The following is a 131600-nucleotide window of genomic DNA, read 5'->3' as shown; positions in this document are numbered from 1 at the left end:
GGACCCCGATTCCTACATATTTGGGGTGGGGGAGCTCTGCTGTTCCCCAGCCCAGGCCAAGCACCCCCACATTGCAGGGGGGGGGCGGCGGCTCTTCTGCCAAACGCAGTTCCCATGGCGATGGGGATGCGCCCCAAACCCCCAGCCTGCAAAATCCCCCACCGAGGGGGTCTCCCTGCACCCCCAGCACCCCAAACCCGCAGCCGGGATGCTGAGGGGCGGGGGGCGAGGGTGTAGGTTTGAGGCCGGGCTGCCAGAATCAGGGACCCCTCCCGCACCCTCCCCCCAAAAAAAAAATCACCGCAGGGCTGGGGGCCGAGCCTCGGTGACGCCGCCCGGCCCTGATTTGCTGGGGCCGCCCGGCCGGCCCTTCCCAAACTGCGGGGAGCTCCGCACCGCCCCCAGCCCCACCGGGAGCCGCGGGCAGCAGCGGGCAGCAGCGCCGGGAGGCGGCAGCGGGGCCCCCCAGGTAGGCACCGGCATCCCCAGCATCCCCAGTCCCACCAGCATCACCAGTAAGCGGGAGGGATGCAGCCCCCCCCCGGGGGTACCCAGCGCCGGTCCCCGTGCGCGCCTTGGGCGCAGCGCTGCGGGGATTTGGGGAGCGTCGCGGGGGGGGTCGGGGAGATTCAAGGGGTCGGGGGGCGATGCAGGGGATGCTCTGGGGTTTTCGCAGCGATGCTGGTGCCCCCCCGTCCTTCTCCTTTCCCCCCAAGACGTCGGGATTGCGGCATTCCTCCGCGGGCACGCCTGCGCGCACCCACGCACCCACCCGCATCCCTGCAAGGGCGGCAGCTCCTGCACCAAGCCCAGGCACCCCCCCCCCGCCCTCCTCCTCGCAGCCCCACTTTCGCTCTCAGGTTTTTGGGGCTCAGGGTTTCCCGCATCCCCATTTTTCCCCCCGGTGTCCCCACCCTCGCCATTCCCAGAGCCCCTTCTGCGACCCCACAGGGGTGTCCCCCCCCCCCGGTGCCACCGCCCTTGTGAGCCCCATCCCCGTGCACAGCCCCTGGGGTTACCCGGCTGGCTCAGCTCCTGCTGGGGGGGAGAAGGGGGTGCAGGGGGGCAAAAGGCTCGCAGACCCTAAACCTGGAAGATCTGCGTGCTTTTGCACATGGGTGGGAGGCAGCCCTCCTCTCGGGGAGCTCATCTGCGCTGCGTCTGCGGCTGCAACCTGGGCAGAGCCCCGGGATGCTCAAGGAGGAGCAAATCTGAGCTGGGAAAGGGTAAATCGAGGGGCCAGGGCCAGCTCGGAGGGTCCCGGAGGGGACACGGTCTCCTCTGTCACACCTTTGTCCCCCTTTGCGACCCCTTGGTTATCGAGACCATGCAGAAGGGAGTTTTTCTGCTTGGCCTGGGTTTGGGGTTGCAGATATAGAGGTCTTTCACAACTATGGAATGAGCACATGGCCTTGGCATTTCCCCCTTTGAATGTTATGTGAAAGACCCAAAAAAATGCTAAAAAAAAAAAAAGTAAAATCCAGCTGGCTGCGGTACAGGCACTTCCCAGCTCTTCCCTGGATGCTGAGCCAAGCTGCGATGGGGCACGGTGGGGCGGGTCTGCGCTCCCCCCTGCCCCCCTGGGGACCCAAAGGGGTGGCAGCTGAGCTCCCCCTCTCGGTGCTGGCCGCAGCCCCCACCCAGGAGGAGCGACTGCGGGGCCCTCGGCGCGTCCTTGAGCCCCGGGTTCTGCTCTGCTTCTCCCCCCCCCCTCTCCTCCCTCCTCTCCGCATGTCTGCGGCTGGATTCCCCGTGCGGTTGCTTGGCCGGGCTGCAAGCCTTTAATTGATTCCTTTCGGCCGCATCAAACCGCCGGCAGGGCTGGGGTTTGGACGGCACATCCACGAGCCCCTCGCCCTCAGGAGGGTGGGCGAGGGGCCAGGGACCCGGTAGCTGGACGCTCCCACCCCAAAACCTTCCCAAGCCCGTGTCCGGGCGGGCTCCGCTCGGTCCCTGGGGACCCGGTGCCATCCTTTGGCAGTCTCAGCTCCCTGTCCGGCTGCTGCCTCTCCCTCCTGGAGGCTCTTGGCCCCTTTCCCTCACCGCATCGCAGTGAGTCATCTCTGCTGAGCTCACCCGCGGGGGGGCCAGGCTGGCACCCGCACGAAGGGTCCCTCACCTGGCACCGTGCCGGGCGGGCACCGGGGCGCATCCTGCTTTCTGCTGCCCGCCCCTCGGGCGGGGAGATTTTGGGGGCAGAACACAAAGGTTTGGGCACCAGGGGGATCCAGGGAGGGAAAAGAGCGTGGCTGGCACCGCCTAAGGACGCGGGAAGGTGATGCTGGTGGGCACGCAGTGCTCAATCCCCATCCCTTCCCCGTGCAGCCAGCTGCAGAGCATCGTCTGTGCCACGGTGGGGGCCTTGCTGATCGCTTCTCTCCCCCTCCCCAGGCTCGTCTCTCGCCGGCAGCCTCCCCCCGGGCACCTGAGCAGCGGAAAGATGAACCCCACCGTCGGCATCGCTGTCATCCTGACAGGTAGGGCTCTGGGTCGGGGTGGGCTGCGGCACCCACGGGGCCGGGAGGCTGCTCGGGTGTCCCCGCTGCTCACCGTGCTCCCCACCCACCATGTCCCACCCCTTGTCCCAGTGCTCCAGGCCGCCCAGTGCCAGATGATCAAGGACCTGAGCGCCTGCCTGCTGGGCCAGAGCCTGCGGGTGGACTGCCGCTACGAGAACAAAACCAGCAACCCGCTGACCTACGAGTTCAGCATCACCAAGGACAACAGGAAGCACGTCATCCACAGCACCATCAGCGTCTCCGAGAACGTCTACCGGAGCCGCGCCAACGTCACCATGCACAAGAACCTGGTGTGCCTCTACCTGCAGAGCTTCACCACCAGCGACGAGGGGGTCTACATGTGCGAGCTCAAGGCCACCAACGACTACACCGGCAACCAGATAAAGAACATCACCGTCATCAAAGGTGAGAGGGGCAGCGGTGCCCGGCCTCCAGCTCCTCTTCAGCCCCTTCCTCCTCCCCCGCCCCTCGGTTTGGCAGGGACAGGCAAGAAAGCCCCAGCCCCTGTGGTGTCCCCAAAGGCTCCCCGAGCCCCATCCATGTCCTGCTGCCCACCCCCTCGCCCCTGCTCTCTGGCACAGGCAGGGTTTGGTGTTCCCCGGGGTTTCTGCATCCCCAAAAGCCTCCCTGCTCCACGGGCACAGGGTGGGAATGGGCAGTGGGGCAGGCTGGGCTCGCTGCATTGCTGTGCCGGGGTCCCAGCCGCCCCGACCCCTGCTCCCGTGGGGTTTCATCTCTTCTCTCCCCGTTCCCCATCCCGGCAGACAAACTGGAGAAATGCGCCGGCTTCAGCCTCTTGATCCAGAACACTTCGTGGCTCCTGCTGCTCCTCCTGTCCCTGCCTCTCCTGCAAGCCGTGGACTTCGTGTCCCTGTGAAAGGATAAAAAAAAAAAACAAAACAACAAAACAAACCACCCCGCGCCCCCCACGGAGCACCCCAGCCAACCCGCCTCCCCCGCCAGAGCGCAGCCCTCGGAAAGAGCAGATTTGGAAGCAACGAAACCTCTCTCTATGTTATCTGTGTAGCCGTATATCTAACGCTAGCCACCGTCCTGTGCTGAGACCCGCCGGCACGCGCGCGCGCACGCCCCGCTCCGAAGCATGGTGGCTCCGCTAGGCAGCGTCGCTTCTCCCATCACACCCTCCCCTTGTGCTGGTTTTGCTGGGGCACCAGAGCCTCAGCCCGCTTCTCCCACCCCTTTTCTTTCATTATTTTTTTTTTATTTTCTATATTTTTCCTTGGCCTGTTCTCAGCTGGGGAAAGACAGCCGGACGAGCAGGTAAGGGAGGGGACGGGAGAGCGCGGGGACGGGTCCCGGTGCTGGGAGGAGACGGGGAGGAGGCCACGTGCCAGCGGGGTGACTTGGTGGTTTCTCTTTGTTGCAGCCGGGTTGGAAGCGAGGCCCCCAGACACCGCCTTGTGCCCTGGGGTTGCCCGAGCCCGGGTACCCCCCTGGTCCTCCCCGGGGGACCAGTCCTTAGCTGTGACGAGAGAAGTGCCGCCAGCGCCCGCAGCGGAGGCCCGCGGAGCCTCTCCGAGCTAGCCGCAGCCCGGCCAGCGCCCCGTGCCCCCAGGTGGGGAGGGGGCTCCCCCAGGGGACCGCCACTCCCCCGCCCAAGCTCCATGGGGACGTCTGGGGGGTCCCCGTCCTTCCCCGTGGCACGCGCCCCCCTCTTTCTCCAGCCCCCCCATGGCGCAGGGAGGAGCTCCGTGTGTCCCCCCCCTGCCTCCCCGCTCCCTTCTCTCTATCGAAGTGAGGAAAAAGGGGGCGAAGGCAAGCCCAGCCCTTGGCCACCGCCTCAAGAAGGATGTTCCCAGGGGTCAGCGAGAGTGGAGAGAGGGACCCCGAGCACAGCCCCAGCCTTGTCCCCGTGCCCCGCAGGACCTCAGGAGCCTTCGGACCAGGAGAAACCACGAGGCTGGCCCCGCGCACCCCAGCCCAGGAGCGGGCAGGGGGCTGGGGGAGGCAGTGACGGGACCACCTGGGGCTGTGGGGTCAACCCCAGCCCTGCTGAGCTCCCCAGGCTGTGCCACGACGGCTGAGAGCCCTTCCCAGCAGCTGCTCCCCGCTTCCTCGCCGCGAGCTGCCCCCAACCCCGCTGCCCCGTCCTGCCCATCCCTGCCCCTCTCGCTGCCTGCTTGCTTCTTGCTGTCTAGTGCTGCCGAGGCCGTGCACGGCTGAGGTTCGGCTCACCCCGCTCCCCGGGGGCTGGTTTGGAGCTCCCCGGGGAGCAGCGGGGCAGGGCAGAGCCCAGCCGACCGCGCGGACGCATCCTCCGGTCTCATTTATATATTTTTTTTTTTTTTTTGGTGAACATTTGTAGTTGTTTCCACAGCTTGTCGTAAAAAGAGATTCTGTTCAAAGGAGAAAAAAAAAAAGAAAAAAAAAAGAAAGAAAAGCCAACCCTATGAAAAGCAACAAGAAGAAGAACAAAACCACCTGTCCTCCGGGAGTTTTCCTCCGTCTGCACAATAAAAGCCTAGGTCGTGTGTTGGAGCCGTGGCCGCCCGTGTGTGTGTGTGGGGTGGGCTGGGGGGCTACGGGGGGCTCAGCACCTCCTCGGCAGCCCCAGCCTTGCGTGGAGAAGCAAAGGGTGACCCCGTCCTGCCCCTTGGGGCACAGCCCCGTGTCCCCATACGTCCCCATTCCATCCCAACGACCCCATTGTGAGCTCAGGGCTGGGGGTGCCTGCGGAGCCGGGAGAGGGGCGAAGCGGGGTAGGTACCACCGGGCACCCCACGCACACGGGCACCTCCGGCACCCCGTCCCCATCCTGCCCCCGTCTCCCTCGTGCCCTGCCCGTCCTGGTGGGGCCGTGCCCGTGGAGGCAGCCCCAGCCCTGGCATCCCACGGGCAGGGAGCGTGCGTGAGCGGGGCCGGGCGTGCGGGCGCGTCCCGGAGCTGTGCCAGGGTCCTTCCCCCGTGCCTGCTGACGTGCGTGTTGCGTGCGCCCGTGTGATGCCCCTGGGGATGCCAAGGGCTCTGGCAGCTCCTGAAGCAGCCACGTGCTGGATCCCGGTGCTGCCCCGAGAACCACAGAATCTGTGGGGTGGGTTTGGGATCGGGGCCGTGCCACCGCCGCCCCTCACGCCGCTGATGACCCCGCGGCAGCCTCCCGGAGTCACACCCAGGCGCGGACGCCAGCCTCACGTGGCCCTCCCTGTTTCGGGGCCGGAGCCGGGCAGGAGGCAAATGCCAGCCTAATTGCAGCCCGCCTAATTATCGTCGGCAGGTGCTGGCTGAGTCACGGCCACCGAGGTGCCGGCTCACCGCGAGGCCGAGCCGCCCTGGGCGGGTCAGGCGTCAGGGAGCGGAGCTGGGGGTTGCGCCCTGGCGTCCCCCCGTGTCCCCCAGTGTCCCCACGGGGGGCAGAGGGTGCTCCCACCCCGCTCCTGCTCTGCTGCAGGCCAGGGGGGGCTTCTTCTCCCCGTGGCTTTTCCCATCAGACCACCTCCCCTCCTGGACCTCCACGACCTTCCCAAACCCCCTCTCTCCCCACGCTTACCCTCAGGCCTCCCGTGCCTCTCCAGCCTCCCCTTGCCGTGGGGCACCCTGGGGCTCACGTCCCCTTTAAGCCTCGGGGAGGCTGGAATGTGAGAGGCGCATTCGGGCGCCCTGCGAGGTCAGATAAAGGCTCTATATTTATCCACCCGGTAACCTGAGCCCTCAATTTCTGCCGTGGCGTTTTCACGCGGCCCCCCCAGCCCTCCGGCACGGCCGCTGCGCCCGCTCCCAACCCGGCTGGAGGAGCCCAGCCCCAGGGGGGGGGCCTGACCCTGCCGTCAGCACCCCAAAAAACCCCCTCGCTCTGCTCCGGCCCCAGGGGAGCACCCCGAGGTGTCAGCAGCGGCTCCCCCGGCTCGGCGTCGCCCCATGAGCACCGCAGCCCCGCCGAGCACACCGGTGAGTGGAAGGGCCATGAGGGGACAATCCTATGGGGAGAGGGCTGCGAGGTGCCAGGGAGAGCCCCTAAAACCCCCTCCTCACTCTCCCTTCAGCTGGGTGAAGCTATAGGGGAGACCTTTGCGCTCTCGCTGTCCCTGGGGAGCGGGATCCCATGGCAAACCCACAGCACACCCAGCACCTCCCGGTGCCCGGGGTGGGCAGAGCCGTGTCCCGCTCACCTCCCCGGGGTCCCTTCTTTTTTTTTTTTTTTTTCCCCCACCCGCAGACCTCAAAGCAATAACAGGCGTCGAGCCCGACGTCAGGGCTCCCCGTGGGGTTGGGGTTTTGCTGCCTGGGGGGCGGCCCGGGAGCGGCGAGCAGCAGGTTTTGCAGCCAGGTGGGGATGCGTCAGCGGCGGTGACGCCCGCCCGGCACACGTGCACCGAGCTGGGAGCGTTCTCAGGATTAGGAAAGGGAAACCCCTGGTTGGGGATATCCCAGGGGGCTCAGCACCCGCAGCCCCTCAGCCATGCGGTGTCCTCGCTCCACGCAGGGGCCCCCGGTTGCCGCAGAGGGTTGGGAGCTCGTGAATAACCCCCGGGCTGGGACACTGTGTCTCAGGGCACGGGGCCACGGCTCCAAACCTGCGTAAGCGAGAAGCAGCTGTGCCACAGCTCCCTGCACGGAGCCAGGGCCGTGTAAGCTGAGCCTGCCCTGGGGCTCCGCGGCCACCCCGGGGGGGACAGCGGCCACCGGGGGCCACCGGCACCGGGAATTTAGGAGAGGACGGCACCGGGAATTTAGGAGAGGCCTCCCTCAAGCCTCCGGGGTGAAGGGTTGGCTCTCCAGGAGACCTGTGGCCATCCCAAATTGAGGATCCCGTTGGGATGAGCTCCCCAGGAACGGGATCTCGGGTCCCCTTGGGGTTGGCTCCTGGCTCCCGGGCACGCGGCCGTGGACCGGACATTCCTGTGCCTCAGCTTCCCCGGGGAGGATGCTGAGGGTGCAGGAGGCCTGACTCAGCCGTGCCGGCCCCAGGGCTTCGCCCAGGCAGCAGGGAAGAAGCTCAGCGTTATTACGGGCAGGGAGGGGCCCAGGAAGCGATGGGAGGAACCGGGGATTTCTCACACCTCCTCGGCTCCCCGGGCTCATGGCACGCTCCGCTCTCCTCCAGCCCTGGGGTCCGCTGTGATGTGACACGGGGACGGCACAGCACGGGTGCTCCCAGCTGACACGGCGGCCCTACGTGGTAAGATCTCCCCTCCCGTGATGCCAACGGGGTCCCTGCTGTGCCCAGGGCAGGTTCCCCTTCCCAAATCCCACATCCCTCCACCGGCTCCCCACATCCCCAGGCCACGCTGTGCCCCGCGGGGACCTGTCCCGCTGCCAGAAGGCACCCGTTGGAGCCGCAGGGCTCCAGCACCCTCACCCCAATACCCATGGGGACGGGGACCCTTTGCCAGGCCCCACATCCCACAGCAAACCCCCTCGGTGCGCACCAGCCCCTGCCTGGCCGAGCAGCTCCGGGGTCCTCCCGGTGCTGGAGGGGGCGGGCGGCTGCGGCGGGGTGGGGGAGAGCCGGGTGTTTGGTGGCTCCTTTGCCTGCGAGCGCATTATTCAGCCCTCGGCCTCGGCTCCCAAACAGGTCTGTGCGCTCCGGCTTGCTCTTGCTTGTAAATAGTTTCCTCCGTGCTGCTCCCCGGCCACGGCAGCAGCAGCTCGGGGCCAGGCAAGGAGGATCCTGCGGTGGCCACGGCTCTGGTCCCCGTCCCCGAGCCCGGCTGCACCCCACTTTTTGAGGGCTGGGCTCTGTTTCCATCCCCGGCACCTCTTGCACTGCTTTGGAGCGGGGCCAGCGCCCGCCCTGGCAGGGCTGGGAAAAGCCTCGGAGCCGGGGTCATCTCCTGGGTGACCGGGGACTCTCGGAGCCGTGAGCTGCTGGCCGCACAGGGAAGGGACACCAGGCACCCAGGGGAGCGAGCACGGCCCCAGGACAGGTATGGGACCAGCCCTCAGCCCGTGAGCAAGTTTTTTTCTGGCTTCAATCCCCTGCTTAAGCTGGTGCAGGTGGCTGGCCGCCCTGTCCCGGCTCCGGGGCTGGCTCCCCTTTTTCTCCAGGTGCCTCCGTCCTTGTGTTCCCTGGCTGTCCCCACGGCCCCCAGCGCCCCTGGGTGGCTTGTGGCTGCTGCAAGGTCTTCAGCAGCTCCCTGACACCAGGCAGCCCCTGGGGGGCAGGCACGGAGAGCCAGGACCCGTGTGCTGACAGCCGTGGGGCAGCGTGGCCAAGGCTAGGGCAGAGGTGACGCTGCTGTCCCCACGGGTGCCCATCGCCTCCGTCCGTGCCCAGCAGAGCCCCAGGGCTCCCTCCTGTGGTGCCAGGTGCCCACAGGCACCCGGGTGGCACTGCCAGCAGTGCCCTGATGCCCCAAGCTCTCCAGGAGGGCTGGCAGGAGCCGTGCCCACCCCGCGATGACGTCCCCTGGGTCCCCGCTGTTCCCCGCTCGCCCCTCTCAGGCTCTCTCCGCTGGGTGCCGGCGGCGGGCACCCCATGCGCGCGGGCTGCGGCCCCTCGAAGCTGAACCCGGGCTCTTCTCCTGCAGCCGATGCCTCCAGCCCAGCCCGCTGAGCCCCAGCCTGCAGCATGTCCCAGCTCTCCTCCACGCTGAAGCGCTACGTCGACTCGTCGCGCTATGCCGAGGCCACCTACGGCAGGGTGCCCGGCGGCTACAGCTCCTACACCTCCTACGGCTCCACCCTGACCACGGCCTACGCCGACAGCGACAAAATCGGCTTCAAAGCCAGCTACCTGCCCTCCCCCCGCTACCACCACTCGGGGCTGTCCCCCACCAGCGCCTACGACAGCGGCCGCCTGCCCCTCTACCCCGACTCCGGCATCCGCCTGAGCCCCGCTTACCTCCGCACCCAGTCCCGGCCTCCCGGCGTGGGGCTGAGCGGGGGCTCGTGCTACACCTTCACGGGGACCCCCGGCAGCCCCTCGGGCTACCTGCCCAGCTCGGCGCCCCTCAGCCGTCGCAAATCCATCAGCCACTCGGACCTGGTGCAGGAGTTTTCGGGGCTGCGCGCCTCGGAGAGCGCCTACGCCTCCAGCCCCGGGGCGCGGGGCCGCCAGGAGCTCGGCGCCCTGCAGGGTCTGTACCAGGCCGCCGCACGCTCCGACTACGTCCGTGACTACCTGGAGAGCTGCGAGAGAAAGAGCAGCCACTGCAGCTTCCCCTGCAGCCCCCCCGGACCCTCCCAAGCTGCCCTGTCCTCAGCCGGCACCCGCGGCGCCAGCCAGCCCTGCGAGAGGAGCGATGGCTACGGCAGCACCTCTGCCCCTGAACCCCTGGTAGGTGGTGCGCCGTGGAGGGGGGGGACAGGACGGGGCTGGTGGGGTCCCGTGTGCTGTGTGGGTTCGTGCTGAGCTTGGGGGGCTGAAGGAAACGGTGCGCTCCCTTTTGGGGTCTCCATCGGTGGGGTCGGTGGGGTCTCCGTGCCGCCACGTGTGCGCCGTGCCGGTGCCGTGTCCCCAAGCAGCTGGAGGTGCCCAGCTCTGCCTGCTCCCCGTCCCCAGAGGCTCCGAGGGCCACCGTTGGCAGCATCGTGATGGCTGCTCCATCACACGTGCTGGTGGCACTCGGGGTCCCAGCCCCAAATCGGCGCTGCTCCATCCCCAGAGCCTCGTCCCGGGCTGGGAGCAGGCACCACGCACGCAGCCCTGCTCAGGAGCGCACGGCAGCAGCCCGGTAATTTTCCACTTGGCTTCCCTTCCACGGAGCCATCGGGCTGTGCCCGCGCTGTCTCCCGTTCCCTTTCCACCCCACGCTGAAGGTCGGTGCCCCCCCGAGCAGGGTCTGACCCGCCCGCTGCTTCCCAGCAGCTCCGTCCCACCGAGCAGGGAGGGTGAGGGCTGGGGGTCCCCTTCTGCTCCCCACCAGCAGGATGGGGGGGCTCTGCCCCTTCCCACCCAAGCCCCCACGTACCCACGGGGCTGGGAAAAGGGCTGTGGAGCATCCTCAAGGCCTCGCCCCTGCCATGGGACGGAGAAGTTGAGGGGCGAGCAGGGCTGCCACGAGCAGCCAGGAGCACTGGAGGGGCTGGGGGGGCACAGCGAGGTGTGGGGCAGGGAGGAGAGGCCAGCAGGAGCTGCGGCTGGTGCTGCGCAGCCTCGTGGCCGTGCTCTCCCTTATCTTAACCCCCCTCTGCTGCTGCAGCCCCCTGCCAGACCCCCCCTGTGCCCACCCTGCCCCTGCTACCCAAGGGGTGCCAAAGGCGGCCGGCACAGGGTGCTGGGGATGTCTGGGGCAGGCTCAGAGGCCGGATCGGTGACGCTGGTTTAGGTTTCCCCGGTGCTTTAATGCTCACCCCTGCAATTTTCCATTCCTGGGCATTTTTCCCCCCGTTCCCAAGCTGGGAAGCAAACGTACCGGTCGTAAAACGGGCTGCAGGTGCCCGCGGGCATGCACGGTGCCGGAAACGAGGCCGCGTCGCAGCCCCGGCACTGCCATCAGTTCTGCCCCATTACCCGGCCCCGGGGGCAGCACCAGCAGCCCCCGATCCTTCCAGACCCAGGGCATGGCAGGGGCTGGCCCCGTGCCTGCTCCCGGCCACCTCCTGCCTTGGCACTGCGGGAAGCCAAGCGGAGGAGCCCGCAGCTGGGACAAGAGGGTGCCCTCGTGCCTCAGTTTCCCATCCTGCAGGGCACAGGGAGCTGCACGGGGCTGGGAAGGGTGGGACCGGAGCTGTGCCACCCCATTAACCGCCCTGCGTGGACACGGGGTCGGGAGGCCAGAGCCACCCACGGGAACGCCGGCAGCTCTCCGCAGCCCCATCCCAGGTTGCTGACGGTGCTGGCTCGTGGCCAGCCCTGGTCCTGCCTTCACGGTGCCAGCCAGACCCGTGGCAACCTCTGCCCGTGGCAGAAGGTCACCGCTGGAGAGGGGACAGCAGGGGACAGCTCGCTGGCTCCTTCGCTCCGTGGCTGCAGCTTGCCCCAGGAGCCCACACGGTGCTCCAGCTGGAGGGCACCGCGCTCCCAGGTCCTCTTGAAGTCACCAGGGCACGATTTTCGGCACAGGACGTGGCCAAACAGCACCCCTCTTGCTGTGGGGCCAGCTCAGCCGGCACATCCCATCCCCGGGGAGCTCTGCGCCAGCACCCACACAGCGCCCGGGGCCCGATCCTGCCCCCAAATCACGCGCTGGGCTGCAGGGCAGGAGCAGAGCCTGGCTCGTGCAGCACCCTGGGGTGCTGTGCCACGTCTCCAGGGCCTGGGAAGCGCCCTACAAGTTGTGGGGCCCCCACAGCACCAGCGTGAGCCCCGTGGGGTGCGCACGCTGCGTCCCTGCGTGTGCACGGCGCGCACACCACGGGGGGGGGGTACACAAATCTATCCCCGCAAGCGAGGATTACGGCGAGCATCCTGTTGTGATGCAAAAAGCCCCGGCCCTGCAGATGAATAACGCTGCAAGATGCCTCCTCAGATATTTCTGCTGGTGCCAAAAATAGTCTCCTTCCCTCCTCCCCCCCCCCCCCCCACCTCCCCTCTCTCTCCCTTCCCCTGCTTCCAGCCCCTCCGCCGGCTGTGCCGAACGCGCGCCCGCGGCGCTCGGAGCACCGCTGGCTGCGGGGGTGGCCCCGGGGAAAAGCAGCCCCCGCTCGGTGCCTCCGTCCCGGTGAGGCTGGGGGGCTCCCTGCAGCCCCGTAGCAGCCCGGCCGCGCTCCCTGCCCGTGGAAATTTCCCCCCACACCCTCCCCAGGACACCCGGGCGCACGCAGCGGGTGCTGGGCCGGCTGCGGTCAGCGGGGTGAAGCGGAGGCAGGCGCAGGACGAGGACGCAGGAGAGCTGGGCTCCCTGCCAGCCTCCGCACCTGCCCTTGCTGCAGGGGCATGGCTGGAGCCCTGCCCGCGCCGTGCCTCAGTTTCCCCCCGCTCCGATCCCAGCGGGGGGGTCTCCGCCCCACGGGGGGTTGCTTTTGGTGAGGGGAAGCAGTGAAACACCTCCCAGCCCGGCCCTAAAGCAGCCCCCCAAAGCGGGGGGCTAAGCACTGCCTGCTGTTCCCAAAGCAGCACCGCGGGGAGCCTAAAACTGTCCCTACAACCCCAAATCCTACTCGGACAGCCCCGCAGCCCCGCTCCGGGCACGGGCACCCCGGGGCTGCTCCCCATCAGCTGGGGGGCACAGGAGGGGGCTCTGCTGCGTGGCACCGACCCCATGCAGCCCCACAGCAGTGGCAGGATGGATCCCGGGAGCCGTAGGGCAGGGGGCAGGGGGCTGCTCCCCGCGTCCTCCCCGGTGGTCTGGGCACGGCGAGCGCGTGGCCGGCGGGCACGGCCGCCCCTCGCGGGCCCCCTTGGCTCTCCGGCTCGCTGTACCACGCGGTGCGGCGGGGGCTGGCCGTCACGGAGCCCTGCTGCTGCTGCCGCTGCCGCTGCCGCCTCTCCACCCATTTGATGTCAGAGCTCTGCTCAGGTGCCGTCAGCCCCGAGAGCCGGCACCGGCTCCGGCACCGCAACCGCGCGGCCACGGCGCTGCTCCGGCAAGGCCGCCCGCCTGACCCCCTGCCCCCGACCTTGGCCGGCCCCAGGAGAGGGGGTCCCCGGGGTCCCCCCCGGCAGCAGCAGCCCCTCGCCGTCTCCCAGCAGCCGGGAGGGGAGCCATGAGGGACTCGTACACGGTGACGCTGCCCGAGGAGCCCCCCGCGCTCCCCGACCTTCACAAGGAGCTGCGCCCCCGCGCCTCCATGCCGGGGTCCCTGCTGGTCTCCACCTTCGTCGGGCTCGTCCTCAACAAGACCAAGGTACGAGCTCGGAGCCTGGGGGGCACGGGAGGGGGCGACCCCTGCGCTCCCCGTGGAGCTCGGGTCCACCCCCGGCTGCCCCTCGGGGTGCCCCTCGCTGCAGGACGGGGGGCGCGGGGCTGGCACCCATGGGTGCCACCGGGCGCTGGCGGCACCGGGGGGGGACCCGGCAGCTCCCGGCGCTGCCCCGAGCAGGGGGCAGGAGGGGAGGTGACAGCACGTGCCCGGGGTCCCTGTGCCAGCCCTGCCCCTGCGGTGACCTTGGCCAAGTGGCGTGCCCCGCGCTGGCCGGTGCAAGGAGGCTGCTGGTGGCCACAGCGGTGCCGTGGCGGTGTCACCGGGGCGAGCCTGGCTGTCCCCAGAGCCACGCAGCCCACGGTGGGTCCACGGAGACATCAGGGGGCGGGGAGGGGGCAGGATCGGGGCATTTATGTAAGCCCAGCTGCCCCGGCCGTCCCGCTGCCCCGCTGGGTGCTTGGCACGTGGATGGAGGGCGAGTGCCCGGTCGCTGTGCCCTGTCCCCATCCCCTGTCCCCTGTCCCCCCCCTCCCGCAGTGCAGCCTCGGGGAGTCCCCAGCCGCCGCCGCGTGAGCCAGCTCTCCTCCGCCGCCTCCGAGCAGCGCCGTGTCCTAGATAACACCCCGGCCGGGCGAGGGGGATTAGCTGGAGTTGAGTCACCCAGGGGAGGGGAAAAAAAATGAAAAAAACAACAAAAAAATAACAAGCAGGAGGTGGAATCGGAGCCGGGGGTGGGCTGGGGCTGCTCCGTGCCCTGTGGGGCCAAGCAGCGGGCATGGGGGCTGCGCCCACCCCAGCACCCCGATCCCTTCTGGGGAAGCCACCAGGAGCTGCTGCCACCTTGCCCGCCGCCCTGCCCATCCCACAGCGGGGACAGGAGGTGCCCAGGCACCTCCGCGGGGATTTAGGGTGCAGGACACGGGGTCAGCACCCCGCCGGGGCACGGGGCTGCCCCGCAGAGCCGCGTGTGCCCGCGGAAGGCACCTGGGTGCCCGCTGGCCCTGCGGTGGGTGATGCCCGCACCGCACCGCGGCGAAGGCGCACGTGTAACTGTATCTGGGTTATTTTGGGCTGCTGTCAGGGCTGGGTGCTCAGCACCTCCCACACACGCACCAGCTGCTGCTATTTCAGAGCTGCGGGGCCCCCTCCTCTCCTCCTCCTTCCCCCTCCTCGCTCCCGGGAGCAGGGAGGACCCGCGGCAACCTGCAGGAGCCGGGGGGGGGGGGCACCAGGAGCAGGGCTGCCCCGGCACCCACCCGGGGGGTGCGCCCTGCAGCGCCCTGCTGGGATTTAATCCCATAAAAGAGCCGTGCCCAAATCTGTGGGGTGCTGGTATGGGGTGTCCCGGGGGGGTGAGACACCATGGGGCACCCTGGGGCACCCTGGGGCACCGTGGGGCAATGCCACCCCCAGCTTCCCGGGGCACAAAGGAGGCAGGGGGTGGCCAGCCTGGCTCGTAGCCCAGGGCACGGGGTAGCCAGGGGGACTTTGAGCCCTGGAGGCATCCCGGGACAGGGAGCTGAGCACCAGGACGGGTCCTCGGCCACCGTCCTGCGCGCAGCCTGCGCCAGGAGCGGCCGCGGTGCTGGCCCCGCTCCGTGCCCACCTGGGGGGCTGCCCCACGCTGGGGCTGGTGGCCCCGTGGGCTGGTGGCCCCCACGGTTGGCTCGTCCCAGCCCTGCTCCCTCTCTCCACAGAGCTCCAAGGCGGTGCAGGGGCTGACCGGCCTGCGCAACCTGGGCAACACGGTGAGTGCTTGCGGGGCTCCCTGCTGGCACCGCGGCCTTCTGCGGGCACAGCTGGGGGGTGTGGGGCACCCCGGCCCTCCCCTCGCCCCCCCAGACCCATATTCCCCCTCCAGGAGCTCCCCACCCTGCTCCCGGTGGTGCTGGAGGACAGAGGGGTCCCCGCTCTCCGTCCTGCCTCGTCCCCATCCTCTGCCCACCCTCCCCGGGTGTCCCCCCCACATCGCCGCCCGCCTCCCTCCTGCCTCCCGTTGCCATGGTTTATTTTTTTTTATTTTATTTTATTTTAATTTTTTATTTTTTTTCCTCCCCCAGTGCTTCATGAACTCCATCCTGCAGTGCCTGAGCAACACCAGGGAGCTGCGGGATTACTGCCTGCAGAACCTCTACCTGCGGGACCTCAACAACAACAGCCGCATGCGCACCGCGCTCATGGCAGGTAACGGCACCCCCCCCCCCCCCCCAAAAAAACACCCCGAGGCTTTGAGGGGGGGGCTACAAAAGGGACGGGGACAGCCAGGGGACACCCGTCCCCGTCCCCCTGAGCCACGTCTCCGCCCGCAGAATTCGCCAAGCTGATCCAGCTGCTCTGGACCTCGTCCCCCAACGAGAGCGTCAGCCCCTCCGAGTTCAAGACGCAGATCCAGCGATACTCCCCCCGCTTCGTCGGCTACAAGTAGGGGCCGTTTGGCTCGGGGGGGGGACGGGGACATGGGGAGAGGGTACCGAGCCCCCCCAGTCAGCCCCTCACCTCCTCTGCCCCCTGGTCTCGCAGCCAGCAGGACGCCCAGGAGTTCCTGAGGTTCCTCCTCGACGGGCTGCACGGGGAGGTGAACCGCGTGCTGGTGCGGCCGCGGGCCAGCGCCGACACCCTGGACCACCTCCCGTGAGTTGGGGACGGGGCAGGGGGGTGGCCACGGGGCTGCCCCAAAGAGGGGGTGGGCAGCGGCACCCAGCACCATTCTGCCTCTCCGCCTCGCAGCGACGACGAGAAGAGCCGCCAGATGTGGAGGAGGTACCAGGAGAGGGAGGACAGCAGGGTCAGCGGTGAGCGGGGCGCTGGGGAGAGGTGGGAGGGGATGGGGGGGGGACGAGGGGTCTCATCCTTCTTCATCCCGTCCTGCTTTATCCCATCCCATCCCTCTTCACCCCATCCTTCATCCTGTCCTTCTCCATCCCATCCTTCTTCATCCCACCCCTCTCCATCCCATCCTTTATCCCACCCCTCTCCATCCCACCCTTCTCCATCCCTCCCCTTTTCATCCCATCTCTCATCCCATCCCTCTCCATCCCATCTTCCTTCATCCCATCCTTCCTCATCCCATCCTTCACCCCACCCCTCTCCACCCCATCTTTCTCCATCCCACCCCTCTCCACCCCACCCTTCATCCTATCGCCCCCAGACCTCTTCGTCGGCCAGCTGAAGAGTTCCCTGACCTGCAGCGAGTGCGGCTACTGCTCCACAGCCTTCGACCCCTTCTGGGACCTCTCCCTGCCCATCCCCAAGGTGAGGGGTCCCCGCTGCCCCCCCAAAAAACCCCCTCGCCCTGCATTCCCTGCCCCTGAGCTCTCCCTGCTCCCGCAGAAAGGCTACGGCGAGGTGACGCTCATGGACTGCCTGCGGCTCTTCACCAAAGAGGACGTCCTGGATGGGGACGAGAAACCGGTACGGGGCGTGGGGTTGGGGGCACGGGGGGGGGGATTTTGGGGAGCAGGCTGAGCCCTCACCCCGCTGTCTGTGCCGTTTGCTGCCCCCAGACCTGCTGCCGCTGCAAGGCCAGGACGAGGTGCACGAAGAAATTCAGCATCCAGAAGTTCCCCAAGATCCTGGTGCTCCGTATCCTTTGCGCCGCGGGTGCTGCTGGAGGGAGCTGGGGTTTTTTTTGTGTGTTTTTTTTTTTGGGGGGGGTCCCCGCTTCCTTAACGTGCTCCCCCCCAGACCTGAAGCGCTTCTCGGAGGCGCGGATCCGAGCCAGCAAGCTCACCACCTTCGTCAACTTCCAGCTGAAGGACCTGGACCTGCGGGAATTCGCCGCGCAGAGCTGCAGTGAGTGCCGGGGCCGTGCCCGCTGGGGGGGTCCTGGGAGGGGGCAGAGGTTTGGGGTGGGGGCTGCAGACCCCTTTAGGGGGTTTATCCCGCTGAGCACCGCCCTGGCCGCCCGCAGACCACGCCGTTTACAACCTCTACGCCGTCTCCAACCACTCGGGCACCACCATGGGGGGCCACTACACCGCCTACTGCAAGAGCCCCGTCTCCGGAGAGTGGCACAGCTTCAACGACTCCCGGTGAGGCCCTGGAGGCCGGGGGACGACGAGGGGGGAGGGAGCGCTCTGTGGGACCCCCCCGCCTCTCACCGCACCCCTCCTGTCCCCGCAGTGTCACCCCGATGTCCTCCAGCCACGTGCGCAGCAGCGATGCCTACCTGCTCTTCTACGAGCTGGCCAGCCCGGCCTCCCGCATGTAGCCTCCCCGGGCACCCCCCCACGGAGCTGGACACCCCCCCCTGGAGCTGGACACCCCCCCGGAGCTGGACACCCCCCCCCGGAGCTGGAAACCCCCCCAGGATTTCGGCTTTTTGCCCCCCAAACCCCCCTTTGGGTGCAGCTTGGCGGCACGGAGGGGCCGCAGCAGGAGGCAGCCGGGCGCAAACCCCCCCAGCTGCGGGCTGAGGGCAGGACCCAGGCAGCTCCAGCGCCCCCCCCGATGGTTGGTTTTTACCTTGGGGTAGATTTTTTTTCTCTTTTTTTTCATTTTTTTGTTTTTTTTTTTGCTGTGTAATAAAAAACACCGAGAGAGGGACTCGGCGGGCGTGGGGCCGCGGGGAGCACCCGGAGCTGGGGGGACCCGCGGTGCCCCCCGGGCACCTCTCGCCCATCCCCGAGGATCCCTCAGCTGCCCCAAACCTCCTGGCCAAGGACTTGCAGCCCTCCGGACACCTTCACAAGCCCAGATCCCGACCGATGGACCCGAGGGAGGAATTTCTCCGGACTTCTTTTCGCAGCCGGGGGTGCTGCGGGCGGGTGTCCACCTGCCTCCTCATACGCCGGTGCCTTAAACCATCCGGGGGGTGGCACGGGGGTGCCCGTCCCCATAAGGAGGGGGGGACAGCGGCTCCCTGGGACTGTCTGCAACCGGGGAGCTCCCCCCGAAACCAGGAGCCCCCCTTGGGGATGCTCGTGTCCCCCCCCTCTGGCCCCGCTGCTCCGTCCTCCGGCTAGCGATTGCCAGTGGCCTTTTTTAGCCTTTTTTTTCTCTAATTTATTCTCCTCCCCATCCCGCCCTGCCCGAGGTCCCCGGGCTGGGGCAGCGCTGCTGCTCGGCAGGTGGCTCGTTTACTGTGTAAGCAAGATGGGCAGGATGTGTCTCGTACCAGGGAGACTTCGTGCAGGAATAAATGGGTAGCTGGAAGCGTCGTGTGCCTGGCCGGAGAGGGACGGGGGCTGTGGGGGCAGCAGGGAAACCGAGGCAGGAGGAGGAGAACCCACGAGCTGCCACCCCACAGGGATAAAACGGGAGGTGGTGGCCACGGCAGGGCCCCCTCCTGCATCCAAGGGAGCTTTTCTTCCTCCTCTGGTCCTCCAGCTGCCGCGCTCTGCCCCAAAAAAACCCTAAACAAAGCCCTCTTTCTGCCTGGCTCAGGCACGGGGCCGGCATGGGGCATTAAGTGGGGACGCAGGCAGTGGGGCTCGGACACCCTGCACGGGGAGATGTGGGGCCGGGAGGGACGTGCTCAGCCCCAGCTCCCCATCGCAGCCCCTTTGGGGACACCTGGAGGCACCGGGAAAACCGAGCGGCCCCTTTGGGAACCCCAAAAGAGGCTCCCCGAGCTGTGGGGTGGGCTCGCAGCTCTGGAGGGAGCACACGTTCCCCTTTAAGGTGCTGGGATCTCCGTGCCAGGGCCTGACCTCGGCATCCTCAGCTGAGCTGGATTAACGGGGCAGGGGGAAGGGGCCGGCGGAGGGGACGGGGCTGGGGCCGCCCGGGGCTCTCCGCGCAAACTTTTGGGGTCTCCACAAGTTTTGGGGTCTCCGCGGGGCGCAGCTCGTGCCGGCGGCCATGGGGACGGGCGGGGAGGTGCGGGGGGCACCAGGGGTGGCCGTGGCACAGCGGGGAGGATTTTAAGCGTGCTGGGAAGCGCCTGGTGCCATGAAGGATTTCACCGAGATCACGCTTTGCCCCGAGGCTCTGGAGCACAGCAAGGTAGGGCCGGGTTTGGGGAGCTGCCCCACGGGTCCCCCACAGTCTCTGCGGGTCCCCACACTGCTGTCCCTCTCGTGTCCCTTGTCTTTTCGCCCAGACCGAGTTCTGCAACCCCGTCTTCGAGGGCGAGGAGCCCCCGGGAACGTCCCCAGACAAGGATGGGGTCAGCCCCGCGTCCCCCCAGGATGGCCTCGGTACCCGCCTGGGGTTTGTACACACACCCACAGGGAGCTCCCCGCCGGGCTGTGGGGCTGCCCGGGGGTCCCGGGGGGCACAAAAGGGTCTCGGGGGGGAAAAAGGATCCTAAAAGGGACAAAAGGCTGGGCTCAGCCAGCTGGGGAGGGGGTGGCGGGGTGGGGGCACGGTGGCACCGTGCTCTGCCCGCTGTCCTCGCCCTCCCGCAGGCCGGCAGCTGTGGGGTCAGGAGGGTGGAAGGTACCGGGCCGACTGTAGGTTCACCTGGCTCTGCGTGGCCCTGATGAGCGCCGTCCTCCTCTTCCTCATCGCCCTCCTGCTGGCCATCGTCGTCCACCGTGAGTGCGGGGCTGGGGGCGCCGCGACGTGGCCGTGGGGATGGGGACACGGAGCTGGCTCCTGGGGGGGGACTCGGGGCACGGCGAGGGCACCCGTCCTGCTCCAAACCTCCCCAAAAAGGGGGATCCCTGCGTGCAGGAGCGGGGAGGGACCCGACACGTGGGGCCGGGTGGGCTTCCCGAGCCTCCTCCCCACACCGCAGCCTCTCCTCGCCCCGCGCACAGAGCTGACGTCCCCGCGGCCCCCCAGCTCCCCCGCCGCCGCCCTGCCCGCCCGTGGCACCACCACCAGCCCCTCAACACCCACCCCGACACCTCCCCCGGCCCCAAAACCCACCTCCACCCCAACCTGGAGCCAGCCTCCCGCAGCCAGCACGCCGCCAGCCCCGGGTAAGTCCCACACACCCCGGCACGGCGTCACCCTGAGGTGTCGGCTCACCGGGTGCCCCCTGTCCCCCTTGCAGCCTGCGGTGGCACCCTGCGGGGTCCCGAGGGCTCCTTCAGCTCCCCCAACCACCCCGGCCCCTACCCGCCCCACGCGCTCTGCGTCTGGCGCATCGAGGTGGCCCCCGGGCTCGCCATCCAGCTGCGGATGGAGGCGTTCAGCGTGGAGGGCACGGCGTCCTGCCTCTTCGACCGCCTGGAGCTCCACGAGGAGCACGGGGACGGCGCCGCGGAGCCAGCCCTGGCTCGGGGAGGCACCGCCAGGTAGGATCCGGGAAGGATTCGGCACCCCTCCACCCCCGTCCCCCAACAACAACTTTTGGGGTGGGGGAGAAAGGGGACGCTGCGGGATGGTCCCCCCAGGTTCTGCGGCAACGTGGTGCCCCCCACCTTCAACACCAACTCCAACCTCCTGCGCGTCACCTTCGTCTCCGACGGCAGCGTGGGCGCCCCGGGCTTCAGCGCCCGCTACCGTGCCGTGGCCCCCGATGAGAGTGAGCACCCCCCGCGGGTTGGAGCACCCCCAAAATCTCCCCAGAAACGGAGGATTTGGGGCAGGGGGCGCGCAGAGCACGGCCACCAGCCCTGGTACCCCGCAGAGAGCTGCGCCTGGGACGAGCATTTGTGTGACCGGGGGCTCTGCATCCGCCTGGGCTTCGTCTGCGACGGCTTCCACGACTGCGAGGACCGCAGCGACGAGGCCAACTGCAGCCTGAAGCACAAAGGTGGGCCCGGGAAGGGGGGACGGGGGGGAGAAACGGGGCGTAAGGGAAGGGGCTGGGGGTACAGCCCCATGGTGTGTGTGTCCCCAGAGTGCGGGGGCCCGCTGACGGCCCTGGAGGGGCATTTCTCCACCCCCGGCCATCCCCAGCCCTACCCGCACCAGCAGGTGAGCCGAGGGGTGCTAGGAGGAGGAGGAGGAGGGCGGGCGGGGAGGAAGGCTTCCTCCCATCTGAGGGGTCGGCGGGTGCCCCTGCCCGGCTTGACGGTGTCCCCCCGCCCCGGTAGCTGTGCCTGTGGCAGATCTCGGTGCCCCTGGGCCACGTGGTGGACCTGCGCTTCCACAACTTCAGCCTGGAGCCGCACGACGACTGCAGCTTCGACTTCGTGGAGGTCCACGACAGCGCCGGCACCGGGGCCGCCAGCCTGATGGGCAGGTACCCCCCTCCCCTACCCTCCCCTCCCCAAATCCAGCTCCCGCGGCTCAGCCGGGGAAACCGAGGGCTGGCGAGGACGTGCTGCTCAAGGACAGGCTTTTGGGGCATCCCGTATGGCCCCGTTGCCCGTCTGACCCCATCCTTTGCCCCCGTGGCCCCGCAGGTTCTGCGGCCACCAGCTGCCACCCGCCCTCACCTCCTCGCGCCACGTCATGACCGTGCTGTTCGTGGCGGATGAAGGAGTGGCAGACGACGGCTTCTTCGCCACCTACCAAGCCCGCAACGCCACGGAGAGTAGGTGGCGGGGCTGTGCAGCCCGTCCCCGGCGGGGTTCGAGGCCGAGGCTGAGCAAAACCGTCCCCTTGTGTCCCCCCCCCCCGTCCTCCCGCCCCGCAGAGACCTGCAGCCCCGCTGAGTTCTCCTGCGGCAACGGCGAGTGCCGGGCGCTGGAGTCGGTGTGTGACGGCTGGCACGACTGCCCCGACGGCACCGACGAGCTCAACTGCACCGGGGTCTCCTACCCGGCCTTCGGTGAGCCCCATCTGGAGGGATTTCACCCCTTTTCCCCCTAAACCCACCCCCAGGGGATCCCCTGGAAAGCGGTGCCCCCTCTGTGCCGGTGCCAGAAGCGCAGCACCTCTCCCCGTGGCAGGCTCCGTCTGCGAGCCCGTGGAGGTGGAGATGTGCTTGGGGCTGGGCTACAACACCACCTCCTTCCCCAACATCTGGCTGGCCATCCCGGACCAGGAGGGGGCCGCCGAGGTGCTGCAGGACTACCAGGTGAGCCGGGGGGGGCTGGGGGCGGCTCGGCCACCCCGTGCCACGCTCGGCCACCCCGTGCCAAGCTCACCCAGCGCCGTCCCGCAGACGCTGATGGAGCTGGCCTGCTACCAGCACCTCCGGCTCCTCATCTGCAGCCTCTTCGTGCCCAAATGCACCCCGGACGGAGGCGTCCTGCAGCCCTGCCGTGCCGTCTGCCTGGCGGCCGAGCTGCGCTGCCAGCAGTCCCTGGGGCTCCTCGGCATCCTCTGGCCCATCAACTGCAACATCCTGCCCGACTCCAGCGACCCCGTGGAGTGCTTCCAGCCCTGAGCCCCCCAGCGCGAGCCCTCCTGCCCCAAACCTTCCTCTCCCCTTCTTCCAACTCCTGTCGTGTCCTGCCCCGGGGCCAGGGCATCATCTTGGGGCTCAGCGCCCCCGTGCCGTGGGATTTCCCCCAGGACTGAGTCCCTGGAGAGGGGCTGCCCCTGCCCAGCCTCGCTACGGGGGAAGATTTAGGGTGGGGGAGCCGTGCCCGGGGGTTGGAGCTGCCCCCATGGGGGTCTCAGCATCTCCAGGCTCTGCCCAGCCTCTCCGACAGCTGCTAGCCCGGCAGGGGAAGGGTTAACGCCCCCCAAATTGAGGGTCCCCATGTCCCCAAAACCCCGGAGCCGGGGTTTTCCCTTTTTTTTCCCTTTCTCCCCTTTTCCTCCCTCCATCTGCCCCCAGCAGGGTGATTTTCGCCCCGCTCCTCCTCTCCCTTCCCCCTGCTCAACCACGCTTCCCACACCGTGGGGATTATTTTTCTTTTTTTTTTTTTTTTTTCTCTTTTTTTTCCTTTTTTTTTTCCCCTTGTCTTGTAGCTTTTGGCTCCCGGGGCCCGTGGCGATTTCCTTTGGAGTTTGGGAGGAGAGAGACGTGGGGAGGAGAGAGGGGGGGAGAGGCTGCCTCTCCGAGGGCCTTCGTCAGAGCGAGGAGCTGGGGAAGAGCCCGCAGCCCGGCCCCGCCGCAGCGCAGGAGCGGTGAGTGGGGACCCTATTGGGGTCCCGGCTGCGGCAGCGGGGTGGAGGAAAAGCCCCTTTCCTCCTCCTTTTTCCTCCCCGTTCACCATGGGGAAGAGAAGCAAGGCCACGGGGAGAGAGGGGCCAACGCTGCGCCGGTAGCCGAGAGGGCTGGGGGCAGCGGGGTGGTCCCGGCCCTCAGGGTGGTCCCGGCTGTAGGGTGGTCCCGAAACGGCCCCATAAAACTTGGGATGCTGCAGCCCCAGCCGGCTGTGCCGCGGGGAGCCAGCCGGGAGCCGAGCGGAGCCGCGGGGATGCTGCCAAGGGCAGGGCCGCGCCGCAGCCCCGAGCTCCTCGAGTTCCCCAACCTCTTGGAGTTCCCCAAGCTGCTGCCCCACCACGCATGGCCCGAGCCCTCATCTTCCTCCTACAGCACCCCAAAAGCCTGCTCAGAGCTGCCACAGCCCCTCCGAGCCCCTACACGCAGCCGGCACCTCCTGCGGGTGCCCCCTCGGGGTCCCCTCCCCGTGCCAAAAGATTTGGGGCGCCCCCCCAAAGATTTTTGGCTCGGGGGTGGGCAACGGGGATGCTGCGGCAGGTGCAGCTGGTCCCGAGCACTTGCCAAAAAGGCAAAAAAAGGGGAAAAAAATAAAAAAAAAAGGGGGGGGGCAGCTGCAGGGTGGTGGTTGGCTGCCCGTTTCGAGCCCTGCGCGCCCGGGTGTGCGGAGCTGTTATGTTTCTCTGCCCCCCTGCAGCCCCCCCACGGCAGACGAGATGAAGCTGCTCCTCCTCTTCCTCCTCCTCCTCCTCCTCCTCCTCCTCCTCGTGGGCAGCTCGGTGCAGCTGGAAGACAACAAGATCCCCAGGCTGTGCTCGGGGCAGCCGGGCATCCCGGGCACCCCGGGGCTGCACGGGGGCCAGGGGCTGCCGGGCAGAGACGGCCGAGACGGCCGGGACGGGGCCGTGGGGCTGCCGGGGGAGAAGGGCGAGATGGGCCCACCTGGTAAGGAAGGAGAAATCCCATAAAGGGGAGCCCGCTCTACTTTGCCAAACGGGGAGAAAATCCCCCAAAAAGAGCCCTTTTCCTGCCACCCACCCCCTCCGGTCCTGCTCCCCACCGCTGGCACTGCCCCGTTTCCCCCATCCCCATCCCTCCCTTCCACCTCCCTCTTTGGGAACCCCAAATGTGGGTGCCCCGTCCATCCCCTGGCTCCTTGGGGGGGGTTCTCCCACCCTCAGGGGGTCTCCCCAGCGAGCCCACACCCCACTCCCACCACCCCATACCCACCCAACCCCAAAGCGCTTGGGGCGGGGGGGGAATTTAGGGGATCTGTCCCAGCACCTGAGGCAACACCATCCCCATCCCTTTCCCCCCAGGAGCTCCAGGGCCCCGCGGGGAGCCGGGCAGCCCCGGCGTGGACGGCGTGCACGGCGAGAAGGGGGCGCAGGGCGAGTGCGCCGTGCCCCCCCGCTCGGCCTTCAGCGCCAAGCGCTCTGAGGCTCGCAGCCCCCCGCCGGCCGAGCAGCCCATCCGCTTCGACGTGGTGCTGGCCAACGAGCAGGGCCACTACGACCCGGCCACGGGCAAGTTCACCTGCGAGGTGCCCGGCCTCTACTACTTCGCCGTCCACGCCACCGTCTACCGCGCCAGCCTGCAGTTCGACCTGATGAAGAACGGGCAGTCGGTCGCCTCCTTCTTCCAGTACTACGGGGGCTGGCCCAAGCCCACCTCGCTCTCCGGGGGCGCCCTGGTCCGCCTGGAGCCCGAGGACGAGGTGTGGGTGCAGGTGGGAGTCGGGGACTACAGCGGCTTCTACGCCAGCGTCAAGACGGACAGCACCTTCACCGGCTTCCTCGTCTACTCCTACTGGCACAGCTCCGCCGTCTTCGCCTGAGCCCGGGGACGGGGACGGGGACACGGGGGGTGCGCGCCCCTTCCCCTGCTCGGGCACGGCGCGGGGAGGTGGCAGGGGTTGGTTGGAGAGGAGGTGGGGGGCTCGGCGTCCTCCCCCTGCTCCGCTGTGGTGCCTGGAAGGGGGCAGGATGCGGCCCCTGGTTGCACAGCGCGGGATTTCAGCGTTTTTAGCTCCCTCCCCAGCTCCAGGGCGGGATGAAGGAGCTGTAAAAATCAAATATCGGCGTGCCCTGAGCTTCCTGCCATCGCCCCCCCCGGCACGCGGCACCCCCGGGGTTGGGCTCAGCTCCCTGCGTGCGGGGCGAGCCTGGGCTGCCTGGCCGCTGGCACGGCGAGGGGCCCCCTGCCCGTGACCCCAAACCCCTGCCCGTGACCCCAAACCCCTGCCCGTGACCCCAGACCCCTGCCCGTGACCCCAAACCCCTGCCCGTGACCCTAAACCCCCGCCCGTGACCCCCATCCCCTGCCCGTGACCCCTCTCCCCTGCCCTTCTCCAGCCCCCGCAATAAAAGGGTCCTCCCCCCTACCTGTGCCTGCTGCATCCCTGCCTCTGGGGCTGGCTGGGGGGGGCTCGGGACCCCCTCCCGGGGGGCTGCAGCCCCTGCTAGGGTGGGCAGGGGGGGCGCAGAGCCGGCGGGGAGCCGCTAGGTGGAGGCAGCGGCGCCGCTTTGCGCCCTGCGCTCCCTCCGTGCGCCCTTGCCCTGGTTTTGGGGAGGGGCCGGGAGGGCATTTTTTGGGGGGAGGGCGTTTCCCAAGCAGCCCCCCCCCCGGTCCCGGCTACCCGTAGGTCGGGGGAGAAGCCCACCCTGCCCCCGGTGCCTCGGGGGGCTCGTTGTGGACCCCCCCATAGGTCGGGATGGAGTGGGAGCGCGGTGACCCGGCGCCGGGAGGGGACCCTATTTTTAGCCGGGGGAGCAAAGGGCTTCCTCATTCCGGCCCCAAATTGGTCCCGCGGGGATTTGGGGCGAGCCAGGGAGGGGGCTTCTGGATAGGGGGGGCGACTCCTTCAGCCAGCGGGACGAGCAAACCCACGGCCCTACAGAGCTGGGGTTTGGGGTCGGGGGCACCTCGCTCCGCGTCCCACCTGGGGGTCGCACCCCCGGGGTGTCCCCACCCCATAGGGGCGCTGGGGCCGGGGCTGAAGGCCCTACAGCTCCCCGTCCAGCCCCGGAGCAGGATTGGGTCGCGGCGGAAGCGTGTGTTTGGGTTGAAATCGGCCTTTTTTTGTCAGCGGAGCCGCTCGGGGATAAATAGGGCAGCTCGCCGGGCGGAACTGGGAGGGAGAGGACTTTCCTTGGGACCAGGCCAGGGGAGGTTGTGGGGTGGGGGGGGGCTGGGAGCATCCTCTGGGCCCCATCACATTATGGGGGGGGCGCCCAGCACCACGCTGAGCCCGGCAGCTTCTGGAGAGGCTCTGGACCCGCTGGGAGCTTTGTGGGGTCAGGGAGGGACCCCCGGAGACCCCCCCCCAAGAGGAACAGGAGGGTGGCTGCTGCCGCCTGGGGAGGGGGATTAGGAAAGGATTGGGATTAGGGGAGGGGAGCCACAGCAGGCCCTAATTCCTGGCAGCTCCTAACGAGCACCCCGAGCAAGGAGGGGGCAGAGCCCCGGTCCCAGCTGAGCCCCGGCTTGTGGGGTGGGGGGGGGGTCCCACAACCCCTTTGGCCAGGGCAAACCCTATAAAAGCGCCGGGCTGAGCAGGCAGGGCCTGCAGGGCAGCTGGCAGAGGCAGCGGTTTGTGCAGAAATGTTTATTTAAAAATAAATAGGAGGAAAAAAAATAAATAAATAAAAATACAACAAAGTGCTGGCAGCTCTTCCCGGAGCAGCTCGGTGGCGCGCCAAGGGCAGGGTCCCCAGCAGGTGCTGAGCAGCTCCTGCAGCAACGGGGGGGGCCAGGAGCCAGCAGAAATCCCCCAAATCTCAGCCTGATAGGGCTGTGCAAGGAAGAACCCAAGAGGATCGCCCCCAAGACCCCGCAGAGACCCCGTCCTGAATCCTCCCCGGGGAGGAGAAATGCCCCCGACGGCGAAGGGGCCTCCTGGGAGCGGGTAAGGAGGGCTCCAAGCTGGGAAAACGGGGGGCTAAACCTCAATGGGGTGGGCCAGTGGGGTGTTTGGGGGGGATTTGGGGCCGTAGGGGCAAAGCAGGGCTGGGGGGGACCCTGCAGCATGCAGGTATGGGGCTGTCTGCGCCGAATTCGTCACGAATCCAGGCTCTGTCTGGTGCTTTTGGGACCCGGAGCCACCCCGCTGTGGGGGTGCCAGCAGGTCGAAGGGGGTGAGGAGCTCAGGATCCCAAAACAAGGCCACAGGACCACGAGCACGGACCCCAGAAGAGCAGAGCCCGGCCTCTTCATCAACCCCAGCGGGAGAACCCCGTGTCCTGGCGACAAAACAGCTCGGGGAGGGCCGATACCACCTCCCCTGGCCTCAGGTGGCCCCAAAAGGGCTGCAGGAGGCCTCTACCCACATCCCCATCCCCGATCCGGCTGAATGGGATCCTGCTCCGCTCCCCCGATAACGAGGGAGCCAAGCTGGTGCCGGGGAGCAGCCCAAAGCCCCCCCGTGGTCCTGCTGCTGATCGTCACCTGCTCCCTCCCCACCGGCCCGGAGCCTTTATCCCTGCCAGCTCCCCGCTGTCCCCGAGCCCTGCTGCAGCTCATTAGGGCCGGGGGGCTGCAGCTGGGCACACAAAGGGGTCTCGGGGATTTTCCCGAAGCCTGGGGGGCTTCCTTGCCAGCAAGCTGTCAGCCTCCCCCCCCATCTGTGCCCGTGAATGCTCCCCCAGCCCTGATGGGCTTAAACTCCGGCTGCGAGGCTCCCGGGTGAGCTCCAAACCCCAAAAAAAAAAAACAATTTTGTGCCCTGGATGGCTCCGTGCAGCCAGGCCCCGTGCCAGGGCAGTGTCCGGACGCTGCGGCCGCCCGGTGGCTGCATTTCCCTCCGGTAATTGCTGGTGGCTCGGGTTGTGAGCGAGCCAAGTGCGTGCGGGACGGCTCCCGGGGGAGAGCCGTGTCCTTCACAGCCCGTCCTCGCTCGGCAGCACGGCCGCAGAGCCTTTAATCCCCCGTTTTGGGGGTGCTGGGGGCATCCCCAGCATCCCAAGGACAGGCTGGGGGTGCCTCGGTGTCCCCCGGTGCCATCCCCACGCAGCCAGAACCCGGCCGGGCTGCGCTCCTGAGCCTGTGGGGTCAGGGACAGGCGTCCCCAGAGCCCTTGGGGAAGGTAGAGCCCCCCACAGGTAAACCCTTCCCAAAAATGAGGCAGTTTGTGGTGAAGGAGACTTTAATCCGCTCGGTATCTAGCTCGTAGTGCAAACAGGTAAACGTAAGGCGAAAGCTTTCTCTCTTCTTACAAACAGGCCCGAAAAGAACAAGCGTGGCTGCTGGCATTACAAAAAAAAAAAAATATATAACAATAAATCAAGTTTGCAGGGAGAAACTGCAGTCCTGGGAAGGTGTCCTTCGTCCCGAAGCCCCCGGAGGAGATGCTGCACCCCAAAAGCTGGCTGGCCCCGAAGTTCTGCTGGGTGCTGTGTGCCTGGGGAGGGCAGGGAGCTCTGCACGCCCCAAAATGAGGAGGATGTGCCCAGGGAGCTGCTCCCCGCCACAGCTCAGGTTTGCAGTGCAGAGGCGCCTCCCAGCCCGGCCCCTCTGCTGCCTCCGTTTTGGCTAAAAATCACCGAAATCGATTAGTTGGGAGCAGAACGGCGCGGGCCACGCCAGCCGCCCTCAGGCTCCTGGCTCGCAGTCGAGGAGTCGAGGCTCCTTCCAAGCTGGCTCCAGCCAAAATTGGCTCCGGCGCGTGGCTGAGCCCAGGCGAGCGGCTGGGAAAGGAAAAACTCTTCAGCACGAGGCGTCCTTGTGGGCCACGAGGCACCTCAGCCCTCCCCAGCGAGGTGTGCAGGGCCCCGTGGGGCTTTTTGGGCCCCCCTGTAACAAAACCAGCTGCGTTTTCGCATTTCGGCCAGGCGGCAAGACAGAAGAGGAGCGCAACCCTCGCTGTGGTCCTGGTACCGCTCCCCACGCGTGTGCCTGGTGCTGGAATGTCTCGGGGGGCTCCCCGAGGATTTGGGGAGTCCCCTTCCCTCCCGAAGTCACCCCCTGGAGAGCTGGAGAGCGCCTGCCAGGAGCCTTGCAGGAGGGGTGTGCGTTGTGCCCTGCACTGGGAGCTGCTGCGTTTACGTGGCAGAAGGAAGAACGAGCTGTAAATGCAGTCTGCCAGGTAGTTTTTTGGCCAAATCTCACTAAGGAAAAAAAAAAAAGAACAACAACAACAACAAAACCTCCCTTGCCTTGCACTAGGCCCAGCGCTTCCCAGGAGGGCTGAGCCTTCACCCTTTCAGCTTTGGCTAGGAGGGAGCCGAGCATCTTTCTGTGCTCTGCTTTGGGTCTGGGACCGCTGCAGGCTCAGGCAACGGGCCCTGAAACAGCAAAAAGTTGTCAACAACAACAAAAAAAAAAAATAAAACCCCTCCCTCGGCTTGCTGCGGTGATCACCTCGCGCGCTTGCTAGCGAGAGCTACAACCTGGTCACGTCCCAAACGTGGCTGTGACAGACGCCCCCGGCAGCCTCTTTCAAGCCACCCCGAGTTCTTTGGGAACTGCTGGGGGCAGCCCCGACCTCCTGGGAGAAGCAAGGAGACGTTCACAAGTAGACGTTGAGCGTCTGGAGGATCATCTGGCGGCACAGCGGGCAGTTGCGCTGGTAGACGGCCTGCTGCAGGAGGACTTCTGTGCACTCCTGGCACAGGCACAGGTGCCTGCAGGGCAGGAGCAGCACCGTCTTTGTCTGGTCCTGGCAGATGACGCATTTCTTCCGTTCCTCTTGCTCTTTCAGCAGCACCCAGGGGTCGTCATCGGGCGCCCCGTCCCCAGCTGCCACGTTCAGCTGCTCTCTCCTCGGAGCTTTCCCCCGGGAGCTGCCGGGCTCTTCCCTGGGGTTCTGCAGCCGCTGTCCTGCCGCAGAGCTTCTCCCCAACGCCGGCCGTGCCTGCGGGACCCGCTGCGTGTCCGGCTGCTCCTCCTGCCCCGCCACGGCCAGCACCAATCTCCCCGGCGCCGCCGGTCTCGGCGGGGGCACGTCTCTTCGCCTCTCGCTGTCCTGGTGCCTGGTTCTCCCTCCTCGGCTCCAGTCGGTGACCTGCAGGCTCCATTCCACCATCCTGCGCCAAGCCTGCGAGGTGAGGGCCATGCCCAGCGCCAGCACCGCCAGCTGCCACAGCCTCCACGCCTCCCGCTGCAGGCGGCGGCAAGCGGGCAGCACCCGAATGTGCCCCACCAGCACCCACAGCACCCCGGGGTTCACAAGAACAGCCCCAATGCCGATAATAACCAGCAGCAGCCCCAATCCGTACACATTGACGAAAAACACCCCGATGAGCAGCTCGGCCAGGGAAGCCAGCGTCTCGCAGGCCAGGCGGCAGGGAGCCCACAAGAGGATGGAGAGGGCGACGGCGCTGCTGGAGACGTGCGCCAGGCAGGCGGCCAGCAGCTCGGCGAGGCGCAGCGCGGGGCTGAGCGCCGCGTCCCACAGGGCGGGCAGGAGGGCGCCGAGGCTCTGGGCGCCCAGCAGCCCCACGTTGAGCGCGCTGTTGAGGAGATAAGCCAGCAGGCTGCCCGCGATGGCCACCCCGTCGCACGCCTGCCTCCACGCCGCCTGCCCCGAGCCCAGCAGCCCCGCCAGGCTCTGCCTCAGCGCCTCCTTGCCCCGCAGCACCACCAGCTGCCCCAAAGCCTTCGTCCCCTCCATGGCTGCCCAGCAGCCCCTCAGCAGCCCCACAACCGCCTGGAGCGCGCCGCCGGCTGCCCACATCAGCCCGTGCCAGCAGGCTGTGGGCAAGCTGGCGATGGTATTCAGTAGCCACAGCAGCGCGGCGAGCAGCGAGGAGACGAGGAAGAAGTTGAGGTCGAGCAGCAGCAGCAGCACGTCCAGGGCCAGGCGCAGGCCGCGCAGCAGCAGCAGCAGCGCCATGGTTGCTAAGGGCCCCGCCTCAGCGGTGGGCGCCCGCCGCCATCTTGTTGTACGCGCCGCCGGCGCGCCCCCCGCGCCTGGGCGCCGCCATCTTGTCGTCGGAGCCGCCGCCGCCGCCGCAGCCGGGTCGCCCGCCTATGGGCGCCGCCATCTTGTCGCCCGCCCCGCTATCGCCGCCGCCGGGCCCCCCGCTGCTGGGCGCCGCCATCTTGTCGCGGCTGCCGGCCAATGGGAGAGGAGGTTGGGGGCTCGGCTCGCCTGCCATTGGGTGGTTCGTGCGACGCGGCGAGGCGGGGAGGCTACGATTGGATGGCGGCGGCGGTTGGGTACCGCCCGTTTTAAAGGGGCAACGGCGGTTAAGGCGGGCAGGCGGTGGGGCCACCCATGGGTGTGATGAGTGCGGCGGTCTCAGCCCTGCCACCCGCTGGTGGGGCCGGGGCCGGCCATGGCAGCACCGCCCCAGGGGTCCCTTATGGGGCTGCCAGAGCAACCCTAAAGCCGTGGGGCTCTGCTTTGTGCAGCAGGGAGCGGATCCCACCCTCACCGCCATCCCCGGGGCTGGGCACCCACTGTGTCCCCAAGCCCTGGTGGTGGCAACGAGCCCGGCAGCCCCCAGCCTGCAGCCCCAGGGCTTTGTAGGAACGGGATCCCACGACCCCAAAGCCACCCGCACCCCAAGGCCCTGGAGCTGGCTGGGGTGGCAGAGCCCCCGTCCGCCCGTCCGTCCCCACGGGGGTCTGTCCGTTCCCAGCCCGGTTGGTTTTTGGGGGTCCCGGCCCCAAAAGGCAGCCCGCAGCCCCAGAGCGGGGTGTGCGCGGAGCCCCACGTGACGGGGCCGAGCGGCTTTGAGCATTTATGGTAATGTTTGGGTTCCCGAGGGCCTGGCCAAAAAAAAAAAAAAAAGAAAAAAATAGAAAAAAATAAAAAATAAAAAGGGCTGAGTTGAGGGGCCGGGCGGGCCCCATTCATTCCCCGCTGCGGGATGGACCCCACAAACCCCATAAACCCCATACACCTGCGGCCCCCTCCCCATTTCCCTGGGGGCCCAAGCAGCCCCCTGGGGAGGGTGCAGGGGATCGGAAACACCCAAATTCTTATTTTTTTTTCACGTGGAAACACCAGATTTGCTCAAAATGGGGTTCTGGGGACCCCTCTGGCAGGTCTGGAGGGGGAAAATAGGGAACTAAAAGGGTTTTGGGGCAGCTGCCGAGGGGGGAAATGGGGCCGGGGACCCCCCCTCGGCCCCCACCTCCTCCACGGGACCCTGGGCGCTGTAGGAAGGGTGGAGCTGGGATGTGGGGGCTGCTGGCACCGTGCCCCTAAATCCCAATCCCAATCCCAACCCCAGCCGGGCATTTGGGACCCTCCTTAGGGTGCTGCCTCCCCCCATAGGTGGCCCCATCCCACTGGATCCCGTCCAGGCGGCCCTGGGAAAGCCAAATCCCCGTCCATGGGAACGTCCTGCGAGGAGAAATCCCTGCCCGGCCCTACAGCTCCCATGGGTGCTGCCGGCCTGGCGCCTTCCCCGGCGCCTCGGGGACCCCCGAGCAGCACAAAACCCTATGGAAGAGACCCCAAAATCTCTCAGGGTTCCCCCCTCGGGACTTTTATCCCCGTCCTCGCCTCTCAGATTCGGGGCAAGTGGGGCAGGATGAGCGCCCCGGGGCCCCCGTTCCTTTGGGGTCTGCGGTGTCAGCACGGGGCTGAGGACGCAAACCCCGGCCCTATAAATCCACCCCATTGTTGGGGCGGGTGCCCAGGCCCCGGCCCATCTGGCTGGGAGACAATGGGGCCTTTTTCCGTCCGGACGAAGGCCGAAGGCCGACGACGATGACAAGGAGGGGAAGATGAACTCAGCATCCTCCGAAGGAAAAGGCCGGCTTACAAAAATAGCCCCAAATCCTTCCCCTCGCCGCCCTGCGTGCGCGTTTGGGGTTGGGAGGGCCGGGGTTTTACACACATGGGAGCGAGAATTAGGGCAGGACGTGGCCAAAATCACGCCCCACACGGCTGCACCTGCCCCTAGGACATTGGGGCCCCTACCCCAAAACCGGGTAAGGTTTCCCCCCAGCTGTCCTCGTCCGTCTGTCCGCCTCACCCCCCCCCCCCCCAAAGCGGGGTGTCCGGGGATTGCTCCGTGCCCCATAACCATCCTTGGGGCTGCCCCGCTCTCCTTTTTGGGGTTTCGGCATCCGCCGAGCCCCCCCTTGGTGCACACAAATCCAGATGTCCCCGTCCTGCCCCCCCAGGCCGCTCACGTCCTTCCTTCCTCCGGGGACGGAGGAAGGAGCGGGGAGGCACAAACGGAGGCGACATTTTCCTGGGCCAGGGCATGGGGACACCAGATAGGGTCCTGTAGGGGGATGGAGACGGGGTGCAGCCCCCCCTGGCTGCCTGGTGCTCGTCCCTCTTTCGTCTTCCACCCCAAAAACGTCCCCAAACCTCCCTGCGTGGTGCTGAGCCAAATCCCGGCTGTTCCAGCGGGGACCCCTCTTGGCCCTGAGGGTGTTGTGTGAAGAGGAACAGCCCCAGGACGGCCGCAGCAACTGGTTCCCAGCCGAAATTTTGGGTTCCTTTTATTATTTTGGGTTCCTTTTATTATTTTGGGTTCCTAGTTATTATTTTGGGTCCCACCCCGAGCCGTGCCAGCCGGCAGCGCGTCGCCCAGTGCGCCCAGCACCCTCCTCACCCTTACCACCCTCCATCCCCGGGGCCAGGCTCATGGGGACGCAGCCGGCACCCGGAGCCCCCCACGCACCCCAAAACCCCTCCTGAGCCCCCTGAGGTGCTCGGAGCCCCCCCCCAGCACCACAAGAGGCCACGGGGTCGGGCTCGCACCCCACACACCCCGACCTCCCCGCCCCGGCGGCGCTGCCTGCTCGGCACTGTTTGTTTGCCCAGCGGGGAGAAGGGTTGGAGCCGAGGCCCTTTCGGCCCCAAAAAAATAAATAATCAGGCTCAAAATGAGGCAGGATTTGGGGCAGATGACAGCGGCCGCTCCCTGCAGAGAGCCCGAGCCCACCGGGTGCCGGGAGGGGGGGGTTCACAGCGGCCGGGAAATCTTGGAAGGTTTTTCCCCAGAAGCGTGAGTTTGGTGTGAGAAAAAATAAATAAATAAATAAATTAGAAAAAAAGCTTAAAGCTTAGAAAAATTTAAATTTAAAATAGCTTTTTTTTATTATTTTTTTTTTTTTGAAGCAAAAGGATCTCCGCGGAGCAGAAGCTCCCCAGGCCCGCGGCGGTCACCGGGGCTGTTTGCTCCCAGGGGCCGAGGGCTGGGAATGTCCTGCGGAGGTTTTTGGGGTTTTTTTTTTGGGGACGTTTCTCTTTATTTTTGCAACGAGAACGAGCTGCTCCAGCAGCGTGCCAGCCGGCTCTCCGGCCTCTTTGTTTGCCCTGCTGGGCGCTTCTTTCTCCTGGGAACGTGGCACCCCTGGGCCCTGGGGGGGGGGGGAGATTTTGGGGGTTTGGGCAATGGGTACCCCAATCCCTGCATCGTGCACATGAGGGGGGGGGGAAACATCGGCGTGCCCAGGGTTGGGGGTCCCCGGTTGCAAAATTTCCCCCCCCCCCCTTTGGTGTAGCCATAGGGGCAGCGCCCTGCACTTGTTCCCTTCTCGTTGCCATTTTAAGCAACCCATTTCGCCAAGGGGGGGGGGAAGAAATTTAATAAATAAAATTTAATCATTTCCGATGAATCATCAGGTCCATTCGGCTTGGAAAGTGGTGGTGTTGGGGGGGGGGGCACGGCACGGAGCCAAGGCTTGGAGGGGGGGGGCACGGGAAGGGTCAGGGGATGGCACCGAGGGAGCCCAAACGGGGGGTGCTGGGGGGGGGGTTCCCAAAATGATGCCCCTGCCCTGGGGACACCCCCAGCCTGACCCCACGGGGGGGTTAGGGTGTACCTGAGAGGTGCAGCCCCTTTTTTTTTATTTTGGGGGGGGGTCCTGAGCTGCAGGAGAAGCCAAGGGGGAAACTGAGGCAGGGCCAGGCTGCAGCAGGGGACTGGGGGCAAGATGGGGGGGTCCCGATCCCTTTTGACCCCCCCCAGACCCCCCCGGGCATCCCCCACCCCCCTTTTTTTCCACCCCCAACCCTAAAGAAGCTGCAGGGGGGGCTCGGGCTGCAGCCTGGGGGGGTCCCTGCGGTGGGGAGGGGGCTGCAGGTGGGTGCAGGGCACCCCGGGGGGGGGGGGGATTTAGGGTGGGGGGGGGCGCGCCCCCCACTTTGCCACTTTTCAAGGTGTGTGGGGGGGCTCGGCCGCCCCAAATTTGTGCGCTTGGGCACGGAGCGGGGGCTTTGGGGCGGAGCGAGGTGAATTGGGGGGGGGGGGTCCCTGCTCCTGTAGGGTGCCCCCCCCACCCAAACAGCATTCCCCAAACCCACCCCGCCCCTCTAAACCCCCCCCTCCCTCACCCACCCCCCCCCAAAGTTCCCACCTCCAGCGCCTGGCTGGCGGCTCGCAGCCACCGCAGCAAGCCCGGGCAGGCGGGGCCGGGCAGGAATGCACCGGGACCGGCCCCCCCCCAGCCCCACCGTGTCCCCCCCCCCCCCCCCCAGCCCCCCAGCCCCCCAGCCCCCTCCCGGAGCGCCCCCTGCCCACCCCCGGGGGGCTGCGCCCCGAGCGCGCCTTGGAGAGGTCGGGGGGGGACCGGGGTCGGGGCTGCGCCCTGCGGGGTGGGCGGCAGCCGCCGGGGGGGGGTGAGGGGTTGAGGGGGGGGGGGCAGGTCCGGAGCCTTCCTCCTCCCCCGCTCCTCCTCCTCCTCCTCCTCCTGACGTCAGCCCGCGGGTCCCGAGCAGTCGCGGGCAGGCGGCGGCGGAGGGCGATGGCTGGGGGGCGCCGGGGGGGCCCCTCCTGGGGCTGGGGTTGGGGTTGGGGCTGGGGGTGCTGCCTCTTGCTCTGCTGCGGTGAGTTGTTGGGTTTTTCTCTTTTTTTTTTTTTTTTGTGGGGGGGGGGCGGTGCTTTTTTTTGGGGAGAGAAAGGGGCGTTTTGGGGCCGCCCGCGGGGAGCGCAGCACCTGCGGCGCCCGGGGGCGCGCAGCCGCTGAGGGGTGCGGGAGGGTTTTTGGGGGACGGGGTGGGGTTGGGGGGGGTGCTGGGGGGTCCTATGGGGTGCTGCTGGACCCCCAGGAGTCCCTAGGTAAGGGGGGGGCACACGGGGACCCTCCCCCTGCTGTGTCCGTGGAGCTGCCCAGCCTCGTTCAGCACCCGGGGGGGGGCTGAAGGCGCTTTGGGGCGCTCCCTGCTGAGCCCACGACCCCCCCTGAACCCCTCCCGATCCCCCCCCCGCCCCACGACCCCCTCCCCGTGTCCCCCCCCTTTGTCCCCATCCCGTCCCGGAGCTGACGCCCTTGGGGCACCGCCCGCTGGGGGCCAGGAGTGCCCAAATCTTGGGGGGGGGGCGGCCTGAGGGGGGGAGCAGCCCCCCAATAACCCCCCCAGACCCCCCTTTCCCAGCCCTGCACGCCCCCAGGCTCCGCTTCAGCCTCTGGGCATGGAGCTGGTGCCACTTTGGGGGTCCCTTTGCAGCCTCCCCCCCCCCAAAAAAAAAAAACGGGGTGCTCCCTGCTGGCCCCCCAGGGCTGCCAGCCCGGTGGCTAGCAGCAGGGGGCTGGCAGTAGCCAGGCTGCTGTGGCCAGGGTCCGTGGGGCAGGGTGCCGGGGAGCCCCCACGTGCGTTTTGGGTGCGGCGGTCAGGTTTTTGGGGCAGCATCCATCCACCCCTCGCCTTCTAAGGACTTTTTCCCCCCCCCGGGCGCTGTGTTTCTCTTGGCTTTTCACGCTCTTTCTTTTTTTATCCTTCTTTCCAGCCCGTTTTCCACCCCCCCCCCCACCGTGGGTAAGGGGGGGGGTGCGCTTCCTGCCCCTCGCCAAGCCCCAGGGACGGGTCCCGGTGCTGCTCCCTGCCCTGCGGTGCCGGGGAAGCACGAGGGGCTGCAGCCAAACCCTCCCTGGGCAAGCTGGGGGGCTCCCCGTGTGCCCCCCCCCGGGGCATGGAGCTCAGCCTGGAGCTGCTGGTGCCCCCCTGGCCCCTCCTGCGGGGCTGTTTTTGGGGTGTTCCCACCTGGCTGCAGGGCTGGGGGCTGCGAGCTTTGCTTCTTCGGCTGCGCACGGCTTAGGGGGGAGCTTTTTGGGGGGGGGGGCGCGGGGTGCCACAGCAGAGCTTTGTCCCCAGCCCCAGCCTGCCGAGGCTCTCCTGCAGCTGCTTTCCCCGAGAGGCACCCGGAAAAACCTGGGACACCTCCAGCACCCCTGGTGCAGCCCCATCCCGCTGCGGTGCCCCCTTTTTTTTTGTGGCTGCTCCGCTCTGGGGACACACACACACAAACACACGACCCCGCGCCGCAGCCAGGCTTCTCCTCGCACACCTCAGCTCTGCAGGAGGCTGGCGGAGGGGCCGTGAGGGGCCGTGCTGCTCCCCACCCCTTTTCCCCGGCTCTAAAAGCAAAGCTTTGTTCTCGCGGAGCCCTGGCTGCCGGCCGGCTGTCCGCCAGCCAGATGGAAAGGCGCGAGGGGCTCTCCTCCCTTCCCCTCTCGCTCCCTCTCCGGATCTCGCCCCGGGTCCCCCGCTGGAGCTGTGCCAGGCGCTGGGTGCCGCGCTCGGGCTGCTCCATAACGGGGTTGGAAGCTCCCAGCCCTGCCCCGGTGGCCCCAAAGGGACCGCAGCGGGGCGCGCGGGTGCGTCGCCGTGTCCCCAAAACCCAGCCTCCCCTCGCTCCGGGCTGCAGGTCGTGCCCAGGGGCTGCACGAGGGGCGCTTGCGTCCCCCCCTCTGCTTCCAGCAGCACTCGGGGTGTCGCTGGGTGCTCCCAAAAGGGCCGGCGAGCCCTTTTGGGGGGAGCGGGGAGGGGGCTGCAGCCCCCGTGTCCGCCTCCTCAAGGGCAGCGGCCGGGTAGGAGGGTGCCTGGTGCCAGCCGCGGATGCCAGCCATTCCCCAGCTCTGAGCTCATGCTTCTGCTGCTTTTGCCGCCAGGACGAGGGCTCGAGGGCTCCCGCTCCCAGCGCTTCAGCAGCTCCCATCTCCCAGGGGTGACCCTGCCCGGGACCCTGCTGGGGGTTTGGGAACGGCGGGGGGCAGCGGCAGCGGCTGGGGTGCACCCCCGGTGTGCACGGGGCCGGGGGTGGCTGGTGTCGTGCCCAGGTGCCTCCGGTGCGAAGTTATCCTTTCCCGTGTGCCTGGTCCAGTTTCCTGACGCCGCTGCCTGCTTATCTTTGGGGCTTTCACCTGTTTTTTAATGCCTCCTCCTTTCCTGCCCCGCTTTGCTTCTCGTCCCTCTTGGTGCACCGGGCGCGCGGAGAGCCAAGGGCCAAGGGCCGGCTTTTGGGGTGCCCCGGTGGGGCTGGTGATGTGAGGCAGCACCTCTGCCATGGCAAAAGGGCTCCCGGCTGCGTGTCGGGGCTGTGCCACCGCGTACCCACTTCACATAAAGAGCATTTCGCAGGCAGGGCGCTGCCCTTTGAAGTTCCCTCCCTGGCGAGGCTGAGCAGCTGATAGCGGCGCGGCTATCAGCGAGCTGTTGACACAGCTGCCTTCCTGCAGCCCTCTGGGCCCCAGCTCCCAAACCTGGGCTGGGTGCAGGTGCTGGGCTGCCGGACCCCTTAATGGGCTCCCTGGCACCGTCCCCTCGCTGTGGGGCTCGCTGTGGGGCTCGCTGTGGGGCGTGCAGCCCCCTTTCATCCAGCGCCCGCAGCGCCAGCGTGGAGGCGGCGGCGCTCCCGGCCGTGGCATGACGCAGCCCTTCTCTGCACCATGCCCGGGTGGTGCTCAGCCCCCCAGCCTCGAGGCAGGGCATCTGCTGAGCCCTCTCCCCGCCTGGGATCGATAGCCATTACCTCCTGGAGCCGCCCTGGAGCGTGGCCAGGAGCTCCATTACTGCCCTGCAGGTCCCGGTGCCACCCGTGCCACGGGCAGGCAGCGCCCGCGGGGCTCAGCAGGCAGAGGGGCCGTGCTCAGGAGGGAGCTGGGCGTCCTGTTCTGGGCTGGGGACATAACCGGGGGTCCCGGGGTGGTCTCGGGGCTGTGGTGGTGTGAGCAGGACGTCCCTGCCCCCAGGTGCAGCCGGCGCTGTGCAGGTCTCCATGCCGGAGGTGGTGGAAGCGGAGATTGAGTCCACGGCCAGGATCGAGTGCGGCTTCTCCATCCCTGGCAACGGCTCCTACAGCTTCATCGACTGGTTCTACGTGAGTGCCGGGGGGCTGGGGGGTGCTGGCTGTCCCCGGGGCTCCCCATCAGCCCGTCCTTGTCCCCTCGTCCCCCAGGTGGATCGTGGCAGCCCGGTGAAGCTGCTGCGCGTGGCGGGCGGCGAGGTGCTGGAGGAGGAGACGAGCTACAAGGGGCGGCTGTCGGTGGGCGAGGACATGGCCCTGGCCATCAGCAAGGTGACCCCGCAGGACGCCAGGACCTTCGTGTGCCGGGTCGGGGCGGGCAGCCAGGGCACGGGCGAGAACCGCACCGAGCTCCACGTCTACAGTGAGTGCTGGGGGGGCGCGGGGACGGGGCGCATCCCGCCCCCCTCGCTCCTGACACCTCGCGTCGGGGGCTTCTTCCAGAGGTCCCCGAGACCCCTGAGATCGAGGCCAGCTCGGCCGGCATCCCCGCGCACAGCCCCAGCGCCCTGAAGGTGAGGAGGGGCCCCCCCGGAGCCCCCCAGAGCCCCCCACCGTGCCGGGCTCCCCTCTCCCCGCTCCCCGCGGGGGTCCCCGGGGGGCCGTGCCGTGCCCAAGGCGCTCTGTGCCGCCGCAGATCGCCCGGTGCGTGAGCGAGAACAGCTTCCCACCCGCCAACATCACCTGGTACAAGAACGGGGAGCAGCTGCAGGCCGAGGAGAACAGTGAGTGAGGGCTGGGGACGGGGCCGGGGACCTCATCCTGCCCCAGCAGGGAGGGTCCGGGGGGGTTTGGGGCCACCCGAAAGAGCCCTCCCCGCGGGCTGGGAACAGCAGACGTGTCCCCTGCAGAGGTGAAGTTCCTGGCCACGCTGACCCGCAAGTCGAGCGGGCTGTACACGGTGAGCAGCAGCCTTTTGGCCGTGGTCACCCGCGAGGACCGCAGCTCCCTGTTCCACTGCGCCGTGCACTACTGGCTGCGGGGCCAGCGGCTCTCCAAGGCTTCCCGGCGGGTCAACGTCACCGTCTTCTGTGAGTGAGGGGCCCGGGGCCGGGTTTAGGGACGGAGGGGGGACGCCAGCACCCACCCTGCCCGCTCCCTCGTGCCCCAGACCCCACGCAGCACGTGGAGCTGCACATCGTGCCCACCGCCGCGCTGGTGAAGGAGGGGGACGACGTGAAGCTGGTGTGCGAGGCCGACGGCAACCCGGCGCCCGTCTTCAGCTTCTACAAGAAATCGGTGAGGCGTTTGGGGGCGGGAGGAGGTCCGGGCTCCTGGAGGCAGCTCCTGGCTTGCCTGTGCCTCGTCTCAAGCCCCTCGGGAGCACGGGGCTGAGGGCTGAGCGCTGCCCTGCCCGCAGCCCGAGGACTGGCAGGACGTCTCCTCCCTGGCCGACACCAGCAGCGGGGTGCTGAGCCTGCAGGGCGTCAACAAGAGCAGCAGCGGGCTGTACCGCTGCCAGATCCTGGACCTGGACGACATGACGCAGATGGAGAAGGAGGTGGAGCTCGTCGTCAACTGTAAGGCCCCCGGGGGGGGGACGGGGGGACAGGGGGGGCGCCCCGGTCCCCCTGCTCCCGCTGCCCTGCTCTCCGTGTCCCCCCCAGACATCGAAGGGGTGCGGGTGCAGATGGAGCCCTCCTCGCCCCTGCACGAAGGGGACAGCGTGAGGCTGAGCTGCAGCGCTCACAGCCCCGTGGACCTGGACTTCCAGTGGAGGGACGAGAAGGTGAGCGGCACCCGGGCTCCTCCGAGGGGAGGATTTTCCCCTCTCCGCCTCCTCGCCTCGCTTTGGGAGGTCCTAAGGGGCAGGTTGGGGGGCTCAGCGCCGTGGATCATCCCTCCCCAACAGGGCAGGAAGGTGGCGGAGGGGAACCAGCTCTTCCTGAGGAACCTCACCTTCGAAACCTCCAGCAACTTCAGCTGCCGGGCGGTGGCTCGCAGCGTGCCGGGGCTGGAGCGCAGCAAGCAGGTGGCCGTGGCCGTTCAGGGTAAGGAATAACCCCGGGGGGAGCCCCGCGCCGCCAGCCTCAGCCCTTTGTTTCCCCCCCGTGGGGAGCCAAAGGGGTTTTTTCGTGCCGTCCCCCGCAGGGAAACCGCGCATCGTGGCCATCAGCTCCCCGCTCTACGTGCGGCAGGACGAGGTGGTGAACCTCACCTGCAAGGCCATCGCCTTCCCCCGGCCCTCCGTGCGCTGGAGCATCAACGGGACGGTGAGAGCCGGGCGGGGAGGGGGGGGGCTGAATTTCGGCTGTCACCATCCCCGGGGTGCTGAGCCCTGCGCTGCTCCCCGCAGACCCACGAGTACGTGGAGAACCAGCACGTCGCCAGCAACCTGACGGTGCGCGTGAGCCACGAGCTGCTGCGGGCCGGGGCCATGTGCCGGGTGTCCAACGCGCTGGGGGTCAGCGAGAAGCACATCCAGCTGCTGGGTGAGCCCCCAACCCCCCTGCTGCTCCCCCTCCCTCGGATTGCTTTGGTATTTTGGGAGCCTGCCTCTTTGGGAGAGGCTGGATGGAGGGCGCCGGGGCGGGCAGCACGGTGAGCTCCCCGTGTCTGGCCCAGATGGGAAGAGCTCGGAGAGCAAAGGCGTGATCATCGTGGCCATCATCGTCTGCATCCTGCTGGTGGCCGTGCTGGGCTCCGTCATCTATTTCCTGCACAAGAAAGGCAAAATCTCCTGTGGCCGAGCCGGCAAGCAGGACATGTAAGCACTGCCGCCGCCCCCGGGGAGCCCCCAGGGGCTGCCCGTTTCTCCTGCATCCCATTATTTCTCCTGCATCCCATTATTTCTCCTGCATCCCATTATTTCTCCTGCATCCCATTATTTCTCCTGCATCCCATTTCTCCTGCTGCCCCCCTGCTCCTGCTTCCCATCCCATCACGCCGGCGGGAGGCACCCGGGGGCACGGGGTGGGGGTCTCGCTTCCAGCTTCCCCGCAGCCCCCGGGGTGCGCAGGGCTCAGCCCGTCCACGCAGGGAGGAGAGGAGCAGCCCCGCAGAGCAGCCCAGGGACCCCTGGCAGGGAGGGCCGGGCAGCCCGGAGCTTCCCAGAGCCAAATCCTCAGCCCCTGGGCACCCTCTGCCCCCGAGCATCCCCCCCGGGATGGAATTTGGGGGCTCGGCCGGCCCTGCTCCCCCTTCCCCCAGCCAGGTGCCCTCTTGGGTGGCGCAAGCACGGTCTCAAAGCTGTCACCTCCCTCCCCTAGCACAAAGCCAGAGGCACGTAAAGACAAGAATGTAGTTGAAGTTAAGTCAGATAAACTCGCCGAAGAGGCCGGGCTCCTGCAGGGCGCCAACGGCGAGAGGGGACCCGCCGCTGACCAGGTAGGACCTGGTGGCCCCACCGGCCACGGGGGCGTCGGGCAGGGCTGGGAGCGGAGCTGAGGAGCCCAGGGGGTGCCCGAGGTAACGCTTCTCTCCTCGCCCAGCGCTCCGCAGCCTGCATGGGCACCCTAAAGCCAGCGGCATCGCTCGGGGAGGGGGACGGGGAGGCGCCGAGGGGGGCAGAGCATCGCCCAGCCCGAGCTCCCGGTGCAGGATGAGGTGGGGCTCACGGGGCTGAGAGCCAGCGGGGGGCTGCAGGAGCTGGTCCCGGGCTCCAGGGCTGGGCTTTCTGCTCCTCCTCGTCCCGCTGAGCAGATTTTTTCAGCCCCAGCCCCGGTCCTGCTGCCCCCCACCGCCGCCGCCTGTCCCAGCAGCCGAGGAGCCGTCTTTTATCCTTATTCTCCCCCCTAATTTAATTTTTTTCCCCCCTCTTTTCTCTTCAAGAGCGAGAAATACATCGATCTGAGGAACTAACCAGGGGATCTCCCAAGTGCTTTCTCCCCTCGACCCTTCCCTGCTCTCCGATTGCCTTCTCCCACCCCTGCTCCAGCCCCCGGGGAGCGCGGCCGGCGGCGAAACCCCACGGGGGCACCCCCGGGACCCCCCCTCCGATACCTCAACCGCGGCTTGGCAGCGGCGGAGCCGGGCTTGCTTTCTGCTCCGGGGAAGCCGACAGCAATACTCGAAAGAAATTCCCCCTCTGAGCTGCCCGAGGGAAGGAGCCGAGGCTTCATTCAGGAAATTGCGCCATGCGCGGCAAGGTTTTTTGTTTTTTTGACGCCTTTTCTCCCCAAATTCGCTCAGAAAAGCTGGCGGGATTCTTCGCTTTTTCGCAGCAGGGCGGTGCTGGCACCTCACGGGTTTGGGGTTTGGGGGGCAGAGGGGAGAAGCAGTGGGGCTTTTGGGGTTTTCCCTCTGAGCCCCCCCCCCCGGCCTCGGTGCTGAGTCCCCGGGGTGCTGCGGGCAGGGAGCCCCCCGAGGGGCTGCGAGGGCAGGGCCGGGGCTCTGGGCTCCCTGGGGGCTGCAGGTCCTGAAATCCTCCCGTTTGAAGGTTTGCTGCCGAGGGGGAGGACAAATTGAGTTGTTTTTAGGGAGGCCGCACAGCTGCTGGCACCGCTGGGCCGTGCTTAAAACGTGAACCCGAGGAATGTCAGGTCAGGGCCAGCCGGCGATGTCTCAGGGTTGGATTTCTCTCTTTTTTTCCTTTTTTTTTTTTTTTTGCTAAACATTTATCAGCCCCAGGGGAAACTGGGTTATTTCTTGCTTCACTGACACCTCCTGCCCCCCCTCCGGGGAGGGAAAACCCCGTCCCCAGCCTTCCCCTGCTGCCCCCCAGCCCCTTCCCCTTCGGCTCGGCCCCGCTCGTGAGCTGCGTCGTGGAAGCAGAAGCTTTGGGTTATATATATATTTTTGTTGGGTTGTGTGTACATTTCCGGGAGTTTTGTCTGATATTTGCCAGTTTGTTTGTTTTTTTTTATATATATATATGTGAAAATAAAGTACCGAGGTCAAAGGCTGGGCGTGAGTCCGGTGGTGACGCTTCGCTCCCTTCCCTTCCCCTTTCACAGCCTAATCAGTGCTAATCAGTGTTAATAGGCAATTAGTGGCAGCTAATGAGAGGTCCTGGTAGGAATTAACACGATATTCCTGATAGGAATTAAGAGGAAATCCTGGTCAAATCCTAATAGGTGATGGAGCGATGCCTGCTAGGGATGCTAACAGGTAACTCCGTACAGGGCTGCTAATTAGAAATGGTGTTAATAGCTACCAGCCCCCAATAATTGCTAACAGGTAGCTCTATTATTAATTAATGAGGCTTCTAATTGATAACCCTATTAGATTGCAATACATCAGTGTAGTAGTGGTGACTGGATGCTAAAAGGGAGTGTGGTAATGGGATTTAACAGCCCCCAGTAATCAAAGCTGTTTGGTAAGAAACCAAAAGAGATGATTTTATTGATAATTATCGATCGTTTTATTGCTAATACAGAGGATCTGGGCTATTAAGGGATAATTCCCCTAAAGGAGCCTGAGGGCTTGTGGCTGGTGTTCATCCCTCAGCTTCTGCAGGTAGCAGGGGGGAATTCCTAGTGAGAGGTCCTGAGCCATTTTAATAGGGAATAATGGATAATAATAAATAAAAAATAATAGATAAAAGGTAATAATGGTAATAAAGGGTAATAAATAATAATAATAACTAATTAGTAATAAATAGTGCCCCTCGCACTGCCCTGCCCGGGGGGTTGGGGTGCACCCGGAGCTGGGAGGGGACCTGGCCAGGACCGATGCCCCCCCCAGGACATCCCACCCCACTGGGGGATGTGCTCACGGAGAAAAGTGAGGATGAGGAAGGGGGACGGGGACGTGACAGGGCTGTCCCCATACTGACCTGGGGGGAGGCCACTGTGGGGTGGCAGTGGATGGGGGATGGAGCCCCCCAGCGGGGTTCCTGTGGCCATAAGGGGTTGGGGGGACCATGCCGCAGCCCCCATGGGACCCCCCGTGGGGCTTTTGGGGTCGTTTCACTCACCTGGAGCCAGCAGAGACAGCCTCAAGCGCCTCCAGTACCACCCCGTACAGCCAGCCCCAACTGGGACCCAGTGCAGCCAACCCCAATGAGCCTGGCCTGGCTTCCCGGGGCACACCCTCGGCGTCCACTTGACCTCAATTGACCCCGTGTCCTCATTTGACCCCAATTAACCTCATTTGACCTCTCGAGCCGCTTTCTTTCGAGTCCCCTTGACCTCAGATGACCCCTGTGTCCTCATTTGACCTCTGTGTCCTCATTTGACCCCAATTAACCTCAATTGACCTTTGGAGCCACTTTCTTGCGTCCACTTGTCCCCATTTGACCCCAGCGTCCTCATTTGACCCCCGTGTCCTCACTTGACCCCAATTAACCTCATTTGACCTCTCAAGCCATACTCTTGAGTCCAATTGACCTCAGATGACCCCCCCATGTCCTCACTTGCCCCCAATTAACCTCGTTTGACCCTAGAGCCATCTTGCTTTGCGCCCACTTGGCCTCAATCAACCCCCCAGACCCCTCCTGCCCTCCCCGTAGCCCCCTACATCCCCACAGACCCCATACATGCCCCATTATCCAGCATCAGCGCCCACCCCCAGGCAGCCCCTGCCGGACCCCACAACCTCCATCAGCCCCTAGGGCCCACGGTCAGGGCCAACGGGGGCCCCAAAACCCCCCTATAGGCTCACAGCAGAGGTCATGGGGGGCTGAAGGGGTCATGTACCCATTACCAGAGCACTGGGGGTGTGTTATGGACGTGGAAGTAGCCTTGAACTCCTTATAGATCCCCTATATAGAACGTCGGGGATTAGTTTATTAATTATTTTATATCTCCTGTAAATGAGAGGCAGTAATTGTAAGGCTTTTGGAGCTGTTTTGGAGGGGCAGGTGGAGGCTAACGGGCTCCTTCAGTGCAGGATTTGGGTTTCGGGACCTACCGGGCACCCTATGGGCACTGCAGACCCAGCTCAGGCCCCTGTTAATGTTTGGTAACGAACTTCTTAACGAGAGCCTCGTCATTTAATGGTTTCTTTGGGCTCGTCTCATCTCGTGGTTGGCTCCAGCAGCGTGTTGCACTCTTAAACCTTCCCCGCTCCCATTTTGTGAGCATCCCTGACCTTAATTAGGGTCGGGTCATTGTCTGGAAGCAGGCTGGGTGTCAGTGAGGTGTGTACGGGGCGCAGGGGCCGGACCGAACGCCCCAAATTGGGCTCACAGAACCACCAGCAGGCAGCCGCTCTGCTACGACAAAGGGAATTTTATTGAAAAATAAAACTTTGTTTCGTTTTCTTTCGACTGACACAGGTGAAGGAAATCCCAAAGAAGCTCTTAGTGGGCAGCATACAAGGATGGAAACAATTAATAAATAACATTAGTATAACCTCTAAACATTAACAATGCACTTGCAAACAAACCGAGGACTTTAAACCAAGTGAACCTTAAAGCTCAGCTACTCTCTGTAAGAATATTTACCTTCTGTTTTTCCTTATTCTTTACAGATCTGAAAGGATTAAATACTGCTATTATATTTTATATTAATGACACTATTAGATTTTTTTTTTCTTTAAAATAGTTCGTGAAAATCTCCACATTTTTAACACTGACATCATACAAATTGGTGTTTTCGAGAGAAAGAACGACCGCTCCTCCCCCACCAGAAATTCCCAAAAAAGATTTCCAGCAGGAGCTTTAAAAAAAAAAAAAACCCCACGCGTCCTTTATTCCCCAACTCACTTTTTTTTAACGCGGCACCTTCGGGAAAAGCGCCCTGGGAGTTGCATTTTTTTCTTGCTCGACTGAAAAAAAAAATAAAATAATAAAATAATAATAATAATAATAATTAAAAAAAATAATAATAAATTTACAGTGATGGCCCTGCCTCAAGGGATAGCTACAGTAAGGGGATCAGCCTAGTGCAGGAGGCGACGTGTCCCCAAGGCAGGGCGCAGCGAGGGGCGTGCAGGGAAGCAAATCCGCAGCCACCTGCCCCTCGGGATATGTCTCGCTGCAGATCCCACTCTGTCGGGGTGGCTCCGGGCACCCTAAAACACCAAAACCCCGAGCGAGGTGGCTGCCAGGTGCCCCAGCTCCTCCCCGAGGGTTTGCTGCTTGCTTCGAGCCCTGGCATGGCAGGTGGGGAGAAAAACGGCGGTTTTGGTAAAAAGAGCAGAGCTCGTTTTGTTCCAAGCAAAAGCAATCCTGTCCCACAGCTCTCCCGTCCTCGGCACCAGCCCCGACAAAACACTGCGGGCACCAGGCTGAGAAGGAAACCTCGGCAGCTGAAATGCTGCAAAAAAAAAAAACCAAAAAGCAGGGACACAGCAGGAGTGAGAGCAGCCCGGCTCTCCTGCCCCTTCACCTTTCGGAGCTGGCTGCTTGGGCTCCTCCTTTTGGCAGGAAAGGCACGAAAGCAGTCGCGTTATCAAGTTACCTCCTTCAGGATAAAGAGCGAGGAGGTGGAAGGGGGGGAAAGAAAAGAGAAAATGGCATCAGGCTCACCTTTCGGGAAGGAAAACAGGAAGGAAAATACGCTGTACAGTGCCTGGGCAGAGCCCGCTGCACGCCAGCGGGGCAAGCAAAACGCTCCCAGGTCGAGGAGGCAAAGCCAAGGCTTCGGCTGCTGAAATCAGTCTGAGAAACAGCGCACAGAAAGGAGACATGCAGGGCAGCCAGTGATACATGCCACGAAAATCGCCCTCCCTCGTCGCTAAGACCCACGGGGATGGCGCAGAGAGGGGTCAGGGCATCGCTGCTGCGGGCTCACGGGCTGTGCAGGACACGAGTTGAGGCTTTAGCTGCCGGATTTGGCTCTCCCACAGCCTTGGCAGCAGCAGCCCCGGTCTCACGCCACCCTTGAACTCACTCGGGCTGAGTTTACGCAGCAAAGGCGGCGCTGAAGCGGCTCCAAAAGCAACACGGGGCTGGTGGCAGCGCCGGGGAGAGCACGGAAGAGAGGGGAAGGGCCGGCAGGGCTGCGTCCCAAAACCTGCCTCGATGGATGGGCAGAAATCTCCCCAGCTCGCACGTTTCAGCCCCGGCCCTAAAATAGCAACAGCGAGAGCTGCACTGCAGGGATCCCCTTACAGCTTCAGGGAGCGTTTTGTTACGGACAGGACGGGAGCGAGGGGCCAGCTCCTGCTTTTAAACCACCTGGACCCCCCCCTGCATCCATTTATAAAGCTGCAGGTTTAGAGAAACCCCCCCACTGCACACCCCACAAACATTTCAGGCTTCATTTCCTCGCCAGCCGCGAGCTGCTTCCCCGAAATCTGGGCCCAGCTCCTGTTTTTTTTTTTTTTTTTTTTTTTTAAAGGAAAATCCCTTGGAGGGATGCAAATAATTGCAGGACGTGCTCTGAAAGGCTGGCAGCCTCGCCGTGTACCCAGAGGGCTGGCTGTCCGTCTGTCAGGCCGGGAGCTGCGTGTCCCTGCCCGACTGCAAGGCTCCCCCAAAGGCACCACGCTGCCCTCGCGTCAAGCCTATTATTTGGGGAGCTCAGGAGCCGCTCAGGTTTTGTGCGAGGAGCAGCTGAGCCCTGCCTCTCCGAGCCCTGGGATTGTTCTCCGAACACAAAGCGCCCCAGCTCCGCCCGGACACGAGCTCTGGGGACTCCTCGGAGAAACGGGAATGGAAAGAGGAGGCTCTGGTGTGAGGGGGCCACGAGGCTGCGACGGCCACCACGCAGTTCAGGCACAGCAAGCAGCGCGTCCACGTTCAGCAGGTGCAGCGTGCCGGGAGGAGGAGAGGTCAGCAGGGCTGCCACCGAGCCCCAGCGCTGCAGCACCAAACGCTCGAGGCTAAAAAAATAAAAAAAAAAAAAAAAAAGAAAGAAAAGGAGAAGCAGCAGCCAGCTCTTTGCTCTCCCTCGGATTCTTCCCTCCCTCTCCCACCCCTCAAAGACACGCGGGGCTTGCAGCACTTCTAGCAGCCTGGAATCCGAGGCTGCAGGGGAGAGGCCACGGCCGAGAGAAATTCAACGCCCGGCGCGGCCACGAGCAAAGCGCCCCGCAGAAGCCAGGCACGCCGGCTCCAGGAGCAAAGGGATGACCGAAATGGTGAGCAATAAATGCTGTCATTGTTACAGGGAGGAGGGGGACGCCACAGCTAACGGGAAGCAATCAGAAGGTTTCTCCCAAGGTCTCCTGCTTGTTCCCAGCAGACCGCGACCGCTCGGCCGCTCCGAAAAGCCCGAGCAGCGAGCAGGTCCAAACCTAGTACCATGAACCACAGGACACACCACACTGACCCGGTTTCTCAGAGCATTCACTTGGAATTCACAGCACAAAACACTCCCCCCGGCCTCCAGGGCATCGGTTCTGGGGTCCCTCGTGGCACCACCTCTCTCTACCAGCACCCCAAATCCGTTCTCTCACAGCCAAGAGGCGGGGGGAGAAGGACTCCAAGACGCACACTGTAGAAAAACACCGCTCCGCTTCCATTTCCTCCCACTGCTTTGAAATCTGGAACCACAAAAACCTGATAACTGATTCGGGAAGAGGCAGGGCTGAGCTCCGCACGCAGTCTCTAAAGGAACCCCCTTCCCCTTGGGTGCGCGGCCGCCCGGGGCAGCCGGTCCGCAGAAGTTGCAGGCGTCGGAGGTGATGTGCTATGTGGCCACGTGAGCAGGGGAGGAGATGGAAACGAACTCCCGGAGAATATTCTTGGCCATTTCGATATTGTTATGTGCAATGAGCAGCGCTTTCTGGATGTCCTGATATGAGTAGCCCTGGTTCATGAGGTTCTCGATCTCGCTGGAGAGCTGCAGCGACGCGCTGCTCCCGCTGCTGGCTCCGCCGGGCTGGCAGCTCCCGGCTTTTCGCTCTGAATTGATTCTCCGTGGCAGCGGCTTGGGCGGCCTTTCGGGAACTTGAGAGCCATCCGAGAAACCTGGAAGGAGAAAGAAACACGTCGCTTCAAGGAAAGGCAGGGACTCTTGCTCGGAAGGGAGCAGGACTGACATCAGACTGACGACTGGCACTCGGCCGTGCCACCACGACCCGTGCCACCATCTCGACTCAGCCCCATCCTCCCACAGCACGGTGCTGATCAGCACCCGCACAAAAAGGAATGGATTAGTCACAGCTCCTCCGCCACAAGCTCTCCAAAAACTGAGTTATATCTCAGACCCACACACGAGCTCCTGCGGGAGCCCACCCTCGCCTCCTGGGGAACAAGAGGAGCAGCCAAAAAAACCCAAGCAGGACACCAAACACCGCAGGGATTTAATTAGTGGCTTGTAAAGAAAATGCATTATTTACAGCGTTAATCCAACGTCTGATAATTTGGAGTCCTCACCTCCCATATCCCTGCAGAAAATGTTTTTTCCTACATTGCAAATGACAGGGAACTTCTCTGCCTGAATCTTTGACACCACCTTAAAGCGAGCTATTTTTGTCTGCTGAAAAAACCTCCTCGAGGTACTCAAGGCAGAGTTTTCTAACTGCTGAACTGGTGGTGTACAACACACACATCCTAGGGATGTCCAAACAATCCCTAAGACTGGCACCGCAGCCCCGTTCAGAACAGCAGCAGTCATCCTGGGGCCTTCCCGAAAAACTTCACCGAGAGCACGACGCCGGGGAAGGCTCCTCAGGACCCAAATTCATGGAGGCTTCCTCAGCAGCCACAACGCAGTTTGTCTCCCTGATCGTCACAGAACAAGCTCCTGACACATAAAAAGCTTTTTGTACGTTTGAGAAAAAGGACTGCCCACTCCTCTCCCCCAAAGTGTCTTTTGAAATGGCTGCTTCAGCCTGAACCGGCTCAAATTTCAGAGACCACAGGTCAATTTGAAAGGGCAGCCAGCAGCTCAGCTCTTTTGGTAAATGATTAAGAAACTAAATTGTAGGGCAACGTGTGTGAGAACACAAATCTGCCCAAACGCATCCCTTCCTAGCCAGGCTTCGGCAGTGGCCAGTAGCCAACGTTTCAGAAAGCTGCAGCAGCTTCCCAGGGCAGTAACAATCAGCATTTCAGCATTTCCTCAGCATTTTTCGTTAGCAGATCTCCATACCCTACAAAGCAGGACAAAAGCACTGTAATTTCAGGGTTGTATAAACAAAGAGGGGTCGATGATTAAGCCCCGTAGTTCATCTGGGAGCAGGATGTGAGCTCCCTCTGCCCTCCCTCATCCCATATTCTACAGACACGGTCACAGAGCAGGGCAGGGAGCAGCGGCAAAAGCTGACAGATCTCTTTGAGCTGATAAATTCTCTGAGCTGAAGAAGAGAAGACTTTGGAAGAGGGAACTGGTGAAGCAGGTGAGCAGAAGACTCCGTGGGACAAGCAGGCCTGGGTGCAGGAGGCTCTGCCTGCTGGCTGCCTCCAGAAGGAACGAGAGACTCGCCCCTCTCACTTGGCAAACGGCCGGAGGTTGCGACGTGCTGAATCCTAAACCCCCCACCAGGAAGTTTCAGAGCTTCCTCTGGTGCCCCTGAACGGCTGTAGGGAAGAAGCCAAGTGTTGCTTGGAAAGGCTTTTGGAGAGACGAGGCTTTGGGATTCCCCTGGACAGCGTCACCCAGCCAGGAGGACAAGATGTCCCCTGCTCCCCGGGGATGAAAAGCTGACCTTGCTGAGCCGCCGTGTCCTTGCTGAAGGAAACCCAAAGCACCACACGGGCCACTTGTGCCATCTGCTGGCAACAGCTGCACCCAAGCCTCTGAGACACAGAGTGCAAGGCCAGCCACCTCATCTTTAGCTTGAGCAGAGAGAAGCTGCAATATTCTCAAGTTCTTTTTCATGGCACAAGCTATATCCTGTGCCCCGTGTGACGTGATGCCTTAAGGAGCAACCTTAAAGCTGGGAAAAGGCTTTGCTAACTGTGATTTAAATGTGATGTACTAGCTCTGGGATTTAAGGGAGGAAGGAAACGCATTACAAGTCGCAAAGCAAGCTGAACAAATAAGGATCGGTGTAATTCAGCCTTGCAAATCTGATTTTACAGCCTACCCACAAAATCCTGAGTCAGTGACACAAGTTTCAAGCCATCAGTGCATGCAACAGCACCCAGAGCACAGCTGTTCTCTAACCTGTCACGGGGTCATTCTCCAAAGACATTCGGCTGAAGGCAGGCGTGGCGTTGGAGATATCAGACAGTGTGCGACGAGCAATAGCAACTGGTAGTGGTGGTTTGGGGATATCGTAGCCATCTTCTTCATTTTCTGATTCTTCGGGGCCATTGCTGGCAGTGGCTGCAGCCAGATCCCCTTCATCTAGAGGAAGAGACACAGTCTGAGCCCTGGGACTGAACAGAGATCCGTCTCTCCAGGCAGCCTCTGCTCCTCTGCAGTCCATAAAAGCACTGACAGGACACAGAACGAGGCTCTGCTGCCAAAACCCCACGTTCAGTGGAAGCTCTTTCCAGAAAGTAGCGCTAGATAAAAATTTCTTACCATAGCTGTGGGCTGACAGCTGCTGCAGCTGCTTACAGCAGCAAAGCCCAGAAAACAAAATCTTCAAAACAGCAATTTTTTAAACAACCGTTGGGTATTTTTTACAGCACATTCCAGCCAGGCTGCTCACCAACATCCCCACACGCAGCCTGCAGTGCGCAGACACAAACGCTTCCGCAGACATCCTAGCTACTTCACCAACAAAAGCAAGTGACATTTAATTCAGCCTAAAATGCTCTTCCAACTGGCACTGGGACCAATGCAGTGCATCCCGGGTTTATTTGGTGACTTTTGTGTGTTTTTTTCTTAGCACACCCACTCACCAGAAGCGTTGAGGGTCTCGAAAGCAGAGGGCACTGCTTGGGAGTGAATGTTGTACATCGCTTCGTACATGCAGCCATCCGCCTGCTGGTCGCACTCCAGGGCTCTGCAGGAGAGAGCACACATCTCCCTTCACACAGGCAGCACTGGGCAGCCATCACCCAGCCCCTGTCACCGAGATTATCCACAGGTACCTGCTTCAAAATGTTCTGCCATTGTTCTGAGAGAGAGCATTTGTTCCCCTAAGTGCTCTAGTGATGCCTGCTGCAAGACAGCAGCTCAGCACTGAAGGGTTTAGCTGACACCACCAGAAAACAATCTTTTTCACAGAATTTTGCATTTCGGTGGCCGCTGCTGTTACCAGCAGAAGGAGGTGGAGGTTATCTAGCCCTTTTAATACTGTGTCAGGATTCTGCAGCAGAGCAGTAGCCACGTTTCATCTGCAGTTCGCTGCCTTAGTCTAGATCTGGTGAGCATCACTGGGGGAATTCAGCCAACAGAGCAAGCGAAATCTCCACCCTGGTAAACAAATGTGCTTCCCCAGAGCTGCGAGGAGGAAGAACAGTACATGCAAACAGCATCTCACCGCAAACTCTGAGTCATTTCCAAAGGCATCTTCATCTCTGGTTTTTGTACAGCAGGACCTGGAGGCACCACTGGCAGCGAGGAGGGCGACATGTATTCGGTGTCCTCGTCGCTTTCAGACTGTTCCCCAGGAGGCAGTTTTGGTACAGGCAGTGGTCTGGAGGCAGAAGAAACAAGATATAAACACCAGAAAAACACTTACTGGAAATCTAATTAGCATCAAAGTGGCTTTTCAAACCCACAGCCGAGGTAGCAGTGCTATATTGATACTGCCTAGAGAAATAACCTGGCTTGTAGCTGCCCAGCTGCAAGGTCAAGCTGGCACAAGGTCATTACGAAGAGGCAGCTGACAGTATCACACACATCACCTGCTTCACAGGGCACATTTACAAAGACCAACTCAGAATTAAATTTACAGACGAGCTAAAGGTAACCGTAGCCTGATTCCTATCGCCACCATCCACAAATCTTCAGGCTGCTGATTTCATCTGCTTTCACCTAGGCTGTGTGCTTTGGATAAATAATCCATCAGAGACTGAAACTAAGGCTTGACAGAGTTATGCCAAATTCTGTCCCTGGCACCAGCACGCACAGAGACCTACAACGACCCTCGTAGGGAACAACATACCTGGCAGCTAAGGAGTAGATAGCGTTGGCAGAGGAGGAGGGTTTAATTTTGGGGTGCTCACACTCTGAGGTTGCTGGTGGACCGCTGTTCAAGCTCTGAAAGAAAAAAGGCCAAACAAGGAATTACAGACACCAGGTCAACCAGTGTAGTTGCAAAACTGTTTGCTGGTCATCCACCTGGGGATGGATGTCAGCCAGTCATCAAATTCTTGGGAACAAAGCACCTTCATTTATTCAAAAGCATTTGCTGACACCTTAGAAACCCACAAGTTTTGATACTTTTCCCTCACTGACAGCACAAGCACAGTTTTTCTCCTGTTGCCTTCTGCCTGTTTACACAAGAGCCACAGGAACTCTTATCTTTCAGACTCTAATGACTTTGCGAAATTCAGCTGAAATTGGCCAAAAGGCCAAAATGTTAATAGGGAAAAGAGGAAAAGGATGCAGACAAGCATATAGACAGAGACAGAATGACAACTGCAAAAGTGTCAATTCCTTAGACAATCTGGCTAAAAACGTACTCGCTTTCAATTTTCAAAAATTCAGAAATTCAGAAAGCTGGAGGTTTTAAAAGGAAAAGGTAGGCAACAGGGATCAAGGGAAGCAAAACTGCCTGTGATTTCTCTTAGAGAACAGTATGTTGGACTACTAAGTTACACCTCATTAATAGGAACAGCCACAAATTTAACTCAGATTTTACTGAGTTAAAGTAATCACTGTTTCTGTGCGCATGTTTCACAGGACTGAATCCTGAGAGGAGGAAATTACACTTTTTCAGCAGACCAGCTCCTAACACAAAACATTCTCGTTTTTTCAAAATTCAAAGGTGAACAGTGATCATAACATTGTGGCTCACGACTGCTCAAAGTCTTCCCATTACTCTCCCTTGTCTGGCATTCACCAGGTTCTCTCCTTTGGCACAGGAAGGCCCTACTCAGATGCAGATGAGAACAGGGCACCTTGGAAGACCTAATTCCTTAAAACCAACCTTCACCCCCATCAGGTCTACTCACCACCTGGTTGTCCAGGCTGAGCGTGCTCCCAAGCCGATGGCTCTCAGCCCTGGAATCCATCTGAGAGGGCAAGGAGAAGGGAAGCGAGTGCCTGTTCGACAGTTCCCTGCCGGTCCAGTGGTCCCCGGGGCTGAGAGCTGAGGAGGGGGCTTTCGGGATCGGCCGGGAGGGCCACGGATCCCCCTGGCGGGTGGAGGGCACGGGGGGGGGCTTGTCCCTGGAAGGACAGTCCCCTGGAGTGCAGGGCAGGGGCCGTCTCTGAGGCCGAGCCTCGGTCCCGATGGAGTGGGGTCTGTCCGGAGGCGGTGGCGGCGGCAGGTCGCGGAGCGTGGGTGGGATGGGCAGAGGCTTATCCTTGTGGAGGGTGCCAGGAGCAGCCTGGGAAGCAGAAGAATGCAAAAACAGGGCTTAACAAAAGGGAGTCCGGCCACGGAGCACAGAAAGGTGGGAGGTGGGTGGCAGGAGGGCGAGGTCTGTTTTTGTTTCATCTGTTTTTTCACTAGAAATTATCTCAACGGATGTGGAGTGATGCCAAGTTAGCTCTCCAGGGACACCTTCCCTACAAGCTTGTGGAGACAACACAGTAATTACACGCAGCTACAGCTAGGCACTAAGCACTTCTGATTGTCCTTCTTGAATTTAAAAAAAAAAAACACACAAAACAACTCAGAGCATCATTGGATTGGATTCCACATAAAGGAAACTCATCGTTTCAAAAAGCTTCAACTGCGCGTCGTTTACACGAGTTACTCATCAGTCAGCAAGTCAAAGAAATCACTATTTTGCCTTCAGGGATGTCACACAGAACGCAGAGGATTTACCCAAGCACTCTCCTTCCCCCCTGTCCCACCGTCTGGCAGGGCAAGGAGTGTGTTTTACCTTTGAGGAGGTCCCAGGGCTGGAAGCCCCAGGCGGGTTGGACACTCGCTGCTGCAGAAGATCCAGTCGTGGTGGCACGGGAGGGAGGGTGGCCTGCGGGGCTACCGAGAAGGGAGAGGGAGGACGCTCGACCTGAAAAAAAAAAGACCAAGAAAATCAAAGGATGACAAAATCCAGCAGAACTCCTCTTCCTTGGAGAGGCTTTCAAGTTCAGTGAGTTGTGCTGGCTCCGGTATCACGGCCGGTAACAAATGACTGCACTGATGCCAACCACACAGCAGCAATCGAAGGTAATTTCACAGCACAGCTGCGTTTGTCTTGCAGCAAGCCTTGAGCATCACTAACTGGCTTAACCGTGGCACAAAACCACAACTGCACACTTAGTGGCACAATAAAGGACAAGTTGTTTTGCTGGAGTAACAAACCCACCTTGCCGAGCCCAGAGCAGCAGCAAGCTGCCTTTCCTTTCGACACGAGAGGGCGTGATCTGCTGCAAATCCTACTCACCACTGCAGGCACCGCTGTGCAGAGTACCTTGACTGGTGTCATGGCTGTTGCAGCAATCCTCAGTGTGCAGCAAAACCTCCATTTTTGTCCCTCTTTTTCTACCTAGCAGAACCGTGCCTCTTCTCCTTCTTATCAAGCTTGTTTCACAAGCAAGGTGAGCACTACGTAACTCTGAAAACCTCTGCACAGGTTTGAACTCACTGATTGCCAGCAAATACGGCGTGCTAGCCCACTGCAAACCACAACAGGATGTCACAGCGAGGAAGCTGTGCTTTGCTTCCCCAAGTTATGTACACAAAAATAATCCCCAGGACTCCAGCTTACAGTATTTCACAGGGTGGAAGCTAAAGAGAAATCTGACCATAGGGTAACCAGCGCAGAGCATTCCTTGTGGCCAGAAAAAGCAGCCTATTTAGAAAAAAAATGTGCAGGGAGGCTTAAAGAATGCCTGTCACGAATGGCAGCGAGTTATCAGACCTTTATTTATCAGACACCATATAAAAAGGTGACAGACAAACTGACTCGCTCAGCAAAACACCCTGCCCTCTACCCGGTTACTCATCAGGACCTTGGGAAGGCTGTACCTGGTCGGCTGCATTCATCGCTGGGGAAAGTGGATGAGCTTTTGCTAATATGGGTGAAGTATGGCTAGTAAGTGAAAAGCAGCACTGCTAAGCACGCAGAGAAGTGTTACAGACCCAGACCTCACATTTCCATAGACCCAGGCAGCCTTTTCAACCTTCTAAGGGCTGACAAACACCCAATCTTTCAAGGCAACGTACAACTGATCAAAGTGTGCTCGCTCCTGCTTCACAGAACAGCGTGAGCTGCACTGACAGCACCCAGCCTGAATCCCTATTTACCTCACCCTCCTCGTATTGATTAAAATCCCTCCTGTTTTAAGGTCTGACAACCCTCGCGTGCACAAAGCACCAAGACCACATCCTCTCTGATGGAGAACACGCGGCCTCTGCACACGCTGCCACATCTAGCACACCAGCAGGCGCCCTTACTTTGGTACCAGCGAGTTCTTTCATCATGAAGAGGGAATCATCGGCTCTGTCGTCGTCGTCGTCATCATAGTTGGGTGAGGGAGTTCCTTCTGCCCCTTGCCGTGACAATCCTCCTCCTCCTCTGGGGTCAAACGGGTCTACTACAATCGGTTCCGTGCCTTTGATTTCACAGCGGCAAAAAGGGCAGCCCTGGCCTTCTGATTCCTTCAGGGAAGAGGAGAGAGCTGTTACAACCACCCCTGAGATGCAGAGATTAAATACACGGGTAGTATACAGAGAGTTTTAAGCCTGCTTTTTGGCAGGTTTCGTTCAACCGAGGGGAAGAGAAAGGCCAACTGTGCTATAAAAATGGAGGATTTTCTGTCTGGAGCAGAGGAACAGCTTTTTAGCAAGTCCTTGCACTTCTTGCCTGTTCCTGCACTCAGATCAGGCATCTGCCCACATTCTCCCTGGGCAGGTGAAGCTGGCATTGGTATTTCCTCGGTTACACTCCCTCCCCTCCATACCTGAAGGAAACTCAACAGTTTGGGGAAGAGGAGATACTGCTTCTGTAAAAAAGCAACTTGCCTCACTCCGATAAACAAGAGCCAACGCCTCACCTGCCACGCAGTCAGACAGGACGTGCACATCAGGTGGCCACACGGCTCGATCTTCACATCCTTGTCGTTTTCAGCACAGATTTTGCACAGCTGGAACGTGGAGCCCATCTCGCAGTACAATTCATATTGTTCCTTGGAGAAAGACAGACAGACAGTGTTGATACTGTACAACGACGTGCAAGAGTTATCAGAGCTACAAGAAATCCAACAGAAGACGTGCAGGACAAAGTAAGTTCCAAACACAAGAACAAACTGCAAAATAGAACAGAAATCTGCAAAAACTTCACTGGGATTTTATGTGCTGGATATATCCATCAAGCTCTGAAGAAAGCGGGCTTCAACTTATACCAGATTTTTGTTTAGGTTTCCCAAGAACAGCCTGGGAACTCAGGGTTCAAGGGCACAGCCACGGTGAAGAGCACAGAAGAATGAATATTTTGCAGAACAAGGAGCATGACAGAATGGGATAGAAGGCTTTGCTCACCTGTGTAACTTTAATGTGGTCCTGAGGTGTGGGCTCACACAAGCCAGTCAAGTCAGGATTCTGATTCCGGCCATCGGGAAATAAATAACTGTAAGCAGGAAATAAGAGTGAGGGTGAGAACCAAGAGGAGGAAATTCAGGATACTCTGAGTTCTAAGTAAGTTTTGGAAGAATATTCCTACCAGGCAAAACCCAAACATGCCATTCTTTAAAATAAAAGGAAACTCGTTTCCCTTCCTGGGAGCAATTAAACACGAGGTTACGGTCCTAGTTTACGATTCTTAAATCATCCTGCAGTGAAACTGGCACAGCCAGTGTAAGAAAACTGAGCCTGTAATAGCAGCTGTGGTAGCACAGGTTAAGGAACCCACTGCAGAAGAATGTATGACAAGGGAAAGGCAGGCACACACTCATCGTCTGCTGCTGCAAAGGACAATGCAGATATCCAGTGCAAATGATAGCTGAGTACTCTCGAGTGCCAGAGCAGTTAAGCATATGAATTATTCCACTGACATCAATGGGACTATTCACTTGCTTCAAGTGTTTTGCTGAATCAAGGTCTAAATAAAAAGGAAGAGCTGAGAGATGTCCAAAAGGGGGCTCGGTGATGTCAACAGTGATTGCTTGACCTCTGCAACACGCTGCCTCTCCTGAGGACACAACGTGTGATGAGCCCAGCGGGCGCATTTTACCATTCAACTGACTTTCAGGCCTTACCACAGCGTTAAGATGGATAATTCACAGGAAAAAAAAAACACCCAAAGGACAAAAACTTGTTATTGATAAGCTACTTACAAGCCTTCCCTGAAGCCATCGATCAGTGCTTGAAAAAGGGGTTTGTTGTGGGGGATTGTCTGAAGGATGTTCCCATCTGCAGTGACGTAGCCAATGGCCCACTGACCAAGTCGTGTGCAGCTCAACCGGAAAATGTAACTGAAAACACAAAGAAATTCCAGTTCAGCCTGGAACGGGCAGAAACGACTCGATGTCAAGTAGGCAGCCTTTGTCTGGATATCTTAGGACATCAAATAAAAACTAGGAGGAAGAGCTGGACGATTTACACCAGCTTTTCTCACTCTACCCCCAGGCAGACCAAAGGAGAACTTTGCAATCTGACACCAAGAGAGAAAAGCACCCAAGCACCTGGCGCAGTGTGAAACGAAACCCAGGGTCCACAGCAAGAGAACTCAGCATCCTCATAATCATTTATTTCAAATTAACTTAAGAAAAAAACCAACAGACTGCACAAGGTTTCCATTTTTAAAAGCAGCAAGGAACTAGAGGTGCACTCTTGTGCACCCCTCGTTCAGGGTCCTGGCCAGCCCCCAGGTTAGTTAAAATTTCTGAGGAAGGAGGACAGAGACAAACCCAAGCCCAATAATTCCTCCGCCAGTGAGTAATCCGCGACGTTATCGGGAGCCATCAAAAGGGCCACTGCTGCCAAGCACCAACCTGCCAGGTTTGTGAATGAATTTCTGAAGCCGGGCTTTCACCTCATCATAGGTTAGGAATGCCATATAACCAGGGTGAGTCACCGCGAGGCTATTCCAGTTCCTGAGCAAAGAGGACCATGGCTGTAGAGAGAACAAAGAGATGTATTAGCCACACGCTTCTAAGGGGCAGCAACACACGCGATATTCCTTAATAAAAGGGGTCAGTTAAAGCATCAGGTTTCTTATCCCACCGTAAATCCTGTAGAGGAACTAGAACCCGTGTTTTCCTGCACCAGCCTTAAGGTTTGAAATTCTCTCATCAGCGATAAAAATATCACCGAGGACAGAAGTTAACCAAAATTCCTTTAAAAAACGCCACGGGAGAGGTCACTGAGGTCACAAAAAGACAGCTCGAGAAGAGCTACCAATACGTGCTGCTTCTGCAGAGAAAATTACTCATCCCTGAGCCAGTGATGGAGACAGGAATCGCCTAAGATTATGCACAGGACCAGAAACCATGACTAGTCGGATGCCTAACAAAAACTTCCTACATGGCCTCAGGAAAGTGATCTCCCCTCTCTGTCTCAGTTTCACCGTGTGTAAGATGCTCGTGACTACTCCTCAGCCACCTAACCTCACCTGGGTGTGGCAAGGACTGCTGCTTAGGCTGAGGTTTGAGTACATAAAGCAGCACATACAAGTTAAATATTCCCCAAAACGATGCCTGAAAAGTCACAACAACAGTTTGAAAGCTTTCGATTCGGAGAAGTGTTTGCGTGTCCGAATTTCACTCAGTTTTTCCAAATTTCTCAACTTGCCTAAGGTGCTAGCTCTCCCCAGGAAGCTTGTATGTATCTCTCGGAAATCACAGCGGCTCTCAACTCGCTCTTTATGTACCAGAGCTGGAAAAAGTGCTGAATGAGATCAGATGCATTGCAACACCGAACATGGGAATTTTTCATCTAGACATATCTTAATTACAACCCACCCTATCACATGGGAAAAGGCAAGCCGGAGCCAAAGAAGTAAGTGTTTGTTCTTGTAAATACCCAGTTGCACCATCAAAAGCTGCATTTTAGAGCTCAGAACTATTACAGACCGTGGGTTACAGTTTTACCTACTATTAATATCCCCGCTGTAACACAAACACTTCTTGCACGCAGAGCACAAAATGCGTCTGCGACATCCTGGCTGTGTCAGTTCAGAAGGGAGGAAGCACAAATTTCCATGCTCCTCGTGCTCCATCCTGAACATCCCCCCAACGGAAAAGAAATCTAACACGAAAGAAAAGGGCGCGAGGAAAGGCAGACTGATAAACTCAGCTTCGCATTTCCTGGCTAACAGAAGTTGTGTCAGGACTTCAGACTAAAAGTGACCTTTGAAAAGGAAAAAGTGATTCACGGGAGGATGCTGGATGTGCCTTGCATGCAGTTGCAATTTATATTTAGACGTTTTCTTCTTCAACCAGAAGTATCAAACGCTTTTACTGGTTCTAACTATTACCAAAACTGGCCAGAGGATGGGGGGCAAGAAGACCAAGTCCTTTACAACATAAATAATGGCATTTTAATGTGTAAAATATGGTTCATCTCGGGAAAAGAGTCTGACCTGAGGCACTAAGGTACATTTCAAGTGATCTGCACTCCTCAGTCCTTACCTGAAACAGTCGCGTGAAGATATCGAACTCAAACACTGAGATGTAGTCGTTGCACGTCAAGTCGATCGTGGACTTCAGGGCCATGGCTTCCAGCCCCGAGCTGATCGGGTGCACCTCGTGCAGGGCTTGACGGAAACTCTTCCAGGGAACGATGGTCCTGGGGAAAAGCAAGCCAGCTGTAAACGCTGTGTGTCTGAGGACCACCACGTACCCACCTCGTGAGCTTTATTTGTGAGCAGACGCCTCACGGTAACAGAAGAGAGGAAAAACAACATCAGCCCCAAGAGATTTACTCACGAAATGTGAGCAAAAGGCTTCTTGGCACTGAGGGAAATCAACAGCCCAGCACACGTTAGCCAGCTTTCTCTGCGTATACACGGTTCTGGGAGCTGACGTCCCTCCCTGCTTTCTCCTTCCCCTTTTTCTGCAGTGCTATCACGTCAGCGTTTGTACGAACCACGGGCTGTACGCAGCACTACCACTGGGTAAGAGTTTCAGAGCAGAGAAAGGAGTCAGCACTAAGCAGAGCCCTAGACAGTTAAAACAAAAAAGCTGCAACTCTCTAACCAGGGATTAACTGGAGAAGTAAGATAACCAGAAACCCAAACAGAGGCTCCTGTTTAAAGGAGTGTTTCCCTTCTTTTAAAATATCAGAGTAGAAACCTGTTGTGAGCACACCTAGCTACAGGTAACTGTGGTACCCGTGAGTAAATATCTCGCTGCTTTTTGTTCTGACTGCTCCTAATTAAACCCTGCACGTGGAATGCCTCAGCTAGAGAGCAGCGCCCAATTCCATCAACTTTAATCCCCCAGCACTGCTGGGGGCACCTCTGAAGCTCATTCTGTCGGTGTTTTATTGGGTACAAAAAACTAAAAGTGACGTTTCAACAGTCTGCACCTACACACACGTTGCTCTCAACTTTCTCCTTCATTCTACCTTAACAGAGCCATTATGCAGACTGACAAAAGTTCAGAGGAACCTGAAGAAAGGTGACGAAGTGATTGGAAAGCCTAATCGGAGGGAAGATGAAAGAATTTAATTGAGTGGCTTAGCTGAAGGACAGCTAATAGTGGGAGCACGGTAGCCTTCGGAAGAAGAAAGCAGATTATTTTGCATAGTTCGTGGAGCTCCCTTAGAAGTTAAGGAATTAAATTAAGGAGAGGAGCATTTAGGCTTAATAAGCCAGGGAACCTCGTGACAGTACCACAGTGTCCTAGGAAAAGTGAAGGACGGATCACTTTGCACATTGAAAACAAGACAGGACAAAGAAGTGGAAAACAGAAAGCAGGAACAATCCTGTACCCCACCCGAGAGAGTGGACCAAATGACCTAATGGGTCTCTCCCGGCATTAATTTCTCTGATTAACCTCAATAACGATTCTTCTGAGTCACCAACCACCACTTTTAGAGGTGTCACATCCGTAACGTCGAGCACAGCCGGAGACTTACTTCTCCCCAAAAGCTTTCCTCCAAAACTCGGCAGCGTCTGCCTTGGTGATCCGGAAGGTGTCCCCTTGGAAGAGGCCGCTGGGGAAAATCCCTTTGAGCTCTGCCAGCATGTGGCTGAATATCAGGGACAACTTGGTCAGGTTACGCCTGCAGAGGATCACAGAAAGAGAAGTTTCTTTTAGAAAAGTGACCGAAATAGGCAGAAACAGCACCCACTGCATCTCCAGAAGCAGCTCAGCCCCAAAACCCTGTCCTACAAGGGACTGCTTTTTGGGTGTTCACCCAGCACCCATCCAGCACACGGAGCTGATCAGCAAGGGCGGCGTTTCTTAGGGCATTTTCCACCACGGCTGCCTCGCAGGACCTCTTTGAGGCAGCCAAGTTATTTCCAAGGCAAATTCCCCCCCGCCAAAAGGAAACAAAACTCAGAGAAAAGGGGTAGGACCCCACAATGCTTGGGGTTTCCTTCCAAATGGGTAATGACCTTTCCCCAAAAGCTGGGGGTCAGGGTGCTGAGCCCAGGGGTGTTAGCAGCTCAAATCAGCCCCCAGCCCCTCTCTTTCACCAGTTCCTCCTGTTCTGCTTGGAGCAGCCCCAAATTGCTCCATCTTGGGCATTTTTCAATCCTCCTTGTGCCAGACGCGCCGTCCCAGCTGCAACACCTACCCCACAACCTGCTCCTGGCCTTTCTGCAGCTATTTCCCCCAGACACCTGGGCTCGGGTCCCCCAGCTCCACGCCAGGCTTCCACAAAACCTAAACCCACCTGGAGGCGACTTTGCTCGCTGTGATATGTGCCCATGTGCTGCGAGCCCTTTTTCCACGCTTCGACCCAGCCCACAGAGCCCAGAGGAGGCTTTCCATGCCCTATAAAAGGCACGTGGGACTCAAAAGCATAAATCACCTCTGCCAGCAGCTTCCCTCTCTCACCCTCGCTTATTCCAACGCGCTTTGTGCTGTGGCTCAGCACCGAGAGCTGCTCAGTGCTCGCAGAAGGTGCCGGCTTCCCAGCGAGGGATCCTGCTTTGTGTTACCTCCCACGTGCCCAACGCCAGCAGACGCCGAAAATGACCCCGAGTGAAAGCACGAAACCACCCGGCCGCTCTCCTGGAGGCTGCTCCACTCGGCAGCTCTCCCACGGACACGCGACGTGTTGGAAAGCAGCCACAGGATTTGGTTGTTTGGCTCCAACACCCCCAAAAAGCTTTCTTTGTTGCTCACCAGGCTGTGTTAGGTAACAGGAGAGGGGCTGTCGGGGAGCCCTGGTGCACCTCAGCCCCAGTCCTGCTTCATCAGCCTGTCCTATGGATCCACACTGGAATCCCTCACCTGCCCTTAAAGGAACTTTATTTAAATACAAATGAAAGCAGCAGATAAGGTCCCGTGTGTAGGAAACACCACGCGAGCCAAGGAGCTGGATGAGGACAGCGAGGTGCCAGCTCCCCACGTGAACGCAGCCGCACCCCAGCTGCTCCCTGACCGGGGAACCCAGCCACACAGCACCCCACAGCGCTGCAGGGCTGAGTAACTCCAGGTTTTGTATTCCTCTTCCCAGCAGCAATCCCCACAGAGGCTCAGGTGAGGAGGCAGAGCCCCAGCTCATCCCTTGGAGATGATTTAATGGTGAGCTCGCAGCCCAGCGTGGCCCAGAAAGAAGCCCAGGGGTCGGGGTCCCATTTGTTGGGGTCCCCTTCTGTCCCCACAGCGCATTTGGCTAAAAAAAAAAACAGAAAAATTGCAAAGCAGAGGTCCCAGCCGTACAGCCCGTTCCCCCAGCCCTCTTCTGGAAGCTCTCACTTGGAGAAAAGGACAGAGAAGAGGACAGGTTGTGGCTGTGGGGGGAGGAAAAGCCGACAGCAGGCTGGTTGGAGTCATTGAATGCATTCACAACTCAGGCAGCAAGAGGGATGGAAGTTGGTTTTACTCAGTTTATGAAAGGGGAGGCTCGAGCTAACAGCAAAAATGCCTTCCCTACACTAACACTGAAGCAATTTGCAGGAATTAAGTTCTGAACCATCTCCGTGAAGGGTTGGTGGGCAGTGTGTGTGCAGCCTCAGCCAGGAAAGGGGCCGTGCCAAGCACCTTGCACAGCACCAGCAGGCCTGGCACCCTTTAAGTTTGGCAGGCCAGCAGCGATGCAGTGCTCCAGGAGGTGAAAAGTGGCTTATTTTCTCAAAAGGAGTGAGCTTCTTAGCTTGAGAAGTGACCATCACTTGGTGTAAATGCAGAGCTGCATCTCTAAATAACAACAGGAAAGCAGGAGCCAGCTTGCTCACACAGCACCCAGCTGCCAAACCTGGGCTAAGAGAATATTTCAACAAGTGCACTCCTTTATTTTAATGAGCCACGTTACACGTTTGTTAACGAAGACACACCAAGTAAACGCTGGCAATTACAGTGACATTTACAGGCTGCACTGACAGACACCCGTGGTTATTGGCACATCAGTCACGACGATGCTGTTGTGTGCTCAGTACCACCAGCAGCTGTCCTCACCTCGTTGCTCCAGCATGCAGAAATAAGCATTTTCCAGAAAATACGGCAATATTTTCAAAGAATGGCTCAATGACCAGAGCTTCCCAAGTGTTTTGAGCCACCAGCAGCCCTCTGTTTCTTACAGACTCCCTTGGCAAACTTGGAGCTGAACAAGCAGGAGCACAAATCTCACCAGTACTGGTGCCCAGAGCTGAGCCACAGGCTGGGAACCGCTGCCCTGGGCACCTGAATGCCCCTGGCTGTGTGTGGGATTCAAACACCCACCAGCCAAGCGTTTTTGGCACCGTTCAACCATCCCAGGGACCACAAGCCACAGCAGTTGCTCCCCTCGCTGCTTGCGAATAAGCCGGAGGCAGCACCTGCAGCAGCTTCAAAGGACGGGCGGCGTGTTTTGGGGCTGGGCTTCGGTCTGGTGACAGAGCAGCAGCCACGGTTTGGGTGGGATTTCCTACGCTCCCCCGAGAGCCGTTTGACACACACGCAGAGCTCTCAGCACCTCGTCAGGTACTGAACCAACCACACATCATGAGGGGAAGCTCAGAAAGCCAACTGTTTTTCCACTCCGTGCAGTCACAGCTGCCCTCAACACCGTGCTGCCTTGACACCGGTCTCGAGGCTGTGTCTTGAGGTGCCCAGAGCTTCTTCATCAGCTCCCCAGGCTGCACAGACGCATTCCTCAGCTCTCCATCCTCCCTCTGTTGCTGTGGTTGTGGTGTTCTGTTCCTGGCTGGCCGTGCTCCATGCATCTCGGTGAAGGCAGGAGCCAGCCGGGTGCTTCCAGCACTCACCCCTCCTCACTGCTGCTCCTCCCCGAGCTGATTTTTCTTTTCCCATTTCCTGGACAAAAGCTTTGCTCTACGTACGGGCTCAGTCTTGCAAAGCCACTACTGGCAGATGGACGGCTTGAATCACAGCGTTGGCACCTCCAGCAGCGAGGCCATTAGTTAAACAGCTTCAAGTGACCAAGTCACCCAACTGGAGCAGGACTCCGACACCATCCTTACCTCGAGGCCACGGGAAGCCAGCACTGCCACTTGTGCCACCGCCAGCCACAGCTTTTGTTTCCTTCCAGCATCTCTCAACTCCTCCCCAGGGCTCTTCACACGCAGCGAGGAGGAGACCACTCCAACCGGGCGATGGATGGGCACAGCACCGTGCCATGTGCCACGATTTGGCACACACCCCACGGCTGTGGAGCTGTTTCACTGCAAGCAGGCTACAAAAAAGCACTGTACAGAAGGAACGAGGAGCTGCAAGAAGACAGCCAACTACAAAATGCTTCATTGGTTTTGAAGTTGTAGTGCACACTCCTTATTCAAGAGCAGGTTGGCAAATTGATTGTGTATTTGCGCTCCTGCTGGCTTCAGTCAAACCTGTGAACACGGGGTCTGCACTAAGAACATTCAGCACCCCTAGGGATCGGCTGCTGGCAGCAGATTCTTCAAGGGAAGCTAGGACTTGAACTCAGCCACACCTCCGTGGCCCTGAAACAAATAACATCGCTCAGCTGCCTTGGTTAAACCCCAAATGCCCCATTCCATACAACGGAGTTGATGTACAAGTCAATTATGACAACTAAGAGGGTACAAAACTCAAATCAGAGCGCCTGAGTTACTGTAAAACCATCCTACTCAAAACTTAAGTGAAGGCTCTTCACATGTAAGCTTGGCTGCTTAGAAGGGCATGACCCAAAGTTGATCTCACAGCAAGAAATGCAATCTCAGTGCACGGAAAAATGACTACGAGCATTTCTTCAAAAAATGCAAAGCACGCTCATTCAGTCTCATGGAAAATTAAGGAAAAAAAAAAAAGCATTAGAGAGGATGTGGGAGGATCTGAGAACTTCACACTAACTCATTGACTCCAAGTCAGGGCTCCTAAAAGCGATGATGACGCAGTTTCTAATTGTTTTTGTTTTCGCAGAATTAAGAGCTGCACCTCGGACAACTCCACTACACCACTTCCTTTCCCCAGAAACGCTACGTTTAGATGGTAAAAGGAGGACAGCTGACTGCCTTGGAAGTGAGACAATTACTCAGACTGAGGTAAACCACTCCGATCGCTGTACTATTCCTTGCTACTGCTGAAAATTTCTATTTTCCCCAAAAAAAAAGTCAGAATCCAAAACTTCTTGCAGCCTCATGGCCCAGTGGCACCCCACGCTGAGCTGCAAACACACCGTAATTATTTCAATAGCAGAGCAATTAATGCCTACTTCTCTGTAAATCCCACATCAACAACTCTATTGATGGATACAACCTCCTTCAGGACCTGGACATTCTTCTCAATATGAGATCATATTAAGTCTCCTAGAGGCAAAAAAAACACAACAGGTTATTTACGTTATTTTACAGGTGAGGCAGCTGAAGCACGGACAGTGCTGGAAACCAGAATTACAGCCGGGGAATTTCTAATCCCCTATCGTGTGCTCAGCACTGCAGAACACCATCCACTAAGTACTACTGCAAGACATCAGAGGAGAGGGTAGGGAACTTTATCTCCTCCCACTTCTGGGGTTATCCTATAATTAATTGCACAGTTACCAGATGACATTTAGGAAACAGGCTCAGTACCATACAGGTATCTGGAAGTATATGCTTCTGACCTTAATAATTTGAAGCAAACAAAAAACCACAGCTTTTGGGTTCTGCAAACAGCTGGTATTTTTTTTCCTGCAACCACCTTCCATATTTGAGTTCAAAAAAGTCGGCTTTTTTAACAAGCCCCCAACAAGTAAAAGGCACGTTTCAGAAACCACAAAGGCAGGAGGTTATCACACGACACATGCTTTTCAGATGCTACCAGCTATGCACCAGACAGCAGCAGTTAGCCTCAATGCGAGCAGCTAGGTGGCTGCACCTGGCTCCAGAAAGCACAACTGGATCTGATATCCGACAACCACACCAGCAAGAAGTTTTCTGTGCGCTCCTCATGTTAACACGAGCCTCCAGCCTGCTCACATCAGCAGCGAGTCGAAACGCTCGCGGTGATCCCAAGCTGACTTGTACAACGCAGACAGCTTCAGAGTCCTCTCTGCACAGTAATCAGCTTTAAAAATAGCAACAACGGAACTACTTTCAACAAAACGTGCAAGACAGGAAGCGAACGAAATTCCATTTAACTATTGCTAGCTCAACAGAAGCCACCCCACAGGGCGGCGCGGGGCTGCTGATCACAGAAGGGTTCCTCCCCTCCTGAAACTGCACAGCAGGGCCAGCAACACAGGGGCTGTGGGGTGAGGCACCCTCACCCCATGTACCCCACAGCAGCACCCAGCTCGAGGCATCGGGAGGCACGATGGCAGCACAACCTCGTCAGGAGCGCCTGAAAACGCCATCTCAGATCCTCACCTGCTCAGCATCTGCTCCAAGCCCATGCTGCTGCTGCTGGGAAGCCTCCCCCTTCTTTTAAAACACAATTACGTGTTATATTCACTGCCAGAAATGCAATAGTTGACTACTGAAAGGCGCTCTCTGCATGCAGTACGCCTTTCCATTCCCATCAGAACCAGTTGCAGCTATAAAGCACAAACACTATTTTACATTTTTAACGAGCTAGATGTCTGTCAGCGTTGGGAGGGTAAAGAAAATCCCTGTTTTCCTGGATTTATGTATTATGGAAAGTACTTAAAAGAAAATACTTACTTTGATCTGATTAGTGGTTTTTAAAGAGCTCAACACATCTGATTAGTGGGGTCTTGAAAGAGCCCTGGGGATCGACAAAAAGGGCGGTCTCACGCCCAGGTATCAGCATCGTTTGCTGACCTGGTAACAGGGGCTACACAGCAAAACCTCCTGGTCATGTATCTGTACCTGGGCTCTTCAGACTGGAGATAAAAGTGTGTATTTCTGGGGCTATGTGCTACAACCGAAGGGAAGGAGGAGGCCCCAAACCCTCATCTCCAGCCCAGGGCAGGCTCCGTACTTGGCATTTGGGCTCCGGCCTCGGCTGTCACAGCGCAGCCTGAGACTCCTTGGAGGCAGCCTGTGAGCTCCAGCATCCCACCCCAACCCACATCCTGTCCAAACACCAAAACTAATGGATTTCAGGACACAAATAATCCTGCACAAACAGCCAGCTCCAGTACAGGCCTGCTCCCCAGGCCGCAGCCACCGGGCCCGCAGCAGATGGCCGAGAGCTGCTGCCACCTCCCCACTCGTAACCCCGGTGTCCCCTCCATGGGTGGCAGCGAGTGACATTGTCCCTACACGTGGGTGACATGTACCAGGGGGCAGCACAGCCCTGCTGTTAGATGGGACCAGGCACTGCCAGCTGCTCACACCACAGAAGGCCCCACCATGACGCACTGAGGGCCATGACCACGGTCCCCTTCCCATCAAAGGAACCCCAAAAAGTGCTGTCTTGGCCCTCGGCACGCAAGCCCAAGAAACACCACACAGTTGCCAAGAAGCAGAATCAGATTTTTGCCAGCTCTGAGAAACCTATCCACGCTTTAAAAAATAATTACTACCAGCTAAACAATGCACTTGGACTCTCAGCCACAAAAGCAAGTCCGCAGAGTTAGCCTTCTGTACAACTCCCCAAGTCTATAAGCTCTGAAAGCAAAGAAGCTGACAGGAATAAGAAGTTTACTTCCTTGTTGTGCAGTGATCTGGAAGGTTACCTTTCCCCATAAACTGATTTTCAAGATAGTGGTCCAATTCGATGCAAACAAAACTAAAATGGCTATGAATTTACACCAATTATGCTAAGTCTTATCTGAGTTCCATAATTATCACCTAAACCAGCAATTGAAAGCCAAATTAAAGAGAAATAATTTACATTCCACTCTCCAACAACATTTAAATGATAATGAATTTCTTCTTGGGTAATAAGCAGTTAGTTAGTGTTCATATGCTGGAGCTTGGCAAGGAAACCTTTCTTGTGGGCAGCTTTGGAGCCTGTTCTTTTCTTTAAGATGTTCTAATTTAAATGCAGATGTAGACTTCACCCTGATGGGTTTTGTTAATAAAAAAAAGTCCTAGCTGCATGAGGAGGAAGTGACAGAAGGAGGACTCGCATGCACCACTTGAGTTTCGTATTCTGTCACATCTTTTTCGCTGGACAGAAGTGTGTCTGTTAGCTCTCCAAAATATGCACCCAGAGCACTAACCTCCCCCAGAGGGCTTCCCTAGTTCACGGCATAACACAAGTCTTCTCCAACTTTTTCTCTTTAAATTCCAGCATTTTTTTTCCAAGTCATTCTTCATGCATTTCCTTCCCCTTCAGCGATACGCACGGTCATTTCCAGTAGGCATTAAATATTGGTCGCTTTTTCCTGTGTGAATTAGTAAAGTCTTCATACTGGAGCTAGAGAAGGATACGAAATCCTGCTGAGCTAGCATCCCTTTAAGACTGCTGTCAGAAAGACAACAGCTAAACACAGCCTAGCTCCCCAAAACCGTCTGCATTTCCACGTTACATGGAGAGGGCTTGTGACATTCCCTGCCTAACCCCATTTTCTCCTCTGCGGATACATGAATTTTGTTAACAGTTTGGTTCCCGAAGCATGCCAGCCGAACGAGCAAAATAACTCATGCTATTTCCTAAACATCCAGTCTACATCCTGAGTAATGACTTCTCCTCAGCCTTTCACCTACCCCCACCCTCCCGCTTACATAACTGCGTTCTCATGTGGAAACGCTCGCGAGGGGCTGACCTTATTTAGAAAATAACTTCTGAATTTTCCCTCGTAACAGGCTGTGTTAACATCCTCGGTAGAGCTGATTCCATGGTGAAAAGGAGGTTCTCCACCCTGATTCATCCTCTCTGAAGGAGCAGAGGATTCCTCTCCCAGTCTCCTCCCAGCAAGTTATTTTCCTGCCCTGCCGCACGTAGTGTAAATAATCTAGGTACAAAGCTGCAAGGAAGCTGCTGCTGTGAGTAATTTCTGTAGCAGGGCAAACTGACACATGGCAGCTCCTCTCTGCAAGTAAGGGATCCAGACAAGTAAAAGCTTTCTGTAGTAGAAACAATAAAAGGACAACCACCGAGTCCCTAAATTAAACTGTAATCAAGAGTTCAGGCAAGTTGAGCATGGTCAGAGTAGTGCCACAGCACTGTCAGTCAGTGGCACTACTAGCACACTGCAGGAAAAAGATATGCATGTTCAGCCAGTTTTTGTTACTATTATTTATAAAGTAAACTCAAGAAACTCAGAATATTTACAGGGGTCACAGAAGTCCCATTTACCACTGTAGGCAGCCCAGCAAGCTACTCAGGGCTAAGCTCGGGCACCTTTCTCCTTTGGGTGCAGACCTGTTAATTGTCCTTTACAGAATTCCTTTTACTGCACTGCTTCAGCTACACAGGCTACAAACATCACCTCTGGGTGGCTTTTTATTTATTTTAAAGTGACAAGTCTCACGTGCCTCGTGCAGCACTGTGAATCCATAAAGAATCCAAGCCAACGGTTTCTGAAATGTTTGTGCTCCTCCAGAAAACCTGCTACTGACTGAATGACTTACCTTTGGCTCGTGGCAAACATACAACAGAATATTAAGAAGGCTTAACTCCTGAAATACCCCTTGCTTCCAATCCCCAGCCCTGCAGATGTTATCATTTGGGCCTACCAGATGCCCAAACCTACAGTCTGGTTTTCGAGGGCACGCTGCCATCAAGCAGGGCAACCAAAACAAGCTCCCAAACCGTCAGTGCTCTGCAGAACAGCACAGTGCCCCCACCAAACAAAAGCTCTACTCGGAAGTCACCACGTTGAATCATATCTGCTTGCCTACTCGGTCTATAAACAGAAACAAGAAGTTACCACATGCACTCAATTAGTCAGGAAATGCACGCAGGGCTTTAGAAGCACCCTCAGCAGCGTTAATTTTGAAATAGAAATGCAAGTGAGCCACAGCAGAATTTGAATAGCATCTGTCGAGCTCTCCTGATACAACAAGCAGGCAGGTTCCCTTTGCTAAAATCGCAGGAGGAGGTCGTGCAAGCTCACAGCAGTTTCTGGGGAAGGCCTGGACATCAAAACTGCAGGGCTGCAGAGCCAGCGAGGTTGTTGCAGTCCCAGGAAAAGAAATCAAGCCATCGAGTGCTGCTGGCGTTGGAAGGCGTGCTAACGGTGATGTTAGCCACAACAGGAGGCTGCTTTCAGCACAGCGACTGTTAAGGTATTACACAGGAGAGCTGCATTCACTTCTAACAGCCCCACGATTGCAACAAGGCTGAAATTGAAGGAACAAAGACTCACCCACATCCGCGAGCGCTCACACGAGCCTCTTCGAGCCCTGCTCTCAGCACCTCTGCCTCTCTGCTCTAGTTTCAACATCAGAGGGGAACACATCCAGGCCTCTGCTCCTTGCAAATACACCCTGAAACTTTCAACATGCAAACGCAATCTTATTTGAACTTCTGGGCTTTAAATTAAGCCTGCCTTAAGCTGGCACCAACCAGCATCCATCTTACACTCCCACACAGCCTACCCAAAACACACAGACCACAGTGTGCCGAAAAACTGGACACTATGACACACATCTTGCCGCTATTGCAAGCTCTTAGGGCAGCACAAGCAGCTACAGGACACGATGCCCCGCAGCCCTGCTCCACTTCTGCCTTTGCCCACCGTGGAGGCACAGGCTGCAGAATCGCTCAGAAGAGGAAATGCACCAAGATTGAGACATAATAAAAATAAAAGCTGGATGCTCGAGTGATTGAGACAAACCTGATCCTACAGCTGAAGGAGACCTCGCTCGTTTTTAATGGCTGGTGTGTTTGCTAGCAGCAAACACCTGCACAGCTTGCACACTGGTTATGCAAACGTCAAAACAGAGCGTTTTCTCTACAGCAAGAGACCTCCGGGGGAGGAAAACAACAGCATACACAACAGGAAACAAACTGAATGCTAAATCTGGAAGACAGGAAGAAAGAAACTTCAAGGACAACGGGAAAAATGTCAGAAAGTCAAGAAAAAGCGATCATTCGGTACACCAAATTAGATTTTTAAAGGCATGTTTTCAAAACACTGCAGACTAACATCAGCAGTAAGCTCACATAAGATCAAGAGCAAAACAGATTTTTTATATACACATAAGCACACACACAGGCTGCCATGAGTATATTTCCAATGAATACCAGATTCAAGTTATATTTGTTTGCTCTACGGGCTGCTGACAATCTTCCAGAAAGTTTCTCCCACGCTTTGGATATTTGAACTCATTCACTCTTACAAGCCAAAAAAAAAAAAAAAAAAAAAAAAAAGCAAGTTTTCCTTCAACTCCTAACAAGGTGAGGAAATCTGTCAAGCTTCTTCGCTTGATTATAAACATTTTAAATCTAGAGGTGCACTTAGAGCACCATTTCTTTTAATTAAATTTAAGAAGAAGCAAGTGAATAGCACTTCAAGTCATCAGGCTCCAGGAGCCCACGCAAGCAAGCAGCCTGATGCTGGAAGTGCTGTAATGAGCAGATTCCTAGCCGAAGCAGAAGTGTCATCCTCGGTGCAGAGGTCTCTCTTGAATCAGCATATGATTCAAATCCACAGGCTACCCTAACCTCTTCCTTTTCTACAACAAAATTAGGGAATTGAGAAAGTTACCGGAGTCGTTACCAGCACCAAAGGCTGAGACACCCTGCTCCTGGGCCAAAACACTACCTGGTGATTCCCAGGCTGAGCAAAAAGCAAAGGAAGATGGAATGAGACTAGCTGGGATGTGATTCTGATTTCATGCTTATGTTTATACGTCTCACCACAGTCGCTTCCCTGGTAAGCTGTTTATTCACAAACAGCACAGTTAGAAATCCCCCAAAGCCCCCCTGCCACCTCTGCCAGCAAGCATCCTCCACTGGAAGCCTGTTTAAGCTCACTGATTTGGATCCTCACCCTCCTTTTTTTCCAATTATTTTGACTGCAAAGTGAATAAGGAGTTTTTTTTCCAGGGTGATTGAACTCTCCTGAAATATTGCTCCTTGCTTCTCCCTGAAATAACGTGGGACAGGAGGCGAGGTGTTGGACTTGCTGACAGGGCTGCCTATCACTTGCTCATCGGATGTTCCTTATTTATGGTCACAACACACACACAGCTGACCAGAACAAAGCTCACAGGCAAGGGTTTCACATACCCTCTTAGCCTATTTCTGGAGGCAACAGTCAGTGTTTGAGAAAGTAACATCACCTGCGTTATATGGGAGCAATACACAAATCCTAAGTGATAAATGCTCCTTGAAATACTCCAGGAACAACCTGTTGCACCGTAAAATCATTGTCTGAAGCGACAATCTGTGCTGTCACCATCTCAAAGGACAATCCAATAGAATGCCCAGTTCCAGCAGAAGCCCCAGAGATCAATTTTAATTGGTTTAATCAATGCATTCCCAGTAAAAAGTGTTTTTCATGCTGTAGCTCACTTGGATCTGAGCGCAGGCACAAAACCCTCCGTCATTTTCCACTAAATATTGCCTCGTCCCCAAAACAGAGCAGGCTCGTGTGGTCTTCCCCCCATCCTTGTTATATCCATGATCTTCTGTAATAATTATTAAAATTCCACCTAGCACCATCGCCCCCAAACTCACCCAAACTTGCAACAGATGCGTGAGGAGCCGGCTGTGTCTACAGAAACCACATTCTCCCCAAAAAGGGGAAAAAGAAGCACCCGCCCCACACGTCCACCCCTTGTGTTTGCACATCACGCCAAAGCCAGTTCCTGAAGGCCTCGTACAGAGAACTGAACTTCTCGTGAAAGAAGCAACGACACCGCACCACGAGCTGCATTTCCACTCCCAAACCCTGCCTCAAACAAAGTCGAAGAGGAAGTCCACGCTCACAAAGCGACGCTAGGCAGCAAGGCAGAAAGATATTTATATAGATACATCAAATCTTGATTCATTCTTGAACAGTGGCGGTGAGAAACAAGGCAGCACCACCAATGACTTCCATACCCACTATCACGGGCTTCTGGAGCTCAGCATTACAGAGCAAGCTACAGGGAGTTCAATGCTATAGCAGAAACATGTGCCAGCACTTCTTTTTTCTTCCCCCCCGAAGTAATTCAAGCAAGTAGTTGCCAGGGCGTTAACCACATACTCTCCCCAGGGCAATTACGCTCAGCTACTGGGTTGTTTTCACTTTTTTTTTCTCCTTTTTTTTTTTTCTTAATTCGATGCCTACTGCAAAACCCTGAACGGAGTTTAAAATTACAGGCGCATGCTTTGTATCTCTGTCCATCACACCCGGCTGCCAGCAGTTAGGCAAACACATTGGATGTTGGATCGGTGTTTCCCAGAGCTTTACCCTTCTCCTAAGTCACCCGAGCTTTGCTTTCCTTAAAGCTAAAGGAAGGAAAGCAGTCGAGCACAGAGCAGTGCTCATCAAATTCACGCTATTTTGAACCAAGCGAAGCTTATTTCCAAACACAGTTGCAGTCTCCTTTTCCACCCACCCATTTCAGTGAGCACTCTTCACCTTTAAGATATGACTGCTGAAAAAAAAATGCATTTGCAAGACTGCTCGCACCCTTAAAAAGCAAGTTTTCAATGTATGAAGGTTTGGGGGTTTTAGCTCAATGCCTTCTTCCCACAAATTGAGGTTCTTTTACTTCTTCCCTCTCTGTTGGAAACAGTTTCTAGAAAAAGGAAAAAAAATCCCAGGAAGCCTGATGATTCCTTTGGTACAGATAACAAAGTATTCTTCTGCTTCCAAAAATGGCCAGAAAGGTGATTCTGAACCTTACCAGCCTCCCTCATGAGGCATTCTCTATGGAGAATGAAAAATACGTGCAAAACCTTTCCACAGCACACCTGATGGTTCACATGAACCAAGCACACCTGAACCAGACAACAGCCGAGGCTACGCAGGCTCTGAACACCTACTCCACACTCTGATTCCAACGTAGCTAAGTATATTTTACTTCAAACTGCACGTTTAGCCTTAAATTCATCCCAGGTCTGCTTTGAGGGGCAGACAAGACGCCGTTCAGCAGCCATCTCCCCAAAGCGAATTCACACCGCGGGTATCTGAAACCATTTCCCCATTACCTAGGCTGAGAGTTCTCCTCGTACATCCGCTCCTTCCCTTCCTTGAAGAGGCTGATGGTCTGCTTGGTTTTCTTCATCAGGTTCTCCATGAAGACCCGAAAATACTCGTTTTCTCCCAGGGTCTCCATCTTCCCCTCGTAGCGCGACAGGATGGTGCGGAGGTGCTGGTAGGTGTCAGGCAGCAGGTCGAGGATGTAGGGCGGGCTGTTCTTCAGCGCCAGCTTCGGGTTCTGGCACAAACGCACCACCTGCGGTTAATCCACAACACTCATTTTTAATAAAAAAATAAAAATCGAGCAGCAATCGGTCACTTAAAGACAGCTTGTGGTTACTTACGAACGCAGCACACCAAAACTCGCTCCCAACAAGCTGTGTTGGGTGCTCGAGTCCAGATGGGGAATCCAACCACTACCAAACCCACAGAGCAAAACCCCCAGCACACAGGTAACTGCTTCACGAGGCTGCTTTTCACCCCACCTCATCATAAAAAACAAAATTCAAGAACATGGAGCATATCGGGTTTGTAGTGGCACGGACGTCGCCGACCACCGGTGCGCCCAGGACTTGCTGCCACGGGCTCTGAGCACACCCCTGAGCAAAATTTCACCTCAATAGTGCAAGGACCACGAGGAACAAGAGCTTTTTGGGGATAATTATGGCCATCAGGGAAAGGTGAAGGCAAAGGAAATCTGGGCAAGAAGGAGAAGGAAGCCACAGCATGATGGACACCGTAGGGGAAAGCTCGGAAAAAATTTGAGCTCTTGAGAACTTGTGTTCCCTGTTCCGCATCAGCCTGGCTTCCAGTAGACAAATCTCATAGAAAAAGGGAATTCTTCACAACAATTTGTGCCTTTTTTTAAAAAAAACGTAGCATATTCACAGCTCTTCTGGTTAAATAATTAGGGTAAAGGGCTATTGGCTGACCATGCCCTGCCTGCTCTTGGCGCACAGCTAAATATCTAACTTCTCTTCCTTCCCAGCCCCAAGTTCTCCTTTTTTTTAAGGCAGGCAGATCACATTCTCAAAGAACCTGAATACGTCAACCCAGAGCCTCACCATCTAAAGAGAATTGTTAGGTTCACTGACAGAATAACTGCATTTTTAGGCACTCGTGCATCCTGCAGTTAAGGTGTAAATCACAAGAATATTGCTGCTCAGGCCTCACAGGCAAATCCAGATCCAAACTGAACTTAATGTAGGTCCTTGATGGACACACCAACAGCTCAGGGTACGAAGTTTATGACCGGGGAGGGTAGAAGAAGCCTCTTCACCATCCACCACTGCCAAAATTTTCTATTACCTGCCATGAAAGACAGCGAGAGAGACCTTCAAGAGGAATTTAAGGGACTGGTTCCCTACAGGGCAGGCTTAAACGCCCACTTCCCTTAAAAACCTAAGGGGTGTTGGAAAATGGAAGTAATTTAGTCCGAAAAGAGAAGTTCAGCATTTCACTCTGTCATTCGGGGCTCGTGCAATAAGCAACCTCGTGGGGTTTGGCAGCATCTGATTAAAGCAGTGCCCCTACGAGAGGGGATGGAGAAGGGAAGGGCAGCAGGCTGCTAAAAATTGAGCAGAAAAATAAAAAAACCTGCCCTTTAGGGAAGTCCTCGCCTGGAAAAGCCACCCCAAGCAACACATCCATCCCCTGCGTGAGGCCAGGGCCCTACACGGGGCAGGCAGATCCCAGCCGAGCTGCATTTTGGAGAGCAAAACCCCTTCTTGCAGCGAGGCTGGTTGTTACACGCTGGGTTTGGAGGCTTCAAAGCGCTCGGGACGAGGAAGCCACACGAAGCAAGCATGCCAGCCCTGCTCGCAGGCTCTGTCACAGAAACGGGGCTGGCTGCTGCCCCCAAAGCCCCAGCTGCAGGGGCAGACCCCAAAAATCAGCAATAGCCCCAACCTCGGGAGCAATTCAACATTTCCTCACAGCAGAAGCGAGTCCTGCAAACCCCTCAAAGCCTCCACCAAACATTTCACACGCCGTGACCCGCGAGGACACCCAAAATAGCTCGCAGCAGGGCCTGAGCAGCGTTGATTTTATTACCAAACGAGCTTCTCGATTGACCGAGTCGCCCCAAACCAGCTCAGATAAGGGGTTAAACACGGCCCCTTCACAGGAACCGCTGCCTGGTCCAGGGCTGGCAGCAGGGTGACAGTGCCCCGAGAAGTGTCCCCAGCCCCGGGAGCAGCGATGGGGAAGGAAACGGAGCAGCCAGCACGCGTTTCGTTAGGTGTGACAGCAGCAAGCACAAGCAACCCGTGGTTTTAAGTGGTCTCAGCTCAGCCAAGCCGGCCTCGTTTCTGCCTTGTGCTCTCAGGAACACGGCTTTATGGAGACTTTGGGGTTTTTAGAGATACCAGAAGCGCTTCCAAAGCTCCTCAAGTCCAGCAAGAAGACTCTAAGAAGAAGACCTGGTAAGAACCCTAAGCCTGACTTCAACAATTTTTCATTTTTCGAAGCAAAGAAAACAATCCAGTCAACTTGGGGTTGTCATTTCTCCATCCTTCCCATGGTTCGGACAAGTTCATTTCTTCCCTGAAGAGCTCGACAGCCAAGTTCTCTGGAAATCCCACCTCATCTGGAGCCACCAGGAGAAGGGAAGCCACCTAAAATTTCCCCATTCCCTGCCGAACTCGTGTTTCACCTCCTTCTGCCGTGAACAGCAGGAGCTGTGACACCCCCTGCACCTCTCCCTGGGTGTTTGGTGACCGCCACCCGTGCCTCAAACCCCTCCCCGAGCTCTGGTGGGCTGCCCGGGTCACGTTTGCTGAGCTGATTCACAGCTTCAGCCCTTCCCTTAAAAAAAAAAACACCCGAACTGGTTTCAACAGCCGATACATCATCGGTTTTCTGACACCGAGCACCGCTTTATTTGCTGAAGACCGTGATAAGATGAGCCAGCACGATAAAAACAACCCAAAAGCAGCTGAAGCAAGCTGTAGGCCACCAGGTTGGAGCCCAGAAGGAAGTGACTGCTGCGGGTTTGCAGGCTCACAGGCATCTGAGCTGCCGTGGCAGAGCGAAATCCATCGCCCTCACCCAGCTCAGCGTCCTGCTGCGGGGATGGAGAGGGCTGCCCGTGCTACCCTAGCACGTCCCACGGCAGGAGAGGCCCTCAGCACCACCAAAAGGCTGAGCTGCAGGGGTCTGAAGGACAGGGACGCATCAGAGAGGATCCTGAGGAGCATCTGGAGGGATCAGCTCGCATAGAAATGCAGGAGGCAGCTCCTGAAGCAGAGAGGCACGAGTGCTCGGGCAGCAGCTCATCGTGCAGACCAAGGAACCGGGTCGTGAACGCACAGATACAGCTCACGGCTCTGCAAGGCAAGCATCAGCTACTAATGGTTATTGTTTGGTTGTTTTTTTTTCCAATTTGCACCTGTAATTTCGCTTAATTGGCCCGAAAAGCCAACCCAATCCCGACAGCTTCCGCTCGTTTATCCTCTCTCATCGCTCCTTCCACAACCACTGCATAAAAGCCGAGCAATTTGCTGCACTATTAAACAAATTTCCGACCCAAACGTCTTCTGAGCGTGCACAACACAACCCAAATTCACCAAAACCTCACCTGATGTGGCTGCCAACCTGCGTTTGACTCCGTCAGCTGGAGCTGTCCGAGCAGCAGAGCCGGGAGGTGCGTGCACACTGGGATGAGGTTACCTGGACCCGTGGCACGCACAGGGGCAGCCCTGGCTCGGCTTTTCTGGCGGTGATTTCACGGTGGCTCCACAGATGCGACGTGAACGCCTCCCCCAGCCACACCAGGGGACTCGGAGCTTTTTGCAGGCCGCCTGCTCCGAGCAGCCCAGCTGACGGAGTCAAACAGGGGCTGACATCCACATCCGTCACGTCCAGGCAGGAACGAAGAGCTGCATTCCTACAAGTCGCATCTGGGAGCTTATTGCCAAGAGAAACCCGCTCCTGAGCTCTTCCCCAAGCCACCTGCCCCACGTTAGCCCCCCCGGTGCTGCCCCAAACCCCCCGTGCTCCATCCTCAGGCTGGGAAAGGCGACCAGAGCTCACCGGGAGCACAGCTACGAGCCGTGCCTTGTGGCGAGGCCGCCAACACCAAGTGATTTCTTGGCACGAACACCATTTAATATGGCTTGAAGAAAGTCATCTACGCTGCCTTCCTCGGCGTTTGCTGCAGGAGCTTCAGACGCCGCATGCATAAACACCGCGGGGACGAGAGAGGAGGGCTGAGAAGTGTGGGCTGAGGGGGTGAGGGATGCCCCCAGCCCTGCTCCCAGAGGGGAAAACAGAAGGTTTTTACATTTCTGCTCCTTTCTGGATGCTCGTTCCCCGGGTCGCTCCATAAATAACGCCAGGATCCCAAACAAACCAAGCACTCGCTGGGGTTTCCTACGACAAGCCCCTTCCCCAGGCCGTAGCTCTGTGATCCATCAGGCCCCGAGTCCCGCTGTCCTGCCCCCACAACAGCCATTTCCTGGCATTTTACAGCGGAGGAGGGGAGGGGAGGGCAGGCAGACGGCCCCCAGCTCCTCGCAGGGCTGCACCAGTGGCTCCCACCCAGGCTTTTGGGGTTTTTTAAGGAGCAGGAGCTGTGCTGAGCCCGGCCCCAGCCCTAGGGGCTCAGGGGACAAAGCAGGCTCCCAGCACAGGCCGACACCCCCATGGGGCACCCCAAAATTCACCTGCAGCCCCCCAGGGCCGGCCCACAGCCAGCCTCTGCCCATGGGAACATCACGGGGCAATCCCCCCGCCCCAAAACACCTCGACTTTCCCTACACCCCCCCCAAAAAAAACCCTCCTTACCCCCCACCACCAACCCTCCTCCCACCCCCCCACCCCAAACCCTCCCTGCTCCCTCCCCCCCCACCCCCAAAACCTTTCCCTTCCTTTCCCCACGACCCTATAACCCCCCCACGCCCCAAACCCTGCCTCCTCCTTACCCCAACCCCCCAAAAACCTCCCCCCAACCCCAAAACCTCCCCTAGCCCCCCAGCATCGCTTCCCACGGCCCTAGGGACCCCATTCCCCCCCCAAACCCCAAAACACCCCCCTAAACACCCCCCTAAACCCCATAAACCACCCCAAACCCCCCTCCCCAAACCCCAAACCCCCCCAAATCCCCCCCAAACCCCATCCCCAAACCCCACCTTGTCCATCAGCTTCCAGCACTTCTCCACCATCTTCTTATCCACGGCTCCGGGCTGGTGGGGGCCGAGGTGGTGGTGGTGGGGCTGGAAGGCGTCCTTCATCAGCCCGATCAGCCCCCCGGGGCCCTTCTTCAGCGGAGCCGACATCAGAGCGGCGCGGGGGCGGCTCCGGGCCTCAGGGCCCTGCAGGGAAAGCGGCCGGGGAAGGGGGCGCAGCCCCGGGCCGGGCCAGGCCGGGAGGGCGGCGGCAGCGGCAGCCGCGGAGCCGCGGGCGGTGGTGGCGGTGGCGGCGGCGGCAGCGGGGGGCGCCCGGCTCCGGCCCCTGCCCCGCCCTCCGCCCAAGTGCCGCCCTCCGCGCCAGCCACGCCCTACACCCCCCTTGGCCACGCCCCCCCGCCGAGCACCGATTGGTCGCGCCGCCCCCCCGCCCGCCTCGCCCCGCCCACTCCGCCGGGGAGGGGCCGGTGGCTATTGGGCAGCGCCCGCGCACTCCGTCCCCCCTCCCGCCGGCTCCGCGCAGGCGCGCGAGGAGGGGAGGGCGGCGCGGCGGCCATGTTTGGTGAGGGCGGGAGGGGGGGCGCGGGCCGGGCGGGGCGGCGTCGCCATGGCAACGGGTCTGGCTGCCAGCGGGCCGGCCTGCTGGGCCCAGGCCGCGCCGCCCCCTGCGCCTTGCAAATTAGAATTATTTCCCCTTTTTAAAGGCTAACTTCCCTTTTTTTTCCACACGAAGACGTTCAGAAATCGGGAAGCAGGCGGCTGCGTTGCAGCAGGAGCTGCCGCAGAGCCCGCTCCTCGCCCCACAGTCGCCGCATCCCCACAGCCATGTTGCGCTCAGGCGTTAATTCCTACAACAACGAGGGGAAAGAAAACACAAAAACAGCAAATTTTGCGGTGTGGCCGATGTCATGTGTCCCGCACAAGCACCCAGAGACAGGGGCTGCAGGCTGGAGCAAACCCCACGGCCAAGCTCCCTGCCCCACACCCAGACACAGGGATCCCCAGGGTGTGCAAATCCCCTAAAAAAAGAAAAACAAAAAAAAAACACACTTTTTTTTTTTTTTGGCTGCACCAGATGTGGCCAAGTAACCGTGTATAAATTGGTTATAAAAGTCCCCGTCTTGATGTTACAGCCTTTGGTCGAAGTCGGTAAATGTTTCTGGGACAGGCAGCTCCTTGTCTGGCTTTAATTACCTGGGCAAATTTTCCGAAGGATTATATTGACCTCAAATATGTCAACGTTTATTGAGGCCGTGTTCCTGAGGTTTTTTTCCCATTAGATGCTAATGGCTTCTGGCTAATAGTCAAGCCGGACTGACCACCGGAGGGTGTCCTGGCCAGCTCCGGGATACCACAAGTACCTGGGGAGAGGGCTGGGGAGGGTTACACCAGCCTGGTGGAGCCAAGCACAAAAATTTGCTGCCTATCTGCTTCCCCGGGCGTGATTCACCCCGAGCCACGGCTTCTTTACACGCAGGACCTCAAGCAAAGGTTGCTTTCCTTGGGGACTGCCTCCTCCCTGCGGAAGGAGGATTTGGGACTGCGATGTTCCTCGCCCAGAGCCCACGCAGCGAGCTCAGCATCCTGCGGAAGAAAGCACCTCCACACGCTCCCAGCTCCTCGGGGTTAACCATGTCCCAAGCAGAAACAACAGCCTGAAATCCCCTCCCTTCCTTCCTCGCCTTCTTTTTTTTTTTTTTTTTTATAAAAGAGGGTCAAAATCCAGCCCCGCTCCCCAGGGCAGAGCTGGGGTGTGCCGGAGGGGAGAGCCGGGGCAGGAAGGGAGCGAGGCGCTGGGCTGGCCATGGGCTGCGACCTGGGAGCGTCGCCCTCCCTGCCCCATCCCCACGGAGCCACCGGGCTGCTGTGGGACCGGGGCTGTGGGATGCTTTTGGGACGGGGTCCAGCCGAGCCCAAGCGGCTCGGTGCCGGCAGCGGGGACGGCCTCGGACCACCCCGGCGCTGCTCTAGGGGCGTGTGGCCCACGCCTGTGTGACTGGGAGGGGAAATACTGAAATGCTCAGCTGCTGCGAGGCGGGGGAAGGCGTGGGGCCAGGCGACGAGCTGCCCTCGCTGCGGACACAGTTGCTACAACAGCGGGGTTTGGCTTCCAGGCAGCTGCTGCGCCTTCGGGGAGCCGGGTCCCTGCCAGCGGCGCTGCCGGAGGATGCCTCCAAAGGGCAAAGGGAAGGGGAAAAGAGTGAAGCAGCAGAAAAGGAGAAGTGCAGGGGGTGAGTTTGGGGTCCTGCCTGCCTTGAGGCAGCAGGGATGTGAGCCTCGCATTCCCGCTATGCTGAGGAGGAGGAGGAGGAGGAGGCAGCATCCTGCTCCCCGCTGCACCTCCAGGACCTGGTGGGGAGCTTCAAAGTGCCAGGCCCCGGCTTCCACAGACCTCCGAGAGTGGAAGAATGCCCGGAGCGGGGTTTGGGAAGGGTCCCCAAAGCTCTGTGCACCAAGGAGCCCGGCTGCTGCCCTGTTTTCCCCCCGAAATGCCAGCCCGCGGTCCCACGTGAGGGTGCAGCCTCTGCAGGGAAGTTGCTCGGAGTAAAACTGGCTGCACCCTGCCTCGGTGTCAGCACAAACGCAGCCCTGGCGCCAGCCTTTCAGCTGCAGGTGTGTCCCGGCCAAGCCTTCATGGGGCGAGCATCCCGAGGGAGTTGCCCCCGAGCCACGTGCGAGCCCTCGGTGTCCCCGGGCCGAGCCCCACGGCCGGGCTGCTCCTCACTCCCTCTCTTCTTCCTCCCCTCTGGCTGCAGAGAGCCGAGCTGAAGCCACGTCCAGGAAAGCGGCAGAAGAGGCTGACAGCCTGGGAGAGCACCCGGGTGAGGTTTGGAGGAGCCAGGGGCAAGCTTGGGAAGGGAAAGAGGGCAGGAAAATCGGGCTGCTGGGCACGGCACTGAGCAGGGCACCCGCTGCGTGGAGCCCTGCAGCTCCCCGTGCTTGCACGGTGCTGCTCCAGGGGTTGGATCCCCGTGGGGCACCCCCTGTGGGCACACAGACCCCACAGCAGCCCCATATCTCTGCCTCGCAGCCCCGTGGGCGAGGGCGGACAGCGAGGGGGGACGGCGGAGGCTGTGGGAGCTGGAGCAGGCGCTGGAGCAGGAACGGGAGGACAAAAGAGCCATGCACCAAGGTGAGGGAGAGGCAGGAGGGCGCAGACGCAGGGTCCCACACCTTGGGACGCCGCCGAGCTCAGCCCAGCTCTCCCTTCGGGCCATTTTGCTCAGCCCCTGGCTGCAGAAGCCCCCGGCCGTGCTGCTTCCTCCAGCGCTCGAGCCGGAGCTGGCGTGAGCAGAGGTGAAAACCTCAGCCAGAGGTTTGCGGTCTTCGCCACATGCAAAACTCCGGGCTCGTTTTCGCTCTCCCACGCTCGGTGCAGAGGCTGAGCGGTTCCCCCACAGGAGGAGAGCCTCCCCCCCGGCCACCAGGGCCGGGTTCCCAGCTCGGGGAGCTCCCTCCCATCCCTCCTATCGCCCCTTTCTCCTCTCCCCGGCTCCCAGAAATGAGCCGGCGGCACCAGGAGTTGCAGAGGCGGGCGGCAGTCCACAGCCAGCGCCTGGAGGCGGAGGTGAAGAGCCTGCGGGAGTAGCTCGGTACGGCCCCAGACACCCCCCCCTTGCTGCTGGGATGGGGACGGGTTCTTTCCAGGGCAGCAAAGCACATTTTTTGGGGGGAGAAACGGGAGATGGGAGCCATTCGCCTTGCGCTGTGGGCACAGCAGGAGCTGAAGGCAAAGCCTGACCCTGCTCCCGGCGCATCCCCTGCAGCGGGGATGGGGCAGGGGCCGTGCCACACACCGTGGGTGCAGTGCCAGCCTCCCGTGCCCTCGTCCTCAGTGTCCCCTGTCCCCAACCCCGCAGCCAGCAGGCTCCAGGAGAGCCAGCGGAGCCACGAGGCTGCCAGCAAGGCGCTGGCAGAGCGGGACAGGACCATCGCCCAGCTGCAGGGCACGATGCGCGCCATGGAGAGCGAGTACGAGCAGATCCTCCACGTGAGTGGGGCTGGTTTTTTGGGGACGGGGCTCCCCCGGGCAGCACCGTTCCCCTTCTCACTGTCCTTTCTCCCAGCAGGACAGCCTGGACCTGGTGCTGGCCAAGCTGGCCGAGGCCAGGCAGCACTGGGAGGAGCAGGGCACGGCCGTCGAGCTGCAGCACAAGCAGCGCCTGCAGGAGTTTGGCCTCAACCCCCTGGAGATGTAGCACCCCGGGGGACTCCAGGAGGGGGCCAGCAGCATGTGGGGAGCCTCCCAGCTCCACATCCAGCCTGGGTGACGGATCCTGAGCCCCACAGCCTCCGTTACACCACCCACGGGACCGGCGGAGTGGGTTCGTGTCCTTTATAAAGCGCCAAGCAGAACAGGACGTTAGGATGGAAAGCTGACCACCTATTCTCACAGTCACGGCGTTTTTACCAGCCCTGATCCTTGCCGGTTTTACCATCCCATAAAGTCCAGGCGCGGAGCTGGGGGGCTCCTCCAGTGCCCCGAGGCCTCCCCTGCTCCTTTTCCCCTTCGCCCGAGGGCCAGCCCCGGGCTGAGCCCAGCTCCAGGCTCCCCCTCGCCCCGGGTCACGGCGTGAGGGGCACTGCCTCGGCTCTCCTGGGGGCGACCCAGAGCCTGGAGCTGGGCGAGGGCTCGAGTGCCGCGTCCCCAAACGCTCCGGGAGGCAGCGAGGGCGCAGCTCTGCCTTCAGGTGGCCTCTAATAAAAACCTGGGGCCGGCCTCGGGCAGCAGAGGCGAGTCCGTGCGAGGTGTGATGCCGGCAGCTCCAGCCTGGAGCAGCGTTGGCCGTCCCGAGCGGCTCCTCGGCTCTCCGGGGAGCTGGAACCGGGAGCAGCAGCAGGCTGGACCCGCCGGGGTCGTGGTGAGGGCCACTAGAACGCCTCGTGCAGCCACCTCTGCTCCTCCTTGTGCGGGCTCTGTGGGGACAAGAGGGCAGCACACATCCACCCGCTCCCTGGGTGGGTTTTGGGGAGCTTTGTGCTCAGCCCCTGGGGCCGAAGGGCCACGCAGCCCCTTCCCACCAGCCCCAGAGGGCCAGGGAAGGACCGGGACAGGAGCAGCGCGGTGCCACGGGTTACCTGGGCGATGGTTATGCTGTTGGCAGCAGCCACCAGCCAGGAGCCGGGGCCTTTTGGTCCCACATCGACGTGGCAGAGCCCAGGGGAGCCGTGGGGAGAGGGCAGGGAGGGCGTGCAGGAGCCCGAGGCAGGGTCACCGTCCTCGAGGAACAGCAGAGGGGACAGCCCCAGCTGGAAGAGAGCACCGAGGGGTGAGTTGAGCGGCTCGTGGAGCCCCACAGCAAGCCGGGAACCCTAAAGGGACCTCCCCACGCAGCTTTGGGGCTGAGATCCACCCCACAACCTTGCTTTCCCCGCACCCCGGGGGTCCCCGAGGCGTACCGAGCGGTAAAACTCGTCGCTGGCGGGGTCGATGACCAGCAGGGTCACCCGGTCCTCGTGGGCGCGGATCCTCAGCACCGTCTGCTGGTGGTCCAGCCCCTCGATGCTCTCGCCGTTCACCGCCAGCACCCGGTCCCCTTCCCTCATCCCCGCCCGCTCGGCCGCCAGCCCGGCATCCACCTCCCACAGGAACTGGCCTGGCACAGCGGGGACAGGGGAAAGAAGATGCTCACGGGGTGATCCCACACTGCTGGACCCCAGATCCTGCTGGGAGCAGCCCCCAGCACAGGCAGGGGGCTCGCAGCTCTCCCCGATCCCCCCCTCACCTATCGCCCCCGCCCCGTAGTTGTCCTCCTTGAGCAGGAACCCGTAGCCACCGGGGCCCTTCACCATGTGCAGCTCGCGAGCTTTATAGGGCAGCCAGGAGGCGTCCGCCGCCGCGGCCGGCACCTGCAGCCCCCGCAGGCGATAAAACTCCTCCACGGCGCCCGACGCCACCAGCAGCGTCATTTTGCTGCCGCTCTGCTTCAGCTGCAAGACAACCAGGGGGATGCTGAGCACCACGGCCAGCCCCGTGCCCATCCCGGGAGGGGCAGCACGCACCTTTCGGGCGAGCTGGGCGCGCGAGCAGCTCCTCACGCTGGCCCCGTTCAGCTCCAGGAGCCAGGAGCCCGTGGGGACCCCCGCTCTGTCCGCCGGGCCGCCGTGCCGCACCGAGAGCTGGAACGTCCCCTTGGTGCCTGCGCCAGGGGGAAGGAGCGGGATGCAGCCAGCGGGGTGGCACCACCGGCGGGTTTCCATCCCCGGTCCCCGTCCCCGTCCCCGTCCTGTACCTTCTGGCCCCGAGATGCTGAAGCCGAAGCCGTTTTTGTCCCTCCTGACGTGGCAGAGGCGCGGGCGGACGTCGGCGGGCAGCAGCTGGGCCAGGTCCCTGCCCAGGGCTTTGGCTGCTTCGTAGGAATCGCCGTCCAGCACCGCCAGCAGCACCTGGTTCCCGCTGGCCTTGATCCTCTGCACCACCTCGGGGCACAAACCCATCCTCCAGGACTTCACCCCGCAGAACGGGACCTCTCCAGCAGGGCTCAGGGGGGGCAGCCGGGGACCCTCTGCGCCCCCCCCCGAGATGCTCGGGGCTTACCCGCTGGTGGTCCAGGTGGTCCACGAAGCGCCCGTTGACCTGCAGGAGCCGGTCCCCGTCCTGCAGCCCCCTGCGCTGCGCCAGCCCCCCCAGCTCCACCTGCCTCACCACGTGCCCCCCGCTGCCCAGCTCCTCGTGGAGGCAGAAGCCGAAGGTCTCCGCGCTGCCCTTGCTCAGGAGGTAGAAGCGGGGCTCCCCCGCGGCCTCTCCGTCTGCGAGGGGGCACGGGCGGTGAGCAGGGGCCGCAGGGATGCTCTGCGGGACCGGGACCCCCTCCCCGTAGCCGTGGGGGTCTCCGTTTCCCTCTGGCACGCGCGCCCTGGGGTGCCCTGATCCCGCAGGAGAGCGGGGTGTTTACCCGTGTCCTCAGCCAGCGACAGGGCCGGGTTGTCGATCCCATCTTTGGGGTTAAATTCAAACTTTCTGAAATGAGAAAGGGCCGGGGGGAGGCCACGTTAGGGCAGCCCCGGCGCCTTCCCCTGCGTGCCCACCCCAGCCCTGCCAATGGGGCACACCGGGAGGGGCTGCCCCTTTTGGGGCTGACCCTACACCTCTCCCGAGCTGACAGCTCAGGGAAAAACCTCCCCGGGACCAGGAAGCCCGTCCCGTACCGCCCCAGCACAGCCCCGTTATGGGGCCATATAACGGGGGGAGCTCAGCACTTACACGATGGACGTCCTGTCGCCCTCGAGCCCTGCGGGGGGAGAGGAGAGGTGAGCTGCGTGCCGTGCCAGGGGGCTCGCAGAGTCTGCACAGCCCCCCCCCCCCCCCGAGCCTTTTGGGTGGGTGTAAGGAGGGCGACGAGACCCCAAAACTGCTGGAAACCTCCCCACCTCTTCCAGCACGATGCCCCGGAGAGGGGATTCCTGCCGAGCCCCCCCCCAAACAGCCCAGCTGCGTTTTCTTGGCTCCCTCCCGGCGCCTCCCCGGGCTTTGCCGCTGCCCTACAGAACCGGGGACGTGCCCGTGGGGCAGGGGCTGTGCGGGACGAGGCCCCGTTCCCCTGGCACCTACCTTCCACTTGCTTCATGGCAGCAGCGAAGGCGAAGGGGGATCAAGGTACAGGGTGAAGTGGCAGCGAGGCCAGCGTCCCCGCCTCTCCCAAGACGCCCCAGGTTTAATGGTTAAACAGCCCCCGACGTCTCCCCTGCCCTCCCAGCCCCGGGGCACCGCCTGCCCTCGCCCAGCAGGGCTGGGAATTGGGACCCAGCACCCCGAGGAAGGGGCTCGGGGACAGCCCGAGGGGGGGGGGCTCCCAGCTTCAGCAGGGAAGAGCGAGACCAGGAAAGTAAAGCGGAGCGCTTTAATGGCACCGAGGATTTCACAAGCAGGGCTGGGACTCTCCAAGCCCAGAAGAAGAAGAAGAAGTCCCGGGTGTTCCTGGGCTCCTGGTGGTCCTCCCACGTACCCAACGCCTTGGACAGCCTCAGCAGCACCCGACCGCTGGGCATCTCCCCCCGGGGACAGATTTTCCTCCCCGCCCGGCCGGCGGCTCTCACAGGGTCCCGTGCTGGAGCTTCGCCAGCATCCTTTTGACCTCGCTCTCCACCCGCAGGAATTTGGCTTTCCTCCAGGGGTTGCCCGTCTGCCTCCGGCTGCTCTCCAGGTCCTGCAGGAGGAGGGCGAGGTGCTGGCGAACCCGCTCGCGGTCCCAAAAGGGCAGGTTCCTCTGCACGGTGCTCAGGATGCTGGACCAGTAGTCGGAGACGTCGGTGCCCGCCGTGAGGAAGACGAGCGCCCTGACGCCGTCCCGCTCCATGCGCAGGCTGTGCAGCGCCCGCTTGCCCTCCTCGCTGATGTCGTTGAAGTACAAACTTGGGGGGAAAAAAAAAGGAGAAAAGGAGAAAAGGAGACGGCGATGGGGCAGGATTTCGGGGAGAGAGGTGGCAGCAGGAGGGCTGTCGGGCGGGGAGCATCGCCCGCGAGCGGGCGGGCTGAACTCACTGCACTTTGTCCAGCGTGGCGTGCTTCTTGGCCACCTCCACCACGCTCAGGGCGGACGCATCCGTCAGGGAGTTGTAGCCCAGGTTGAGCTCCTGCAACTGCTGGTTTTCGGGCAGGCGCCAAGCGATTTCCTCCGCTCCCCGGTCCCCCAGGGCGGCGTGCAGCAGGGACAGGCGGCTCAGCGAGCGGTTCCCCGCCAGCGCCTCGGCCAGGTGCCGTGCCCCCTGCACCCCCACCGGGTTGTTGGACAGCCTGCGGGGCACGGGGACGCGCGTTCAGGGAGCTGACGGTGCTGGGAAGGGGGTCCCGGAGCGGGGAGGGGGGTTTTTTTTTGGGGTGGGGATGGAGGCAGCACTCACCGCAGGTCGCTCACGGCGCACTGGGCGTGCAGCAGCAGGGCGCGCAGCTCCTCGCAGGCATCAGGGCCCAGGCTGTTGAGCTGCAGGCTGGGGCAGGGCAAAATACAGCGGGTGGAGCAGCCAAAATGCTGCCTGGGGGGAGGGGGGGGACACCGCTCACCCCGTCCTCCCCATCGCCACCCCGCTTGGGCTCCCCAGACAAAGCCCCCCGAGGTTTCCTCCCCAAAAAGGAGCACGGGGCACGGGGGCAGCGTCAGCTTCAGAGCCAGCGCCGGCAGCAGCGAGGGAGAGGAGGGGACCCCAAGCACTGCCTAGGGGTGCCGAGGGTCTCGGGGGGGAGCAGGACCCCTCCAAACCCTCCCCAAGCTCCAGAGGAAGGAAGCGGCGCCCAGCCCCGCTGCACGGCCGCCTCCATCTCTGCGAGCGCTGCTCGCCACCCCCTGGGCGACGGGAAGACTGCAGCGCCCCAAATGGCCCACGAAGGACCCCGTGGCCCCCTCTTTGGGGTCCCCATCCCCTGCTCGCACCCAACGGGGCGAGCTACCGGGGGGCACCGAGCAATGGGATGGAGCCCGCGGGCACCGGGCGCTGCTCGCGGGGAGGCTGCGGGGGGACTGCAGGTCCCGGCACGCAGCGCCCGAGCCAGGAGCAGGGCACGACGGATGCTGTAGTCCTCGGGGATGGCTCCGAGCACAGATAAAACCCTCCTGCCCTGCCCTACCCCGCTCCCTGCGCCGGCCGGGTACTCACTGGAGGACTTTGCAGCGCAGCAGGACGGGGAAGAGGGTCCTCAAGCTGGCGGCGTCCAGGTTGCAGGAGGTGAGGTTGAGCTCGGCCACCTCGTGGCCCGCCGCGCCCAGGACGGAGGCCAGCACGGAGCACTTGAGGGGGGTGAGCTTGACGGAGGAGAGGTTGACGGTGCGCAGGGAGCGGACGGCCTCGGCCGTGAAGCGCTCGTTCTGGAACTCGTGCAGGAAGAAGAGGTAGTCCATCAGCTCCGAGGGGGGCAGCCCCTTGCGGCTGTTCCTGATGACGGTCTTCTTCATGGCCTCGGCGATCTCCAAGGCCGCCAGGTTCTTGATGGAGCAGCCCAGCTGCTCCAGGAGGGCGCGGTTGCGGCGGGACAGCAGCCCCCCCATGAAGATGGGGAAGAGCTCGAAGACCTCGTCGTCGGGGGCCTCGTCGGGGTGCCGCAGGGGGCCCTCCACGCCCAGGATGCTGGAGTTGATCTGGTCCAGGACGTCGTCGTTGTAGTAGTCCTCCTCTTTGAACAGCTCCTCCGCCATGGTGCGAGCGATCGTGTCGCGGTCCTTGCCGCTCAGCCGCGAGAAGAAGCGGGGGAAGATCTTGAGCAGGTTGAAGAGGACGGGCAGGAAGCGCAGCGGGAGCACCTTGGAGACGATGCCCAGCACCACGGCGGCGTCCTCGCTCACCTTGCCGATGAGCTCCGACAGCTCCTTGCCCACCTTCTGCGCCAGGGTCTTCTTCTCGCCCAGCACCACGTAGAGGGCGGCCAGGTACTCCTGCATGGCGGGGATGGTGAAGACAAAAGCGTGCTCCCTGCCCGGCTGCACGCAGGGCGTGAGGAAGAAGGGGAAGACGTCGCTGCGGAAGACCTCCAGGAGGTTGAGCTCGCTCTCCGTCTTCATCTCCACCTCGAAGCACTGCCGCAGGTCCTCCTCCGAGAAGCAGGTCTGGCGGGACATCACCCCCTCGTGGGCCAGCTTGCCCACCGTCTTGGCCACGTACTTCATCATGGGGACGGCGGTGGGCTCGGTGCTGTCCAGCACCTCCCCGCTGAAGTTGAGCCTCAGGAAGCTGGTGTAGATGCCCGTCAGGGTCTGGCTGGGCGGCACCGTGCGGGTGAAGTAGAGGAAATGCAGCGTGGTGCACACCAGCCAGCAGTAGGAGGGCAAGAAGCAGGCGGCGGCGATCTGGTTCTGGCGCTCCAGGTTCCTCCAAAGCATCTCCACCAGGTTCTCCTGCTCGCCCGAGCCCTCTCCATCGCAGCCGGGCTGGCTGAGGCGCATCTGGAAGTAGAGCTTCTGCAGGTTGGTGTCGGAGAAGCCGCAGATCTCGGCGTAGCGCCCCACGTACTTGCCGGGGATGCGGCGCACGGCCGACGGGCGCGCGGTGACGATGATGCTGGCCTGGAAGCAGAGGTGGCCGGCTGAGCTGGGAGGGTGTCGCCTCTTAGCCAGGCTCAGCGGGACCCCAAACCTCTCACCAGGAGCACCCTGGGGGTTGGAGAAGCTGCCGCCCGAAGCGCGCTGGTTCAAAGCTTGCCCAGGCAAAGCGCACCGAAGAGCTTTCCCCATCCCCTGCTGGATATAAATTAAATCTGGGAGGGTACAGCCCAGCAGGCAGGCCCCCAGCTGCTGCCTTCTTCGTCTTTCAGGCCTCCCCAAAGACCCCCCAGGGACAAATCAGCGAGAAGCCACCTCGGGGAGTCCCTGCAGGGACGGAGCCTGGCTGTTGACTCACGGCCAAGCCGGACAAGGAGCGATTTGCACAAGAGCCAAGCCTGAAGCACAGGGGAGCTGGAAGGGGGGGCCACTGACCTCTGGCAGGAGGTACTTTCGCAGCAGGTTGACCACGATGGCCGAGGGAGCGATGGGCTCGCTGGGGTCGCAGCACAGCTCGGTGCCAGCCAGCCGAAAGTCCAGGTTGAGGCGCTCCAGGCCGTTGAGGATGAACAAAACCTTGAGGTTGGAGGCGCCCAGAAGGGGAGCCACGTCCCGGAGGTGCTGGTACTTCTTGGTGACGAGGCGCCGCAGGGAGATGGGGACGCGGCTGTGGGACAGGTCCTCGCAGGAGAAGGGGACGACCAGCTCGAAGCGGGGCAGGAGCCCGTGGCACCAGTCCACCACCATCTTCTTGATGAGGGTGCTCTTCCCCGTGCCCACCGTGCCGTAGAGCACCACGTTCTTCACCTGCCGCCCGCAGGAGTCCGCCTCGAAGAGGTTTTGGAGGCTGATGACCCGCCTGGAGGAGCGCTGGAGCTGGTGCCGGACGGTCAGCTCGGGGGAAGGCTTCAGGATCTGCTCCAGGGAGCTCTCCCGGATCACCGGGTCCACGTGGACCGCGTCCAGCGAGAAGGAAGGGCCGAACTGCCTCTCCTCGCTGGGCTGGTTGCTGAACCACGCCGCCAGGCTCTTCTGGTGCTTCTTGATGGCATCTGGGGGGGAAAAAGGCGTTGGCAAGAGGAGGGCTCCTCGCCAGCAGGGACCACAGGCTCCCCCCGTCCTCCTCCACGCTCACCAGAAGAGGCCACGGTCCTCAGGTGGTCCAAGCCGTGCCGGGAGGAGCTGCGCTGGGCTGGGGGGCCCTGGGGGCCTCCTTGGTGGCGAACACAGCTCCTGGGGCAGGAGGAGAGCATCGGGAGCAGGGCAGGGGCTGGCAACGGGGTGACGAGGGACCCGGGGACCCCATGGGGTTGGGGTGAGGCAGAGAGGATGGGCAGGATTGGGAAGGGGTTAGGGGGGGGTGCTGTACCTGGGCAGGGAGATGCCGTCCCCGCTGAGGATTTTCCCGTGGAAGGAGCCGCCGGCAGCACCTGTGGGGTCACAACGTGCTTTGGGGTCCCACACAGCCTCCCCCAGCCCCGCAGGGCTCGCAGCACCCCCGGCACCACCTCGGCACCCCATAGGGTGCCCCATGGGTGGCTGGGGTGGGTGCCCAGGGGGGACGAGGTGACCCCAGGACAGGGGTGGATTTGGGGTCTGGGCCCCCTAGGGGTGGTGTGGGCTCACCTGGCAGCGAAGCAGCTCGAAGGTACGGCCCCAAACAGGCCCAGGGCAGGCAGCCCCGGCCCTGCACGGCCCGGGACATCCCCTATGTGAGGAGAAGGGTCAGGCAGCAAGGTGAGATGGGGGCCGGGCAGGGCAGCTCCCCCCCCCCAGACCCTTTCCCTGCTCCTGCCACCTCCTGGCCCTACAGCTGGCAGCCTGGGCTCAGCCCTGACAGCGTGGCAAAACCCAGAGGGGAGGGCCAAAATATTGCAAAAAAGGGGAAAATGGGGGGGTTCCTCCTGCCAGACCCCCCCCGCTGGGCTTTTCAGCGCTTTCCCATTAAAACCCCAAAAAGCCCCGCTCCCGCTGCCCGTCCCCAGCCGCGGACAAGAGGCTCAGCAGCCCCCCAAAAACCCCAAATCAACCCCAAATCAACCCCAAATCCCAAACCCAACCCCGAGGAACCCCCCCCCCGGAGCCCCCTCCCCGCGTTCCCAAATCCCCCGCAGCCGCTGCCACCTCCCGCGGGGGCCCCCCCGGGATCCCCCCGACGGCAGCCCCGGCTCGGGAAGGGCTCGGCGGAGGGCACCGGGGACTTCCTGAGGCTTGGCCCCCCCCCGGCCCGCCCCGTTCCGCCCCGGTTCCCCCCCCCCGGACCGCCCCCGGTCCCGCCCGGTCCCCGGGAGCAGCGCCGGGGGGAGCGCGCCCCCGCCCGGAGCCGGGGATGCGGCGGGGACGAGGCTCAAGGAGGGGACCGGGAGGGGTTTGGAGGGGCTGGGGGGGGACTGGAGGGAATTGGGGGGGGGTCCCGAGGGTGTTTTGGGGGTCCGGGGGCGGCTGCAGGCCGGGCTGGGGCAGGGTTGTGCAATGCGCGCCTGTACGGGCACGCAGCGCGCCGCCGGCCCGCAGGGTGTGGAGCTGCTCCGGCACCCCAAAAAGTGCTGGGGAATCCCAGGAACCGCCCAGAAAATCCCAGCCTGCACCCCCCACCCCCCCCGTGCTTGCACTCGCACCCCAAATGTCTCTCCTGAAAGCCCACGGGGGTTGGGGTGCGCCCCCCCCCCCTCCCCAGCACCCATGGGACACCTGTCCCCGTGCGCCTCTCCCCCCCTGTCCCCAGAGAAGGGAGGCAGCCCCATAAACACACTACACACACCCCATAAATACGCTATAAATATAGGTTTTATTGATGTGTGAAACCCCACGAGCACAGCTGGCACCCCCCAAACCCTGACACACGCCGCGACGCCTCCGCCTGCCCCAGGGCTCTCCGGACACCGCTGAGCACCGCCAGGACCCGGGCACGCTGTCCCCATGGGGCACCCCCCTGTGGCAGCCCCCCAGTCCCTCCCAGTCCCCCCCCAGTTCCTCCCAGACCCCAGGGGCTCGCTCCCACCCCGCCTGGGTCCGGCCAGGCCCTTGTAGGGTCAGCAGTGCCCCAGCCCTGCGGCGCAGCCTCCCCAAAACGAGGGAGCAGGACTGGAGGCGAACGCCCCCCTGCACCCACCTCCCTTGGCCTCGGGGCTGGTATCTCCGCGATTTTTTTGGCAAATGGACCCTGGGAGCATGGGGTAAAGCTGCTCCTGCGTGCGTGTGCCCTGCGTGGGGGTGAGGGGCCCCTGCCTTGGGGCCGAGGGAGCCAGGGGAAGGAGCTGAAGCAGGGTGCGAGGGGTCGGAGTGCAACCAGCGCTCCCCAGGAGCCAGAGCCACAGCCTTGAGCCGCGGCCTCGTCCCTTCAAAGTGCATGGCAGGGGCAGGGGGGGTGCAGGAGGGGAGAGGGGGTGTGGGGGAAGAAGCCTGCTCTTCTCCATCGCCCTCCTTGTGATTATCCGGCTGGGATCCCCACGGTGATGCCCGCAGCCAGAAGCGTCCCCACTGCCCTGCCCCGTCTCTGATAATAAAGTGCATCCTCGCTGCTGCCACAGCGCTCAGGACAAGCCCAGACCCCCCTCAAGCCCCCCGTCCCCACACCCCAAAGCCCCCGGCAGAGCCGTTCTCCCCCTCCAGAGCTCACCCCAGCCCCGGTCCTCGCCCCTCTGGTCCCCGTGTTTGGAGCAGCAGGAGGCAGGGCCCGCGTAAAGCTGCTCCATCAGCACCTCCGGCTGCCTCGGGATCCACACCCAGGGGAAAAACCTCAGCCCAGCAGCACCCAGCCCGTGCTGGGCAAGGCTGAATAAACCCCAGGAGAACGGCAGGAGGGGGGCAGCAGTCCCAAAATCCCCCCCAGGCAGTGAGATGGAGATGGGGGACAGCCCTGCAGCTCCGCCACCCCCTGTGGCTTCCCCACAGGGCACGGCACGGGGTCAGCAGGGGAGGAGGACGAAGGAACCAAAGGGAATTTCACAAAGAGACAGCGAGAAGTCAGCCGAGAGCCCCTGGGGAAAACCCAAATGCTCAGCACGGGGGCAGGTCCTGCTCCCAGCCCCTCGTGGCTCCGAGCTCCTCGTGTCCGTGCTGTCCAGGCAGGGGAAACCCAGCCCTGCATCTGCCATCCATCTCCATCATGCGGAGCAGTCCCAAAACGAGCCAAGGGAAGCGAAGGAGAGTCCCGAGGATATTGCGTGCCTGGGGCCGAGCTGTGCCCTCCCCTGTCCGTGCTCCAGCAGCGGGTTCCCGGTGGGATCAGCACAGCCCCGTGTCCTTCAGAGAGGCAGCGAGGTGCCCAAACGCCTTCCCTCTCCTCCAGGGGTGCCTCTGGGGGAGCTGAGAGGGACCCTTGCCAAAAGGGACCCTATCCAAAAGGGACTTTACCCAAAAAGGGACCTCATCCGGGCACCAGTGCCCAAACACAAAGCCCTTTCCCAGCGCCAGGCTCACCTGCTGCACACAAACTGCGCCGAGACCTCACCTGCCCTGCAGCCCCAGTCTGGGACCCATTTCTGTGCGCTCCTACCCCAGGAGGGTCCCGCTGCTTTTATCCTCTTGGCTCGGATCCCAAAGACAACCGGGACCAAACAGGAGGCTGCCAAAGGGCTGAGAGCACTGCCCCAATCCCACAGACCCTGCCAGGTCCCCAGGTTTGTAGCAGAACGAGAGCCCCGCGTCCTCTGCCCGCTGCCTCCCCTTCCTCTCCATGCAGGCTGGCAGCAGGGAGGGCTACAATAAAAATTAAAAAAGAGGAAAAAAATAAAAAGAGGGGAGATCTAGGCCAAAAAGGCAAAGGGGATGCAGCAATCTCTGCGGCTACGGCGGCAGGAAACACGAAAGCCTTGTGCAACGGGGCCTGCTGAGTCTTTGGGCTCCTCTCCATGCTGATGCTGCCGGCCTGGTGCTCCGGGGGCTCGTGGTGGCTCTGCGGGTGTCCCCTCCTGGCACGGAGCAGCCCCCTCGGCCTTTTGGGACCGTCCCCGGTGCCCCTCGGAGAGGAGCAGGGTGGCCGGAGGGGCCCCCAAGCTCCGTGGGGTCCGGCGGTCCCCGGGGAAATGAGGGCGGCAGGCGCCAGGGCTGTACAAAACGTTGGCGATGAGGAGTGCGTGGGAAGGTTAAAACAGTTCCGAGATGTCTCAAAACCCTTCTCGACTGAGCCAGGCCTGGCTGGCACCCACCGAAACGGCCCCGGGGCGCCGGGTCCGGCTGTGTCTGTCCCCAGGCCAGGCCCGGGAGCGGCAGCGGGGCCCCCGCGACCCCTTTATCTCTCCGACTTGACCTTGTACCTGAGCACCAGGTACGCCAGGAGCCGCAGGATGACGAAGAAGATGCCCAGGATGAGGAAGTCCAGGTAGAGCTTGGCCTCCTCCACGTCCAGCTCCTGCAGGATCTTGATGGGCTTTTGGAAAGGGCAGAAGTCCTCGAGGCACTCCAGGTCCTCGCGCTCCATGGCGTAGATGGTGAGGATGACGCCCTCGAAGCCGTACCTGGGGCAGAGCACCCCGCGCTGTCACCCCCTGTGCGCCCCCACAACCTCCCCAGCCCCACGGGGGGGTCCCCACCTGACGTAGGAGACGTAGGAGCTCCACTGCAGGTAGGTGGGGATGGTCTTGAAGCTGACGAAGAAGCCCGAGAAGAGCAGGACGGGGATGGCGGTGACGGGACCCACGAAGGTGGCCACCTGGGGAGCACAGCCGCCCGAACGCGGGTCCCCAAATTTACTCCCGGGACCCCCCCCCCCCCAGCGACCTCCCCTTCCACCCCGGGTACCTCCGAGCCCCCTCCTGACCTGCAGCGAGGTGGAGGCGGCTCCGATGAGAAGCCCGAGGGACTGAGCCACCAGGGCGGTGGCGGTGGCCAGGGAGGAGAAGAGGAGGAAGCGCGTGGCTTCGGGGGGCTGGCCCGTCATCCAGTACACGATGCTGCAGTAGGCGATGGGGCAGATCACCTGCGGAGGGGACAGAGCCCTGCTGGACCCTTTTTTGGGGACGCAGCGGAGCCCAGGGGGGTTTTGGGGGGCCGTGGTTTGGGGCTCACCTGGAAGGGCACGTCGGCCATGGTCTTGGCCAGGTAGTAGGCTTTCAGGCTGTACCAGTAGTTGAGGTGCTCTCGCAGGAACACCGACATCTCCTGGGGAACTGCGGGGTGGGAAGGGGTCGGCAGAGCCCCAGCCCGGGCTGCTGCAGCCCCTCTGACCACCCCAGTGGGGATAAATCCCCCCCCACCCCAGCAGCTGTCTGCCCGCGGGCAGGAACCCGAACGGCTTCACCGGGGGGGGAAAAAACGAGGCTGGAAGGGGAATTTGGTGCGTGGAGAAGTCAGCAGGGCCGGGGGGTTTCAGGCAGAGCTTTTTGAGGAAGCGAGAGGGAGAGGCAGCAGCGGGGAGCGCAGCCCCACAGAGCTCCTCTCAGCAGGAAGAAAAACTCCACGAGTCTGCTCTGGGCTGGGCAGCAACCAAACACAGCACTGCAATCCGCTCCAGGACATCCCCACGGACGTTTTTCCCTTTTTCTTAAGATTTTTTTTCCCCCTCTCCTGCCCAGTTTCCCCCCTTTCAGCCAGCTCAGCCCCCCCCAGCACCCAGCACCCCCATCCCCGGGGCCGGGAGCTCCTTACAGGTGAGGATGGTGGGCATGAGCGCGGCGAACATGAGGAAGAGCATGGAGAAGAAGAGGAAGCCGGTGTTGTTGAAGACTTTGCCCGCGTCGTTGCCGATGTGCAGGTAGAGCAGCCCGATCAGCACCCCGATGCAGATGTGGGACATGAACCGCAGGTGGGTCAGCACCTGTAGGAACGGGGGGCGAGGGGGCTGAGCGAGGCAGGGCCCCGGCCCCGCAGCACCCCGGGGTGGCAGAGCACAGCCTGCCCCTTGCTCCAGGGTGGGCTCCGTGCCCCTCACCGTGTCCCGCAGGATGCAGACGAAGGTTCTCTTGAAGAGGATGCAGAACTGGGTGGAGGTGCTGGTGGCGAAGGTGTGGCTCTCGATGTGGTCCACGTCCTGCCAGACCACGGACAAGCCAGAAACACGGCTCAGGGACGAGGGATCACCTCCCAACGGGGGGTACCCAAACCTCTTGGGGTGCCCCCGCTGAGCACCCGCAGCGTGGGGCAGGCGGGACGGAGGCGTCCCCAGCCGGGCACCCCGGGATCCGTGCCCCCCGTGGCTCCAGGAGCCTGCTCAGCTCCCCGCTCACCGCCACGCAGTGCGCCGGGCACGAGTCGGCCTTCTCGGGGCTGCCTTTCTTCTCGGCCATGGTGCACATGCCGTTCTGCACGGCGCGGAACAGGACCGGGTTGAGGTCCCCGTACTCTCCCGAAGCCACCTCGATGACTGCAGAGAGGAGGACGGGAGCCCTGAGCGGTGCTGAGCCAGCCCTCGGCGTCCCCTCTGCTTCACCAGCACGTGGGAGCCCCCGTCCCTTTGGGGTTGGGGCCTCGCCACCCCAAAAACACGGCCCGAGACCGGGCTGGGGGGGCACTCACTGAAGTCGGCGGGGTTGTGGTAGGTGGGGCAGTGGAGGCCGAGGCCCTTCAGGTAGGGGATGAGGTTGGTCACGACGCCTTTGAAGATGCACTGGCCCTGGCTCAGGATGTACAGCTGGGGAAAAATAAAAAAAGAAAGCAAATCTGGCAAGCACAGAGCACAGCGGGGACCCCTCTCCTGCTCCTCCCCACCCGTGGGACACCTTTATCAGCCCCCACACCCCTCCCAGGCCTTCCCTCCCTGCCCGAGGGGCTCCGTGCCCCGTCCCAAACCTTGTCGAACATCTCGAAGAGCTTGGCACTGGGCTGGTGGATGGTGCAGATGATGGTGCGGCCGCCCTGCGCCAGGGAGCGCATCAGGGACACCACCTGGAAGCAGGAGGCGCTGTCCAGGCCGCTGCGGCCACGGAGGGGGAGGAAGAGGAGAAAGAAAAAGCAAAGAGAGAAGGGGAGAGGTGAGAGGGGGAAAAGGACGCCCCAAAAGACACCCTCCAGCTGCAGGCACCCCCTTCTTTCAGGCCCACGGAGGAGGGCACCCCATTGCAGCCCCCCTGGGGGTCCCAGCCCGTCCCCCTGGGGGTCCCACCTGGTGGGCTCGTCGAAGAACATCACCGGGGGGTTGTTCACCAGCTCCAGGGCGATGGCCAGGCGCTTGCGCTGCCCCCCCGAGAGCGAGCTGGTGCGGGTGTAGGAGCACTCCAGCAGCCCCAGCGCCGTCAGGATCTCGTTGACCTGGGGGCACAGCCTCCGTCACCGCCACGCCCCGGGGACCCTCGCCCCGTCCCCACCACCTGGGGGTCCCTTTTTCCCCCGTTCTGGGGCGAGATAAACCCCAAACCCACCTCCCTCGGCACTCACCAGCTCCTTCTTCACCTCCTGCTTCTCGCTCAGCTTCAGGTTAGCGGAGACCTGTGGGGGGAGGAGGACGGGCAGGGCGAGACCCCCTCAGACCCCGGGGGCATCCCCGATCCGTGTCGGGGGGATCACAGCTCACGGCGAGGAAGCAAAGGCGAGCAGGACTGGCCCCCCACACCCCACCACCCTCATCAGAAGGACCCAGCAGCAGCGTGGAGGCCCCGCAGGCCCCCCCCAGGAGCTCACCATCATGGCCTCGAGCACGGTGAGGTGCGGCAGCAGCATGTCGTCCTGCATGATGTAGCACGACATCTTGCGGAAGGTGCGCAGGTCCCGCGGGCGGCCGTTCACCAGGATCTGCCCCTTCATGCCCGTTTCCCTGCGGGATGGAGGAGCCCAGGGGGGTGGATGAAGCTCAGGATCCCCCCCAATACCTCCCCAAGCGCCCCCCCAGCCTCACCGGTAGCCAGCCAGGATGTTCATCAGCGTGGACTTGCCGGCACCCGAGGGCCCCATGATCCCGATCAGCTCCCGCTGGCAGAACTTCCCCGACAGGCATTTGAGGAGAGTTTTGTACCCTGGGGGGGGAGAGCAGAAAGGGGCCGGAATTTGGGATCAGTGCAAGGGGGCTGCGACAGCATCCCGGCACCGGGGGCACCCCAAAGACCTCCACGTGTGCCACAGCCACTTCTAGGGTGCTCTCTGCCCCCAGTTTTTGGCTGGTCCGAGAAAGAGCCGTGCCCTAGGTGATCCCACAGAGCAGGAAAAAAAACAGGAGGGAGCCTGCTGAGGGTGGCCACGGGGCTGTGACACGGTGCCACCATGTCCCACCCCGGTGGAGGGGCAGGCAGAGCCCCCAGGCCTGCCGGCTGCCGCCTTCATTGGCATTCACGCCGTGGCTCCCGGCAGCAGCCAGCGCTAATCAGACCTGGAATTATCTCTGCTTTAAGGCGGCTCGTTAGCATTTTGTGGCAGCAGGAACGCGGCGAGGACGTGTGGGGGGGAGCAGGGAACGAGCACAGCCCCATGCTGTTGGGGAGGCGCCCCTAAACGCAGCCCCAGCAGGGGAGCTGTGGTTTGCGGGGTGCTGGGGCTACGAGGAACCACGGATGAGGGCTGGGCACCTCTTCCCAAAACGCCCACCCCACACCCCGTGGCTGCAGCTGCACCTTGGGGTGATGCCACCACATCCATCCCCCCCCGCAGGTGGGGACAAGCCTTGGGGCCAGCCCTGCGCACCCCACGATAACGGGGCAGCCCCTCTCCTGGAGCAGAAATCCGGCACCTCCAGCCCCTGCCAAGCCCCAAAACGCACCCCTGGGGTCCGGGCACCCCGAGGGGAGAGGCACGGGGGGGGGAAGGGGGCGGGCAGGGCGCCGTGGGTGCCGGCAGCGGGGCGAGCGAGCGGCGCGCATGCTGCTCACGTCGGCGCCACTGCAGCTTGCGCAGCGGTTACTCGCGTTCATTGACTGCCAGTAACCTCCTGCTTCAGCACCCGGGGCCAGATCCTGGCCGCCAGCACCACCGCGCCGCCCTGCCTGCTCCGGGGGGAAGGCCAGCATCCTCCTCCTCCTCCTCCTCCTCCTGCCTCCCCCAGCAACCCCACGAGCCCTCGGCGCGCTCCTCGCCGCCGGTGCGCACCCCAGGACCCCCGGGTGCTGCGCCCTGCTCTGCCCCGGGCACCCCCAGCTCCTGGGTTTGGCCCCCACCTCGTGATTCCTCAGCATCCCGAGGCAGAGCTCGCCCTGGGGCTGGTCCCGCTGCCGGGCGCTGCCTCAGTTTCCCCACCTGCAAACCCTCGGGGCTGAGCAGGGACCCCGCAAGCCTTGCTGTGCGCACCCCCAGCCCCGCCGCCCTTCACCTTCCCCAGATCAGCTCCCCCCCCGTCCCACGGGGCTGCCTGATTGGCATCCCATTAACAGAGAGCTAATTAAAGCAGACTACCACCCACCAGCTGCCAGCTGCCTCCCCTTTTTCCTCCCCGAGCTCTGGGCCGGAGTGGCACACGGGGACAGGGAGCACGGCCCCGGCTGCACGGGGGGCTTCTGGAAAGGACCCCACACACACACCACACACCCCTCACCACGCTGGGGCACCTTTTGGGGTCTCCTGCAGTTGGCACAGCAGCCACCACACCCCAAAACACCGTGCTGAGGAAACTCAGCCATCCTGGCTGCCCCCCTGCCAGGAAAGTGCCATGTGTACCCCACACAGCCCCAAAAATGGGACCTGGTTTTGGGGCCAGGCAGCTGAGCACCACGCCAAGCTCCTGGCGCTCATTTGGGGCAAAAAAAAAGGACGGATCCAGCACAGACGATGACACTGGGGACCTGGGAGAGGTCAGGGAGTGGGACAGAGCCGTGACAGCCCCAGGACCCCTGCCCGGCCGCGGCCCCTACCTCTCTTCCTCCACCAGGAGCCCTCGCGCACGGAGTAGGACAGGTCGATGAACTCGATGTTGACGGCCGAGCGTTTCGGGAGGTGGGAGAAGCGCTGCGCCTCCGTGATGTGGTTCTCCACCTTCTTCAGGTGGGTGGTGAGCAGCGGGGCATCCGGGGGGCTGCCGTGGCACACGGTGTCCTCCAGGGCGATGGAGACGCAGGCGGGATCCATGCCCTTCTCCGCCATGGTGGCGCGCTGGGGGAGACGCAGAGCTCACCGGGGGCCCCCTTTTTTGTTTTTTTTTTGGGACCAGGGACCCATTTCACGCCCCCATCCTTCACCAGCACAGCCCCGGTCACCAGCCCAGCACCAAACTGGTGTCACCACGCTGTCACCCGCTCCATCCCCGCTTGGCTCCCGTCCCCCTGCAGCATCATGAGCCGGGATCAGGGCATCCCCCCCGTCCTAAAGGGACCCCCCCCAAGCTGTGGGGCTGCCCCCCCCCCGAGGCTTTGCCAACCTACACGGTGCCGAGCCGCAGGCTGCAGGCGGCTCCCGGCCGCAGCTGCAGTGCACACACGCAGCCCCTGAAAGGCGAGGACGGCCTCGCGAGGAGCTGCGCCGAGATCTCCCCGCTGCAGGCACATCCCTCGCAGGGCTGAGGGTGGGGAGGGGGCGAAAAAAAAAAAAAAGGAAAACAAAAAAACACAAAAAAAAACACACAAACAAAACCCAAAAATCGCCACCCCCAACCCTAGGGGAGAAAAGGTGGGTGCCAGGGCTGCAGGATCCCCCCCGCCCGCCCCCTGCAGCCTCAAGCTTTGCTCCCCCCTTGCTCAAGGGGGTCAGTGCCAGGGGGCTGATGGATGCGGGGGGGGCTCGAGGCTCACCTCGCCTCCTCTCGTAACCAGCAGCGCTCCCAAAATCCCCCCAAATCCCCCCAAAATCCCCTCTCCGGAGCTGGGCGCGCTCACGAAGCGGGGGCTGGGGGCGGCAGCTCGGCCGAGGACCTCCCTCCTCCCTCCCGGCCCCTTCCCTCCCCGTTAGCCCCGAGCTTTTTGGGGACCCCCCCAGGACCCCCCCGGGGCTCTCACCTGCCGGGCTGCGGGCTCCGTTCCCAGCGCAGCTCCCGGGGCTCCGCCGCTCCCCGCTGCCGCAGCGCCGCCGCCTCTCTCCTCCTCTCTCCTCTCCTTTCTCCTCTCTCCCTCCCCTGCGGACAAAGGGGCGCTGCCCGGAGCCCGGGGGGGGGCTGCCGGGGGGGTGCCCGGTGCTCAGCACCCGGCTCCGGGCTGAGCTTTGTCCCTGCGGGTCCCCAGCAGCCGCGGTCCCCTCCCCATCCCCGTCCCCATCCTTCCGCGGGGCTGCGATGCGCACGGATGGCAAGGGAGGAGGGAGGGAGGGGGGGAAGGAGGCGGCTTTGGGGGGGTCTGGGGGAGCCGGGGGGGGTCGGGGCAGCGCCACCCGTGGCCGTGTCACCTGTGTCCGTGTCTCCCGTGGCCCTGCCGCAGCCCCCGGCCCGGCTGAGCCCCCCGCCGCTTTGGGGGGTGGCGAAAAAAAACCCCTCTTAAAGGCACCAAAGGCACCGGCCCCGCTTCCTTCCTTCGTCCCTCTCTTCCCGCACGCCCCAAAAGCCCCAGAAGCCTCCCCCCAGCTCGCCCAGCCCCCATTTTGCCACCCCCCCACGCTGTACCCCTGGGTCACCCCCCCCCAGCTTCCCCATCACCCCCAAATCCACGCCCAGGACCCCAAAAGGCACTCACCTCGCCCTGCGCCCCAGGGGGACAGCGAGGCAAAGCTGACAGCATCCACCGAGGGCTGGCCCCAAATTGTGTGTCCCCCCCCTCCCCACCCCAAATCAGGGCTTTGCCCCCAGCTCCCCACGTCCCCAGATCCTCACCTGGCACTGAAATGTGAGAGATGTCTGGGAATGGGTGGCACTAACGAGGGTGTTAATTAAAAATCAATAAATAAAATGGGGTGAGCTGAGGAAAGCCTTCCCCTCCCGCAGCTGGGGGGGAGCGGAGAGACGGGGGGGGGGTCTCCAGTCCAGGGGCCAGCTCCAAACGGGCTGCAAAGGGTTTTTAATTACCCCTGGGAATTAAATTAAATTAAAAATGCACCCCCGGTGATCCCCTCGCACGTCCCCACTCCTTCCCTGGGGGATTAAAGGAGGACAGAGGGCCACAAACCCCAAACCTCTCCTCCCGGGTGAGGCCTTGGGGTGCTCGGGGCTTGTGGAGAGAGCCCAGCAACGGGGACGCGTGGCCGAAGGAACAGCACCAGCGGGCGCTGAAACCTCGGCCCTACCTGGAGCAAAACCAGATAAAACCACCCCCATCCCCAAAACCAGTACCGGGACCTTACTGGGGGGTGGGAAGCTGCTACTGGGAGTCCCCGCAGGGGACGTAGCAGTCGCACTCGCAGCGGTGGCAGCGCAGGAACCAACGCGCCCAGCCCGGGCGTTTGGGGACGCAGGCGGAGATCTTGACGCAGCCCCGAGCCCGGGGGGGGGGGGGACCCCATGTGGCTCGGGGCACCGCAGGACGAGGAGCACCCCCCGGCCACCTCCCGCTCGCTGAGCTCGATCCGGCCTCGCAGGCAGATCCCTGAGGGCAGGCAGCACCGCAGCGCGTCCCTTGGGTGCTCCACGAAGCTTTTCCCATCCCCGCGGCGGGTTTGGGGTGAGCGCGGCTCCGCTGCCGCCCCGTGGGGTACTCACGGAGGCAGGTGGGTTTTGGGGTCCAGCGGCCGTCGGGCTGGCAGGCGCTGGCCGGGTCCCCCAGCAGCAGGGAGCCGGGCCGGCAGCTGTAGCGCACCACCGAGCCCACCCACCAGTCGTTGCCGTGCACCAGGGAGTTGAAGTCGGCCTCGGGCCGCCCGCAGTTCACTGGGGACGGGAGAAAATCCCCACAAATAGGATCCGGGCCCCAAAAATCCCGGCCCTAAAACACACGGCCCCCAAATCGTGCTGCTGTACCTCGGCAGAAGGATTTGTAGCCCAGCCAGCAGCAGCTGCCGGCCCCGCACCGGCTCCTCTTCAGCTCCTTGTGCTTCCCCTTGCAGCCCCCCAGGCAGATGGGCGCCGTGCCGGCCCAGTAGGTGTCCTGGGCTGCTGGGGAGAGGGGTGCAGTGGGGTTAGGGGGGCTGAGGAGCACCCCACCCGCCAGCCCCACAGCCCGCAGAGAGCTGCGGGTGGGAGGTGTGAGCCCAAAGGCTCCTCTCAGCATCCCCTCGAGTCCCCAAATTCTCCTTGCAGCCCGCTCTCCCTTCCCCAGTGCCAAAATTTCAGCATTTTTGGGGATCCCCCTCGTCCCAAACCTCCTCGTTGTTACCTCCTGGGTGCTCGCCGGAGCCCAGCGTGGCCAGCAGGGCGAGGAAGAGGAGCCCCAGCCCCATAGCACTCGCTGCCCTCCTCCCCTCGCCCCCCAGCACGGCCCAGGGGGGAAATCGAGCTGGGTTTCCATCCAGGAGAGCTCCCTGGGCTGGCAGGGATTAGCTGGTGGCTCCCCACGGGATAATCCCTGCCAGATTACCCTCCCTGGGCACGGGGTTTAAAGGGACAACCCAGGAAACCTTCCCCCACAGCCCGGGACACTCGGCTCTCCCCGTTTCACCCCAATTTCTCCTCCAGCCCCCGTGTGTGGGGGCTGCTGGCATCGCCCCAGCCCGAGGGCACGGCCCGGGATCACCCCCCCCAGAGTTTAGGATTAGGAAAGGAGCAGATGGCCGGGGTTTGGCCTCATTCCCTCCGCCAACCCGGGCTTCCAGCAGCCTGTGCTCGACCGCTGGAGAAAGGAAAAGGGGAAAATCGGGGTCAGCCCCACCAGCGAGCCCGGTTTTGCCCTGTCCTCGCCCAAACTGCTCGCCCAGAGGCTCTGCGCCCAGGCCCAGGCTACTCCGGAGATGCAAACGCTGACCTTGCAGGCAGCTGACAGGCACGCCCTGAAGGAGGCAGCAAAAAAAAAAAAATCAAACCCGTGGCAGGAAGCGGCGAGGAAAAGAGCCCGAGCTGAACGCGGCCTCCCCGTGCCACAGGCCCCGAGGCAGGGGGCAGCTGCCCCGAGCAGCAGCACAAAAAAGCTCCCAAAAAACGCCAGCAGCTCAGCTGTGGAGCTGCAGCCCCCCCGGCAGCTCGGTCTCATCTGAAGCAGGCACCAGACACCAGCAGGCCTGGCACGCTTTTATTCATCTCTCCCAAGTCCACCGCCCAGCCAGGAGCCCAAACCCCAACGTGGGGAGGGAACCCAGGGGAAAATGAAAGCGTGAAGGCGGCCCCGAGCCCCCAGGGCTGCAGAGGGCGCTGAGGGAGAGCGGCTGCAGCCCCCTCCTGCCCCCGACACCGCTGAGATGGGATCAGGATGAGGTGCAGGGAAGGGATGAGGGAAGATGCAGAGCACAAGGCGGGGAGAAAACAGCTCTGCAGAGGGCCTGACGCCTCCCCGGGTGAGATTCTGCTGCACAGCACCTGTCTGGGCACAACCCAGCTGAGGACCGGGCTCCACACAGGCCCACGGCACCGGTGAGGGAGCCTGGGGGAGGTCCCCAAGCCCCCAAAATAAAGGGACAGCTCGTTCCGGCTGAGTTTTGTGACCCACAGCCCGCAGAGAGCAGTCCCTCTCCTCCGCCACGCCACCCAGGCGGGCAGGAAGGCAGCCAGCTGCACGTGGGAGAAAACACCGCCGACTTTCTCCCCCCGGACACTTCCCAACTCCCCCCAAAAACCCCCCCAGGAGGGAGGCAAAGGGCTCCGAGCCGCAGGGGGAGGCGAGCTGCTCACACGATCTGGATGCCCAGCTCCTCGGCCGTCTTCTGCAGCCGGTCCATGACGTTCTCCTCCAGCTCCACGGGCAGCCTGCCGGGCGCCACCGCCCGCTGCCGGCCGTAATACCCGGCCTCGCCCTCCCCCTGCTCGTCGCTGCCGTTCCCCACGGGGCTCCCTGGGGCGCCGGGCTCGTGCCCCGAGGTCAGAGCAGCTCCTGGCAAAGCTCCCGGCCGTACTGCCTCGGGGCTGGCAGCAGAACAAGCTGCAGCACGTGGCGGGGCCGCCCGCTGCTCGCAGACGCGGTTCTCCGCCGGGGGAGGCTCGGTGGGGGCCTCCAGGATGATGCCCTGCAGGTTGCCCTCGCCCTCGGGCAGCACCACGCAGTCGGGGGAGGCGTCCAGAGCCTCCCCCTGCTTCCCCCTGGCCTTCAGCAGCTGCTCCGTCAGCTCCACGCTCTCGTAGCGCACCAGCTGCAGCCTCATGTAGCCGTCCTCGTGTTCCTTGTACCTGGGGGGGGGACGCCGAGGAAGGAGGAATCACATCTGGGGCTCCAAAACCCCGGTGGCTGCGAGGATTGTAGCACTGTTGGGTCACTTTGCTGCCTCCTGCGCTAGGGGGGTGATGAAGGGGTGCAGTACCTGAAGCGGGGATGCCCCGAGGGCCACTTGAACTGGTGTTTCTTCCTGAGGTGCACCGTGAGGTTGTTCCCCCGCGTGAAGCACTTGTCGCAGACGTGGCACTTGTAGCGGGGCTCCGAGTCACCCTGGGGGGCAGAGAGAGGGACATCAACACCCCCAGAGCCCGAGCAGAGGGGCTGGCACCCCGTGGGAGCACGCAGGGAGCAATCAGGGTGTCAGGTGTTGATATCAAACATCACCACAGCCAGAAAGAAGCGCAGCCTCACGCTCCCACAGTTTGGGGCTGAGTGTGAATTTAGGGTTGGTTTTTTTTTGGTCTCAGGCTTCTGCAGAGCACAAGTTTAGTGTTTTTTTGGTTTCTTTTTGCTTTTTTTTTTTTTTTTTCTTCTGGAGAGCACGGCCCTACCTCGTGGACCTTGCGGTAGTGCAGCTTGATGGAGCAGAGGGAGCGCGCGGTGAAGCTGCAGGCCTCGAACTCGCAGCGATAGGCGGGCTCCTTGCTGTGCGTGTCCAGGTGCTTCCTCAAGTCGATGAGATTCTTGCAGCTAAAAGGAAACGAGGAGAAAGGGAGCAGGCTGCAGGGCGCACGCTCCGGGTGCTTTTTGCCACCGGGCTGGGCGAAAAGCGAGCTCCAACCCTCACCTGTAGTCGCAGTAGTCGCACTTGAAGGGCCGCTCCTCGCTGTGCCGAAAACGGATGTGATTGCGCAGGGAGGAGGGCAGCGGGCAGGTCATGTCGCACAGCGGGCACTTGTAATGGTTCACTGCGGGGGAAAAACGTCAGGGAACGTCAGGAAAGGCCAGGGAATGTCAGCACGGGGCAGGGCAGAGCTCGTGCTTCAGCGCGCGGCTGGGAGAGGGAGCCTCTGCTCACCGTGGTTCCTCATGTGGTCGCGGAGCAGCCGCTCTGTGGCGAACCTCTTGGAGCAGTGAGAGCACTGAAACCTCTGCTCTGCAGCGCCGGGGCCGGGGAGGAAACGGAGAGGGCGGTGAGAAACGAGATCAAAGCGCAGAGAACGGCACAAACGAGACAAAGAGGTCGTTAGAGCGGAGCTGGGAACCCTCCTCTCCAGCCGGGAACAGCAGACGCAACGCCAAAAGGACGAGAAAATAAATAAAACGTGCAAGGACCAACCTGCCTTCCCTTTGTGCAGCCTCTAATGGCCCTGCTTCCCCCACACGACCCTTCCCGGGCCCTTCAGCACCCCACACCCGACCCTTTTCCGACCCTTTTGGTCCCACAGGCAGCCCCAGCCACCCCCCCGCCCGCCCGGGGGGGCTGCTCACGGTCCAGCGCGGTCTGGCGGCGGATGTGGTCGAAGAATTTGGTGTTGTTGGCGAACATCCCGCCGCAGGTGGGGCACGCCACCACCTTCTCCTGCGTGTGGCTGCGCAGGTGCTCCCGCAGCTTGCAGCGCCCCTTGAAAGAGCAGTCGCAGTCTGCACAGACAGGAGAGAGAGCCGTGAGGATCCTCCACGCCCGGGGACAATGGGGTAAGTGTCCCCAGCCCGGCTGAGCAGCAGGATCCTTGGGGGATGCAGCAGGATGAGAGCGCTGCTGTACAACTGCTGCGGGCCCCCCGGCACCACAAGCGTTTAAGGCAACTCCACCCACATGTGGAAATGAAAAGTTATTTAAAAAATTTAACTCAGAGCCTTCACTCGTAGGTAGTAATGAACCTGAAGTGAAAAGCTCGATATTCAACACCCTAATAAATCTCCTGGTGGAAACCTGGCAGGAGCATCACCAGGACCACACACACACACGCTCTTTAATTTCAAGAGCTCTCTGGAACCCTGGAAGGCACACAGAGCCCTCCCGTCCAACCCCTGCAGCCCAGCCCCACGCCAAGCCCCCCGGAGAAGCCCCGCAAGCCCCCGCTACCTTTCCAGCCGCAGAGCACCACGTGGTTCTCCTTCCCAGCCGCCTTGTACTCCGAGCAGAAGCTGTGATCCTCCACGTGCCGATAGAACCACTCGGGATTATCGAACGACCTCTGACGGGGAGGAGAGACAAGCAGAAGAGGGTGAGACGCCCACGCTGACCTCAGCCAGCACACAGCGGGCGCTCTTACAGGGGCACAAACACCACCAATAGAGGCAGGGGAGGCGCAGGTCTCCTTCCCTGGGCCTCGGGCACCGCTGAGGAGCGCGCGGGGCCCTCACCTCGCAGTACTCCCACAGGCAGAGGAAGTTCTCCTGGATCTCGGGGATGATGTTGCGGCTCTGGAAGTCCAGCTGGCAGCGGCTGACGTCGGGCTGGGCCCGCAGGGCGCGCAGCCCCCACTGCTTCAGCTTGGTGTGGTAGCAGTGGAAGTAGACGTGGCGCACCAGGTCGGCCGGGCTCTCGGGGGAGCAGAACCCGCACTCCTGCCACAGGCACGTGTACTCCTCTGCAACAAAAAAAAGCCAGGAAATCACCCCAAAATGCAACAAACACCCCCAAATATGGACATTTTGGGGCACGGCCCCCCCGGGGCGGGCGCTCACCCAGCGGGTCCAGCTCGTCGCGCCGCTCCCCGGGCAGGTGGTGCCGCAGGTGCTGGGCTACGTGGCCGCAGAACTCCTCCATGGCGGCGGCGGCGAAGGAGCAGGCGGCCCACTCGCAGCGCAGCTCCACCGCCTCCCTCACGGGCGCCATGGCGGCCCCGGCCCCGGCCCCGGCCCTGCCTCACGAAGGGGGAGCCGGAAAGCAACGGACCGCGCCCCGGCCGCCAGCCAATGGGAGCCGCCCGCCGCTCGGCCGCCGGCCAATCGCAGCGAGGGGCGCGCACCCGCGCGTCCTGCGGAGGAAAGGGGGCGGGTGGGGTGAGGAGGCGGAGAACGAAGGTTCCGGGCATAAATCTGTCCCCCACCCCCCCCCAAAAAAAACCCCAAACCCCAATAGGGCCGCGACCCCCCGGCCCCAGCACAGGGCTGGCCCAGGAGCCCCTCAGCACCGCCGTCGTGGGCAGAAAGTTATGCACAGCTGCCCTCCTGCACACATCTCTAACCCCTCATAACATGGCGATAGGGCAGGATATGGCCCTGTGCGACGTTCGCCCATCATCACCTTGCTGGCTGGTCGGCATCGCCCAGCTCAGACCCCAATGGAATCGTTAGGGTTGGAAGAGACCTCCGAGATCACCTGGTGCAACCATCCCCTGCCACCAATGTCACCACGGAGCCGTGTCCCCAAGCACCACGTCCAACCTCTCCTTGAACACCCCCAGGGACGGGGACTCCACCACCTCCCTGGGCAACCCGTCCCAATGCCTGACTGCTCTTCCTGAGCAGAAATGTCTCCTAAATCCCAACGTAAACCTCACCTGGCACAACTTGTGGCCACTCCCTCTAGTCCTATCACTAGTTACCTGTGAGGCCGACCCCCAGCTCCCCACACCTTCCTTACAGGCAGTTGCAGAGAGCAATAAGGCGTCCCCTGAGCCTCCTCTTCCCCAGACTAAACAACCCCAGTTCCCTCAGCCGCTCCTCACAGGACTTGTGTTGCATATCTGCACGGGATGACAAGTATCACCAACCCTTCAGGACTGCACTGGGACCAGCTCACACCTGGGCTTGATAAACTCATACCCCAGGCTCCGTACCAACACATCAGGGTTTTTGGTGCGGGTCCTGGTTCTTGCAGCAGCAGAGTACAAAGACTGGCAAAGGCTTTGCAGCTGCCACAGATTCATTTCAACGCCTCCAGGGCAAATGCTGCTGCTGTTATCAAAAAAAAAAAAAAAAAAAAAAAAAAAAAAAAAAAAACAACCAACCAAATTCCTCTCAGTGCACACGCTTGCAACCTAAATACACACATCTGGGCATCCTGGCCAAACACAAAACACAAAAAAAACATGCTATCCATTGGTATTACGTTGCCGCTGTGAGACAATGTGACATGTTCTCTTTACCCAGTAATGAAAAGACAGATTGAAATGACAGTTTGAAATAAACAAATATGCATTGAGTATTGCATCTGCTGCTCCAGCTTTTTGTAGTATAGAACAGAGACACAATTATTAGAGCAGTTTGCTTTGGCACAGGTAAATACCATGCTAAACAGAATGGGATTTTATAAAACGTGCCATAAAAAGGTGCCTTGTCAATACACAATTGCTTCCATAACTCCTATTGTACACACAGTATGTGCCTAAATCCACTAAATAATATAGAAAATCTGGATCTGATGCTTTTTCAAAGGAAAATGTAAGTTAAGGGATGGATTCCCTCTAAAAGAAGGCTGAGTTTTTATTTTATCTCTGTTTAATTATTTTCTGTTGTTGTTTTCAGTGTAATTGTTTTGTAATCAGTACACCTGGACTAGCACAAAGCTATTAGCTTGAACAGGGCTTGGCTTTAACTTGTGAATCCTAACTAAAGTATATAAATATCTGGCACGGGAGACAAAACTGGATGGGAAGCCTGCCAAGAAGCAGGTGGCAAACTAAGCTTATTGCTGACGAGGCAAAGACAACTCTGCTGTTGGGACCTCACATCTGCCCACGCTTCCCTGCCCTGCCTGGTGCTTCCTGCCCTTGTAACACCTGCCAGCACTCCGCATACCAGGTGGGGGCAGCCAGGGACAGTCTGACCAAAATAAGACTTGTCCATGGAGAGGGCAAATATACACGGTCAAAGACTCCATTCACAGGAGCTAGGGTTTTCCAAGAGGCTGTGGGATGTCCTCTTGGTCCTGAGCACTGCATCAGAGCAGGCAGAACACCTGAATCATTCCATAAGTTGGGAATTCTGTACATTGGGAATTACTTGTGATGTTACCTCAGCTCTGCCTTCCCTACTTTTCTCAATGGCCTGATCACATCAGCCTTCACCAGCTGCTGCCCTTTATAGCTTGTCTTCTAAAGAAAAATAATAATTACACTTAATAATAATAATAATAATAATAATAATAATAATAATAATAATAATAATAATAATAATAATAATAATAATAATAGTAATAATAATAACAATAGCAGCCTTCCTCAGGAAGTCAGTTCACATGACAGGCCAAATTCATCTCCGGGCCAACGCAAGGGAGAGCACACAGAATTATAAAGAGAGACAGATCTTACCTAACAGACCCGCAAGCTGGCAGCAGGCTCCACAAGGAGGAATATTTAATTATGAGGAATCCAATGGCGCCAGTTTTGCCCTGCTCATGTAAGATGAGCACAGTAATGCTGTGTACCAGCCCACTCTGTGCACAAAATGCTCCCGAGATCATCTGCCTCACTGCAGCCTGTCCTCAACGCATTGCTGTGCTCTGCTAGCTGTGTCGCAGGAAAATGGCTCTCAGAGAATTTGTGTAATGCCCAGGCTGGCCTGTGAGGTCCCAGACAGACAGTCCTACTTCCTGAGCATGGCTCGTGTGCATCTTCATCAGCACACGGACATTTCACGTTTACTGACAGTGCTTGTTTCCAGCTTGTTCTTTCACCCATGAAGGGACAGCCCGTCACTGCAAGACTTACCAGCCTTTCACTTGAACCAAACATTTTCCATTGATGAACTCAGCTCAGTTTTCTTCCATGAACTGTCAGCTCAGACAGGAAAGAGACCCATTGAGAATGATCCACACTGACCATGCAAATCGGAGCGGTACACGCATCAAGAGATTTGCATTTAAGCAAATCCCAAACAAGGTATTGTGGAGACATCACTAAATTGTAGAAAATATATTTCCATCAGGCTGAGCTGGAACTTTATCAGTGGAGAATGAGCACTGACTTCACTCTGCTCTGGGAAGCTCATGACAGCCCTTCTCCAACCTCCTGCAGAATCTGAGAGCTGGGACTCATCACCAGTGATCGCAATGGAAACAGGTGAGTCTCGGCACCTCGACTTTCCGAAAGCATAAAGATGCAGCAGCACAATGGAAATATTGGGGACAGAATATACCGTGCCATCCTTGGGCTCAACTTAAAACAATGCAGAAAGGAGAATTGGCTAAAATCAGCAGTGATACCTTTGCTATTCCAATAATTTAACAATATTTATTTGAATATTCAGCCCTCTCTAAACCAAATTCAATTTTATTTTCAATATTTTTTTTCCAAAAGGCAGTTATGCCAAAGTGATGTGAAATACAATCTAATTTACTTGAAAAATTACATCAACTCTGGCCTAAATTAGCATTTTCTTCCTTGATGCTGCCAAGAGCAGGATTATGTGGGGTTCTAATAGCTCAGCATCCGATCCTGCTGAATAACACGCCAAGTTATTTCACTTGCATGTGCTGGGCTGCTTCCTTAAAAAGGGGGTTTGAGGACAGAGCCCTTATATTGCTTACTTTGTCTCTAATTCTTATAACTGTGGGTGTATGAGTGAAGAAACTTCAACAGCACAACACCCCGGTGTAAAGATTTACAGAAGCGTTTTTACTACAGTCTAAAGACACTGGAAAGATGTTAGGGAAACGGGACTGCAGAAGTGCAGAGCATCAGACAGTGGCTGGAAAGGGTCACACGGACCCTTTGTTAGGGTCAGCTAACAAAGGTGTTGTAGGATTTGGCAATAGCAGGCTGATGAACTAAGGAATTAAAGCTGCTCACGGCTTTTCTAGCAATGCTATTTTAGAAATATCTCCATTCTGAAAATTAAATATGAGCATACTCATGGCTGGGGTCCCTCTGCCAAAGCTCCGTGCTGAATCGAGGCCTGATTCTTCAGCTGGATGCAGCCAGCAACAGCTGCCTGAGTTACTGGAGGCAGCAAACCACGGTGGAGCCCAGTGAGCTGTGCTCTGCAGTTCTGGCTCATCCATCAGATCGCAGCGCTGTGTCTCTAAAGGAACTCACGCAGAGATTCCGATGCAGGAAGCATAGCTCTTTCTGCCACTTCTGCCTGCTCTGCCAGAGATTTTGAACCCCAGCTGCCAGCACAGGTACCTCTGCTTCCAACTGCTCTCAGTAAAAACAGCCCAGCAGAGGGACTACGGGAGGAACACTTCTCTGGGCCATGGAGAAGAGCCAGTCTCTATACAGAGAAATTTTTCAACCTCAAGAGATTATATCCATTGCTGGCAGTGTCCTGGCTTGTCCAGAGATGCTGGTCAGCATGCAGACTGTCTTCACCCCTATTTAGACTATATTGATCATAAGTTTTCTGGGGGCAGCGTCCTTGCAATGTGTTTGCCTCATACCTTGTCTTGGCTGAAGTCTCTCTCCAGTTGGTATTCAAACACCAAACCCAAGCTGCAGTTGCCCCAAAATTGCAGCTGCTATGCCCAACAGAAAACATCTGGGGTAACCCCAAGCCAGCATTGCGTTCTGTCGCTTCCACCCTTTTCCCTTTGTAAGCTCTCCATGTGTATGTGCACCTGGGGACACTGTGCCACACGACTGAAAGTGATAAAAGGAGCCAAACGGCACTTCCTGAAAAGCAGGCGGGCAAAACGATAAACCACAATTTCAGACAAACACCTCAGCTGTGGAATGGCTGTTGGTGTCCCCTCGGGAAAGCACAGCTTGGTGTTTTCCAAGGGATTAACTTCAAACTTCAGTTTTTCTCTGGAAGGCTCCAATAAAAGCCCATCTGGACACTCCTCCCTGGCTCCGCAGGTGCGAGCTCTGCGCGGCGCAGCCCGTTGGCAGGGATAAAAGAGCTCCTCTGGAACTGCACCCCGTAGCTCTCTGCCCTCGCTTGTGGCAGAACACCTGTACACAAGGCAGACAGACCTCAAAGCTTTTTCCAGGCAAGGGAAGAGGACAAACGCTTTGCACCACAAGTCACAGACCTCGTGTATGGGTTCTGCTGGATTCCAGGCAGCATGAGGGAACAGGCAGGACTGCCATCAGCCTCCAGGGTGGCATGGCTGAGACCGTACCCTCCTTTCCTTTCATGATACCTTCACAATCTAATTCACATTGCCATTTAGGGAGGTCAAACCCACCATTTGGGCTACTTCTGCCTTTGCTGCAATGAGATCAAAACCATCTCTGCCCCCAGAGCGATGTGCTGAAAGCCAGAAGGGCAACGAGGAGCTAAACCACAGCATCTCTGCTGGAAGCACGCAGGGCTGTGCCACTAAATCAAATTTTGCTGATCCAAAGGGGAGATGTAGGAGCCCCCAAGCACTCTGGAAAAAAAAAAAAAAAATCCACCAACCATCCAGGCACTGATGGAGCTGCACAGAAGCCGCATGGCACCCAGTGCTAACTACAGGGCAGGGCACGTCAGTCTTTGTTCTCTGCAGACGAGCAGCCCTCACTGCGGGGTTCCTAAGGGATGATTTTGCATGAATAATAAGTCTTACGTGCTTCCTCCCTAACTTGGTGTGCAGAGGGAGGGAATTGGCTTCTTCCATAATAACCTCTTCCGCCTACTCTCTGCCTTTGCTGAACTCCTCTAACACTTGTCTCATTCACTTAGTTACTACAGATTTTGGCAAGCGAGTGTACCAAGGAGTGCGAGTGAAACACACAGTCAAAGATCTTCTTGCTGAAAAGCGATCCAGGCAGAGCAGTGGCTCCTGCTTCAGCGTAAGTCAGCTTTGTTTATTTATTATTATTATTATTATTTAAACCAGAAGTCAGTCCGTGTAATCCTCTGGTTTAAAGAGCATTTGCACTGAGTGCAGGGCACCGCCAACATCAGGAGGGAACAGTGCAAGCATTTACAACACCAGTGTTTTCCCCCCCAAAAATCACAGATGGTTCCTTGATTTTTCCACATCGGTGAACCTTGGAGGAACTGAAGTTGCAGCGTGTGTATATTTAGCAAACCAGTAACACTGAATTTCCCATTCCCTTCACATCCTGTGTATGACACCTTCCCAAGTCAGCTTGCTTTCTCACCAGCCACATTTGAACAACCGAGTGCCGCAGAAATAGATGATCTTCCCTGAATGTTGTGCTCCTTCCAGCTCCTCTCTGGCATACCCAAGCGCCAGGGGAAGCGCAGTGGTGTTATGGTCTGGAAAGAGGCCAAACATCAGCTTGTAAGAGATGATGTCTTTTTCAAGTGGTTCTATGGCAACAGGAAACCGAAGTGAAATTATAGTACGCTATGTTGTTGGTGTTTTTTTTTTTTTTTTTTCTGGAATAGCCATACAAGCTATGCTGTCCCCAGAAGGGACACGGTACTGCAGGTGCCACCACGGGGCACCCAGAGGCACCGCAAGCCACTCGCTGCGTGCTTCAGGTCTCACCGTTAGCAGCCAGCAGCACCTTGCCTCCAGGCTGGCCTCTGACAGAAGAGGAGATGCAGCCAAGCTGCTGAAACCAGGTCCTGCAAGGAAAGGGTGGGAGCAGAGACCTGAATTACCTGAATTAACACATTTTCAGAATTCTGATGCTGTTGGCATTCACTGAACAACCAGATCCTCGCTGAGGACTCTCATGCTTCCCTTGCTCCCTTTCCAGAGGCAGCAGCTTTTTTGTTTAGCACCTCAACATGTCCAACTGCCAGCCCCAGGGACTATAAAACACACACCGCTTGCTTTATTGCCCCTTGCTTTATATTCCAGAGCTACGTAGATGTGTGTCTATCTAATGCAAAATTTGCCCTATTGCTAATTCCCCGTGATAGACAAAAAATTATTGTGCAGGGCAAACATCCGTATTTGCTGGAACGTATCATGAAAAGAACAACTGTAGGAGCAGCTCTTTATCTGACAGGTAACATAAACCAGAATCAAAGCAAACAGCAGATGACTGAACACCCCTTTGTATATTTATGATGCGGTGTAATTTAGCTGCATCTTTTGTCTGAACATGATCTTTGCTCTGAAATCAGAAAATCTTTGCCGTGCAAGGGAAGGTCTGCGGAGCTGAATCGAGCTTCTGAGGAGAGGTCATTGCCCATCAGAGGGCAGCTGATGGGCTGTTTGCGGAGGCAGCAGAAGCATTTCCTGACATCCAGGCGTGACACACATTAAATGATAGGAAAACAGTTTGTACCATGGTAAAAAACTGCACAATTTGGGCATCTGAATTCCCAGCAACTGCAGGGCCAAAAGGACTGAGCCCTGGGCTCTGGGGAGGGTCTGATATTCTCTTTTGGCTCTCCGCAGACAGAGACTTGACCAAGCTGCCACTCTTTTTATGATAAAAGGCTTAAACCACGTTCTTGTCTTAGGCAAGGACACCTGTTAGTGCACAGACAGGCACAGCAGCCCTCAGAGCCTTGCGGTCAGCAAAGCACGTTTATTAACCCAGGGCACCTGGGTTCCCCATCGCAGGGCCAGAGCCATAACACTCACAGCTTGACCTGCATCCTTTTACCCCTTTTTACCCTTTTTTCCCTTTTTTCCACCCCAAGGCAGCTCTGTAGCTGAACAGGCCTGAGCTCTGGGGGTGAAGCAATGCAGCTGGGGGCCAGGCTTATCGGCAGCTGGCCGTGCTGCGGGCTGAAGTGATGCTGAACAGGCACGCTGACGTGTGGCAGGAGACCCAGCTAGCCCGGTCCCACAGCGCTGAAAGGAAGTCATGCAGGGAGGAAATGGACTAATGGGCTTAAATTAAGCCGAGCCATTCATCACCTGATAAGGAGCCAGGAGGCAATGGCAATGTAGGGCCTTCACGGGGGTGTGCCCCAAAGGGCCTGTGACACTGTTCCAGTGGCTGTTGAACAGGCAGGATCAAGGATTTACTCAGAGGCACCACAGATCTGAAATGCTCCGTACCAGAGGATGCCCAGGGACCTCCCCGTTCCTCCAGCAGCACACCCCAGCCCTTCTCTGCTACCTGCACCTCCAAACGCAGGCAGAGCACAGCCCTGCTGCTCCCTTACGCCTCAAACACAGTATTAGGGTTGCCAGGTGACAGCTCTGGACTGCTTCTTGCCAAGGCTGAGGTGTAAACACTCGTGCAGGGGGCTGAACCATCACCTTCAGGCAAAGATCCCTCCACAGTGGAACCTTCAGGATGCTGCGGCCATGGGCAGGCAGAGAAAGCGGTGGGGAAAAAGCCCTGAAGCAGGAGGAGGGATCACCAAAACGGCAGGCATGCAGCAGGAGGGGTGTCTGCTGACACCAGATTTGCATGGGGTGGCCTCAGCCCCACAGGGCGCTGCGTTACCAGCGAGGAGCCTCAAGGAGCCTCGCTGAGGGCTGCGGCCAGCAGAGGCTCAGCCTCAGGCAGGTGCAAGCCCTGGTTTTGACCCTGCAAGGTGAGAGCTCATCTGCCCATGAGCCAGAGGGCTCCTTCCTGCCACCTCCTGCCACTCCTGTGGCCCTGTGGGCTCTGGGCTCATTTCCATGACGGAGCAGGGAGCAGCTGCGAGCCTCCCCGGGCAGTAAAAGGAAGTCTTAGCACTGGCAAATTTAATTCAAATCAAAACCTCTAAATTTGGTTGCTTGCTATGGCAGGAACCTCCTGTTTGCGCTATGCAAACTGGAAATAGCACGGCACCATCGCTGCCACGGGCACTGCGGGTCCAGAGGGCTGGAGGCAGACCTCGGCACGGCTCCGGGGATGGAGCAGGTGCCTCCCCCGCAGTGCCCTGTAAGGAATGAGCCACCCAGAGCACCAGGGTCGCTCAGGACTAATCCTCCCTTACCTTGGGGCCAAGAAACTGCTGATATTATTATTCTCGGCATTACCGTGCCACCCAAACAGGAGCCAGAGAGAGCTGCCTTCCCCACGCAGCTCCCCAGGAGCCAGCTGAAGAGGCTCCGTGGCACGGAAGCACGGCACAGCCAGGTTAGCACATGGGCAGCACAGAACCAGCCTGCTTTGACCAGCCCAGGACCTGCACACCGACTTTTTGGGACCTGGTTTATGCCGACACCAAAGCAACCACCCAGCATTGTGGCTGCATTAAGGGACGTTGCGGTGTATGAGCACGAAGCCAGTTATCGTGGTATTTCTACTGTTATCAGCTCTGTCCAAGACCTTTGAAATCTCTTCTTAGCCTACATCTGCTAATACCTCAGAGGCCCCAGGCTTGAAATCTTGAAGTTAATCTCTCCGTACTGATAACGCCAAGGCTCAAACAGTACATCACAGCTATGCCAGCACCTTCCCAAATTACAAGCTCAGAGAACCACCTTGCTTTGAAAACACATTTTTTTAACTCATCTTTATCTTTTGCAGGGCAGCACCAGCACACCACAGACATCTTTCGGCCAAATGCCAGGTGAGGTTTTCCTCCCACCCATAAATACCTTCTGTGGGGGTTGGACAGAAGGTACTGCTCCTCTACAGGTGAGGAAAGGAGCACAGGAACAGGGCCACCCCTTAGAGAAAGCCCAGGAGGAAAGTATTTCAGAGTCAACACAGGAGCAGTGGTCTGCTGGAAGGCCCCTATAGTCTTGTGTGAAGTTCCTAAAGGGAGGCAGAGGCAATTACAGCAGCTCCAACTTTTTTTTGATGGAGATACCACTTGGTGAACCCCTTTCTGACCCCTTTGTGCCTTCCAGTTTTCCCTGGAACTGAAGAAAAAAAAGCACAAGAGCAGGAACTGACCTGTGCTGTTCCTTGAGCTCAGGACAGGGAAGCACCACTGGAACAAAGGCAGGAGGTTTTGCAGCCTCTAACGTGCTTCTTCCCCCAGGGTTGTGGCAGGACAAGGAAAAAAAAAAAAACAAAAAACAAAGACCTCATATTTAAAGCTTCCCCAAACATGTGTGGTTTGCTGCAGATGGAGGTGATCTGCTGGATAAGGGGCAGCCCAAGCTGCTAAAAGCTTTGGGCAGGCACAGCTGCTTCACATCAGGGTTGACTCCGACCTGGGGAGGTGCAGGAGAGGACAGGGCTCTGCTTGGCACCTGTGGAGATGCTCTGCGGCTCCCCGGGTGCTGCTGGTGTGGTTTCCCTTTAGCCATCCCTTTTTTTCTGACCGCCATAGGTTCCCCTACCACGGCTGGTTACTACGGAGTCAGGAGATCCTTCACAGCCGACTTGGATTTCCACAACACCAAGCAGTTTGTCGGTGATGTCTATTCATCCCCGCTGGGCTCCAAGCCCTTCGCGTGCGATTCCTCCACCACCCAGGGCTACCCAACGCTCCTGGACCCCTATCTCCCCGAGCAATACGGGGATTTCCGCAGCGCTCCCCTCACGCCTGGTACCAGCTCCTTCTTCAGCCCTCCTTCGCTGCCCCCTCTCCTGCCATCCTTCCCCAGTGACACGGCGCATTTCCTACTAGTGAGTGCCTCTGGTTCTTGGCCCCCCGTGAGCGATCACCCGATTGAGGCTGGGGTTAGGTCAGGGGGTCCCACATGGGAAGGAAATGGCCACTGCACGAGGCAGCCCCAGCTGAGCACACGGCAGATGGGGAATTATTTTTCTCTCTGTTCCCACCTCATGGCCCCTTTTCCTGTTGGAGAGTGGCTGCTAAATACATGATCTTCCCTGTTCCCCCAAAAACAGCTCCATTAAGCTCCTGAAGTTTCTGGAAACTTCCTGCGTTGGCTCCAGAAAATTGCCTATCCCTTCCTTCTCCCTATCCCCATCCCTACCCCAATCCACGTCCCTGTCCCTATCCCTGCTGCTTCCCAGCAGCTGGCTGGCTCACCCCACGGGGCAGAGCTCCTGAACCCTGTAGGATCAGGGCTGGTCAGTGCTCTGGGCGCCTGTGCCCAGCTTTGCCCACCGCTAACCCCACGGATGTTTCCTTCCAGCACTTTTAACACCCCTCTAACCCCACAAAAACCCTTGTGAGAGTTCCCAGCCAGGCTCGGGGCGGGGAGGGGAGCGTGGCGTGGTGATGCCAGGCTAGGTGTGCCATCCCCTCCAGGACAAGCTTTAAACCTCACAGCTCTCCCTCGCCTTCTCTCCCCGCTTCTCCACAGAGAGAGCCGTGGGAGCAGACCTCTCCTGACAGCCTGGGCCAGTCGGACGCCGCGTGCTCTGACCCTCCACAGGCACTGCCCGCGGGCACCGGCTGCCTCGCCTCGCACGAGCCCGGAGGCTCTTCCCCGTACCGGAGCTCGAGCTGGACCCCGGCCGGCCCCGGAGCCCAGCCCTACCCCCTGCATCCCCTTGAAGATGCCCACTACTCGTCCAGCTACACCACCACCTCGCCCTACTCCTTCTCGCCCTTCGTCACCGCGGCGAGCGAGCTCGCCTCCAGGATGAGCCACCTTTCTCCAGAGCCACCCGCGGAGCTGCCACCCCTCCACGATAACTCTGCCTGGGCGAAGGAGGATGGAAGTCCTGCCTGGGGCACCTACGAAGGCCGGAGAACTTATTGAGGAGGGATGAGAGCTGGAGGGAAGGGCAGGTGCTGACTGTGATTGAGGCAAACGAGCTACTCGCACGCTTTTTCCCAGCAGTTTCCTTCAGACCGAGGATGCTGACAGCACGCAATGCTTCACGCTCTGGTTAGAGGTCACTGGATGTGCCACGTCTAGCTTACAGGGGTGCTCTGGTGCCTTAGGAGAGCCAGAGCTCACCGTCCCACTGTGCTACGAGTAAAATACACAGCCTGAAAAATACCTGCACGTTACTGGCCTGTGCTGCAGGGACAGGTCTCAGGCACTCGCTTTCAGCTGCTGAGGGAAAAAGGTCTCGCTGAACCTTAAACTGCATCCACAGAGCAGTGCCACCAAAAGAGGGTTGGGGAGCGAGGCAGGGGCTGGGGGAAGCCCTGGTTAATAGCATAATGGTGCCTCGCCTGCCCCAGATGAGGCGAGCGAAGGCTTTGTGGGCTCCAGGAGCTGCCTGCAGCTTGTGGGGCTGCCATGGGGCACCCTGCTGCCCTGCAGTCCCAGTGCCAGGCCAGGCTGCCACGGCCACTAGAGGTAGCTCTGCACACACACAAACACGCTCCCACACAGACACCAGAGCCCTCTGCACCCCTTGGCCCCCATCTCGTCCCCCCCTCAACCCCAAAAATCCTCCCTGTGGGACCCAGGGCCTGAGAAGGGGGCGGTGATGGGGTAGCTGAAGGCGCTGCTCGCCCTTTCCCCTTAAACCCTGGGGATGGGGGTGGGACTGGGAGCCCCCCGGCCCCCTCCAGGGACCACAGCCCAGCCTGGGGTCACAGGCTGCATGCCCTACAGCCCCGAGCACCCCTGCACATGGGACCTGGGGGCACAGCCATGTACCCACAAACAGGCAGCGGTGCTGGACCCCCATGAGCAACACAGCACGGGGCTGCCAAGTGGGTCCCTTTCCACAAAGCCCCCCCTTGCAGCTGCAAGTCAGAAAGCCCCCAGGCTGCTCAGATCCCCCAAAAACACCCCCTAGGCCACACTGCCGGCACCAGAGGACGGGGTGGGAGTGCTGCAGCTTTGAGGTGCCACCACACGGCTGGGCACAGCCCAGCCCCACCGCTGCACCCCCAGCACCCCCTGTGGGGCCGAGCCCCCCACAGCCCCCAGCGTGTGGCTGCAGCCAGCCGGGAGCACCCAGCTCCAGCCCTGCCTTGGCTCCGCTCCCTGCTCCTGCTTCCTGATTCCCCGGCCCTGTTCAGACCCGTCCAGAAAAGCAAACCCCCGCGGCTCTGCGTGCCCCAAGCCCTCACCCACCCACCCTGCAGGCTGCGCCTTTCTGTTTGCCCCGGGGGGGCCAGCAAAGCCCGGCCCAGGGATGGAGCCAGCAGCCAGGGCTGAGGTGCTGGAGGTGTCAGATCCCAAACGCTCCCAACTCCAAAGTTGTCCCTTCAGGGGGCTCCTGGCCACACCTGGGGCTCAGCCCCCTGCCACCAGCACTCCAGGGGGAAGCATCCCCAGCATGGCAGGAGCTGAGGGACCCCAACCCCTTGGTGCAGGCAGGCCTGCAGTGAGACCCCCCCCCCGAACCCCCCATGCTCCAGAATAGGACGAGGAGAGGGCTCCCCTCTGGGGCAGAGCAATGCTGGCCCCGCTGCACGAGGAAAAGGATCGCCGCCGTGCCCACTCCCCCCCGAAATCGAGTGTATTTGTCCAACTTCAGGAGAAAGAAAAGATTCAGCTGCAACAATAGCCAAGCTGAGCAGCTGGTAGATTATTAACAGCCTGGCCTGCTCTCTGCCATCGGCCGGCGATTCCCGAGGCAGGGCAGAGACTGTGGTGCCCAGGGAAAAGTTGGAGTGGGACCTTAAAAACCGAGCCCCCGGCCACATCGGTGCTGTGTGGTGATGAGGGGTTGCCCAAAATCTGGGTGGTCCCGGCGGCCTGCAGCCCCATGGCTCACAGCACAAGGGGCAGGCCTGAGCTGAAGCACACGAAGGAGAGGCCACTGTGTGCAGCACCAGCAAAGTGCCCGAATTGGGGGAAAAAATGTAAATAAACGCCAAGACAAGGCCGGCATCTGGCAGAGGGGAGGGGGTCCTAGGGGAAGAAGTGGGGTTCGGGTGCCGTCCGCCACCTGGGTGCCCAGGGCGGCCTCTCTGCTGCGCCACGCCCACCCCGTGCCATTTTGGTCTGAAAAGCTTCGGATTTGCCCCGAAAAAGCGACAAATCGTGCAAAAAGCCACGGCGGCCCTTGAGGAGTCCTCTCTGCAGGTAGCAAGTGAAATATGAGAGGGCTGGAGCCCAGCCTGGGCGGCTGAGGGGAAAACACTGAGCTGGCTTCGAGGCATCTGCTTCGTTTGGGGGAAGATGGCTAAAACCCTGAAAATGTCCCAAAAGCAAGGGGTGGGGAGGGTGGCCCTGCCGAATCCTGTTCCCCCAGCCCCTCTGCTAGATGGGGATGTGCTCGCTTTCACAAAAAGATAGCCCATTTTGCGGAGCCTTTGAATATTCAAATTGAAAGTATCGCGCAATCATTGATTGTCAAATCATTGGTTTCTAGAGGTTTTAAATACTTGGCATTAGGGGAGAAAAACTCAAACTTTTCCCCGGGGGTATAAAACCATAATATTGGCCCGGCCACCGCCTGCCATCGCCGCGGGGCCAGCGGGGTCCTGAGCCCCCCAACCCCGAGCCCGCCGCCCGCAGCCCCCTGGCCCCGCTGCGGGGCCGGGGTTGGGGCCGGGGTCGCCGCCGCCGGGGGTCTCCCGGGGGGTGCCCCCTCCGCCACCTCTCGCCATGTCCGGTAAGAGCCGGGGGACCCCCCCGGTGGCCCCTTTTTTTGGGGCTCCGCGGGGTCATTTCGCCTGCGAGGCCAAAGCTCGGCGCCCGGGCGGGGAGGAAGCGGCGAGGGCGGGGAGGAGGAGGAGAGGAGGAGGAGGAGGAGGAGGAGGAGGAGGAGGAAGGAGGAGGAAGGAGGCAGCGAAGGCTCCGCGGAGGGCACGGGCACACGGGGAGGGGGGAGGCTATGGGGTCGCGGTCTCGCCCCCCATCCCCCGGCCCTGTCCTGTCCCAGCCCCGGCCCCCAGCAGGGGGGGCTCTGCCGCCAGCCCCCGGCCCCTCGGCGGGGCTGAGCAGCGCCGAGCCCCCGGCCCCCGCCGCCCCCCGGGGGGTTTGGGGCAGGTTGAAGGAGGGGTTGGGAGCCCCCCAGCCTTCCCCGGCCTTAGGGCGTGCTAAAAGGGTTTTTTTTCAGCCCGGTTCTGCAGGGCAAAATCCTCTGGGGAACCCTCAGCAGCTCCCTGGGGGCAGGCAGCATAGAGGAGGTGCGGAGCAGCCCCCCAGCCCTGAAACCCCCAGCCCTAAAACCCCACAGACCCCAGACCCCATCGCCCCAACCCTTCAGCTCCCAAATCCTTCAGCTCCCCGACCCCACAGCCCCCAGCTCTCATCCCCCAGCCCTACAGCCCCCCAGCCCCCATCCCCGCAGCCCCCCAGCCCCATCTTCTCGCAATAGGGCAGGGAACCCGCCAGCAGCCACCCCGCTGTTTGTAGGGTCTGCCACTGCGTGAAAATACCAGCAGAAAAGTCGGGACGGAAACCGAACTGCCAGAGGCTTTGAGTATTTCGGCATGAGTGCGGCGAGTGAAAGTGATTTTTCAGACTAGATAAATTCTTTGCTGTTTCCTGTACTAAAAATCCCTCGTGGTGATAGGTATAGTGGCTGATGGTTTTGTTGGTTTTGGCTGGACTGAAGACATCCTAAATGCTTTTTTTTTGTTGTTGTTGTTGTTTTTGAAATAAATGGGAGTTGTACAGAATGAGCAAGACAAAGAGATAATCTCGGCTTTGCAGAAAGCGATTCATGAAAGCAGTCATTTTATTTGTGTTTTATTTAGCCCTCTGAATAACCACCCACATATTTGCATTGTTTTATTCCTGCTCCTCATCTGCCAGATGAAGTGGTTCCCACATCTATTTTCAGGTCCTAAGAGCGGCAAATATGACAGGAATTTAAATGGATTCAACAGTAGCACCAGATGGAGCTGGGTATTAGGACACCTGGAGGGGGGGAAAAAAAAAAGATACTGAAGAACAGAACACGTATGATTAATACATATCATCCAACACCAACTTTTTCATAAATGTCTGCTTGTCATGAGCCTGAATAGCAGGTGTGAGAGAGGGCTGGGAACTCTGCTTACAAGTAACATCCAGAGACCGATATCTGTCAGCCCTAAGTTGGTTCCACCTAGAGCATGTCTGAAAATTTGCTGTATGTGCCCTGTGCTCTGCAAGTCTCCCACCCCATTAAGTGTTTTTTTTTTCCCATGAATTCTTCCAGGAAAGCCCAAGGTGTACCAAGGCGTGCGAGTAAAGATAACAGTCAAGGAGTTACTGCAGCAGAGGAGGGCGCGACAGGCAGCCAGCGGTGCGACAGTAAGTGAAAAACTTCTGATATCTGCTGTCTCTTCCCCTTTCCCCTTTTATTTTTTGGCCAAGCCAGTCCCACTTGTGCTTCTCCCAGCAAATCCAGTGTCCCTGCTGGATGAGCCCTGTTTAAAACGTGGCGTGGCTGGGCTGAAGCAGGCACTGTGCTGGTGTGCTGCACCAGGTGGAGGATGTGCCCCTGGGACACCTTCAGCCCTCGCCGTGCAGCTCAGAGGAGCACCCAGGGCAAATTTCTGCCCTGCTAAAGCAGCAAAAGGTGATAGAGACAGGCCAAAAAATTGGGACTTAGCAATTGTTCCAAATTTTAGCCAGCAAAAAGGAAAAAAACCAGGCACAGGCAAAGAGCCCTTAAGGAGGGCTCCATTCTGCTCCATGAGGACTCCTTAGTGCAGGACGAGGGGCACATCCCAGTGCTTGGCCAAATTCAGGTCTCCAGCATTGTCCAGCACCACCTGGGCAGCTCCGAGCCCCTTCTGGGAGGGGAAGGAGATCAGATCCCAGGCGCACAATGCAGGCAAAACCATCCGGTCTTTGTAAGAGCCCTCCAGCTCCAGCCACGCTGGGGATTTGCATAAAAAAGGTTGGTAAATCATTACTGCTTCCTGGTTCGTGACACCGCCGCTTTGGATGGTTTTCAGATTTCATCTCCCACCTCCTGTGCCTGGCGGCAGCTGATTGCACAAAAAGCTGATCAGCCTGTGGGCTGGACGGAGAGGCTGGGGTGATCTGAGCACAGAGCTGCTGGGCTCTGGAAATGCTCCCTCCTCCCCACCGGCAGCCATGGGGCTGCCTGGATCTGGTTTGCGCTTCCCACTGCAGGTTGATGCAATGCTGGTCTCACCCACAAAGGGAAAACTGAGAAGGTGGCAGTGCAGGAGGCTCCTTTTGTGGCCTGAAAAAGGTCCACGTTGTCCTGGGGAGGGATCAGCTGCTGCCTGTGGGGAGCTGGACCCGAAAAGTTCTGCCGTGGTGCAGGTCCACAGCCACGGCGAGCAGGAGGAGCCCTGCAGGCACTGTCAGAGCCCAGAGCAGCCACTGCTTAATGAATTCAACCTGGGGATAGGAAGCTGTTAGCAGGGAAATGAGCCATCAGCCGGGGAGCATTTTGAATACAGGAAATGAAGTGGAAATCTGTGTGAATTAAAACAAGGGGGGGGGGAAGGATTTACATTTGCAGAGTAGATTCTGATCCCAAGCAAGCATTGACACTCCTGGTGCTTCTGGGTGGCTCTCTCCCCTCCGGCAGGTCAGGCTCCTAGGACAGACGCTGGCCTCTCACCTTCGGATTCCCATATCCCTCCAAAAATGAGCCCGTTTGTTTCCACGGGGGCACGGAGCTGTGTCAGTGGGGAGCGATGCCAGAGCTGGATCCCCAATGGCATCGGCACCACCACCACGAGCCAGCCCAGCCCTGGGGCTGCCTGCAGTCGCCTGTGGTCACGTTTCAAGACCACTCTTGCTGCAATCATCAGTGGCTCGCTCTGAAGCATATTTACCCCTCCAAGTTCTTTGGGGTTTCTCCTTTGCACCAGGTTGGTGCTGGGCTCCTCCAGCACCGTTATCTGCATAGGCTCAGGGGAAATGGCGTTGCTCTGTCAACACTAGGGAGGTTTGCTCTGCCACAGCCACGAGGTAAAGAAGGTTTACATAAATAGCTTGAAGCGAAACCCTGACTTACCTCAGCACGCAGAAAAATGCCTCAGGGTCGCAGCATCTACAAACCCTCCTCTTCGCTTCTCTTTGGCCAGGTCTCGTGGGGCAGCAGCAGCATCCAGTTCTCGGAGTCTGTGTCTCCTCCTCACCCAGGTTGGTACAAAACCCATCCGCACGGCCCTTCCCAACTATTCCCACAGCCCAGAGACCTTCCAGCCCTCGGTGCAGGCAGGCAGTGCCAGATAACCAGCAGTGCAGCCAATCAGCACCTGAACGGAGCCCGGGAAATGCAGATGAGGATGCCGAGAGGCCGGCAGGGTACACATCACCCTCTACACCAGCACGCTGAAATGCTCTCGTTTATGCAGTTTATTTTTCCCACACCATGAAGGGAGAGCCCCTTCCAGGAGGGATGCTCATCCCCGAGGGAGCAGCGCTGCTCTCCTGCGGGGCCGGCACGCCGTGGGGCACCGTGCTGAGCCCCAGCAGCATTGGGGCTCTTCTTGCTCTCCTGGCAGCCTTGGCAGGAGCCAGAGGAGTGTCAGGTTTTCAGCGACACAAAGAGCTCCTTCCTCGTGTAGGTGAACATCCAGGCAAAGGGGGAAGGGCTGGGGGAACAGCCCGTTGGGCTTTCAGAGCCTTCGATCGTTTTGCGGCCAAAGCAAAGAGACCTGAAGGCTTTGGCAGGTGTGAATATATACATTGTGTGGACAAGGAAATGATTAAATCATCAATAGTTGGGAATCAATTTGCTTATGTTAATACAGAAACGTGAGCCACGCTAAGGCTCTTCCAGGCTGGTAAATCGCCATCTGTTTACGTGTTTTGGGTGCCTCTTGTTCATTCCAACCCATCCCACTAAACTCTCCCACCCTGAGCCTGCACACAGTCCCAGCTGAGCAACTCTACCCGTGTGCGGCCCCGCTGCCTCCAGACCTCGCCCCTCCATGTGCTCAGGGCTTTGCTTTGACCCAGATTTGAGCACAGCAGGAGTAGGTAATCATTCCGAAGCCACTTCTGCTCAACTCGTGCTCTCGCCCCTGGGTGCAAAGCCGCGTTATCGCCAGCTTGCTCCATTCTGCCTGCCCGGGGGTTTCTCTCCTCTCTGTTTGCTTCGGTGGAGGCTAAAAGGGTAAATCACTCGTCTGTTACCCTGTTCTTCCTGCAGACACAGCCACCCTGCTTCTGGGAGCTGGGTGAGGCAGAAGGGCAGGGTGCCTGTCATACCCTGCAGCACACATTGCTGCCCGGGGCTGAGAAGTGCTCGCCTTCAGGGTGAAGCCAGAGGGCAAGAGCTGGAGGCAGCTTCTAGCCAGATCCCTGTCCAAAAATTCTCCTGGAGTTTCTGGCAGTATTTAGGACGTGGAGCTTTCCAAGGGGACTAAGCTTCCTAATTATTTGCGTGTTTTTGAACCTCTTCCTCCTGGTGTCAGCTCCCCTAGAAGATGCAGCCATATCTCACCTGCATCTAAATCCAAAGGGCTACTGAACATGGGAGAGTCCTGAAATCTTTGTGAGGACAGGCACCGAATAACCTGCACCTGCTTGTTTTACCTTCCCTCCTAGTGCCTTTCGATGCAGAACCCATCTCCTCTGCTCCCAACTGCTGCCCATCCTGGCAGTTTTCCAACTGCCCCTCCTGCGAGGAAAGCCCGAGCTACCTGGAGCAGCTGGTGGACTCCTTCCTTCAGACGGAGGCAACCTTAGAGCCAGCCCTCGGCGCTCTCCAGACGCCCTCGCACTACATCTCGGACTCCTTCCAGCCTGTCCCGCTCTGCTTCAACCAGGGCCTGGTAAGCACGGCGTGCCGGTGTGCTCCGAGGGAGGCTGGGGCCGGGAGTCCCATCCTAAAAGATTTGCAAAGTGCTTCAGGGGCATGGGGTGCAGCCACAGCAACACAGGCTGCTGGCGTGGTCCTCCGCCTGGTTTCTCCTTGGAGCAGAGGATGGGGAGGGCAGTAAAGACTAAAGAGGCTGCAGAAAAGGGGATGTCCCTTCTCCAGATCCTACAGATGTCCTGCAAGGAGTAGCCTGGTTACTGTTAGCTGTGAGTTAAATCACCGGGAACCTGCCTGGTAGCACCAGTGTCAAAGGAACAGTCAGCTCCTGGGGTGCCCCTCCAAGGCATGGCAGCAGTGCAGAGGTCCTGGCCGTTCCCCTGGTGCCCGCAGGCTCCCCATATCACACCCTAAACCACCCTATTCTTTTTTTTTTTCTTTCTTTCCCCTCTTTCTCTCCCCTCTCCCCCTGCAGGCTGCCGGACCCCCGAGCTCGGCTGACCTGCCCAGCCCTCTCACCTCCAGCTGCTCTCCTCCTCAGCTGCCTCCTTTCACCCCGCTGACCCACAGCCCACCCTCTGCTCTGGACACCCCGACCCACGGCTACCCGGCAGAGGAGTGGCCCTGCCACCCCCCGTCCCCGTACGCCGCCCCTGCCTGCTGCTGCACAGCCTGCGGCCCCCAGCACGCCGACACCAGGGGCCCACAGATCTTCTCCTGCCCCAGCACGGACTGCCTGGACTGCCTCCCGCCCGTGCCCGATGACTTCTTCCGACGGGACAGGAGCTGGGACGTCTGCTACAGCTAATGGGAGCGGGGCCTCGCGCTTCTGCCCTGCCCCAAGCAGACGAATTGCCCACGAACTCTGCGAAGCTGCAGGGCCTTGCACGGTCCAACCCACCCGTCACTACTCACACACCTTCCACACGATGTTGCCACTACATTAGTCCTCCTGTCTTCCATGGGCAGGCACAATTTTTATTTTTTTTTTATCTTCTTTCCCTTGTTTTGTTTTTAGGAGATCCCAAGCTGCCTTGCCAAACACATGTCATTAAGCCAGCTCTTTTGGTACAAATAAATCATTTGGTACTCATGCTGAATCCCGCTC

General features: G+C 60.3%; 13 protein-coding genes across 20 annotated transcripts; 8 read left to right on the top strand and 5 right to left on the bottom strand.

The window, feature by feature from the left end:
- The first annotated feature begins 392 nt into the window (after positions 1 to 392).
- THY1 (Thy-1 cell surface antigen) lies at positions 393 to 5018 on the top strand. Its single transcript, XM_032201842.1, has 4 exons — positions 393 to 469; positions 2392 to 2477; positions 2589 to 2924; positions 3284 to 5018. Exons 2-4 carry the CDS (start codon positions 2441 to 2443, stop codon positions 3394 to 3396), a joined length of 486 nt encoding a protein of 161 aa, XP_032057733.1. The 5' UTR covers positions 393 to 469; positions 2392 to 2440; the 3' UTR covers positions 3397 to 5018.
- A 4030-nt stretch (positions 5019 to 9048) lies between these two features.
- On the top strand, positions 9049 to 17486 carry USP2 (ubiquitin specific peptidase 2). 2 transcript variants are annotated; one of them, XM_032201916.1, is made up of 12 exons: positions 9049 to 9756; positions 14924 to 14974; positions 15287 to 15410; positions 15536 to 15647; positions 15747 to 15857; positions 15954 to 16018; positions 16375 to 16478; positions 16557 to 16637; positions 16730 to 16808; positions 16911 to 17018; positions 17137 to 17257; positions 17349 to 17486. In XM_032201916.1, exons 1-12 carry the CDS (start codon positions 9049 to 9051, stop codon positions 17434 to 17436), a joined length of 1752 nt encoding a protein of 583 aa, XP_032057807.1. In that variant the 3' UTR covers positions 17437 to 17486. The 2 variants fall into 2 exon arrangements, with proteins under 2 accessions (XP_032057807.1, XP_032057808.1); XM_032201917.1 differs by lacking the exon at positions 9049 to 9756 and adding an exon at positions 13068 to 13208.
- A 1632-nt stretch (positions 17487 to 19118) lies between these two features.
- On the top strand, positions 19119 to 22398 carry MFRP (membrane frizzled-related protein). Its single transcript, XM_032202027.1, has 13 exons — positions 19119 to 19172; positions 19270 to 19366; positions 19577 to 19705; positions 19931 to 20095; positions 20170 to 20413; positions 20513 to 20643; positions 20749 to 20874; positions 20962 to 21038; positions 21158 to 21306; positions 21470 to 21600; positions 21703 to 21837; positions 21959 to 22086; positions 22174 to 22398. The coding sequence occupies exons 1-13, from the start codon at positions 19119 to 19121 to the stop codon at positions 22396 to 22398; spliced, it is 1791 nt and encodes a 596-aa protein (XP_032057918.1).
- A 1442-nt stretch (positions 22399 to 23840) lies between these two features.
- C1QTNF5 (C1q and TNF related 5) lies at positions 23841 to 25365 on the top strand. The gene is made up of 2 exons (XM_032201734.1): positions 23841 to 24069; positions 24444 to 25365. Exons 1-2 carry the CDS (start codon positions 23841 to 23843, stop codon positions 24959 to 24961), a joined length of 747 nt encoding a protein of 248 aa, XP_032057625.1. The 3' UTR covers positions 24962 to 25365.
- Positions 25366 to 28253: 2888 nt separating this feature from the next.
- RNF26 (ring finger protein 26) lies at positions 28254 to 30955 on the bottom strand. Its single transcript, XM_032201733.1, has one exon. The coding sequence runs from the start codon at positions 30953 to 30955 to the stop codon at positions 29630 to 29632; it is 1326 nt and encodes a 441-aa protein (XP_032057624.1). The 3' UTR covers positions 28254 to 29629.
- Positions 30956 to 35781: 4826 nt separating this feature from the next.
- On the top strand, positions 35782 to 43911 carry MCAM (melanoma cell adhesion molecule). Of its 2 annotated transcripts, XM_032201876.1 has the most exons (15): positions 35782 to 35863; positions 39007 to 39134; positions 39213 to 39423; positions 39504 to 39574; positions 39697 to 39784; positions 39911 to 40090; positions 40171 to 40298; positions 40420 to 40579; positions 40667 to 40788; positions 40912 to 41050; positions 41151 to 41272; positions 41356 to 41491; positions 41625 to 41766; positions 42269 to 42386; positions 42831 to 43911. In XM_032201876.1, the coding sequence occupies exons 1-15, from the start codon at positions 35782 to 35784 to the stop codon at positions 42858 to 42860; spliced, it is 1857 nt and encodes a 618-aa protein (XP_032057767.1). In that variant the 3' UTR covers positions 42861 to 43911. The 2 variants fall into 2 exon arrangements, with proteins under 2 accessions (XP_032057767.1, XP_032057768.1); XM_032201877.1 differs by lacking the exon at positions 42269 to 42386.
- Positions 43912 to 48787: 4876 nt separating this feature from the next.
- CBL (Cbl proto-oncogene) lies at positions 48788 to 81646 on the bottom strand. The gene is made up of 16 exons (XM_032202008.1): positions 81473 to 81646; positions 76352 to 76599; positions 62874 to 63020; positions 61424 to 61580; positions 59786 to 59907; positions 59129 to 59266; positions 58335 to 58422; positions 57851 to 57982; positions 57252 to 57455; positions 55732 to 55863; positions 54853 to 55230; positions 53841 to 53935; positions 53214 to 53369; positions 52630 to 52733; positions 51944 to 52126; positions 48788 to 49800 (listed from the first exon to the last, which is right to left on the bottom strand). Exons 1-16 carry the CDS (start codon positions 81617 to 81619, stop codon positions 49520 to 49522), a joined length of 2712 nt encoding a protein of 903 aa, XP_032057899.1. The 5' UTR covers positions 81620 to 81646; the 3' UTR covers positions 48788 to 49519.
- A 1990-nt stretch (positions 81647 to 83636) lies between these two features.
- CCDC153 (coiled-coil domain containing 153) lies at positions 83637 to 85668 on the top strand. The gene is given in 6 exon segments (XM_032201764.1): positions 83637 to 83700; positions 84226 to 84325; positions 84508 to 84602; positions 84970 to 85062; positions 85330 to 85460; positions 85540 to 85668. Coding segments are annotated over 6 exon segments (612 nt in total).
- Positions 85669 to 88365: 2697 nt separating this feature from the next.
- NLRX1 (NLR family member X1) lies at positions 88366 to 94575 on the bottom strand. 4 transcript variants are annotated; one of them, XM_032202044.1, is made up of 11 exons: positions 94561 to 94575; positions 94063 to 94144; positions 93806 to 93866; positions 93572 to 93669; positions 92872 to 93488; positions 91061 to 92460; positions 90311 to 90397; positions 89952 to 90203; positions 89507 to 89821; positions 88674 to 88701; positions 88366 to 88430 (listed from the first exon to the last, which is right to left on the bottom strand). In XM_032202044.1, exons 2-11 carry the CDS (start codon positions 94139 to 94141, stop codon positions 88422 to 88424), a joined length of 2946 nt encoding a protein of 981 aa, XP_032057935.1. In that variant the 5' UTR covers positions 94142 to 94144; positions 94561 to 94575; the 3' UTR covers positions 88366 to 88421. The 4 variants fall into 4 exon arrangements, 3 of the variants coding, with proteins under 3 accessions (XP_032057935.1, XP_032057934.1, XP_032057936.1); XM_032202043.1 differs by lacking the exon at positions 94561 to 94575 and having other exon boundaries at positions 94063 to 94374; XR_004254143.1 differs by lacking the exons at positions 88366 to 88430; positions 94561 to 94575 and having other exon boundaries at positions 89416 to 89821; positions 94063 to 94374.
- A 1471-nt stretch (positions 94576 to 96046) lies between these two features.
- On the bottom strand, positions 96047 to 104726 carry ABCG4 (ATP binding cassette subfamily G member 4). 3 transcript variants are annotated; one of them, XM_032201914.1, is made up of 16 exons: positions 104605 to 104726; positions 104223 to 104338; positions 103146 to 103383; positions 101207 to 101324; positions 100993 to 101125; positions 100750 to 100800; positions 100478 to 100623; positions 100165 to 100288; positions 99892 to 100006; positions 99603 to 99739; positions 99308 to 99406; positions 99025 to 99193; positions 98446 to 98546; positions 98198 to 98356; positions 97971 to 98089; positions 96047 to 97895 (listed from the first exon to the last, which is right to left on the bottom strand). In XM_032201914.1, the coding sequence occupies exons 3-16, from the start codon at positions 103372 to 103374 to the stop codon at positions 97670 to 97672; spliced, it is 1926 nt and encodes a 641-aa protein (XP_032057805.1). In that variant the 5' UTR covers positions 103375 to 103383; positions 104223 to 104338; positions 104605 to 104726; the 3' UTR covers positions 96047 to 97669. The 3 variants fall into 3 exon arrangements, with proteins under 3 accessions (XP_032057805.1, XP_032057804.1, XP_032057806.1); XM_032201913.1 differs by lacking the exon at positions 104605 to 104726 and having other exon boundaries at positions 104223 to 104473; XM_032201915.1 differs by lacking the exons at positions 104223 to 104338; positions 104605 to 104726 and adding an exon at positions 104019 to 104067.
- A 705-nt stretch (positions 104727 to 105431) lies between these two features.
- On the bottom strand, positions 105432 to 111168 carry HINFP (histone H4 transcription factor). The gene is made up of 11 exons (XM_032201732.1): positions 111018 to 111168; positions 110694 to 110920; positions 110413 to 110524; positions 109815 to 109967; positions 109402 to 109479; positions 109171 to 109291; positions 108935 to 109073; positions 108529 to 108653; positions 107906 to 108397; positions 106106 to 106237; positions 105432 to 105435 (listed from the first exon to the last, which is right to left on the bottom strand). The coding sequence occupies exons 1-11, from the start codon at positions 111166 to 111168 to the stop codon at positions 105432 to 105434; spliced, it is 1734 nt and encodes a 577-aa protein (XP_032057623.1).
- Positions 111169 to 114282: 3114 nt separating this feature from the next.
- Positions 114283 to 122652, top strand: C22H11orf53 (chromosome 22 C11orf53 homolog). Its single transcript, XM_032201731.1, has 5 exons — positions 114283 to 114337; positions 116886 to 116995; positions 120551 to 120593; positions 121305 to 121603; positions 122251 to 122652. Exons 1-5 carry the CDS (start codon positions 114328 to 114330, stop codon positions 122650 to 122652), a joined length of 864 nt encoding a protein of 287 aa, XP_032057622.1. The 5' UTR covers positions 114283 to 114327.
- Positions 122653 to 126222: 3570 nt separating this feature from the next.
- Positions 126223 to 131300, top strand: COLCA2 (colorectal cancer associated 2). The gene is made up of 5 exons (XM_032201730.1): positions 126223 to 126261; positions 126956 to 127050; positions 128811 to 128868; positions 130282 to 130508; positions 130968 to 131300. The coding sequence occupies exons 1-5, from the start codon at positions 126243 to 126245 to the stop codon at positions 131298 to 131300; spliced, it is 732 nt and encodes a 243-aa protein (XP_032057621.1). The 5' UTR covers positions 126223 to 126242.
- The last annotated feature ends 300 nt before the right edge of the window (positions 131301 to 131600 follow it).

This window comes from Aythya fuligula, chromosome 22 (genome assembly GCF_009819795.1).
Source record: "Aythya fuligula isolate bAytFul2 chromosome 22, bAytFul2.pri, whole genome shotgun sequence".
Lineage (NCBI taxonomy): Eukaryota > Metazoa > Chordata > Aves > Anseriformes > Anatidae > Aythya > Aythya fuligula.
Note: the sequence above shows the minus strand (reverse complement) of the source record. Positions and strands in the feature narration are given on the sequence as shown.

Excerpts from the sequence above, each read along its gene's own strand:
- THY1 (XM_032201842.1), top strand. The coding sequence starts at position 2,441 with ATGAACCCCACCGTCGGCATCGCTGTCATCCTGACAG. Across the intron at positions 2,478-2,588 it reads CATCGCTGTCATCCTGACAG|TGCTCCAGGCCGCCCAGTGC; the intron begins GTAGGGCTCTGG and ends CCCTTGTCCCAG. Across the intron at positions 2,925-3,283 it reads GAACATCACCGTCATCAAAG|ACAAACTGGAGAAATGCGCC; the intron begins GTGAGAGGGGCA and ends CCATCCCGGCAG.
- USP2 (XM_032201916.1), top strand. The coding sequence starts at position 9,049 with ATGTCCCAGCTCTCCTCCACGCTGAAGCGCTACGTCGACTCGTCGCGC. Across the intron at positions 9,757-14,923 it reads CCTCTGCCCCTGAACCCCTG|AGCTCCAAGGCGGTGCAGGG; the intron begins GTAGGTGGTGCG and ends CTCTCTCCACAG. Across the intron at positions 15,411-15,535 it reads GCGCACCGCGCTCATGGCAG|AATTCGCCAAGCTGATCCAG; the intron begins GTAACGGCACCC and ends CTCCGCCCGCAG.
- MFRP (XM_032202027.1), top strand. The coding sequence starts at position 19,119 with ATGAAGGATTTCACCGAGATCACGCTTTGCCCCGAGGCTCTGGAGCAC. Across the intron at positions 19,367-19,576 it reads GTCCCCCCAGGATGGCCTCG|GCCGGCAGCTGTGGGGTCAG; the intron begins GTACCCGCCTGG and ends GCCCTCCCGCAG. Across the intron at positions 20,875-20,961 it reads CTGCAGCCTGAAGCACAAAG|AGTGCGGGGGCCCGCTGACG; the intron begins GTGGGCCCGGGA and ends GTGTGTCCCCAG.
- C1QTNF5 (XM_032201734.1), top strand. The coding sequence starts at position 23,841 with ATGAAGCTGCTCCTCCTCTTCCTCCTCCTCCTCCTCCTCCTCCTCCTC. Across the intron at positions 24,070-24,443 it reads GGGCGAGATGGGCCCACCTG|GAGCTCCAGGGCCCCGCGGG; the intron begins GTAAGGAAGGAG and ends CTTTCCCCCCAG.
- RNF26 (XM_032201733.1), bottom strand. The coding sequence starts at position 30,955 with ATGGCGCTGCTGCTGCTGCTGCGCGGCCTGCGCCTGGCCCTGGACGTG.
- MCAM (XM_032201876.1), top strand. The coding sequence starts at position 35,782 with ATGGCTGGGGGGCGCCGGGGGGGCCCCTCCTGGGGCTGGGGTTGGGGT. Across the intron at positions 41,051-41,150 it reads GGTGGCCGTGGCCGTTCAGG|GGAAACCGCGCATCGTGGCC; the intron begins GTAAGGAATAAC and ends CGTCCCCCGCAG. Across the intron at positions 42,387-42,830 it reads GGGGACCCGCCGCTGACCAG|AGCGAGAAATACATCGATCT; the intron begins GTAGGACCTGGT and ends TTTCTCTTCAAG.
- CBL (XM_032202008.1), bottom strand. The coding sequence starts at position 81,619 with ATGTCGGCTCCGCTGAAGAAGGGCCCCGGGGGGCTGATCGGGCTGATG. Across the intron at positions 61,581-62,873 it reads AGGAAAGCTTTTGGGGAGAA|GACCATCGTTCCCTGGAAGA; the intron begins GTAAGTCTCCGG and ends GCTTTTCCCCAG. Across the intron at positions 53,370-53,840 it reads ATCTACTCCTTAGCTGCCAG|ACCACTGCCTGTACCAAAAC; the intron begins GTATGTTGTTCC and ends TTCTGCCTCCAG.
- NLRX1 (XM_032202044.1), bottom strand. The coding sequence starts at position 94,141 with ATGTCCCGGGCCGTGCAGGGCCGGGGCTGCCTGCCCTGGGCCTGTTTG. Across the intron at positions 92,461-92,871 it reads GAAAGTACCTCCTGCCAGAG|GCCAGCATCATCGTCACCGC; the intron begins GTCAGTGGCCCC and ends CTCTGCTTCCAG. Across the intron at positions 88,702-89,506 it reads AAGCTCCAGCACGGGACCCT|GGCTCGAGGGCGACAGGACG; the intron begins GTGAGAGCCGCC and ends CTCCCCCCGCAG.
- ABCG4 (XM_032201914.1), bottom strand. The coding sequence starts at position 103,374 with ATGGCGGAGAAGGGCATGGATCCCGCCTGCGTCTCCATCGCCCTGGAG. Across the intron at positions 101,126-101,206 it reads AACATCCTGGCTGGCTACCG|GGAAACGGGCATGAAGGGGC; the intron begins GTGAGGCTGGGG and ends TCCATCCCGCAG. Across the intron at positions 100,801-100,992 it reads CCGTGCTCGAGGCCATGATG|GTCTCCGCTAACCTGAAGCT; the intron begins GTGAGCTCCTGG and ends CTCCCCCCACAG.
- HINFP (XM_032201732.1), bottom strand. The coding sequence starts at position 111,168 with ATGGCGCCCGTGAGGGAGGCGGTGGAGCTGCGCTGCGAGTGGGCCGCC. Across the intron at positions 109,968-110,412 it reads GGTGCTCTGCGGCTGGAAAG|ACTGCGACTGCTCTTTCAAG; the intron begins GTAGCGGGGGCT and ends CTGTCTGTGCAG. Across the intron at positions 108,398-108,528 it reads TCGGGGCATCCCCGCTTCAG|GTACAAGGAACACGAGGACG; the intron begins GTACTGCACCCC and ends TCCCCCCCCCAG.
- C22H11orf53 (XM_032201731.1), top strand. Across the intron at positions 116,996-120,550 it reads GCAGTGGCTCCTGCTTCAGC|GGCAGCACCAGCACACCACA; the intron begins GTAAGTCAGCTT and ends TATCTTTTGCAG. Across the intron at positions 121,604-122,250 it reads ACACGGCGCATTTCCTACTA|AGAGAGCCGTGGGAGCAGAC; the intron begins GTGAGTGCCTCT and ends GCTTCTCCACAG.
- COLCA2 (XM_032201730.1), top strand. Across the intron at positions 128,869-130,281 it reads TGTGTCTCCTCCTCACCCAG|TGCCTTTCGATGCAGAACCC; the intron begins GTTGGTACAAAA and ends CTTCCCTCCTAG. Across the intron at positions 130,509-130,967 it reads TCTGCTTCAACCAGGGCCTG|GCTGCCGGACCCCCGAGCTC; the intron begins GTAAGCACGGCG and ends CTCCCCCTGCAG.